This window comes from Mobula hypostoma, chromosome 6, assembly GCF_963921235.1.
Source record: "Mobula hypostoma chromosome 6, sMobHyp1.1, whole genome shotgun sequence".
Lineage (NCBI taxonomy): Eukaryota > Metazoa > Chordata > Chondrichthyes > Myliobatiformes > Myliobatidae > Mobula > Mobula hypostoma.
The window spans coordinates 114,599,890-114,744,068 of NC_086102.1; the positions used below are offsets into that span (position 1 = coordinate 114,599,890).

Consider the following 144,179-nt stretch of genomic DNA (forward strand, 5'->3'; position numbering starts at 1 on the left):
ATACTGCCTAGCCTGCTGAGTTCCTCGAGCATTTTGTGTGTGTCGCTTGGATTTCCAGCATCTGCAGATTTTCTCCAGCCTGTAGCGGTTCTTCCACCAATTTTCTGACAGTTGTTTCGTAGCGCCGACAGGGCTGTGGTATTGCTGTGACTGACAGTAAATTCTGCCTATAATCCCTGTGGTTAACAAACGACCGCGCCTTTTGATAGGCAGCTGGCGGAGACTAAGGGGTGGGTCATTTGTGACTGCCCAGCGGTGGGCGGGACCGTCATGTGATCGACAATCTGGTTGGTTGGCGCTTTGGGCGGTTGGAGCTGGTTGCTGTGGTTACCGAGGCCTAGTGGGTCGTCTGCACTGTGCGAAACCCGAGCTTGATTGGAGTTTAAGGCCCCATCAAACTGATCGAGGGATGGATTCGCGGTTCTTCAAAAACCCCTATTTGGACTATGAGAGCCCAGCATCTACCGAAAGCCTGTTCGACTCCACAGGACATGTGAGTGTGGGAGACAGGGTCCTAGAAGCTGCGGTCAGGGAGATGAGGGTGGGGGGGGGGGGGGTGGTGAGGACGTAGCCCCGGTAATGTGAGGAGGTGTAGTTGGTGTTGGGAGGAATGTGAATTGGATATTCGGTTGAGGATTTTCTGTGCCGTGGTGGGTCCGAGTCTAGGTGTAGGAGGGACAGCTGCAGAGGAATCTCCTCGGGAGAGGAGGGGGCAGAATCGGGGCGGGGGGTGGGGGTAGGGTGAAAGATCTAGGCTCGCCCAGGAAAGAGAGGAACCTGAATAACTACGGGTTGGATCTGGATCTGGGCCTGAGCTAGAACTTGACCCATGGATGCTTGGGTTCCCAGGCCTGCTCAGCTATCTGGAGCAACACACACAAAATGCTGGAGGAATTTAGGAGGTCAGGCAGCATCTGTGGGGGTAAATGAACAGTCAATGTTTCTGGCCGTGATCCTTCACCAAGACCTGTCCTGATTGAAGGGTTTCAACAAGAAATAGTTGCTATCTGACTTGAGTTCCTCTAGCCTTTTCTGTGTGTTGCTTTTTTTTGAGGAGACAATGGTGATGCCTTTCCAGTGCTGCAAGGTGCATCCAAGAAGACTACAAACTTTGAGCTGAGTCTGATCTTTTAATCTTCAAATATCCTTATCCTTATCAACCAAAGTTGGTGCTGCCTCATTTGAAGACAGTGATCAATTTTATCATTGACATTTGCTCATGTTGCATCCACAGCAATATGAGAATTGATAAATGGTTGGTGAAAATGTCAATGAGTGGGGATCCTGTTATTAAAACAAATAAAAATTATGTACTAATGGCGTGTCTCCTTAAAGATGTAATTATAATGAAACCTTGTGAATTGACACCAAAATGTGGATTTTTAGCAAATTCCAAATTGCACAATGTCCAAAACACTAAAAGCCCATGGGAACTAAGGGAAGTTGATGTTGGAGACAAAATTTGTTCATGATCATCAGGAATTTTGGGTAATCAGTTCTGAAGAGCTTTATGCACTATTCTTTAATATCTGTATTTATCTACAAACCTCTACATTTAATATATAATAGTAACTTTATTTATAGACCAATTTTCATACGGATCATCTAGTTTAAAATGTTTTACAATGGGATAAAAGTACAACCATAAAAATTAAGTATAAAAAGACACCTGAAAATAAAAGACAAAAAGATATTAATTAAAAAGAAGGTTGAATAAATAGGTTTTGAGCTGGCATTTAAAAGTGTCAGCTTATTCTGCATCCCTTGTAGCCTTAGGTATAGGTGTCCCCCGCTTTTCGAACATTCGCTTTACGAAACCTCACTGTTACGAAAGAACTACATTAGTACCCTGTTTTCGCTTTGAGAAGGTGTTTTCACTGTTACGAAGAAAGGCAGCGCGTGATAAAAAATTAGCACACGAAAAAATCAGTGCGTGATAAAAGGCAGCGCGCGCCCCGAGCAGCCGCTCCGCCCTGGATTCGGAACGGCATTGCTTAAACACATTGCATTGAGCAGCCGTTAGCAAGATGAGTTCTAAGGTGTCGGAAAAGCCTGAAAGAGTAAGGGTGTTACACTTAGCGTAAAACTAGACATAATTAAGCTTTTCGATCATGGTGAACGAAGCAAGGACAAAGTGAGTTTGGCTTGTGGAAGTTGATGAAGATGATGTTGAAGAGGTTTTGGCATCCCATGACCAAGAACTGATAGATGAAGAGCTGATGCAATTGGAAGAGGAAAGGATAACAATCGAAACCGAATGCAGAAAGTGAAGCAACTGCGTGAGATTTTCGCTGCAATGATAAAGTACGACTTTAATTTTGAAAGGGTACATCGGTTTAGGGGATATTTGCAGGATGGTTTGAGTGCTTACAAACAACTGTATAATAGAAAAATGCGCGAGGCTCAGCAGTCAAGCAAGCCTTCCACATCAGCCACAGCAGACGACGAACCTCGACCTTCGACATTGAGGTGGGCAGTCATAGGAGAAGATGAGCTGCCTGCCCTGATCGACGATCACCACCCCAACACCCGGGCCCTGGACAGATACTGTATCGATTCGCAAAGAACACAGCGATAGCCGGGAGGCACACAGCACATCTTGAAGAAAAAAGCCGAAATAAACATGCTAATTAATTACGTGCCGCCTAGCACGTAATTGTCGGCCCAGATCAGAGGCAATGCAATCGGCAATCGCCTCTGATCTGCACCGACATTTATGTGCCGGGCAGCACCTAATTAATTAGCATGTTTATTTCGACTTTTTTTCTTAACGATGTGCTGTGTGCATCCCGGCTACCCTTGGACCCCTGCGTTCTTCGCGGCAGTGTATCGGGTCAGCAGCCTGGAGGGTGGGGGCCACTGCACCACCCAGCCTGCAACGACTCAGTCTAACACACCATCCATCAGTGTGCTCGGTTCTGTTTTCCCAATTCTGGTAAGTGATACTACACTGTACATACATTATTTCTACTTTATATAGGCTGTGCATTTTTACATGTTATTTGGTAGATTTGGCAACTTCATAGTTTAAAGGTTACTGGAGAGCCCATTTATGCCAACAGCGCTTGCATGAGATTTTTTGCCGAGAGCACTTGCGTGAGATTTTCGCTACAGAGATCTGTGCAGACAATCGTAGAGAAGTATTTCTACTTTATATAGGCTGTGTATTTATCATATCATTCCTGCTTTTGTTATATGTTACTGTTATTTTAGGTTTTATGTGTTATTTGGCATGATTTGGTAGGTTATTTTTGGGTCTGCGAACGCTCACAAAATTTTCCCATATAAATAAATGGTAATTGCTTCTTCGCTTCACAACATTTCGGCTAACAAACCGTTTCATAGGAACGCTCTACCTTCGGATGGCGGGGGAAACCTATATTGAATTTCACAGATTAGGAGTGTAGTTCAAAAATATGATTGACATATGAGAAAACTAGAAGCAACGCCTGCAAATAAAGCGCATGGTGAAACTACAACCCAGGACAACATGTATGCTGAACTGTGAGTGTGACATACAGTAGAATGTGCAGATTATCTGTACAAATTAGGCTCTGTGTCTTGTCACATCCATTTGTGAACAGCAGCATACATTTGGACAGATAACAGGAGTGGAAGGCTCTGAGAACATCAGCATCCTCAACAGTGACAGGACTTAGTATGTGAATGGAAAAAATAACGCTAGATTAAAGAAAGAGACATAAAAATCTTCCGCAAAATACTGATGGTCCGAGGGTCCCATGCAAGGAAGGAAGTAAAAGAAATGAGTAACGTATTGGGGACAAAGGATCTTCATCTTTCAAATGTGAAGTTCAAGGTCCATCCTTCCACATACTATGGTGAATGAAGCTACATTGGATTGGAGTTGCCAGCTGCGCATACTCAAACACAGTTGTCATCTGTGTACCACAGAGTAACTGCTGGAGTTTAGGTAACTGTGGTTCTAAATTGTAGTTGTCATAGGCTGATCAGTTTTCCAAAAATTCAGAAGACTGGGTCCATTCCACTGTTGGATGTGAGGTGCAAAATTGCAACAAGAAAGATTTAAAACTGTAAAAAATGAGGGGTAGCGCTTTGAATCAGTGATAGTGAGTGCTCACAAATATTTGGACTTGAGATTGAACATTTTGTGGCTTCCTTTATCCTTTAAGGTGGTAAATGTTGCAGGTTTCAAAGGTGCAATCACAAGGGTTGCTATGCACCTTGTAGATAATGCCACAGCCATATTGCATTATTGAAGGGAATAAATATTGAAGGTGGGAGATAGAGTGCCCGTCAGCCATATTATTTTCTGCTGAATGATAGAGAGTATTTTAAGTTGGAATGGCACTTACTAAGTCAAGAGTATTTCTGTTTTTCTTTCTGGCACAGATTTAACAAAATGAACCAGTCTTTGCAAAATATTGTGCAATTCTAAACCTACAATCTTCAGAAATATTTTGCCAGAAATAGACTCTGCATGCACTACTGGGTGTGTCCCAGAGGCACTCCTTTGGAGAACTTGAAACAAACTCCCAAAATTAATTTTGATGTTTTTTGGTTGTGATATCATATGTTTTATTTTTGAATTTTCCACAGTGTTGCAATCTAGCAAGGAAATGGTGTATGTATTTTTTTAAAGATTATTTTTGTAATATAAAATCAGTTTACCTGAAGGTGAGTCTTTAATGTGAAATGATTTTTTTTAGGATGAATTAGTGATATCAGACATCGAAACACCAGTGAGTTTTCCAGCTCGCATACTATCCTGACCTACAAAGGCATGCTACTGCTGCTATCTAATGGTCTAAATCCTGGAATTCCACCCAAATAACAGTGGAATATTTTCTAGTTTGTAAAATTTTCAGTGTATGTGTTCCATCCTTAAATGGTTTTAGAAGATGGCGGTAAGAATACCTGCAAGCTGCTGCAGGCCGCCTGCTGAAGATACTTCCATAGTATCTGAAGTGGAATTATTATTCTTTTTACAGATACAGCGCAGAACAGGCCCATCCAGCCTAATGAGCCGTGCCGCCCAACAACACACCTATTTAACCCTAGCCTAATTACAGGGCAATTTACAATGACCAATTAACCTATTAATCTGTGGAACGTGGGAGGAAACTGAATACCCAGAGGAAACCCACATACTTCACGGGAAACAAGAGGAATTCTGCAGATGCTGGAAATTCAAGCAACACACATCAAAGTTGCTGGTGAACGCAGCAGGCCAGGCAGCATCTCTAGGAAGAATTACAGTCAACGTTTCAGGCCGAGATCCTTCGTCAGGACTAACTGAAGGAAGAGTTAGTAAAGAAATCTCTTACTAACTGTTCCTTCAGTTAGTCCTGACGAAGGGTCTCAGCCTGAAACGTCGACTGTACCTCTTCCTAGAGATGCTGCCTGGCTTGCTGCGTTTACCAGCAACTTTGATGTGTGTTACTTCACGGGAAAGACATTCATGCAGATGGTGCTGCAATTGAACTCTAATGCCCTGAACTGTAATAGTCATGCTATGCTAGCGTAGATTTAGGACATTAAGGATGATATTTTTCTAAGTGAGGATGACACGTGGTATTGCTTCATGCCTGCTGCCTTTATCTTCATGGGCCAGGTTTTGGAAGCAGTGTAGGAGTGGCCTAGTGCATTGATGAGTGGAGAGAATGAATAATGAAGTTAAGAGGGTATAGTACGAATTATGCAGGCTGCTTTGTCCCAAATGGTGCTGAACTTCTTCAGTTAAGAATATTTCTGATTTTCTTTCTGGGAGCGGGTATGATCACTTTGATGTGGTTCTATTATAACCCACGTCAACCCCCAACAGTTTGAGGGAATTAGATAGGCAAAACATGTGGAGATTACAGATATCTGTAAGAATAAAAGGGTTGTAATGGAAGGTGATTTTAATGTCGCTCATATTGGTTAGGAATGCCCTTGTGCAAAGAGGCTGGATGGGGTGGAATTTGTTAAATTTATCTGGGAGAGTTTTCTCCAACAATATGTAGATACCCCTACTAGAGAGCGGGAAGCACTGCACCTCCTTTTGGGAATGAAGTAAGATATATGAATAAGTGTAAGTGGGAGAGTAGTTTGGGACCAATAACCATAATTTGATTATTTTTTAAATAGTTATGGAAAAAGATAGGACTAGTTCATGAGTTAAAGTCCTAAACTGGAGCAAGGCAAATTATGAAGACGTTTGACAGGATCATGCAAAAGTTGACTCAGACAGGCTGTTTGCAGGTAAGAAGATGTCTGGCAAGTGGGAGGCTTTTAGCATTGAGACAGGGAGGGTTTAGAGACAGCATGTTTCTGGTGGAATGAATAGAGAGACTGGCAGAATTTGGGAGCACTGGGATTGATATTGAGGCCTTGGCTAGGAAAAACGAGGAGCTGTGTTATGGGTCTAGGCAGCTGTGATCAAGCAAGTCTTATGATGAGTATAAGGAGTACACCTGAAGGGGAAACTAGGAGGACAGAAAGAGGATGTGTGATAGCTCTGGCTTATAAGGTAAAGGAGAATGTGAAGAGATTTTACAATGATATTGAGAGGGTGATTAGGGAGGGAGTAAGTCCCATTCAGGGTCAATATGGCCATCTCTGTGGAGCCAAGTAAGATGAACAAGATAACATTTAAAAGACATTTGGATAGGAAGGTTTTTGATGGATATAGGCTAAATCAGGGCAAATGGGACTGATGTTGGTGAGCACCCTGATCTGAATGGATAATTGGGGCCATATGGTCTATTTCCATTCAATATTACAGCAAGACTCCATTTAAAATAAATATTGCTGATCTTTATCTACCATGGAGAAGGTTATGGAAGCTAAAGACTTAAGAGAAATGAATGGTGATGTCTTGCAACATGTCCACATTACAAAAGAAAAGGTATTGGTTGTTCTTGAAGCATATTAGGGTGGATAAATACCCAAAACCCAATTAGGTGTATCCTTAGATATTATGAGAAGTTGGGGAGAAATTGCATTACCCCTTGCAAAAATTTGCATCATCTTTAGTCATGGGCAAGGTACCAGAAGACTGAAGGATGGTTAATGTTTCACCTTTATTTAAAAAAAAGGGCCATGGAACTAAAGACCAGTGGACTTAACATAAGTGGTGAGAGAGTTGCTGGAGGGGTTTTTGAGGGACGAGTGGACCAGCATTAGGAAGACGAGGGTAGATTAGAGATAGTCAGCATGGTTTTGTGCATGGAAAATCATGTCATATTTGGTGGAAGAGGTGATTTAAAAACGATTGACAAGGGCACAGCAGTGTATATGAATTATGTTGACTTTTGCAAAGCCCTTGATGAGTTCTCATGTAGTAGGATAGCTCGGCAGATTAGAACACATGGATCCAAGTTGGGCTCGCCGATTGGATACAAAATTGGTTTGGTTGAAGTGGACGGTTGATTTTTCAGATTGGAAGCCTGTGAGTAGTGGCGTGCTTGAAGAATTTGTGTTGGGTCCACTGCTGTTTGTCATCTATATTAACAATCTGGATGAGAGTGTAGTTGGCCTTGACTAGTAAGTTTGCAGATGACACCAAATTTGGTGGTATAGGAGACAGTGAAGAGGGTTATCTAAGATTACAAGAGGATCCAGGTCAACTGTGGAAGTGGGCCAAACATAGTAGTTGGAATTTATCTCTGACAAGTGCAAAATGTACTTTGGTAAGTTAAACATGGCAGAGGGTTTGCACAGTAAATTATAGGTCATTGAAAGTGGAGACACAGGTTGACAGGCATTTGACACACTTGTCTTCACAGTCATGGCTTTGAGTACAGAAGTTGAGATGTCATGTTACAGCTACGGAAGTCACAGCTGAGACCACACTTGGGAGTATTGCATTTGGTTCTGGTCATTCACCTATGGAAATGATGCCATTAAGTTGGAAAGGGTGCAGAATAGTTTCAGGAGGATTGTAGGACCTGTATTATGAAGAGAGGCTGGATAGTCTCGGTCTGTTTCCCTAGGGTAAAGGAAGCTGAGGGCTGACCTTAAAGGAGTAGATTAATCGTGAGGGACATAGATAAGATGAATCCTTTCAGTCGTTTTCTCCTCAACCATCAGGCTCCTGAACCAGTGTGGATAACTTCAGTAATCTCAACTCTAAACTGATTCCACAATCTATTGATTCACTTTCAAGGCTCTACAACTTGTGTTCTCAGTATTATTTATTGGTTGGTGCACAAACTCATCTGTAGTTAACAGTCACTGTTCTGTGGCATTTGAACATCTTACAATTAAATGCTAGACAAATTACCTGCTCAGAGAGTTTCCTACTGTCTACATTCCCCCAAGCATGAACACCAAGGACACACTGGTAGAGCTTCACAGCATCGTCAGCTGTCTACAAAACAAGCATCCAGATGCTCTCTTCATAATTGCAGGAGACTTCAGTCATGTTAACCTGCAGGATATTTTCACCCAAATTCTACCAAAACATCACCGTGACCATTAGGGGAACAAACAGACACGATACTTACAAAGTTATTCCATGCCCTCATCTTGACCTCTCTGACCACATCTCCATAATGTTAATCCTAGCATACCAACCACTGCTGAAAATGGATAAACCAGTTAGAGCAACATCACTGTATGGCCTAATGAGGCAATCTCTATGCTTCAGGATTGTTGTGAATGGACTAGCTGGCAGATGTTCAAGGAGGTTCCACCAGAAACAGAGAAGACAAAGATCTTGAAGGATATACCTCATCTGTCACAGGCTGCATTTGTAAGTGTGTAGACGACATTAGTTCGGCAAGTACAGTCATATAATGGCCAACCAGATGCCCTGCTGAATGCTGAGGTGCGCTGGGATAGCGCCTTCAAGTCTGGAGACAGAACAGCCAGGGGAACCCTCAACCTGGGCATCAAGAGGGCAAAGACCACCTATGCACAAAAAATTCTGAAACACCTATCCGATAACAAGCCCCCGTATATGTAACTGGGCATCAAGAGCATTACTGACAACGGAAGAAAAAAACAGCATCGACTGTACCAGTGACACCACCCTCTCCAACACTAAATAACTTATGCATGCTTCGAGACATGCGACACAATACTAGCCACGAAAGCTACCCTCCCTTCTAGGTGAGCAGCCACTTTCTGAAATAGCTGCAGATGTGAGAAGGACTCTGCACAGAGTCAACCCCAATAAGGCTCCCACGCCAGACAGCATCCCTGGCTGAGTACTCAGTGAGTGTGCACACCAACTCATGTCTTCACAGACATATTCAACACTTCACTTATCCAGGCTGCTGACTCCATATGTTTCAAAAGCCACTATAATCTCTGTACCAAGGAACTCTACTACACCTTCAGAACTAAATGACTAGCATCTGATGGCACTGACACCAATCATTATGAAGTGCCTTGAATGGCTGGTGTAGATCCTTCGTTGGTCAGGGTTGATGGTAGACATTGCTCCCCAGCTGACTACATGATATGCAAGCTAGGACAGTGTGATGTGGACAGAAAGCTGTTTTCTATGTAGCAGGCTCCCCCTCTGCACACAGCTGATGGATCTGAAGTAATGGCAGAGACCGATACAATTTGGCTCCAGCAGCGTCACAGGAGTAGCCAGTCAGCATTGAACTTAATGTAGGACTGCCTTAGGGACTCCAGGTCCAGATTTTTCCTTGGTGTTTACTCCCAAAGCCTTTCCCATGAGTGGATATAGCTGCAAGACAGCAGATGTTTGAGACCAGAGTTTTCCTTTTCTTAGATGAGCTGCTATCCATGGCTGATGAGACCAACTGCCTGAAGCGACTGGTTTTAAGGTGCCAGTAACCCATCTTTTCCCTTCTCCTGTCAGTAGAAATGGTTCTGCTGGGCTTAGTAGCTAAGCCACACGTGAAGGCCTGGAGCTGGAGTTGGTCTTCGGAGGCTATTTGTGATGCATGCCATTGGGAACATTTAATATGTAGTAGGAGCTTGTCCCCATTTTCACCCCTGGCTATAACAACCTTATGGAACCAAAGGCTTGTAATGATGCACATAAAAAAAAAACTCCATTCTTGCCAAACTGGACACTTAACAATATGCTTACCAACAGAGCCACTCTGCATATAGCATCTGTCATGCACTTGCCCCTAATACACCTAGAAAACAAGGACACTTGTTTCAACATGTTGTTTCTAGATTTCAATTCAGCATTCAATACAAGTGAACAAAACTCCTCAGCGTAAATATACCATCGTGCAACTGGGTGTTGGACTTCCTGACCAACAGACCTCAGATAGAGAGGGTGCACAACTGTTCCTTCCCTCCCTGTCATCCTCAACACAGGTGATCCCCAGGGTTGTGTGCTGAGCCCATTGCTGTACGCTCTGCTCACACAGGACTACATGGCCAAACACTCAAATAATCATATTGTCAAGTTCGACAATGGCAAGACAGTGGTAGGGCTCATCACCGACTACAATGAGATGGCTACAGAGAGAAGGTCGATGAGCTTGACGCCTAGTGCCGGGCAAATATCTTCTTCCTTAATGTCAACAAGACAAAGGAGATGGTTATCAACTTCAGGAGAACATGCACCACTCACATACCCATTTACAGACGTGGAAACCGCAAGCAGTTTCAAACACTTGGGAGTACACATCTCATATGACCTTTTAAAATCCCAGAACGCAACCTACGCAATCAAGAAGGCTCACCGATGCTTCTACTTTCTGAGGAAGCACACCGATGTTCCAGATCTACAGATGCACAGTAGAGACCATCCTAACGTGCTGCAACACTGCATATCTACAATGGACGACACCTTTGAATATCCAAACTCTTTAGCTGGGATAAAGTCATTCACACAAACGGCCTAAAAGTTCTTGGGGAGCGAAATCCCAGACACCCAAAATTAATGTTGTGAGGGCCAACTCTCAGAGTACACAAATATCTGAAGTATTGATTGATCACCTATACCTGTGACCATGTTTGATGTGCTTAGTGACAACTTCAGTCTGGTCTGCCAGCTTGGATTCAGTTACAACAGTACAAATAACTTAGTCAGAGATGCCCAGTTTGATGCAGTAGGATTAACGTAATTCTACTGTGTTATGTTTGGCTGATGTAGACAGAACATCTCATGGTCACATCACATTGCCAAACATATCTCTTGAGCAGCTGGCCCTGTTCTCTGTAGACAGTGCTGTTTGTTTGCAAAGCTGTCCTTTTAACTTCAGACTAATTATTGCTTGCAATTAACATTAAGAACTGATAGCAGCTTGTGTGAATTAATAAATGCTATATTCACAAAACTTGAGAATTCTACGAGAATACAATGTGCAGAGTAATTGAAGAAGGATAGGCAGTAGATAAGGCATAAATGCAGTCTGTTGGATGGGTTTAACCCGAGAAGCATTAAGAACAACGATGATGAACTTCGTGCATGGATCAGTACATGGAATTATGATGTTGCAGCCATTACCAAGACCTGGCTGATGTGGGAGCAGGATTGGCTGCTTGATATACAGGGGGCTGAGATATCGAGGTAGAAGAAGGGGAAAGTGACATTCATAATCAGGGATAATATCACAACTGCAGAAAGGTTGGATATTGTAGCGTAATTGTCTATTGATTCAGTGTCAGTGGTAGTTAGAAACAGGAAGGGAGCAATCACTCTGTTGGGGGTATTCTATATAACCTCCAAATACAACGGGATACTGAAGAGTAGGTAATAGGCAGATTTTAGAAATGTGCAAAAATAACTGTTATTAGCATGGAAGACTCCAACTTCCTGAATTGACTCCTCTTTAGTGCATTGGGTTTAGTTGCGACAGAATGTGTTAGTTTGTCCAGGCTGACTAGAGGAAAGGCCTTACTGGATCTAGTACTAGATAATGAACCTGATCAGGTGACAGATCTGTTGGTGGGCGAGCACTTTGGAAATAGTGACAACATCTCCCTGGCCTTTAGCATAAACAAAGGCAGGAGCAATAAGTATGAGAAAGTATTTAATTTTAGGAGTATAATTATGGTGATATTAGGCAGGAATTTTGAAGAATATTGGGAACAGATTTCAGGGAAATACACAGTGAAAATATGGAGATTGTTAAGGGAGCACTTGTATGGGGTTCTGGATAGGTTTGTTCCATTGAGACGGAAGGATGCTAGTGTGAAAAAGTCATAGTTGACAGAAGAGATGGAAAATTGGGTCACAAGGAGGAAGGAAGTATACTTAAAATTTGTGAAGTAAAAATCAGATGGGGTTCTTGTAAGTTATAAGGTAGTCAGGAAGGAGCTTAAGAAGTGAGTCAGGAGAGCTAAAAGGGTACGTGAATAGGATTAACGAAACCCCAAGGTGTTCTGTACATATGTGAAGAACAGGAGGATGACTAGAGTAAGGGCTGCTCAAGGATAAAAGGCGAAACATAGGCTTGAAGGCAGACGATGTAGGGGAGGTCCTTAATGAATACTTTGCTTCATTGTTCACCAGGGAGAGGGACCTTGACAGATGTAAGGTCAGTGTAGAACCGACTGATATGCTGGAAGATGTTGAGGATAAGGAATAGAAAGTGTCAGACAGGATATACCTTGGGTTATTACAGGAATCGAAGGAAGAGGTTGCTGAGGCATAGATGATTATCTTTGTGGCCACAGGAGTAGTACCAGAGGATTGGAAGATGGCAAATGTTATTTCCTTGTTCAAGAAAGGGAGTAGGAATAGTCCCGGCAATCATAGACCAGTGAATCTTACATCGGCGATTGCCAACTAATGAAAAGGATTCTTAGGGGCAGGATTTACGACCATGGGGAGAACCAAAGTCTCATTAGGGATAATCAGCATGGCTTTGTGAGTGAAGGTTGTGTCTCAAGATCTGATCGATTTTTTTTCAAGGAAGTGACAAAGCAAAATGTTGAGCAGTGGATGTGGTATAAATGGCTTCATGGAAACTTGGCTGTGTGGATACAGAATTGGTTTGCTTACGGAATACGAAGTGTGATAATAGATGGAATATATTCTGCTTGGAGGTCAGCGACTAGTGGTGTTCCATAGGGATCTGTTGTGGAACCACTGCTCATTGTGATTTCTATAAATGACTTGGACGAGGAAGTAGAGGGTGGGTTAGTCAGTTTGCACATGACACAAATACCGATGGTGTTGATGATAGCATAGAAAGTTGTCATAAGGGGTTCCGGTGACATCATCTTTCAGAATGGCAGCTTAAATCAACAGCTTCTCCGGAAAAACGCATATTTTGCCCCATTAATCCATCAAATATAAGATCTTTTGAAAATATCTGAATTGATAAGGGGGGCAAGAATGGGGAGAAAGAATCGAGATTAAAAAAAAGCACCACTGTGGAGCCTATGGAAGAGAGAGGTACAGCGCACGGCTCTCCTACACGTGCGCGTGGCGGCGAAGCTGACAATGGGCCTCGTACAGGTGAAGTGGCAAATAAGGATTTTGGAAGAGATAAGGGAAGTCATAAAAGATATAAAGCAACAACTCCATGATATAAAGTCAGAGCTCACCAACGTCAATCAGAAAATAGCAGTGGCAGACACTCGAATTGAGAAGGTGGAAGATCGCGTGCAAGACGTGGAACAGATACTAAGTAAGACTATAAAAATATTAAATCAACAGAGAAGTAAATTGCTTGACCAGGAGGGAAGATCGCGATGAAAAAATATCGGGATTTACAATGTTCCCGAAGGAGCGGAGGGATCGTCGATGATGGACTTTGTAGACAAGCTGTTGCGGGAGGCGCTGGAGATTCCTCAGACTATGGAGATTGAAATTGAGAGGGCACATCATTCACTCGTCCAGTGGCCTCCCGGAGACAAAGAAGGTAAATTGCGCTCCATAGTACTTAAATTCCTTCGATTCAAGAGCAAGGTGGAGATTCTACGAAGGGCCTGGAGTAAGAAGAGGGTGTTTTGGAACGGGAAGTTAATATACTTTGATCATGATTACCCCCCAGCGGTCCTACAGAAACGGAAGGAATATTCTGAAGTGAAACGAATATTAAAACAAGAAAAGATTAAATTCCAAACCCCGTACCCTGCTAAACTGAGGGTATTTTACCAAGGAGGGATGCGACTGTACCAGACAATGGAGGAAGCGACTGCAGACATGAACAACAGAGGACGTGGTCAAACCAAGGGAAAGTCTGGCTGAGCAGTTATCCCGATCTGCTTGGGAAATAGTAAGAGAACGTAGAAAGCAGGGGACGGGAACAGGATGAGAGAAGGATATTAGGAAGAGACTGTCAGTTCTCCGAGGGCAGCCCTCACCTCCTCCAGAAGAGTCATAAGGTTTGGCTAACTTTAAAAGTGCTGATAAACTAAACGGAAGCAAAAATAGACGGTGATATACCTATCTCGAAAAAACGTGTTATAATGTGGATTTTATATTACTCAATTTTTGAAAAATTCCTTTATTCATTCCTTTTTCCCCACCTAAATGAGAATATATACATGGAAGGAATACATAGGGAAATCATTTCTGTATAATGGATATAGTTTTTTTTTACTTACTTTTATAGGTACTGCAGCAGGGGCCCTCAACCCACAGGTTGGAGGGGCTATCCCCCATGGCTAGACTTTTCTTCTAGCCCAACCCAGGGTCATCTAAAGACCCCAGCCTTGGAATCACACCTTCGTTACCTTTTTTTATTATCACTTTTCTTGGTTCTTATTTGTTCAGGGAATAGATCGATTAAGTTACATTCTGCAAATTTCAATGCTATACTAATATATTTTAGGTATATACCTCAAGAATGGTTGAAAAGAGATAAATGTAAATATTTAATAAATGTACTGCCGGTGGCTGGTAAAAAGACCCTTACCAGGAAATGGTTATCTCAGGAGAGCCCAACTTTAAATGTATGGATGGAAATTACAATGGACATTTACAAAATGGAGAAGATAACAACATCTGTTAATCATAAGTTGGAACAATTTTATTCATACTGGGAAAAATGGTTTAACTACATAACACCTCATAGGCCTGATTTTATTCTCACAATCAATGAATATGTTGTAAAAAAAAATCACTCCCTACTTTGTACATAGTTTTCTTCTTTTGATTGTTCTTTCTTTCCTCTTCTTTCTATAAGTGTATACTTATAAGTATACACTTCTTTCTATAAGTGTATACCTCAGATAAATATTATGTGGAGATTTGTGACAAGTATGATTATATGATATATGTATAGTATCTGAAATACATCTTATGGAAATGTTTGATGATGAAACTCAATAAAAGATAAATTACAAAAACAAAGAAAGTTGTCATAGGTTACACCAGCACATTGAGGGGATGCAGAGCTGGGCTGAGAAATAACAGATGGAATTCAATCTGGAAAAGTGTGGAGTGATTCGCCTTGGAAGGTTGAACTTAAAGGCAGAGTACAGGGTGGCTACTACTGACAGGATTCTTAGCAATGTGGAGAACCAGAGAGGTCTTGGGGGTCCACATCTATAGACTCCTCAAAGTTGCTGCACAAGTTGTTGATAGGATGTTTAAGAAGGCATATGGTGCGTTGGCCTTAATTACTTATGAGATTGAGTTCAGGGTCTGTTTTGTAATATTGCAGCTCTATGAAACTCTGGTTAGGGCATACTTGGAGTATTGTGTTTAGTTCTGATGTGGAAAGTTTAGAGAGGGTGCAAAGGAGATTTACCAGAATGCTGCCCAGATTAGAGGACATGTCTAATGTGGAAAGCTTGCATGAACTCGGGCTTTTCTCTTTGAAAAGATGAGAAGCGACGATAGAGATGTACAAGACTATAAGAAGCATGGACAGGGCGGACAGCTAGCGACTTTTCTTAGGGTAATAATTGATATCCTTTTAAGCTGCCTGGAGGAAAGTTTAGGGGAGGTGTCATGGGCAGATTTTTATACGCAGAAAATAGTAAGTGCCTGGAATGAACTGTTGAAGTTGGTGGTGGAGGCTGATAGAGTAGGGATATTTAAGAGATTTACATAGGTACATGGATGAAAGAAAAATGGAGGGTCATGGGCTATGTCAGAGGGAGGAGTTAGATTGATCATGGAGTGGATTTATAGAAAGTATTCACCCTCTTTGAAAGCCTTCAAGTTCTTATTGTTTTACAACATTGAATCACAGTGGATTTAATTTGGCTTTTTTGACACTGATCAAAAGAAAAAGACTCTTTCGTGTCAAAGTGAAAACTGATCTCTACAAAGTGATCTAAATTAATTACAAATATAAAACACAAAAATAATTGATTCAACTCCTTCAAATCAATATTTAGTAAATGTACCTTTGGCAGTAATTACAGCCTTAAGCCTTGTGTGGGTAGGTCTCTATCAGCTTTGCACATCTGGATACTGCAACTTTTCCCCATTCTTCTTTACAAAACTGCTCAACTCTGTCAGATTGCATAGGGATCGTGAGTGAAGTCCTTTTCAAGTCTCAGCCACAAGTTCTCAATTGGATTGAGATCTTGACTCTGAATTGGCCATTCCAGGACATTAACTTTGTTGTTTTTAAGTCATTTCTCCATAGCTTTGGCTCTATGCTTGGGGTCATTGTCTTGCTGGAAAAGAAATCTTCTCTCAAATCATAGTTCTCTTGCAGACTGCATCAGGCTTTCCTCCAGGATTTCCCTGTACTTTGCCAGCAGTTGACCTTCCAGAGCTGACTCACCAGCAGTTGGACCTTTCAGAGCAGCTGATAGGAAAGCACTTCAGTGGTCGTCTCTAGCACACAGAAGATCATCAGGACATAGCTCCCAGCCCTGGAGGACACCTGCAGCCCTCGCTGCCTAAGGAAAGCTACAAACATCTGTAAGGACAATACACACCCATGCAATCATCTGTTTTAACTTCTTCCATCTGGCAGACGTTATAAGATTTTCTATGCCCGCACTTCTAGACTGAAAAATAGCTTTTTCCCCAGAGCTATAATTGCTCTGAACCAATCGATCAAACATCATCCATAAATTTGTTATATTGCAACTTTAATGCTGGTTTTACAGCTGTCATGCATCTGAGTTGCGCTTTTGTACTGCTGGACATTGCTTGTACTGGCTGGTTACTTGATTTTATTTATTGTTTATTTGTTTTATAGCATTGAGTATGAGAGTTGCAAACTCATTTTCGCCGTATTGGTGCATGACAAATTGTACTATGCAATGACAATAAAGATATTTCATTTCATTTTACTACAATCCATTGAAACACCTTGGTTGCACCCAAGTCTCCAAAAATAAATCTCCATTTAACTAATTATTTGACATCTAAAACCAATTGGCTGTGCCAGTGATGATTCGGTGTGTCATATTAAGGCGGGGGGGGTGAATACATATGCAATCAATTATTTAGTGTTATAGTCATAGTCATACTTTATTGATCCCGGGGGAGATTGGTTTTCGTTATAGTTGCACCATAAATAATTGAATAGTAATAAAACCATAAATATTTAAATAGTAATATGTAAATTATGCCAGGAAATAAGTCCAGGACCAGCCTATTGGCTCAGGGTGTCTGACCCTCCAAGGGAGGAGTTGCAAAGTTTGATGGCCACAGGCAGGAATGACTTCCTATGATGCTCTGTGCTGCATCTTAGAGGAATGAGTCTCTGGCTGAATGTACTCCTGTGCCCACCCAGTACATTATGTAGTGGATGGGAGACATTGTCCAAGATGGCATGCAACTTGGACAGCATCCTCTTTTCAGACACCACCGTCAGAGAGTCCAGTTCCATCCCCACAACATCACTGGCCTTACAAATGAGTTTGTTGATTCTGTTGGGGTCTGCTGCCCTCAGCCTGCTGCCCCAGCACACAACAGCAAACATGATTGCACTGGCCACCACAGACTCGTAGAACATCCTCTGCATCGTCCGGCAGATGTTAAAGGACCTCAGTCTCCTCAGGAAATAGAGACGGCTCTGACCCTTCTTGTAGACAGCCTCAGTGTTTTTTGACCAGTCCAGTTTATTGCCATTTCGTATCCCCAGGTATTTGTAGTCCTCCACCATGTCCACACTGACCCCCTGGATGGAAACAGGGGTCACCGGTACCTTAGCTCTCCTCAGGTCTACCACCAGTTCCTTAGTCTTTTTCACATTAAGCTGCAAATGATAAGTTTCCTACTGTAACCCTGTACTTAGCCTCATCTCCCCTGCTGATGCATCCAACTATGGCAGAGTCATCAGAAAACTTCTGAAGATGACCAGACTCTGTGCAGTAGTTGAAGTCCGAAGTGTAAATGGTGAAGAGAAAGGGAGACAAGACAGTCCCCTGTGGAGCCCCAATGCTGCTGATCACTCTGTCGGACACACAGTGTTGCAAGCATATGTATTGTGGTCTGCCAGTCAGGTAATCAAGAATCCATGACACCAGGAAAGCATCCACCTGCATCGCGGTCAACTTCTCCCCCAGCAGAGCAGGGCGGATATTGTTGAACGCACTGGAGAAGTCAAAAAATATGACCCTCACAGTGCTCGCTGGCTTGTCCAGGTGGGCGTAGACACGGTTCAGCAGGTAGATGATGGCATCCTCAACTCCTAGTTGGGGCTGGTAGGCAAACTGGAGGGGATCTAAGTGTGGCCTGACCATAGGCCGGAGCAGCTCCAAAACAAATCTCTTCAGGGTCTTCATGATATGGGACGTCAATGCCACCGGTCTGTAGTCATTGAGGTCGCTGGGGCGCAGTGTCTTCGACACAGGGACGAGGCAGGACGTCTTCCACAGCACAGGAACCCTCCGGAGCCTCAGGCTCAGGTTGAAGACATGGCGAAGTACTCCACACAGCTGAGGGGCACAGGCTTTGAGCACCCTGGTACTGACACCATCCAGTCCTGCAGCCTTGCTTGGGTTGAGACGTTTCAGCTGTCTTCTCACCTGTTCAGCTGTGAAGCCTACCGTGGTGGTTTCGTGTGGGGAAGGGGTATAGTCATGAGAGCAGGGTGGGGGACTGTGAGGAGGGGTAGGAAGGGAGAGTGAAATATGTGTTGGTTGGGGGCCGACAACAGATGACTCATGGGGATGGGCAGGGGCCAAAATGTCAAATCTGTTAAAGAACAGGTTAAGTTCGTTGGCCCTGCCCACACTGCCTTCAGCTCCTCTGTTGCTAGTTTGCCGGAACCCAGTGATGGTCCTCATCCCACTCCAGACCTCTCTCATGTTGTTCTGCTGGAGTTTCCACTCAAGCTTCCTCCTGTACCTGTCTTTAGCCTCCCTGATCCTGGCTTTCAGATCCCTCTGTATTGCCCTCAGCTCCTCCCTATTTCCATCTCTGAACGCCCTCTTTTTAGCATTCAGGATGTCCTTAATGTCCTTTGTTACCCATGGCTTGTTATTTGAATAACAAAGGACAGTTCTTGTCGGAACATTGCAGTCCACACAGAAGTTGATGTAATCAGTGATGCACTCTGTGAGCCCATCAATATCCTCGCCATGTGGCTCACAGAGTGCCTGCCAGTCTGTCACCTCAAAACAACCCTGGAGCGCCTCATAAGCTTCCGACCATTTCCTCACTGTCTTCAAGGTTGCAGGTTTACTCTTCAGCAGAGGCACGTAGCAGGGTTTTAGATGCACCAGGTTGTGATCTGACCTTCCCAGTGGGGGGAGGGGAGAGGAGCTGTATGCATCCTTAACGTTAGCGTACATCAAATCCAGAGTCCTCTCCCCTCTGGTTGTACAGCTCACATACTGTGTGAAGTTGGGCAGTGTTCTCTGTTGTCTCAACCCGGTCTTCTTCCCTCGCCTTTTTGATCCCCCTCTGCATCCTCTGTGTGTTTTCCTCCAGATTTCAGCTGGGGTGTCCGCTGCTCTGCTCGCTAAACTGGCCGGCATAAGCGCAATCAGCTGGTCCTTGGAATAAACAATGCGACCATACTGCTGCCCCTCTAATGAGATATGTCCGAATGTAACTATTTCCAGCGCTAAAAAACCAAATAAAACACTCTCTACCAGCATGTTAGAGAGGGTGCAGCTTCAACGTGTTACCGTGAGGAAAAAAATACAACAAATAACCTAAGTTAACTAGTTTAAAAAGTAAGAAAATAGATGGAACAACTGTAACAGGCTGCATGCACGACTGGCGCATATTATATATATATATATGTGTGTGTGTGTGTGTGTGTGTGTGTGTGTGTGTGTGTGTATATATGTGTGTGTGTGTATATATGTGTGTGTGTATATGTGTGTGTGTATATATGTATGTATTTATATGTATATGTATGTGTATATATATTACAAATATTATAGATTTGTAAATATTTTAGATCATTTTGTAGAGATCATTTTTTCTGTTGATCACTGTTTTTAAAAAAAGCCAACTTAAGTCCACTGTGATTCAATGTTGTAAAATAGTAAAACATAAAGATTTCCAAGGGGAGAGAGTGAATACTTTTTATAGGCGCTGTATATGTCAGCACATTATTATTGCAGAAGATCCCGTCCTGTGTTAGACTATTTTATATTCTAAAACTAAAGCTTTCTGCTGCAGTGTCAATATGGCCCTCTCATATTTGCACCCATTACTATGCATGGCAGAACATTCCAGGTACACACAACTCTGTAGTTTTTTAAAAAAAACAGTCTGCATATCTTCTCTGGTAAAGGCTCGTGATGTCTAAAGCTTAGTAATTCTGCCAAAACCCAATTAAGCATATGTGGGTCAGTTATTTTATAAGTAAGTGTTTCTTTTCTTTTTAAATCTTTTTATTGAGTAAGTATACAAAAAAGGTAAGCCATATAAACATTAATACAATGTTAAAGTATAATAAAATTCCAAAAGATAACAATACCAAAAAGAAAATACTACAAACAATGTAATTTAAGCATAAGAAACCAAGATAACATAATAGTATACTAGATTTTATATATATCAATGGAAAAAAAGAAAAAAAAACCCCCAAAAAAAAAACCCACCGTGCAACTAACTAAAAGCAAAACAAAGCAATGGGCTAACTTGAAACCAAACAGAGTTAAACTTAAAATCACGTCCTCAATCCCGACCTCCATTAAAACAGTGAAAAAAAAACAAGAAGGGTAAATATTACATTAAATGAAAATATCGAATAAAAGGTCCCCAAATCTGTTCAAATTTAAATGAAGAATCATAAAGGTTACTTCTAATTTTCTCCAGATTCAAACATAAAATCGTCTGAGAAAACCAAAAAAAGGTAGTTGGAGCATTAAGCTCTTTCCAATGTTGTAAAATACATCTTTTCGCCATTAAAGTAAGAAATGCAATCATTCTACGGGCTGAAGGGGAAAGATTACTAGAAATTTTAGGTAGTCCAAAGATAGCAGTAATAGGGTGAGGAGAGATATCTATATTTAATACCTTAGAAATAATATTGAAAATATCTCTCCAAAAAGTTTCCAAAGTAGGGCAAGACCAAAACATATGAGTTAAAGAGGCTATCTGCCCCGAACATCTATCACAGAAAGGATTAATATGCGAGTAAAAACGCGCTAACTTATCTTTGGACATATGTGCTCTATGCACCACTTTAAATTGAATTAGGGAATGTTTAGCACAAATAGAGGAAGTATTATCTAATTGTAAAATCTGCCCCCAATCATCCACAGAAATGGTAAGCCCCAATTCCTGTTCCCAATCTACCCTAATCTTATCAAATGGAGCTTTCCTGAGTTTCATAATAATATTATAAATCATAGCCGATGCACCTTTCTGACATGGATTAAGGTTAATTATCGAATCTAAAATATATATAGGAGGAAGCATTGGAAAGGAAGGAAGTATAGTACTTAGAAAATTTCTAACTTGTAAATATCTAAAAAAATGTATTCTTGATAGGTTATATTTATTAGATAATTGTTCAAAAGACATAAGGGAACCATCTAAAAATAAATCCAAAAACCGTAAAATACCCTTAGTCTTCCAAGTTTGAAAAGCGCGATCCGTAAAAGAGGGAGGAAAAAATATGTTACCTAAAATAGGAATCGCTAACCCGAATTGATTAAGATCAAAAAATTTTCTGAATTGAAACCAAATACACAAAGCATATTTAACGATCGGGTTAGAGACCTGCTTAAGGCATTTCGAATCAAAAGGAAGAGATGAACCTAAAATAGAACCAAGTGTATAACCCTGAACAGATTGTAATTCCAATGCTACCCATTTAGGAATAGATAGTATATCCCGGTCAAGTAACCAAAATTTCATATGTCGAATATTAATAGCCCAATAATAAAATCTAAAGTTAGGTAATGCTAAACCTCCATCTCTCTTAGCTTTCTGTAAATGTATTTTACCCAGTCTCAGATTCTTATTCTGCCAAATAAATGAAGAAATTTTAGAGTCGACTTTATCAAAAAAAGATTTAGGAACGAAAATTGGTAATGCCTGAAACACATATAAAAATTTTGGCAAAAAAAACATCTTAACTGCATTAATACGACCAATCAAAGTTAAATATAAAGGAAACCATTTAGATGAAAGTTGAGTAATATGGTCTATTAATGGTAGAAAGTTAGTCTTAAATAAATCTTTATGTTTACAAGTAATTTTAATCCCAAGATATGAAAGGTAATTATTAATCAATTTAAATGGAAATTTATAATATAAGGGAAGATGTTTATTAATCGGAAAAAGTTCACTCTTACTAAGATTTAATTTATAACCTGAGAAAAGACCAAATTGTGCTAATAACTCTAAAACAGCAGGAATAGATCTCTCAGGATTAGAAATATATAAAAGTAAATCATCAGCATAGAGTGATAATTTATGGGACTTTAATCCCCGAGTTATCCCAGTAATATTTGAAGATTCTCGAATAGCAATTGCAAGAGGTTCTAATGCAATATCAAATAATAGGGGACTAAGAGGACAGCCTTGTCGAGTACCACGAAAGAGAGGAAAAAAAGGTGAGTTTAAAGAGTTAGTAAGAACCGAGGCTACAGGGGAGTGATATAACAGTTTAATCCAGGATATAAATTTCAGGCTAAAATTAAACATTTCAAGCACCATACTCTATCAAAAGCTTTCTCGGCATCTAAAGAAATAACACACTCAGGAACATTTTGTGAGGGAGTATAAACGATATTTAACAATGTACGAATATTATAAAAAGAGTAACGACCTTTAATAAAACCCGTTTGGTCTTCCGAAATAATAGAAGGAAGTACTTTTTCTAGTCTATTTGCTAATAACTTAGAAAAAACTTTAGAATCAACATTTAATAAAGATATTGGTCTATAAGATGCACATTGAGCAGGGTCTTTATCCTTCTTTAGTATTAAAGAAATTGATGCTCTATTAAAAGATTCCGGAAGTTTACCAAGTTTCAAAGAAGCCTCAAAAACCTTATAGAGCCAAGGAATCAATAAAGAAGCAAAACATTTATAAAATTCAACGGTAAACCCATCAGGGCCAGGAGCTTTCCCCAGATTCATAGAAAAAATAACATTCTTAATCTCATCCATTGTAATGGAAGTATCTAATAAAGAAGACATATCCTGTGAAATCTGAGGAAAGTCTAACTTATCTAAAAAATCATTCATATATTTAGAATCTCGAGGAGACTCTGATATAAAGAAGAATAAAAATCACAAAAGGTTTGATTAATCCCCACATGATCCAATATCAATCGATCATTTTGGTTATAAATCTGATTGATTTGAGATTTAACATAATTAGATTTCAATTGATTAGCCAGCAGCTTGCCAATTTTATCACTGTGAACATAAAAATCACTTCTTGGTTTACAATCGAGGACGAGAGTAGTAAACTGTGTTCCATTTGAAGTTCAGTTCTTTGTTTGTATAGCTCCTCAGAAGGAGCCATAACATATTTCTTATCAATTTCTTTAATCTTGTCCACAATTGCCATCTCCTCCTGCTTCTGTTTCTTCCTCAAAGCAACGGAATACGAAATAATCTGACCCCGAATATAGGCTTTAAAAGTGTCCCAAAGAGTGTTAACCGAAATATCTTCTGTATGGTTAATTATAAAAAAAAGCTCAATCTGTTCATTCATAAAATTAACAAAGTCCGAGTCCTGAAGCAACAGCGAATTAAAACGCCATTGTCTATTGTTTGGTATATTGGCCATAATTTTAATAGAAAGCTTAAGTGGAGCATGATCCGAAATGGTTATAGAATCATAATCACATTTAATCACTGAAGGAATGAGACGAGAATCAATAAAAAAATAATCAATTCTTGAATAGGAATGATGAACATGTGAAAAAAAGGAAAAATCTTTTTCCTGAGGATGCAGAAAACGCCAAATATCCGTCGACCCAGAATCAGAAAGGAAAAAATTAATCAAATTTGCAGATTTATTAGGTAAAGTCCGTAAAGGAGCCGAACGGTCCAAAGCTGGAGATAAACAGGTATTAAGATCTCCGCCCCAAATCAATGAAAACTCGTTCAAATTCGGAAACTGATCAAACAATGATTTATAAAATTCCGGACAATCCATATTAGGAGCATAAACATTAACCAAAACTACTTTTTTATTAAATAGTAAACCACTAACCAATAAAAATCTACCATTCGGATCAGAGATAATATCCTGTTGTATAAAAGTAACTGAGGAATCTATAAAAATAGAGACGCCTCGAATCTTAGCATTGGAGTTCGAATGAAATTGTTGTCCCTTCCAGAATTTGAAAAAACGTAGTCTGTCCCCCCTCCGTACATGGGTCTCTTGTAAAAATAAAATTTGTGCTTTAAGTCTCCGGAACACTTTAAAAACTTTTTTTCTTTTAATAGGATGATTAAGACCATTAGTATTCCAGGAGACAAAATTAATAATAGACTCCATAAATCCTAAAGTCAACCCACGACAAGGAGGATTGACAATAGGCGCGACCCACAAACCCGGAGAGGAAACAGAACATACAAAAGATACCGGGGAAAAGGACGCAACCAGTACTTCAATAATGTATATAGCCCAAAGAAAAACAAACTAAAACGTGAAGCTCCTCCCGCCACCCCCCAGCCCAAGACCCCAAGGCAAAATCTAAAGCAGACCCGCCAGAAAGAAGCAAGCGCTAAAACTACCCCCATGACTTCCGGTATACGCTCCCTAAAAAAAAGGTATAAATATGAAAAGGATCAGCTAATTGTAAAACAGTAAAAAAATAAGTAAAAAAAAGTTAGCTCAATTAGAATACACACAGAACAGAACAAAAGCCGGAAAATATATATTAAAAAAAAACCACAATAAACCTCAAACTCATGAATAGACACAACAACAAAAAAAAATAGGATTATTAACATAAAGTGATTATAAAAAGCAAAACAGAATAAAATTTAAACAAAAACTACAAAATTTAAGGCCGCACAGGAAATACGTAAGATGACAAAAGGGAAGTAACCACCCAGAATCCCCTGGGAAAAGAAAGAAATGACGCAGTTAAAAAGAAAGTTTAGTAGCCATATTAAGAAATCGAAAGTAAACTTTTCTGCCCAAATAGGGCACAGAAAAGTTAAAACCAACCAATTCACAGCCTCCGATCGACGGAGAAAATTAAAAAGAAAGCAATTAAGATGTTGGAGATGAAAGTTGATCCAGATAACTCTGGGCATCCGATGGAGAATCAAAAAAACGAAGGGCTCCATCTGACATGCGAATCCTTAGACGTGCAGGGTACAGCAGCGCTGGTCTTAAATCCATCTTATAGAATTCCGACATCACGGATCTGTAACGGACCCGTTGGTCCCAGATTGGTTTACTGAAATCTTCCACGAATCGGAACTTAAGATCCGAAAAATCAATGAAACCTTTAGATCGAGCAAATCGAAACAGTCTCTCCTTGTCTTGAAAGTAATGAAAACGTAAGATAACATGCCTAGGTCTATCTGACCTAGACGAGTATGATGGGATTCTGTGAACACGATCCAGTAGCGGTGGTTGGTCAGGAAATACAGTAGGGAATGCATCTTTTAAAAGTTGGGAGAAATATTTCATGGGGTTGTTACCTTCAGCGGCTTCCCTCACGCCAATCATTCGTAAATTCTGCCGTCGCATTCTAGATTCCAAGTCAGAGTTTTTAAAAGTCAAAAAGTCAAGTTTCTTCTTCATTACATTAATTGTTTCTTCGATTTTCCCCATCTTAAGCTCACTTTGTTGCGCGAATTTTTGAAGATCAGATATAGCCGACTGATGTTCCGCAATACATGTTTGCATCTTATCAATTAAATCGGCAATTTTCTGGAAATTAGTTGAGATTTCCGTATGAATCAGGTCTTTAACAGGGCCTGCAATTTCCGTACGAATCATCTCCCTAACAGAGGTTGAAATTTCCCTCTGAATTAGCTCCGATATCGCTTTCAAAGTCACCGGTGATTCAGTCGGAGGGAGATCCGTAGCTTTCGGTTTAACCGGAGGTTTACCATCCTTGCCGTCTTTCTCGTTCTTAGACATAGCAGATCTAAGTATCATCCAATTGTCAGAGAATTCAGTTTAATTCAAAGTATTGTAAGAGTTGATGCCTTAATGGTTAATTAAAGTATAGCTGACCATAGAGAAAAAAAACTCAGAGGTAATGGAGCGAGTCAAGAACGCGACTTCACTCCATGAGCGCTACCGGAAGTCTCCATAAGTAAGTGTTTCTTGATTAAATCATAGAGAGCTACAGCACAGAAACAGGCCTAAACTATTATTCTGCCTAGTCCCATCAACCTACATACATAGACCATAGCCCTCCACCCCCTCCCATCTAAGTACTTATTCAAACTTTTCTTAAATGCTACAATTGATTCTGTATCCACCACCTCTGCTGGCAGCTCATTCCACACACTCCCCACTCTCTGAGTGAAGAAGTTCCCCCTCATGTTTCCCTTAAGCATTTCATGTTTCACCCTTAACCCATGACCTTTAATTCTAGTCTCATCCAACCTCAGTAGAAAAAGCCTACTTGCATTTACCCTACCTCTACTCCTCATAATATTGTTGATGACTCATTTAATGATTGAGAGTAGACTGATTCATTTCTTGTGATCAGAGAGTACACTGCAGGAAACCTTTTTCTATATCAGAGATAGATAAAACTAGAAGATATAGATTTTGGGTGAGGGATAAGAGATTTAGAGGGGATCTGAGAGGGAATTTTGTCACCTAGAGAGTGATAGGTACCTGGAGTGCACTGCAGAGGAACTGTGGAAATAGTCACTGACAGCAGTTGAGATGTGTCTAGACAGGCACTGAAATAATCTGGGCATTGAAGGCTTTCCACCAAGTGCTGAAAGATGGTATTAATGTGGATGGGTGCCCACTGTTAGGCATGGATATAGTGGTGCAAATGGGCCATTTCCATGCAGTGTGATACACTGACTCCTTGATTAAGTTTTGTGGATAGAACATGCAGCTCAATTGTGAACAAGACGTATCTTGGCAATTTTTAACATTCTGAGGGAGCTGCCTTTGTTCAGGTTGCACTGAAACAGGTAAGCTGGAGTTGTGGCTGGTTTATACAGTACTATAACCAAGCAAAGTTTAGGAGAGATGTTACTGGCACATTTTTTTATACGGAGAGAGATAAGTGCCTGGAATGAATTATCGGGATTAGTAGTAGAGGGTGTACTAGTAGTAGGCGGGAGGAGAGAAAGCAGCACGTTGTGCGTGCGCAGCCCTCCGGTGAAAAATGATATTGTACCCATTAAATAGGGGCCGTGGACAATTCTGATTTGATGGAGAGGGACGTGAAAGCACAGAGGAACATCTGGAAAGATTTCTGAAACGCTCGTTCGCTGCTGTCGTTACTGCGCGGTCGGGAATCTTTCAGAGGGAAGGCCTCAAATTCCCCGGCTTTGCCTGCTGTTGGCGACCGAGAAGTAGGTCGAATCGTTCGGACAGAGATAGTGCTCAGTACTCGGTGTTGGAGAGCTGACCAGAGCTCGAAGTTTTTGGTTGACTCAGAGTCAGACCGTGGTCGGGCATGGCAGGGAGAGTTTTTCTTCCTTCTCCCATCTGCATGAGATGTAGGACATTTGAGAGACTTTGAACTTTTACTGTGCTCATGGACTTCTTCATCAAGTTATGGTATTGTTGCACTGTTGTAACTATATGTTATAATTATGTGGTTTTGTTAGTTTTTTTCAGTCTTGGTCTGACCTGTGTTTTGTGATATCACACCGGAGGAAATATTGTATCATTTCTTAATGCATGCATTACTAAATGGCAATAAAAGAGGACTGCGTGACTTCATAATCTAAAGTATATATTATAGTACTATAGTTCAACCATCTAGTCGTTGATGTATCCAAGCATTCAGTATTCCTTGATTTTGTCTGTCATGAACTGAATCTTCTGAAGATTGCTTTCTGTAGCGGTGAGAAACTCAGCAGGAATAACAGCAGCAGTTCAGGAAGGCCATCGCCATCCAATGAAAAAATGATTTTATTAATTGTGTACACTACTAATATTAAACTAATTAGGAGACTAAAACTTCGCAAAGGAGCTTTCAGAGAAGTATAAGGTGATGCATTTGGAGAGCACAAACTTTCCACACACAGTAAATGGTAGAATGGTAAGAAGTATAGAGACCACATGAAATAGATTGTCTACAGATCCCTGAAGATGGAAGGATTAATAGATAAGATAAACTGATAAACTGTAAAAGATACTTCTATTGATTGAAGCATAGTCTACTGGATGAGGGATTCTGGTATGGTTGGAGACTTATGAAGCTAGGCTGTTTTCTTTGGAACTTTGTTAAGAGCAGAACAGATGAAGATACCTGAATAAGTTGTATGCATTGTTTTCTGGTGATCTAATCTTTGAAAAAAAATCTCCTTTTATTAACTCTTTACAGTTAACCAGCAGCTTCATTCAACATCTGCAGAGCAAGATCAGTGATTTTCTGCAGTATATGGAAAATGGGCTTTTAAAAGCTGATCAGACTGATTGCAGCACCTACACTGGATGGGCAGGTACTGTGAGTACTGCATATCTGAAAATAATTACATGTGTAAATTATACTGTCCAAAGACAGAGAACACGTAATATTACACATGAGAAGGTGTTAGAGATAGACAACTATGTAATATGAGTAGTTCTGGAATAAGCTGGTTAGTCGGTAGCCACCTGAGTGGGAAGTCCAAGTTGCATTTGAAATTGAGTGTGAGTGGCTGTTCCACAGTGCGTGCTGCATGGTTGACACCTTTCACATGAGATATTCAGCTATTCCTACACAAGCACAATATCTGCAGATGCTGGAAATCCAAAGTAACACGCACACAATGCTGGAGGAACTCAGCAGGTCAGGCAGTATCTTTGGAGAGGAATGGAGACTAAGACCCCTTATCGGGACTTGAAAGGAAGGGCGGGAGGGGAAGAGCACAAGCTGGCAAGTGAGGCCAGGCAAGGGGGAGAAAGTAGGTGGGTGGGGGAGGGAGATGAAGTGAGAATCTGGGAGGTGATAGATGGAAAAGGTAAAGGGCTGAAGAAGAAGGAATAATAGGAAAGGAGAAGGGACCATGGGAGAAAGGGAAGGAGGCGATAGATGTTCATGCGCACTGTTTGGAAAGAGAGATGAGACATCTCTTGTGTTCTGATCACTGATTATGTTATTATTACTATGTTACCACTTAAATCCCAATGAAGGATCTCAACCCAAATTGTCAACTGTCCATTTCCCTCCAAAATCGCTGCCTGACCCACTGAGTTCCTCAAGCATTTTTTTTTTAATTGTTATATTACTGTTGTATGTACTTCCAGCATGTAAATTAGCTGCTGTACCTGCTTTTACAACTATGACCATACTTCAAAAGTACTTCTTTGACTAATGAAACAATTTTAGGCTACCCTAAGATTGTGAAAGCTACTGTTTTAAATACAGCCATAAATCTGTATCAATTTGTATTTAAAACCTAAGCTTTGTATTACCTGATACATATTCTTGTTTGACGGTGTCCTGCATCATAGGATTTGACCCTGATGATAGACCTATCAGCTTCTTTCTTGGTATAAATACTGCATATTCAAGAAGCATCTGGATAGGTTTCTGTCTGAAGACAGACTGAAGTTCAAAGGTTCATTTATACTAAAGCATGTATCCATATACAGGTTTAAAATTTGTATTCTCCAGATAGCCACAAAACAAAGAACATGAAAATTATTCATACTCGCCCCCCCCATAAAAAAGAATGGCATCCCGATCATCAACCCCCTCCCCCACACAAAAAGAAACAGGTACATCAACCCCACCCCAAAACCCCTCCCCCGCACAGAACAAACAGAACATCAACCCCCAAACACCCTCCCCTTGCACAACAAAATGGAAAAGGAAAGAGTGATTTTAAAAAAAACACAGAATATTAAAAACTATAAGTCTGAAAGAAATCCACAGTGCATAAACCCAAAAGTCCAGTCCATAAATGCAGTACCACGATACCATCCTCTGATATCACTGACGTTCATCAAAAGAGAAGGACGCCACATGAGGCAGGGAGGCCTACCTGCCTGCCTGCCATAATGAGCCACACAGCGATAGGTCACTCATAGATTCCTTCTCCAACAACAATCAAAAGGCAGGCAGTCGGCGTTGAAACTCTCGCTTGCCTTCTGCATTCGTCTCAATGTCTCAATCTTCATCGACACTTGAATTGGTGATTAATAGATGCTTTAAACAGCGAAATGGAGTCAAACATTTGATCGCACCCCAATTCGAAGTTTCTTTGCATTGAGACTGTGCAACTACGTGCTCGCTTCCAGGAATCTTCTTGGAGACAGCTAAGTGCTGGATCACTCAGATGATCTCCAAACTGTAAATCACACGCTGTAACAGTCCCAGAAGCACATTTAAGGTGAAAAACAAATGTAAAAGAGTAAAAAAGATATTTTCGTTTGTTATCTGAAAGATGTTGACTAAGGGAGCGTTTTATGCTAGTGCCATCTTGACCGGAAGATAAAGTAAAGAATAATGTGAGATAATTCCAATATAAAGTCAAGATAAGCTAAAAATAAGGATACAGAATAGTAAAAACAGCAATAACATTTGAAAGTTCACTGGTAATGAACATTGTCTCAAACCAAGATCTTCCAGTGGAGTTGTAATACATGTTTGTAAGAGGCTGTGGTGAAGTAAGTATAAGCTGGCTGCTGATTTCTTCATCAGCTTGGCTGCATGAATGTGCATCAGTGGGCTATGGTGTGTGGATTTCTACTGAATATTGAAATTTTCCAGAACTGATTTCCAGGTGTAGTGCATATATTTAGGAACATCACAATTTGTTTGCCCTCGTTGCTATTTGCATCAGTGTTTCTTTGGAGTTGCTGATTTTGAGGTTTTATTGATTGTCTTTGTATGGAAAAATACCAGTAAACATCAATAACCTTGGTGAAGGTAGTAGTGATGACAACACACATTGACTGGGCTTGAGGGGATTTGTTGGAAGTAGTGTAGTTTGATCAAGAGTTGAGAATGTTTTTGTCATTTTTTTTATTTGCTATAGGTTTCAGATACGATCAAAGTTAGTGGCCGAATAGCACGTGACTAGTTCTTATCTATTAATTCTTATAACCTTGGAATTGGTTTGTGAGGACATTAATCAACAGCCATTCACTAAACAATGGTTACACACTAGGCTTATAGTTTTAAAGTATGGAAATTGTTCAAAGATATTAGGACAGCGATTTTCAGTTCTGTAGATCATTAGCTGTTTGCTAATAGTTAAATACTGCATTTGTTTGCACGGCAGAAACACTGAATTAGTTAAATTGTTTTATCTGTTTGTTACTCATATAACATAAAAGCAAACACCATCTATGAAAGCAGATGAAATGCAAAACCTTTCCTCATCTCGAACACATTTTGGTCTTACTGGGGTTCAGTGCTGTATTTTAAGTTTTCACCATGACTCCCAGTTCAAGAGTTCAGAACTGCCAACCACCTTAAGTCTGGTACCATTCCAGTTAATTTCTGCACCTGTTGGTAAATTAATCTATTATTGTTGCATGTACCTACGTTCAGTGAAAAATGTGTCTTGCATTCATTGCCACAGTGCATTGAGGTATACACAGTAAAACACAAGCTGACTACAGAATAATGTGCTGGAGTACAGAGAGAGTACAATGTGGGTAGACAATAAGGATGAAGGTCACAATGAGACAGATTGTGAGTCTATTTTTTTCATACTGGGGAACCATTCAGAAATCTTATACAGATTGAGTACCCGTTATCCGAAATGCTTGGAGCTGGAAGTGTTTTGGATTTTGGAATACATAATGAGATAGCTTGGGATTGCTATCTTTTCAGACTCTGAATTTATACACTACCAGTAAGCAGTCTTTGTTTTACACTTAATTCATCATGTATGTACTTAACAATAAAAATGATTATGTACCATTAGTATAATGTGTGCAGGGTAACAAAAGCAGCTTTCTGGTGCTAGATTTTCATCATCAAAGTTAAAAGTAACTTTGCACCAAGCTGCAGTTCCTCAGAGAGCTTTGGCTTACACGGGAGATTGAGGAAGTAGTCGATAGGAGCTATAGGGAGTTAGACAATCCTAGGTTGCAGGAGGCAGGTGACTGTCAGGAGAAAGAAAAGTAGTGGGTGGCCAGTTCAATGTACTTCTGTGAACATTCCCCTCAGTAATAAGTATACCACTTTGAATACTGTTGATGAGTGACCTACCAGGGGGTGGGGTGGGGGGGAGCTGCAGCGACTGGGTCTCTGGTGCTGAAGAGAACAGAGATGAAGAGGACTGCAGTGGTGATTGGAGATCGATAGTCAGAGCAACAGAGTCAAGATTCTGTGGGCTCGATAGAATCACCTGGATGGTATTTACCTCCGAGGTGCCAAGATCAGGGATGTTTTGGTTTGGGTCCACAGCATTCTAAAGCAGCCAGAAGTCTTGGTACATATTGGCACCAATGACACAGGTAGGAAAAGTGAAGAGGTCCTGAAGAGAGATTTTAGGGAGCTATGTAGAAAGCTGAAATGTAGGACCTCCTGGGTAATAATCTTTGGATTGATTCTCGTACCTCGTACCAGTGAGGGCAAGAATAGGATGATGTGGCAGATGAATGTGTGGTTAGGGAACTGGTGTAGGGGCCAGGGGTTCAGATTTATGGATCATTGGGATCTCTTCTCGGGAAGGTACGACCTGTACAAAGGGATGAGTTACAACTGAACATGAGAGGGACCATTTGGCTGGGGGGTGGGAATAGGAATGATAGTGCTGATGATGGGGTAGTTGGTTACAAACAGGCAGTGTATAGTGGAGACTGCTAGTAAGGAGAGGCTGATGATGGGCAAAATTGCAGTGATCAGGATGAGTTGCAATGTAAAAGGTGGACTACATTGAAAAAGATGAATGCAGGACTGAAGATGTTATTTTTGAATGCAGGCAATATACAGAATAAGGTAGATGAGCTAATAGCACAGTTAATATTGGCATATATGACGTCGGCATCTCTAAATCATGGCTGAAAGAAGATCATAGCTAGGAGCTTAACATCCCAGGAAACTTTGTATCGAAAAGGTAGGCAGAGGGGTTGGTGGGGGGGGGGCTCTGTTGGTTAAAAAAAATAAATCAAATCACCTTAGAAAGGGGTGACAGAGGATTGGAGGTGTAGAATCATTGTCAGTAGAGCTAAGGAACTGCAAGGGTAAAAAAGACCTAAACGGAGTTGTATCCAGATCTCCCAACAGGAGTAAAGATGTGGTCTGGAAGTGACAATGTAAGATAGAAAATGCATGTCAAAAGGGCAATGTTACAATAGTCCTGGGGAATTTCAATATGCAGGTCAATTGAGAAAATCAGGTTGGTGCTAGATTACAAGAGGAAAATTTTGTAGAGTGTCTACTAGATGGGTTTTTAGACAACATTCTGGAGACCCAGTCAGCTTCAGGAGCAGAGCCCTTCAATAAGGTTACTTGTAGGTCGGCAAAGCTTGTATAAAAGGAGAGCTTTGCAGGCATTTGGACATTCCAGGGACCCAATCAGCAGTAGGAGCAAAGTACTTCAAATTAAATAAAAGTACAGAAGGGGCAAGCGAACGGCCATTGTTGGAAGTAGGCCAGCAGTGAGAGTAGGATTGTCAGGCTTTGACTCAAGAGGCTTTGACGAGAAGGAGCTGAGGCCAAAGAAACAGGTTAGGAGATCTGGTCTTGGTTGCCCATTGTACAATGCAGGCAGGATGGCAGATATGGCAGTGGGATGCTCCTCTAGGATCTAGGGAATTCATGGAACCTGATAGTCTCCCTGATAACTACATGTTATCTACATGAAAGTGCAGCCAACTCCAGCTCATGAAGGATAGCATTAAGGAGCTGGAGCTGAAGTTAGATGAACTTAGGATCATCTTGGAGGCAGAGCAATTGATAGATTTGACTCTTGATCAGGTGGTTACACCCAGAGTGCAGAATTCAGGGAGTAGCTGGGTGAAGGGAGAAGGAAGTCAGTGCAGGGTTCCCCTGTGGTCACTGTATACCCCTTTGGATACTTCTGAGGGGGATGACCTATCTGGGAAAAGCAGCAGCCAGACCAATAGCACTGTGGTCAGCTCTGAGCCTCAGAAGAGAAGGGTGAAGTCAGGCAGAGCAATGGTCATGGGGATTCGATAGCTAAGGGGATAGATAGGAGATTCTGCAGCAGCAAAAGAGATGCTAGGATAGTGTGTTGCCTGCTGGGTGCTAGGGTCCAGAATATTCTTGAAGGGGAGGGTGAGTAACCGGAGGATGTGGTACATGTTAGTACCAATGACATAGGCAGGACATGGGTAGAGGTCCTGCGCAGTAAGTTTAGGGAGTTAGGAAGGAAACTGCAGGACCTCCAAGGTGGTAATCTCTGAGTTACTCCAAGTGCCATGAGCTAAGGAAGGTCAGAACAGGAAGATAGTGCAGATGAATGAGTGGCTGAGGAGATGGTTCAGGGGACAGCGTTTCAAGTTCGTGGATCATTGGACCCTTTTCTGAGGAAGGGGTGACCTGTACAAGTGGGACAGGTTACACCTGAACTAGAGGGGAACCAATATCCTGGGAGGGAGGTTTGCTAATCCTGTAAACTAGATATGCTGTGGGGTGGGAACCGAAGTGAAGAGGCAGAGGATGGGGGTTTAGCGCATAAGTAGAGACAGCTTGGAGGGAGTTTGTGAGGAAGGATAAGCAGATGATAGAGCAAAGATGCACTTAGCCAGATGGTTTGAGATGTTTCTATTTTAATGCAAGGAGTATCATAAGCAAGGCGATGAACTTAAGACCATAGGTCAATACGTGGAACCATGATGATGTGACCATTACAGAGATTTGGATGTCTCAGGTAGGAATGACTGCTGAGTGTGCCGGGCTTTAGGTGTTTCAAATAGGATGGGAGGGAGGCAAAAGAGGTGGGGGAGTGGCATTGCTAATCAGGGATAGCATCACAGCTGCAGAAAAGGAGGAAATCATGGAGGGATTATCTACTGAGCCATTGTAGGTGGAAATCAGAAACAGGAAGGGGGCAATAACTCTACTGTTCATTTTTATATAGACCACCCCCCCTCCCCAATAGTAATGGAGACATTGAGGAGTAGATGGGGGCAGATTATGGAATGGTGCAATAATAATAGGGTTGTTGTGATGGGTGATTTTAACTTTCCTAATATTGACTGGCATCTCCTTAGAGCAAGAGGTTTAGATGGGGTGGGGTTTGTTTGATTTGTTCAGGAAGGTTTCCTGACGCAATATGTAGATAAGTCAATGAGAGGAGAGACTGTACTTGATCTGGTATTGGGAAATGAATCTGGTCAGGTGTCAGATCTCTCGATGGGAGAGTATTTTGGTGGTAGTGATCACAACTCTATCTCCTTTACCATAGTACTGGAGAGGGATAGGAGCAGACAATTTAGGAAAACATTTAATTGGGGTGGGGGAAATATGATGCTATTAGGCAGGAACTTTGGAATATAAATTGGGAGCAGATGTTCTCAGGGAAATGCACGGCAGAAATGTGGCAAATGTTCAGGGAACACTTACATGGAGTTCTGCATCGGTATGTTCCATGGAGGCAGGGAAAGGATGGCAGGGTAAAAGAACCATGGTGTACAAAGGATGTAGAAAATCTAGTTATGAAAAGAAAAGCTCACAAAAGGTTCAAGAATCTAGATACTGTTAGAGCTCTAGAAAATGGTAAGGGTGCCAGGAAGGAACTGAGGAATGAAATTAGGAGAGCTAGAAGGGGCCATGAGAAGGCCTTGGCGAGCAAGATTAAGGAAAACCCCAACTCAATCTACAAGTATGTGAAGAGCAAGAGGATGAGCCTTGTGAGAATAGGACCAATCAGGAGTGAGAATGGAAACGTGCATGGAGCCGAAGGAGGTAGTGGAGGTACTTAATGAATACTTTGCTTCAGTATTCACCAGTGAGAAGGACCTTGGCAATTGTGGGGATAACTTACAGCGGACTGAAACGCTTGAGTGTATAGACATTAAGATGTGCTGGAGCTTTTAAAAGGTATTAAGTTAGATAAGTTGCCAGGACCAGACAATATATACCGCAGGTTACTTTAGGAAACGAGGGAGGAGATTGCTGAGCCTCTGGTGATGATCTTCGCATCATCAATAGGGACAGGAGAAGTACCAGAGGATTGGAAGGTTGGAAGCATTGTTCCCTTGTTCAAGAAAGAGAGTAGAGATAACTCAGGAAATTATGGACCAGTGAGTCTTCAGTGGTGGGCAAGTTGTTGGAGAAGATCCTGAGAGGCAGAATTTATGAGCATTTGGAGAGACGTAATCTGATTAGGGATAGTCAGCATGGCTTTATCAAGGGCAGGTCATGCCTTACGAACCTGATTGAATTCTTTGAGGATGTAACAAAACACATTGATAGGTAGAGCTGTGGATGCAGTGTATATGGATTTCATTAAGGCATTTAATAAGGTTCCCCATGCAAGGCTCATTCAGAAAGTAATGAGGCAGGGGGTCCAAGGAGACCTTCCTTTGTGGATCTCAAATTGGCTTGCTCACAGAAGGGAAAGGGTGGTTGTAGATGGTTCATATTCTGCTTGGAGGACGATGACCAGTAGTGTTCCACAGGGATCTGTTCTAGCACACCTCCTCTGTGATTTTTATAAATGACCTGGCTGAGGAAGTGGAAGGATGGGTTAGTAAGTTTGCTGGTGACGCAAAAGTTGGGGTTGTTGTGGATAGTCTAGAGGGTTGTCAGAGGTTACAGCGTGACATCGATAGAATGCAGAACTGGGCTGAGAAGTGGCAGATGGAGTTCAACCCAGATAAGTGTGAAGTGGTTCATTTTGGTAGGTCAAATTTGAAGACAGAATATGATATTAATGGCAGTGTGGAGGATCAGTGAGATCTTGGGGTCTGTGTCCATAGGACGCTCAAAGCTGCTGTGCAGGTTGACAGTGTTGTTAAGAAGGCGTATGGTGTGTTGGCCTTCATCAACCATGGGATTGAATTCAAGAGCCGTGAGGTAATGTTACAGTTATATAAAACCTTAGTTAGACCCCACTTGGAGTACTGTGTTCAGTTCCAGCCACTTCTCTTTGGGAAGGATGTGGATACTGTAGAGAGAGTGCAGAGGAGATTTACAAGGATGTTGCCTGAATTGGAGAACTGGTCTTATGAGAGTAGGTTGAGTGAACTTGGCCTTTTCTCGTTGGAGCGACAGAGGTTGAGAGGTGACTTGATAGAGGTGTATAAGGTGATGAGAGGCATTGATCGTGTGGATAGCCAGAGGCTTTATCCCAGGGCTGAAATGGCTAACACTAGGGGGCAACACACATCAAAGTTGCTGGTGAACGCAGCAGGCCAGGCAGTATCTCTAGGAAGAGGTACAGTGGACGTTTCGGGCTACTGGGGGGCATAGTTTTAAGGTGCTTGGAAGTAGGTACAAGGGGGATGTCAGAGGTAAGTTGTTCACATGGAGAGTGGTGGATGTGTGGAATGCACTGCCAGTGACGGTAGTAGAGGAGGATACAATAGGGTCTTTTAAGAGACTTTTGGATAGGTTCATGAAGTTTAGAAAAATAGAGGGCTATGTGGTAAGGAAATTCTAGGCAGTTTCTAGAGTAGATTACATGGTCAGCGCAACATTGTGGGCTGAAGGGCCTGTAATGTGGTGTCGATTTCTATGTTCTATTTTAACTCATGGTTGAGCCCACTAGGGGATTAGGAATTCTGGATTAGGTATTGTGCAATGAACTGCAATTGATTAGAGAGTTTAAGGTAAAGTAACCGTCATCATAATATGATATAATTCACCCCGCAATTTGAGAAAGAGAAGCTAAAGTCAGATGCTTCACTATTGTAAGGGGGTTTCGACTTTTATGTTACTACGGAAGCTAATTAAAATGGTGTCTTTGTTATGTTAATCTGGGGAATGCGGCTTTGTTGTGTTAAACGCTGAGAAAGTTTGCGCTAGCAGCTTGTTTTGGTTTGGGGGGCTACACTATTATAGTGGAGTAAAGGGAAATATGGAGGCATGAGACATAAGCTGGCCACATTTGATTGGAAGGGAACTGTAGCAGAGATGACAGCACAGCAGCAATGGCTGGAATTTCTGGGAGTAATTTGGAAGGCGTAGGTTATATGCATCCCGAAGAAGTATTCTAAAGGCAGGGTGACACAACCACGGTTGTCCAGAACAATCAAAGTAAACATAAAAGCCAAAGAGAAGGCATACAACAGAGCAAAAATTAGTGAGAAGTTTGAGGACTGGGAAGCTTTTAAAAACCAACAGAAGGGAACTAAAAAAGTTACAGAAGGAAAAGATGGAATACAAAAGTAAGCTAGCCAATAATATTAAAAAGGATACCAAAAGGTTCTTCAGATTTTTTTTTAAACGTCGCATCGGGAGTTTCTCCGGTTAGCGGACGATTTCCCTCCACGCCTCTCTGACGTAGTGGGGAACCGCGTTCGAGCAAGTTACAGCAGTGGTTTGCCATTGCCTTCTGCCGGGTGAGTTTCCAAAGAGATCACCAGCTTGTAACCCAGCGCGGATGGAAAGCACACTGGGAAGCCAGCTGGATTCGAACTCGGGACCTTTCGTCCCGAAGTCCGGCACTGATGCCACTACACCACCCACCGGGTCTTCAGATATATAAAGTGTAAAAGAGAAGCAAGAATAGATATTGGACCACTAGAAAATGTTGCTGGATAAGGAAATGGTGGACGAGCTGAATAAGTATTTTACGTTAGTCTTCACTGTGGATGTTTGAGAGTGTCAGGCATAATGTGTGAAGTGTGCCATTACTAGGGAGAAACTTCTTGGGAAACTGAAAGGTCTGAAGATAGTTAAGTCACCTGGACCAGATGGTATACACCACAGGGTTCTGAAAAAGGTGGCTGAAGAAATTGTGGACGCATTAGTAATGATCTTTCAAGAATCAACAGATTCTGACATGGTTTTGGAGGATTGAAAAATCACAAATGTCACTCCACTCTTCAAGAAGAGGAGGCAGAAGAAATCTTGGCTGAAAAATCTGTTGGAATTTATTGAAGAAACAACAAGCAGGATGGACAAAGGAGAATTGGTGGATGTTATGTACTTGGATTTTCAGAAGGCCTTTGACAAGGTGCCATTAATGAAGCTTCTTAACAAGTTAAGAGTTCATGGTATTACTGAAAATATGCTAGCATGGATAGAGGACTGGCTGATTGGCAGTAGGCAAAGAGTGAGAATAAAGGGAGCCTTTTCTGTTGGCTGCCAATAACTAGTGGTATTTCACAAGGGTCTGTGTTGGGACTGATTCTTTTTGCATTATATGTCAATGATTTGGATAACGGAATTGATGGCTTTGTGGCTAAGTTTGCAGATGACACAAAGATAGGTAGAGGGGTAGGTAGATTTGAAGAAGCAGAGTGGCTACAGAAGGACTTTGATTGGAGAATTGGCAAAGAAGTGGCAGATGGAATTCTGTGTTGGGAAGTGTATGGTCATGAACTTTGAAGAAATCAAAGCGTAGTCTATTTTCTAGATGGTGAGAAAATTCAAAAATCTCGGGTGCAAAGACACTTAGGAGTCTTTGTGCAGAATTCCTTAAAGGTTAATCTGCAGGTTGAATCAGTGTTGAGGAAAGCAAATGCAATGTTGGCATTCATTTCAGGAGGACTGGAATATAAAAGTAAGGATGTAATGTTGAGGCTTTATACAGCACTAGTGAGGCCTCACTTGGAGTATTGTGAGCAGTTTTGGGCCCTTTACCTAAGAAAGGATCTGCTGACATTGGAGAGAATTCAAAGGAGGTTCATGAAAATGATCCCAAAATTGAAAGGCTTGTCAAATGAGGTGCGTTTGATGGCTTTGAGCCTGTACTCAATGGAATTCTGAAGAATGTGTGGTGACCTCATTGAAACTGATCAAATGTTGAAAGACCTTGATAGAGTGGATGTAGAGAGGCTGTTTCCTATAGTGGGGAGACTAATTCAGAGGACACAGCTTCAAAATCGAGGGGTGTCCTTTTAGAACGGTGATGAGGAATTTTTTCAGCCAGAGTGGTGAATCTGTGGAATTCGTTACCGCAGGCAGCTATGAAGGCTGAGTCATTGGGCATATTTGACGCAGAGGTTGATGGGTTCTTAATTAGTCAGGGCCTGAAGAGATACAGGAGGAAGGCAGGACATTGGGACTGAGAGAGAAAATTGATTGACCATGATGAAATGCAGAGCAGACACGATGGGCCAAATGGCCTTATTATTTAAATATATCTTATGGTCATAATTTTTATTATCAAAGTATATATGCTACCATATACAACCCTGAGATTCATTTTCTTGTGGGCATACTCAAATCTATAGAATAGTAGCTGCAACATAATCAATGAAAGATCAGCCAGAGTGCAGAAGACAAACTGTACAACTGCAAATGTAAATAAATAGCAATAAATAACAAGAACATGAGATGAAGAGTCCTTGAAAGTGAGTTCATTGCTTGTGCGAACATTTCAAGGATGGAGCAACTGAAGTTGAGTGTAGTTACCTGCTTTTGTTCAAGAGCCTGATGGTTGAGGGATAGTAATTGTTTTTGGGCCTGGTAGTGGGAGTCCTGAGGCTCTTCTACCTTCTACCTGATGTCAGCATTGAGAGAAGAGCTTATCTTGTGTGGTGGGGATCCCTGATGATGCTTTCCTACAACAGCGTTTCATGTAAATAGGCTCAGTGGTTGGGAGGGCTTTACCCGTAATGTACTATGCCAAATCCACTACGTTTCGTAGGATTTTCTGTTCAAAGGCATTGGTGTTTCCATACCAGACTGTGATGGAGCCAGGCAATATACTCTCTATTACACATCTATAGAAGTTTGTTAAAGTTTTAGACGTGCTGAATCTCAACACACACCTAAGGAATTGGAGGTGCTGCCGTGCTTTCTTTGCAAATGAATTTCATGCTGAGCCCAGGTCCTCTGATATAGTAACACCTACAGATTTGAAGTTGCTAACCCTCTCTGCCTTTGATCCTTCGATGAGGACTGACTAATGGACCTCTTGTTTCCCTCTCTAGAGTCTATAATCAGTTCCTTGGTCTTGCTGACACTGAGTGAGAGGTTGTTGCTGTGTCACCACTTAGCCAGATTTTCAATCTCCCTCCTATATTCTGATTTATCACCATTTTGACTCTGCCCACGATAGTGGTGTCATCAGCAAACTTGATTATGACATTGGAGCTGTGCTTAGCCGCACAGTCATAAGTGTAAAGCGAGTAGAGCAGGGGGCTGAGCACACAGCCTTGTGGTGCTCATGTGCTGATGGAGATCGTGGAGGAGATGTTCCCGATCTGAACTGATTGGGGTCTACAAGTGAGGATATCAAGGATCCAATTGCACAAGAAGGTATTAAGGCCAAGGTCTTGGAGCTTATTGATTTTTTTTAAGGGGATGATGGTATTGAATACTGAGCTGTAATCGATAAAGAGCATCCTGGTGTATGCATCTTTGCTGTCTAGCTGTTCCAGGATCTAGCTCTGTTGCTCTGGTAGGCAAATTGGAGCAGATCCAAGTTGCCTCTAAGGCAGGATCTGATGTGTTTCATTGTCAACCTTTCAAAACACATCATCACTGGATGTAAATGCAGCTGGGCGATGGTCATAGAGGCAGGTCACCATACTCTTCTTGGGCACTGGTATAACTGAAGCCTGCTTGAAGCTAAAGGAGAGATTAAAGATCTCAGTGAACACACCAGCCAGTTGATCAGCACAGGTCTTTAAAACATAGCCAAGTGCTCCATTTGGTCCAGATGTTTTCAGTGGATTCACCCTCCTGAATCCACAGAAAACAACTGGACCAAATGAGGCTTCAGAGCCTGAAATCATGGGATCATCGGGAGTTTGTGGTGGTTCCTCCGTGTTCTGATGGTCAAAGCGAGCATAGAAGGCATTGAGCTCATCTGGAAGCGAATTAATTGTAACTTACTTTTTTAAGGTTTTAAGGAATGCCTGTTTTGTTATCTGTATGATTGCAAATGGAACTTAACATTGTCCAATTATCAGTGAACATCCTTGCCTTTTGCCCTGTATGGTGGTGGGTAAAGATATTACGATACAGCTGAAGATAGCTGGGCCGAGAACATGCTGTGAAGTAATTCGGTGACAAAGCCTTGGGTCTAGCACCACTAGCTTCAACAGACACAACTACCTTCCGAAGTATTATGTAATAGTTTAGTCATGAGAGCATTAGCCTCAGTTTTCCATCTTCAGTCAATTCTGTTCTAATGTTGAAGGCAATCACTTTCACCTCAGCTCCAAAAATTCAGTTATCTGTATGTTTGGAACTAATTTATAATGAGATTTGGAAGTGAGTAATTACAGCAAAACCTGAAATGATTATTGCATATATCTGTTTCAGCTTTCAACCCCCCTCTATATATTGCGAGGCTCAAGAATTTTTGGCTAATCTTGAACAATCAAGATACAATTAATCTGCTCCTCTGTTGAAATCAATAACATTTCATTGACCTGTCTCTCAGCGTCATTTACTCTTTAGTTGTTTGCAGAGTATCTTTGCTAGTTTGTACCCACCCTTCTGCTGAAACTGCTGATTTGTGAGTGTTGTTTCATGGATGTTGGTTACTCATCAGATAGTTCAGCAAGTAGCCACTCCTAATATGATAGTCTAGTGTTAACAGTTGAAGGTAAGTTTACAATTTGATTTTGATTCTGTTCATATGTGTTTCCATTTTATGATCAGCATTAGAAACCAATGTTGATTTATTTTCCCTCCCCAGGCAAATTGATCACTGCCCTAAACCACAGGAAAATAAAAGCCAAGTTATTTTTGTTTTGTAATAGTCAGGAATATAGTGATTATCTTGAACAAAGAAAGATCTTACAAACCAAAGTGAATTCAACAATTGGCTGGTTTATGATGAATGAGAGATGGTTATCAGGAGAATTCCACTTACCCTTTGCACAAATGAAACCTTTTACATTCACACATAAAAGCAGTTTGGTGGTGATGTAAGTTATTGAGTTGATGCACCCAGAGGTCCAGACTAACATTCTAGAAATGCAAGTTCAAGCCCTACCTTGATAGCTCTGGAATTTAAATTTTGTTCACCACTGTCATTTGAGGGAGGAAACGTGCATCCCTTCCCCAGTTTAACCAATGTGTTAACTCCAAAATGAGCAACGTGGACAACTGTTTAACTGCCCATAAAATCCTCATCAAACAATTCCATTGTATTGTAACCACTGCTTTAGAGCAGAATGACCATCCAGCAGCAACCTAACCACTGACTTCAGTCACAGGAAGATTGCTCCCAGCTCAACTCATCTTGCAACTTCCTCCTCACAAACATCTGGACAATTATGATTTAAATGGGTGTGTTGCCCCATGGTTTTGTTAAGTTAACTGTCTGTCCTGATGCTCATGGAATCAGTAAGCCATACTCCTCTATCAGAAATTTACAATCAAAGAACGTACAAGTATATGTCATTATATACTACCCCAAGATTCATCTTCATGCAGGCATTCACAGTAGGACAAAGAAATGCAATAGATTCTTGAAAAACCTACCCACAACGAAGATTGACAAACAACCAATGTGAAAAAGGCAAACAGTGCAAATACAAAAGAAAAAAATTAAATAATAATATTAATAAATAAATAATACTGAGACATGAGTTGTAGAGTCCATGAAAGTGAGTCTGTAGGTTGTCAAATCAGTTGAAGAGTTGAGACAAGTGAAGTTATCTACACTTGCTCAGGAGCCTGGAGGATATAGAGTAATAACTATTCCTGAACCTGGTGGTGTGGAACCTAAGGATCCTGTTCCTCCTACCCAGTGATCATAACTAGAAGAGAGCTTAACCTGGATGATAGAAGCCCTTGATGGTGCATGCTGCTTTCTTGTGGCAGTGCTCCTTGTAGATATGCTCAGTGGTGGGGAGGGATTTTCCTGTGATGTACTGGACTGTATCCAATTGTAGACTGTTCTGTTCCTACATACTGGTGTTTCAATAACAGGCCATGATGTAACCAGTCAGGATATTCTCCACTGTGCATCTGTAGAAGTTTGTCAAAGTTTTAGATGACATGCCAAATCTGTGCAAACTTCTAAGAATGTAGAGATGCTGCCATGTCTTTCTGATGGCATTTGCTTGCTGGTCTTCTGATGTGGTAACGCCAAGGAATTTAAAGTAACTGACCCTCTCCATTTCTGATCCTCTAATGAGGGCTCTGTTTTTTTTGCTTCCTGTATTCAATAATTAGCTCTGTGGTTTTGCTGATGTTGCATAAGAGGTTGTTGTGGCACCATTCAACCAAATTTCCATTCTCCCCTCTGTATGTTGATTCATTACCACCTTTGATTTGGCCAAAAACAGTGGTATCATCAGCCAACAATTATGGCATTGGAGCTGTACTTAGCCTCACAGTCACAGGTATAAAGTTAGTAGAGTAGGGGGCTAAGCACATAGCCTTACTGTGTACTTGTGCTGATGGTTATTTTTGCCAATCCATACTAACTGGAGTCTACAAGTGAGGAAATCGAAAATCTATTTGCACAGAGAGGTGTGGAGGCCTAGGTCTTCCACCCCTTCCCAAAGTAACCTGAAGTGTATCTCAGCTGGCCCGGTGACTTCCCTATCCTAATGCTTCTGAGAAGCTGCAGCACTGTATCTTTCCTAACCTTGACATGTTCTAGTACATTAACCTGTTCTATACTGACCTCATTTTTGTTAGTGGCACCCTCCTTGTGAACACTGAAGCAAAAGAACCTCTCATGTCTTCCATCTCCAGGTACATGTTTCTTTCTTTATCCCTAAAGCAGACTTGCCCTTGTGCTGGTCATCCTCTTGTTCTTCACATGCATGTTGAATGTCTTGCAGTTTTCTTAATCCTACTTGCCAAGGCCTATTCATGTCCCCTTCTAGCTCTCCTAAATCCCTTCTTAATCTTCATCCTGGTGGCTACCTTATAATTTTCAAGAACCATTTGTGATTACTGCTTCCTAAACCTGAAGTATGCTTCCTTCTTCCTCTTAACTAAATGTTCCACCTCTGTTGTCAACCATGGCTCCTTCAGCCTACCATCCTTTCCCTATCTATGTGGGCAAACCTATCCAGAACCCTGTGCAAGTGCTCCCTGAACAACCTCCACATTTCTGTGGTGATTTGTCCTGAGAACATTGGTTCCTAATTTATGCCTCAAGGTTTCTGCCTAATAACATCTTAATTATCTCTTTCCCCCAAGGTCAGGGAGTTGTGGTTGCTATCTCCAAAATGCTTGTCCATGGAGAGGTCTGTCAGCTGGCCAGGTTTGTTACCTAGTAACAGATCCAATATGGCCTCTCCTTTAGTCAGCCTGTGCACTTATTATGTCAGGAACCCTTCCTGGACACACCTAACAAATTCTTAAGCATTTAAACTTTTTTGCACTGAGGCGATACTAATCAATATTACGAAGTTGAAGTCACCCATGACAACAGCTTTGTTATTTTTCCTTCCCAATATCTGCCTACTTATCTGTTCCTCGGTGTTCCAGTGGCTGTTAGGGAACCTATAGGATACTGCCAATAAAGTCATTACTCTATTACGTCTTCCATTTCTGCAGCTGTTTTACCATCCTTGATTAACAAAACTACTCTTTCCCCTCCCCCACTTCTTTTAACTCCCTCCTTGTCCATCAAAACATGAGCAGCCAATACTGCCCTTGCAACAGTAAAGTCTCTGTAATGGTCACAACATCATAACTCCACATGGTGCTCTATGCTCTGAGTCCATCACCCTTATTCTTAACGCTTCTCATGTCAAACACATTTCACCCCATTCAGCTGAGAGAGGCAGAACCATAGGGAAACCCTATCTACTGCCTATCCTTCCTCACAGTCTCTCTGTGAATTGCACCTACTTTTACATCCATTGCTCCGTCATCTGACCTAACACTCTGGTTCCCATACCCCTGCCAACCTAGTTTAATCTCTCCTCAACAACTCCAGCAAACCTGCCAGCAAGGATATTGGTCCTTTTGAATTCAGGTGCAATGCATACCTTGTATACAGGTCATACCTTCCCCAGAAAAGATCCCAATGATTTGTAAATCAGAAACCCTGCCTCCTGCACCAACTCCTCAGCTGTGCATTCATCTACCTATTCTTACCCTCACTGGTGTGTAACACAGGTAGCAATCCAGAGATTACTTTGAGACCCTGCTGAGCTTCCTTCCTCACTCTCCATATTCCCCCTTCAGGGTCTCATCCCTTATCCTATCTATGTTATTGGTTCAAATGTGTACCACGACTTATGGCTGCTTTACCCTCTCCCTTAAGAATGCTGTGGACGTGATTGGAGACATCTGATCTGGCACCTGGGAGGCAACATACCATCCGGGCATCTTATTCGAATCTGCAGATACTTTCTTCTATTCCCCTGACCAATGAATCACCTATCACTACCGCTTTCTTCTCTCCCCTTCCCTTTTGGAGTCACCAAACTAGTTTCAGTGCCAGGGACCTGACTGCCATGGAGCAGTTCTGTACCGCCTAAAACTAACTTGTTTTCTCTCTTCTTCAATAGCAAAGAAGGGTCTTCACCCTGAATCTTTAACTATTTCTCCTTTCACAAATGCTGCCTGATCTGCTAAAATGTTTCAGAATTTTCTGTTTTTCGACTGGGTTACAGGTTGTCATCATTGGAATAAGTCTTAAACCTATTACTAACTGGTTTTGAGAGCTCCCAAGTGAAGCAAGGCACATCTTCAATAGACCCATTCTGACTAAATGAGGCAGTGCTGCCATTAACAAAGTATTGGATGGTGTGAGTGAAACAAGTTAATCTGTCATCTGTCATCCTCTTTTTAATTATTCATTATATTTGCATTAAAAGGCAGAGGGTGGCAGTAGGTGGAACGTAGCTCTGTCCAGGACCCCTGCTCTTTGTGATTTTGATAAATGGCTTGAATGAAGAAGTGGAGAGATAGCTAATAAGTTTGCAGATGACACAAAGTTGAAGGTGTTGTGGATAGTTTAGGTTATTGAGGGTTTACAATGAGATATAGACAGGGGCAGAGTTAGTTGAGTAAGTGGCAAGTGGAATTCAATCCGAAAAAGTGTGAAGTAATGCTCTGGAAAATCTAATTTGAAGTGGAGTACAAGGCAGGATTTGTAGCATTATGGAAGAATGAGGGACCTTGGGGCCAAAGTTCATAGGTCCCTCAAAGTTGCTGTGCAAGTTGATAGGATGGTTAATAAGGCGTATGATGTGCTTGCCTTTGTTGGTTCAGGGTTTGAGTTCATGATCTGTGAAGTAATGTTGCAACTCTATAAAACTCTGGTTAGACCACACTTGGAGCAATGTGTTCAGTTCTGGTCACCTCATTTTTCTTTTAGAAGGATGTGTAAGTTTTAGAGAGAGAGCAGAAGAGATTTATCAGCATGCTGCTTAGATTAAAGACCGTGTCTCATGAGGAAGGTTGAGTGAGGTAGGGCTTTTATCTTTGAGGTGGCAGGATGAGAGGTGACGCTGTTATGGGAGGCATCGATGGACTGGATAGCCGACACATTTTTCCTAGGCAGCAGTGGCCAATGCCAGGAGGCATGCATTCAAAGTGAGTGGAGGAAAGCTTAGTGGAGATGCCAGAGGTAGATTTTTTACACAGCGAGTGGTGGGTGCCTGGAGTACACAGCTGGGGTGGTGGGAGATGCTGGTACTGCAGGAATATTTACAAGACTCCTGGGTAGCCACATGAATTTACGAAGAATGGAGGTTACAAGCTATGTAGGAGGGAAGGGGGTAGACTGATCATGGAGGAGGTTTATATAAGTTGGCTCAGCTTCGTAGGCTGACAGGCCCATGTTGTGTGTACTATTCTGTGTTCTATGTTAGTTAAATAGTATAATTGTATTAACAGCAGTTTGCGAATCTTCAGGAGTACTACCTAGAAATGTCATGGGTAACCTATGCTGTACTTGGAAAGTGTTGATATTGACAATTGGTCATGTTCTTGGTCCAAATGATTGATTATATCTGAGAAAGTACCCCTCTCATGAGAAGGGTTAAGCCATTTTGGCCTTTCTTCATAAACTGATTCCTGACACAATAGTTTATGCCTGATTGTTTGGCAATTCAAATGCTTTATGACTTGTGTATAACAATGTATTTGTATTCCTACAGGGATTGCCTTGCTGTACCTACACTTGCACAATGTGTATGGTGATCAGAATTTTCTGCAAAAAGCTGCTGAGTACGTAAATAAAAGCTTGAAATGCCTTACTAGGCGCGTGGTGACTTTCCTGTGTGGTGATGCAGGACCCCTGGCCATAGCTGCAGTTGTGTGCCATAAGCTGCAGCAAATACAAGAATCGGACAACTATGTCAACCAGTAAGTAACAGTGTCCTTGACAAACAAGACCTTGGGTATTTCTTAAATTTTCTTGTCCAGCACCTTTTTCTGACCTGCATCAGCATTAGCTCCCAATCCTGTGATGACATTAAAAATCTGCCTCTTGGTTAAATTCCCCTTCTGGGTTATGCCTCAATCTATTTCTGCCTCTGACTCTCATAATTGCTGTAAAACTCTTTTCTCCTACTGCATGTAAGTGGGGCTGTGGTGAGGCCATACCTGAAGTATTGTGTTGCAGTGTTAGCAACGGAATGGGAGAATTGACATGTATATTTTATGGTCATGGAGTCACAGAAAATGAAGTGGGATCTTTTGTCCAACCTGACCTTTTTCCCTATTCACATTAATCCCATTTTTCAGTGTCAGGATCATATCCCTTTAAGCATTGCCTATTTGAGTCCCTCTGTTAACTACTTAAACATAGTAGTTGTCATTTATTGCACTGTCTCTAGGTATCAACACCACTTCTTTTTAAAATAAAACCCCTTTGAAAAGTTCTTCCTCTCCCTCCAGACCCGTCTCCTTTTGTATTTATACACTGACCATAGTAAAAAGATTTTGACTGTTTAGCCTTTCTATGCCTCTCATAATTTTATGTCTATATCTCACTATTGGCCTCCTGTGTTCTGTGGAAAATAAGCCAGAACTGTCGAGTTCCATCCATAACTAATGCCTTTCAATCCAGCCGGGACAATCTCCTGTGCTCTTTTTTTCAATGCTCTCTGTAGAGGGGCAACAAATTGCATGCAAGTGCGGCAAAATGTTTTGTAAAGGAGTAGCATAATGTCCCAGCTCTTCAATTTCCAGCCTATGAAGGTAAGCTTGTCATATTTCTTTTACAGCACTCTGTGAACCTGTACTGCCATTTTAAAGGAACTATGGACTTGAACCCCTGAGTGTCTCTCCCACTATTTTTGAAAAAAAGCTTGTTAACGTATGTTCCAAGATATGCTACATTTGCCTGGTCCGAAACAAAATTTGTGAAGAAAACAATGAAGTTTGATGTTAGCTTAAAAACTATAGGAATCACATTGCTAAAAAAGCTGTACTGAAGTGAGATATTATGATTTTAATGATGAAACTTTTACTTTGTTGGAAGTTATGGTGATCAATATAAGGAACATCACTTATGCCATGATAGTATCTATACCTATGTGACTTGAATACAATACCGTTCACTTGCTTAATTATTTTTGATGAATTAAAGGTTAGAATTAAAAAAAAACTGATTTGGTTGATTTAATCTTACAATGTTGACAGTTCAGTGCCACTATTGCGTGGTTGTGTATTCTTTGGTTAATCTTTGAAAGCAGTGGTGTAATGTGAATGGTTCAAAGATTTCTGATTTAACAAAGGGTCAGCTCTGGCTCTAGCTTCTGAGAAACATCAATTGTACAACTTTCTGCCTTTTACGCACTGCCTGCTTGGTCATTGCACTTTGGTCAATTGGAATCTGGACTATTTATTAAAAAGCAGTGCTAAAGGCAAAGGTTACGGATTTCTTTCAGTCTAAGGTGTTACTTCCATTCCCACAACTCAAAATATACTTTATATTATCAGTAAATTAGTAGAGTCTTTCTAGGACTTTTTTCTGCAGCATGGAACTGCTCTGGATTTGTAACACTTCTTGTTTAAGACACAGAGCAGAGCAAATTTGATTATCAGTGTTTGCCGTGAATATTGATTTTCAGCTGAAGTAATAATTAGGGTGCCTCAATTGATTTCAGTGCTCTGAAGGTATTTGGACAGAAATCCCTTCCTTTCTCCCTGTAAACTGGAGAAGAAGGCATTTTATCCTCAAGTTTTCCAATCGTTAATGAAGCAGCCTTCTGTTGTTACTATGGTAATGTATACTGTATTTTTCTACTATATGTACACAGCACAGAAACAGGTCCTTTGCCCCACTAGGTCCAACTCAACAATCAAGTACCCATCTTTACTAATCATATTTATCTTCAATCTTGCATATACAGGATCTGTCAGGGTCCCGTCCCCCCTCCACAAACGCTACTTAACCATTTTCTCCTCACAACTGGAATGTTCCATCCCAGACAACAAATTGGGAAGGCTCCAGTGCAATAATGTCTTTACTATGGTGGAAATTTAAAAAAATGTGCATATGCAGGAAATCTAAAACAAAAGCATAAAATGCTAGAAATCCTCAGGAGATCAGGTCACATCTGTGGGAAGAGAAACAGCGCCAGAAGGACCTAGCTGAAACACTAGTGTTTCTGTTTTTGTTTTACATATCCTTCCTACCTTCTATTCATCAGTACTCCAGCTGTTGTGTAACCTATCCCAGGAAATTCTTTCTCTCTTATAATATATGCCCTGATTAATAAAGACAAGTATCTAAGTAGAACATACAGCTTTCTTCACTGCCTTATCAAACTATTATGCCTCCTTCAGGGATTTTTGGGCTTGTATTCCAAGGTCTGTCTGTTCTCCAGTACACCCACAGGCCTGACCATTCATTCTACTACCAATATTAGTCCTTTCAAAGTATATTGAATGTACAGTGCTATGCAAAAGTCTTAGGCACACATATATAGTTAGGATGCCTAAGACTTTTGCACAGAACTGTGGTAATTTTATGTATTGCACTGTACTACTGCCATTTAAACAAAAATCATGACATGCGTAAGTGATGATAAACCTGATTCTGATGTAGGTCTCTAGTGTGGATGGAGATTAAGAAGGGGTCCAGCAGAGGGGAATCATGGTTGGGAAAAGAGGAAGGGAGGGGAACAAGAAGCACCAGAGAGACATTCTATAATAATCAATTAACCAATGCTGTGGAATCAAATGACCTTTCCTGGTGTCTCAGGGTTGGATGCATCTGTACCCATGCCATCCTCCACCCTAGTACTCCTTTCTGCCACCTCTCTCACACCCCTCCCACAGTGTTCCACCCTCACCATTACCAGCATCCTTTGCTCTGCCAGATTTACAAACTCGCTCTTCACTTCAAAATTATGAAGGGATATTAGTGGGGTCATGTTTAATGAGGAGGTTTTCAAATTATATGTCAGGATGTAGATCAGTTGGAAATTTAGGTGGAGTTACATCTGGAAAAGTGAGATGATGCATTTTAAGAGAATAAATACGAGGACATTTAAGGGCATTAATGTACAGAGAGATCTCCCTTTGCAGGCCCGTCACTCCCTGACAGTGGCAACACAAGTAGAGAGGGTGGCAAAGAAGGCGTACAGTCAGATGCCTTCCTTATCTTCAGCCTGGGCATTGATGATAAAAGTTGGGAATTCATGTTGCAGCTCTACAAGACTTTGCTTATACCCTGTACTTAGAGTATTGTGTGCAGTTCTGGTTGCCAGAATGTCAGAAGGATTTGGAGGCTTTGGAAAAGGTGCGGAAAAAAATGCTCTAGGATCCTGTCTGCTTTGGAGTATATTAATGAGAGAGAAGTTGGACAGACTTGAGTTGTTTTCTCTGAGGCATTAGAGGCTGTAGGGAGACTTACCAAGAATTTGTAAAATTATGTGAAACATTGATAAGGTAGACAGAGTCTTTTCCCAAGTGGAAAACTACTATCTACTAGAGGGTATAGATTTAAAGTGATAGGAGACAAAGTTTAAAGATTTGTGAGGAAAGATTTTTACCTGGAGTGGTAGGTGCCAAGAGTGCATTACCAGGGGAAGTGGTAGAAACAGATATGATAGCAACATTTAAGAGGCAATTAGATAGACACAGCAACAGGCAAGGAATAGATTAAGTGGATCATGCTAAGGCTACTATAAGCCTACTGACTCTCACAGCTATCTGGACTATTCCTCTTCTCACCCTGTCTCTTGCAAAAATGCCATCCCCTTCTCGCAATTCCTCCGTCTCCGCCGCATCTGCTCTCAGGATGAGGCTTTTCATTCTAGGACGAGGGAGATGTCTTCCTTTTTTAAAGAAAGGGGCTTCCCTTCCTCCACTATCAACTCTGCTCTTAAACGCATCTCCCCCATTTCACGTACATCTGCTCTCACTCCATCCTCCCACCACCCCACTAGGAATAGGGTTCCCCTGGTCCTCACCTACCATCCCACCAGCCTCCGGGTCCAACATATTATTCTCCGTAACTTCCGCCACCTCCAACGGGATCCCACCACTAAGCACATCTTTCCCTTCCCCCCCCCCGCATTCCGCAGGGATCGCTCCCTACACAACTCCCTTGTCCATTCGTCCCCCCCATCCCTCCCCACTGATCTCCCTCCTGGCACTTATCCGTGTAAGCGGAACAAGTGCTACACATGCCCTTACACTTCCTCCCTTACCACCATTCAGGGCCCCAAACAGTCCTTCCAGGTGAGGCAACACTTCACCTGTGAGTCGACTGGGGTAATATACTGCGTCTGGTGTTCCCGATGTGGCCTTTCATATATTGGTGAGACCCGACGCAGACTGGGAGACCGCTTTGCTGAACATCTACGCTCTGTCCGCCAGAGAAAGCAGGATCTCCCAGTGGCCACACATTTTAATTCCACATCCCATTCCCATTCTGTCATGTCTATCCACGGCCTCCTCTACTGTAAAGATGAAGCCACACTCAGGTTGGAGGAACAACACCTTATATTCCGTCTGGGTAGCCTCCATCCTGATAGCATGAACATCGACTTCTCTAACTTCTGCTAAGGCCCCACCTCCCCCTCGTACCCCATCTGTTACTCATTTTTATGCACACATTCTTTCTCTCACTCTCCTTTTTCTCCCTCTGTCCCTCTGAATATACCTCTTGCCCATCCTCTGGGTCCCCCCACCCTTGTCTTTCTTCCCGGACCTCCTGTCCCATGATCCTCTCGTATCCCCTTTTGCCTAACAACCTGTCCAGCTCTTGGCTCTATCCCTCCCCCTCCAGTTTTCTCCTATCATTTTGGATCTCCCCCTCCCCCTCCAACTTTCAAATCCCTTATTCACTCTTCCTTCAGTTAGTCCTGACGAAGGGTCTCGGCCTGAAACGTCAACTGCACCTCTTCCTACAGATGCTGCCTGGCCTGCTGCGTTCACCAGCAAATTTGATGTGTGTTGCTTGAATCTCCAGCATCTGCAGAATTCCTGTTGTTCATGCTAAGGCAGATGGAATTAGTTTAGATCGGGTGTTCTCAACCTTTTTATATGCCATGGATTCTTACCATTATCCAAGGACTTGGTTGGGAACCTCTGGTTTAGATTGACATCATGGTTGGTGCAAACATGGTGGTGTGAATGGCCTTTTCCTAAGATGTACTGTTCTATAAATAAGGAATATCACTCTTATTTTCAAATTAAAATTTCTGAGTTTTGCTATATTTTTTTAATGTGTTGTACAGGCTTCTCCATCTACGTCAATCTGCAGTGAAGTCAAGTTCAAAATTACCAAATGAGCTACTGTATGGTCGGATGGGTTATCTGTATGCATTACTATTTGTTAATGAGCAGTTTGGCAGTGAGAGGATCCCTTTGCAGTACATGAAAGAGGTAGGTGTACATTTTTCTAATGGAATGAGTAATTTTATAATAAAGCATTTTATCTTTCCCATTTATCACCTGCCCTCACATGCTTTCTGAAACTAAGAGTCTTTGTAAACATGCTGTGATATGTTATCAGAGCATGCTAGAGTGGATTTTACAGTCAGCAGCAGAGTTTTGTTGTAGCTTAATTCCAAAGTATGGCTCATTTTATTGCATTACTTGACAACATTTAGGTTAAATTTGTTTGCAAGTTTAGTGAGCTGTAGAAATGTGTTCATTAAGTGGAAATCACTTGTTTGATACTAATGAGTTTATTGCCCATGGGTCAGATTTATAAAGATTGACTCTTCTGTTCTGCCAAAAAGATTAATAAGAGGAATAATCCAAATTATTTTTTTGTATTGTACAATGATAGCCCTCCATTGCTTTGGCTTAGAATGTCAACTGATAAACAATAGCCACATGGCTCATGCAAACCAGGTTCAATCCTGATCATTCAACTTCGCTTCCAGTTCCTCATGCCTGTTGATGTGCCATCTTGATGACATGGTCTCCCTCCAATTCAAGTTTGCCATTCATGAGTAGTGAGTGAACACGAAAGCATAAGCTAACCCACTTGACCTTTGTAACTATTGCTGTAACTTTGTAACTATCCCCATTCTCCTTTGCCTCTCCAGTATCCATACGCATAATGCAGATTCAAATGTGTTTCAATCTTCTATTAACTCCCTTTTTGAAATTCTCTCACATTTTTACACAGGTCATCTCTACTCATTTTAAAACTTACATTCGCCTTGCCTTTCATCTCTGCAGCCTTTATCACTAGCTACAATATCCCCTTCCGAGTCCTGATGAAGGGTCTTGGCTCAAAATGTCGACTGTTTATTCCTCTCTGTAGATGCTGCATGACCTGCTGAGTTCATCCAGCGTACTGTGTGTGGTGCTCTGGATTTCCAGCATCTACAGAATCACTTGAGTTTATCCTCTGTTTGTGTTGCCTCTCTGTTTCCTATTAATTTTTTTCCCCTCTCACTTTAAATCTATGCCTTCTAGCTCTTGATTCCCCATCCCTGGATAAAAGACTGTGTACATTTACCCTATGCCCCTTGTGACTTTATACACCCCTATATGATCACCTCTCATCCTCCTACATTCTGAGTAGTCATAACTCTCCATAGCTCATTCTCATAAATCTCCTCTGTACTTTTACCAGTAGTTAATGTAAATCACAGTGCAATTTATCTCTAGTTTTGACCATTGCAATAGGTTGCCTCCAATTTTCCACTCTAGTCTATTGTTATCCGCCACTGTGCTTCCTAACCTATGTTGGATTCCACCAAGCAGAATGAAGATTTAAAAATTCTTGTTGTTGTACTTGTGTCCCTTCATGGCATCACACTTTCAAGTTTCAAGTAAGTTTATTAAAATACAAATATGTTACCAGATGCTACCTTGAGATTCATTTTCTTGTAGGCATTTACAGGCGTGGAAAAAAGTACAACAGAACTTACGAAAAGCTGTACATAAATGAACAAAAACTAAAAACGACCAATGTGCAAAAGAAGATAAACTGCTCAAATAAAAATAACACAGAGAACTTGAGTGTAAAGGGTCCTTGAAAGTGAGTCTGTAGGTCATAGAATCAGTTCAGAATAGTGGTGATTAAAGTTACACACATCAGTTTATAATGCTTGTAAGGTAATAAGTGTTCCTGAACCTGATGGTGTGGTATCAAAGGCTTATTTACCCTCCTGCCTGATGGTAGTAGTGTAAAGGTGACATGGCTTGGATGGCGAGGAGTGGGGGCGGGGTGGTCTTTGATGGATGCTGCTTTCTTGTGGCAGCGCTCCATGTTAACGTACTTTGTTTGTGGGGAGGGTTTTGCCTTTGATGGTCTGGGTGCATCTACCACCCTGCATAGCTTTTTCCGTTCCTAGGCATTGGTGTTTCCATATCAGGCTGTGATGCAACCAGTATTCTATCTCTGTAACCTCTTGCACCCTTCATAACCTTCTTAACATACCATGTTCTTCCAATTCAACCCTTTTAGGTTTGTAATTCGTCCTAAGCCTAACCATGATAGAGAGACGTTTAGCCTTCAAGGTTTTTTTTCCTGATTGCAGTTCTGTGAAGTTGCTTAGGATATTTTACTGCCTTTAAACTTAATAGATAATGAAAGTTCAGTACAATGTGGAACAGTACAGCACAGAATCACGCCCGTCAGCCCACAATGTTTCCAATGATCGTGATGGTGACCTAAACTAATCCCATCTGCCATGTACGTTGTCCATTCACTCCATTCTTGCCCTGTTCCTATAAGGGCATTGTAAACATTGCTGTCATGTCTGCTTCCACCACCTCCCCAGTCAGCATTTTCCATACACTTACCACTTCGTGTAATAAAAAAAACTTGCCCCATAAATCTTTAATCTCCCCCCCCCCCATCATAAACCTGTACCCTCCGATATTTGACATTTCCACCCTGGAGAAAGACTCTGACCATCAACTCTGTCTGTACTTGTCATTCTACACACTTTTATCTGGTCAACCCATGCCTTCACTCTTGGGACAACAAGCACAGTGTATACAGTCTTTTACTATAATAAATATATTCTAATCTAGGCAGTAGGTCAACTGAGGAAGTAGGCCAAAGAATGATAGATGAAATTTAACTCAGGCAAGTGCTGCTTATTGTATTTTGAGAAGTTGAACCAGGACAGGACATGCACAGTTTGTGGCAGGACACTGGGGAGCGTGGTAGAACAGAGACCCCCTGTTCCATGAGAATGATAAAGAGTGGATGGTGAAGAAGGTGTCTGGTACATCAGTCTTCATTAGTCAGGTCATTGAGTGCAAGAGTTGTTAAGTGATGCTACAGCTGTACAAGACATTGGTGGGACCACAATTTGAGTATTGTGTTTAGTTCTGGTCACCTAGCAATAAACTTAAAACTTCAAAGTAAATTTGTTATCAAAGTACATATGTCACTACATACAACCCTGAGATTCATTTCTTGCAGGCATACTCAATGAATCCAATAACCATAATAGAATCGATGAAATACTACACCAACAGAGTGGACAACAGGTGTGCAAAAGACAACAAATGGTGCAAATCAAAAATAAATAAATAATAATAAAATAAGCAATAAATATCGAGAACCTGAGATGAAAAGTCCTTGAAATTAAGTCCATTGGTTGTGGGAACAGTTCAGTCATGGGATGAGTGAAGTTGAATGAAGTTATCCCCTCTAGTTCAAGATCCTGATGGCCGATGAATAATAACTGTTCCTTAACATGTTGGTGTGAGTCTTAAGGCTCCTGTACCTTATCCCTGATAACAGCAATGAGAAGAGAGCAATGGGTGGTGGAGGTCCATGATGATGGATGCTGCTTTCCTGCAACAATACTCTGTATAGATGTGCTCAATAGTGGGGAGGGCTTTATCCATGATGGACTGGGCTGTATCCACTACTTTTTGTAGGATTTTCCATTCAAGGTCTAAGGCCTCCGTTGGTCAGAGTTGACCATGGATACTGCGTTTTAGCTGTCTAGATACGCAAGCCTGGGCAGTACAATATGGAGATCAAGCTGTTGCCCATGAAGCAAGCTCCCCCTCTCCACACATCTGATGAACCCAAAAGAGTGGTAGAGACCGATACAGTTTGGTACCAACAGCATCGCAGGAATTGCCAGTCAACATTGAACTCATTGTAGGACTGCTGAGGGACTTCAGCTCCGGATTTTTCCCTCGGGGTTTACCCCTGAAGCTTTCCTTATGAGTGGGTATAGCTGCAAGACAGCAGAGCTTTGAGATCAGCGTTTTCCTTATCCTAGATGAGCTGCCAACCACGGCTGAAGAGCTCCATCTTCCCAAAGTGACTGATTTTAAGGCGCCAGTAACCAGCCTTTGCCCCTTCTCCTGTCAGTAGAAATGGTTCCGCCGAGCTTAGTAGCTAAGCCACACATGAAGGCCAAGGAGCTGGACTTGGTTGTCAGAGGCTATTTGAGGCACACGCCATTAGGAGCATTTAATAGGTAGTGGGAGTTTGTCCCCATTACCCCCTCCCACCCAGCTATAACAATGTAAAGGAAACATCATTTCAAGGCCGTTGGTGTTTTCATACCAGGCAGTAATGCAGTCCAGTCAATATACTCCCCACCACACATCTATAGAAGTTTGTCAAAGTTTTAGAAGTCATGCCAAATCTTTGCAAACCTCTAAGGAATCTTGAGTAATAAGGAGAGGCTGGATAAGCTGGGCTGTTCTCTTTGGAGTGAAAGAGGCTGAGCGATTACTTTTTTTTAGAGACTTATAAAATCAGGAAGGCCACGGGAGGTTTATGATCTCAGTCTTTTTCCCATGGCAGGGGAATTTAAAACTACAGGGCATGTTTAAGGTAAGGGAGGGGTGGGGGGATTGTTTAAAGACTATGTGAGGGACAACGTTTTTCCTGAAGAGCTGTGAGTATAAAGCAAGTTGCCAGAGGAAGTGGTAAAAGCAGGTACACTGGCAATGTTTATTAGACAGGTACAGTGGACTCTGGTTAATTGGGACACTGCTGACCCAATTAGCTGAAGTTTCATGGAAATGTATTTTAAAAAATACAAACGGAGTAACAGATTGTGTATTTAAATGAAATATGGAACAAATTAGAACACTACCAATGGTACTGCAGTACTATAAAACTGTGTTCCTAAAAGTTCCTAATGGTAATGATGGAGGAATTCATCCAGTACACATATGAGCAAAATCAGTACAGATAATGGATTGCCTTCATACAATGCTATTGACGATTTCATCATCCAAATCTTCATTTTTTCATTGTAACATTCAAGATGATTGTTGATACCTTCAAATTATTTGTAGTTCCTAACTTGTTGAAATGGTGAAATAGGTTCATTTCCACTCTTGGCTGTTTCTGACATCTCCAAGCCGTAATGCTTAAAAACACAGTGAGCGAGACAGTTCTGAATTGTCTTACTGCTTATTTGTCATGAACTACTAGTGACAAAAAATCACTGAATCACTTGAATGCAAACACACGCAACCTATTCTGTTCACTTGAAGCACAGTGTAGCGTCTAACAGCCATGCAAATACGCATGACTGACGCGAGTTAGAACCTGTTCGGCAACAGTCTCCTGCCCCAGTTAAGCGGCATAGTGTCCCACATAAACAAAGGGAATCCGGGCAATTTTCTTGATTAGTTATAGTTCTTTAAGAATTGTCCCAAATAAGTGGCTGTCCCAGTTAACCATTTGACCAATTAACCAGAATCCACTCTGTATGGATTGGTAAGGTCGAATGGGATAAGGGTCAAATGCAGGGAAATGAAACTAGCTCGATTGGCATCTTGTTGGCATGGACAATTTGGGCCAAAGGACCTGTTTCTGAGCAGTATAACTACATAACTCTGGCATTCTCTGCTACTGCCCAGCACAGACACATCCTTACAATACTGTTGTCAATCCGTACTAACTGGGATCTGTCAGTGAGGGCAGGGGCGTATCTACGGAAAATAGCGCCTATGGCAAGCACTGAAATTGTGCCCCTGTCCAAACATCTGACACTCATCTTTTAGATAACTTTACTATAATATCAGCTCAAAAATACAAGTCAGGCTTGTTAATCTTTTAATTAACAAATTATGGCACTACATGAAAATTATAACTGCACCTTCCTTGCTTTCACTGATGCAAATTGGTCTCTGATGTGATCAAAGTCAGTTTTTTTTTCAGTTTCTTCTCTTTCTACACTCAGCAGAGCAAGATCACAGAGTCTGCCTTGACCCATGGAGGCTCTCAAATATGAAAGTATTAGTTTTAACTTGCTGAATGATCTCTCACAGCTGGCGATGGAAACTGCGATAGTTAGCATTATCTGAATAGCAATGTGAAGATTGGGGAAGACGCTCTCATCTCCATACTGAACAATAAATTCAAGAAGCTCTTCAGGTCTTGATATTTTTATGTCGACCAGCCTTGATAGCAACATTCTGCAAACAAAATTTCTTCATACAGCTGCTGTCCAGCAACATCAGAGCTGTACAATTCGCCCAAATTTTTGCACTTTTTTAGGTCATTACTGTCAGCGCCGTAACACAGTCCCTTGACATCGAGAAGGAACCCAAACTTTGTGTCAGTGTCATGCAAATGAGCGAACCTTTCGTCCATTTCTCTGTGAAGACGGTCGAATGTTCCCTTCATGACTCTTTCCATTTCCTCCTTAGCTGTTAACCCAGCATCTGAAGAAAATTCTTTTTTCACTATCCAAAGATGGTTTGTCTGACTTTAATAGAAACTGCTCAGTGGTGCCCAGGGCACGTGCCATACCTGACATACCTTAGAATCGCCACTGAGTGAGGGTATTGAGAATCCAGTTGAACATGGAGGTACCAATGCCCAGGTTTTGGAGCTAAGTCATGGGTTTTGAGAGGATGATGGTGTTGAATGCTGTACTTTAGTCAATGAAGAGGCATTTTCATTATCCACGTCTTCAAGATCTGAGTGAAGAACCAGTGAAATAGTTTTTGCTGTTGACTTGTTGTGATAATAGACAATTTGGAGCAGATCCAGATCACTGCTCAGGCAGGAGTTGATATGTTTCATGGCCAACCTCTCGAAGTACTTCATCACAATAGACACTCAGGCAAGTTACCATGTTCTTACGGAGTATTGGTATGATTGGTACCTGCGTGAAGCAGGTGGGTACTTCAGACTGCCAAAGTAAGAGGTTGAATATGTCAGTTTTAAAAACTGCAGCCATTTGATTAACACAGGTCTTCAGTATTCGACCAGGTACGCCATCTGGGCCAAATGCTTTTCATGGATTCACCCCACCCCCAGAAGGATGCTCTCATGTCAGCTCCAGAGGAGCTCACAGGCTCAGCAGGGCCTGTGGGGGTGTTGTGAAGGTGCTTCCATGTTCTGTCAGTTAAAGTGAGTATAAACGGCATTGAGTCTTCCAGAAGCGAAACCTCATACAGATGCACAGTGAAGAGTATCTTAACTGGTTGGAACATGGCCTGGTATGAAAACACAAGTGCCCAGGAGTGGAAAAGGATATATAAAATGGTGGATACAGCCCAGTCCATCACTGGCAAAGCCTTCCCCACCACTGACTATATTTACATGGAGCATTGCCACTAAAAAGCGGCATCCATCATCAGTGTCCTTCAACATTCAGACCATGCCCTGTTCTTGCTACTACCATCAGGCAGGAGGTACAGGAGTCTTAGGACCGACACCACCAGGTTCAGGAACAGTTACTAGCCTACAACCACCAGGATTCTGAACCGGTGTGGATAATTTCTTTTACTACCGTTCTGAACTAATTCTACAATCTACAGGCTCACTTTCAAGGACTCTTTACAACTCATGTTCTTAGTACTATTTTTTTATTTGCGCAGTTTGTCTTCTATTGTATATTGGTTGTTTGTTAGTCTTTGGCTGTTCATGTATTCTATAGTTTTTGTAAAATTCTATTGTATTCCTTTTTTCCTAATTTTTTTGGTAATTTTGCCAGTCCTGATGGTAAAGTATCTGGCAAGTATGGATTTGGTAGGTCGTCTTCAGGCAAAGTTGTACTTGGTGAATGGAAGAACTTCAAAAATAAAATTTTGAAACATAGAAAACCTACAGCACAATACAGGCCCTTTGGCCCACAAAGTTGTGCTGAACATGTCCCTATCTTAGAAATTACTAGGGTTACCCATAGCCTTCTATTTTTCTAAGCTCCATGTACCTATCCAAAAGTCTCTTAAAAGACCCTATTGTATCCTCCTCCTCCACTATTGCCGGCAGCTCATTCCACGCACTCACCAGTCTCTGAGTAAAACACTTACCCCTGACACCTCCTCTGTACCTACTCCCAAGCACCTTAAACCTGTGCCCTCTTGTGGCAGCCATTTCAGCCCTGGGAAAAAGCCTCTGACTATCCACACTATGTCAATAATGGGTAAGTTATTGGAGGGTATTCTAAGGAACCAAATGTATAAGAATTTGGATTGACAGGGGCTGATTTGGGATAGTCAACATGGCTTTACGTGGTGTATCGTGTCTAACCGATTCTTTGAAGTTTTTGAGGAAGTTACCAGGAAAGTTGATGAAGGCAAGGCAGTGGATATTGTCTATATTGCACTTTAGTAAGGCCTTGGACAAGCTCAGTTGTTTGGCAATAGTGGTAGTAGATGGTTGCCTCTCAGACAGGAGGTGTGTAGCTAGTGGTGTGCCACAGGGATCGGTGCTCCTTTCACTGTTGCTTGTCATCTATATCAAAGATCTGGATGATAATGTGTTAAACTGAATCAGCAGATTTCTGGATAACGTCAAAATGGGGGCATAGTGGACAGCAAGGAAGACTCGCAGCGGGATTTGGACCAGCTGGAAAAATGGCAGATAGAATTTTGATGCAGATAAGTGTGAGGTGCTGCACTTTGGAAGGACAAACCAGAGTAGCACTTGCATGGTCCTGCATAAGTAGCAGTAGGGCACTGAGGAGTGTGGTACAACACAGGGATCTGACAATACAGATCCATAATTCCTTGAAATTGGTGACACAGACAGATAGGGCCATAAAGAAAACTGGCACATTTGCCTTCATAAATGAAAGCATTGAGTACAGGAGTTAGGACATTATGTTGAAGTTGTTGAAGACATCAGTGAGGCCTTATTTGGAGTACTGTGTGCAGCTTTGGTCACCTACTTGGCGGGAAAGATGTCAATAAGATTGAAAGAGTGCAGAGAAAGTTTACAAGAGTGTTGCCAGGGCTTGAAGTCCCAAGTTATAGGGAAAGATTGAATAGGTTAAGATATTCTCTAGAGCATAGTAGAATGAGGGAAGATTTTATAGAGGCACTTTATACAAAATTATGAGGGTATAGATAGGGTAAAGGCAAGCTGGCTTTTTCTATTGAAGTTGGGTGCAACTAGAACTAGAGGTCATGGGTGAAGTGTGAAAGGTGAAATGTTTAAGGTAAAAATGAGGGGGAATTTCTTCACTCAGAATATGGTGAAAGTGTGGAATGATTTGCCAGCAGAAGTGGTAGATGCAGGTTTGATTTCAACATTTAAGAGAAATTTGGATAGTCACGTGGTTGGGAGTGCTATGGTCCAGGTGCAGATCAATGGGCCTCGGCAGATTAATAGACCAACTGGATTAGAAGGGCCTGTTTCTGTGCTGTAGTTTTCTATGACTCTAAATGTCTGGAGGAAAATGAATCTCAACATAGTATATGGTAATAATATGTGTACTTTGATAATAAATTTACTTTGAAATTTTAACACACTGGTGATCAGAATAGCACACAATATACCAAGTGTGATCTAACCAGTGTTTTGTGAAGTTGCAGCATTATGTTCTATCTCTTTTCCCTGACCTATGAAGGCAAGCATGCCATTTGCTTTCTTCACCACCAGATCCACCTGTGCCACCCGTTTCAGAAAACTAGACTTGGATCCAACAGTCTTTATTCATTAACATACCTTCATTCTGTGATTAACAAACACTTGGTTATTTGAGTTACTGTTGTCTTCTTTTCAGTTTGAACCAGACTGGCCATTCTCCTCTGACTGCTCACATTAACAAGGCGCTTACATCCACAGAACTGCCGCTCACTGGATGCATTTTGTTTTTCACACCGTTGTCTATAAACTCTACAGACTTTTGAGCAGCAGCCAATCAGAGATTGGAAACGTGAGAAGAGATTGCTCACTTAGGTTTGCTGATTTGAGTATGTAAAGCATTGACTTGCGGCAGTTTGGTTTTTGAACAGTGGGCAATCAGCAGTTGAGATTAATTGGCAAGAACAAATAAAAATAAGGCAGGGGCAAGCAGAGTGCCCATTGTTGAAGTGGGCAGTGTTGGAGTGGTTAATTGATGTTTTAGCTCTTTGAAGCATGAGTGAGAGAAGGCAAAAAGGCTGTAGGTATTTTTTTTCCCCACAGCTTATGTAGTGTTTCCTCCTTTATATTTGCACAGTTGGAACAGTAGGGATTCCAGGCAAGATAATAGAATGCTCCTCTTGCAGGATGTGGGAAGGCAGGGAGACCTCCCGTGTCCCTGATGACTTCACCTGCAAGAAATGCATCCTGTTGCGGCTTCCAATACTGGAGTTTGAACTGGATGAACTTCAGTTCATTCGGGAGTCTGAGAGGGTGATAGATAAGATATATAGAGAGGGAGTTACACCCAAGGTGCCGGCCACAGGAGATTGGGTGACAATCAGGAAGGAGAACGGGGTTAAGGAGCCAGTGCAGAATACCACTCTGGCCATCCCCCTCAACAACAGGTATACCACTTTGGATACGGTTGGGAGGGATGACCTAGCAGAGGAAAGTCACAGCAATGGGGTCTCTGGCACTGAGTTTGACTGTGACTCAGAAGAGAATGGGGATAGGAGGTAACCTGTGGTGATAGGGGATTCATTACTTGTGGGAACAGAAAGGAGGTTCTGTGGACAAGAACAAGATTCCCAGAAGGTGTGTTGCCTCCTGGGTGCCAGGGTCCGACACATCTCAGATTGAGTCCTTAGGATTCTTAAGTGGGAGGGAGAGCAGCCAGAGGTCGTGGTTTAAAGTAGGGTTACAAGGGAATGGCAACCAGAGTGCCAGAGCAGATAGTGGAGAGGTTGTGGAGTTGTAGAGACACGAATCAAAAGATGGAGCATGGCTCAACTAATGTTCTGAGCTGCCAGTATTTCAGTGCAAGAAGTACCATAGGAATAGCAGAAGAGCTCGGGAATCAACACCTGGAATTATGATATTGTAACCATTAGTGAGTTGGTTGCAGGAGGAGCAGGACTGGCAGCTCAATATTCCGTAATTTCATTGTTTTAGATGTGATAGGACATCTAAACATGTGATAGGATTAAAGGGTGAGAGGTAGCATTACTAATCATGGAAAATGTTAGGACAGGCTGGAGAACTCATCTAGTGGGGAGTTATGGGTGGAAACGAGGAATAAGAAATGTATGACCATGTTAATGGGGCTAAATTATAGACCACTCAACAGTCTATGGGGTTTAGATGAACAAATTTGTAGAGAGATTACAGAAACATAAGGTTGTAATAGTAGGTGATTTTAACTTTCCACATATTGACTGGGACTCCTAAACTAAAAGGGCTGGATGGGGAAAAAATTGTCAAATATATTCAGTAAGTTTCCTTAATCAGTACGTAGAAGTCTCAACTAGAGAGTGCAATACTAGATCTCCTATTAGGGAATGAGACAAGGCAGGTGACAAGTTTGTGTAGGGGAACACTTCGCACCTAGTGATCATAATGTCTTTAGTTTCAAAATAAATGTGGAAAAGGATAGTTCAGATTTGCAAGTTTAAATTCTAAACTGGAGGAAGGTCAGTTGTGATTGTATCAGAAATCATCTGGCATACATGGATTGGGACAGGCTGTTTTCTAACAACGGTTACTTAGTAAGTAGGGGGCCTTCCAAAAGTGACATTTTGAGAGTAAAAAGCTTGTGTGCCTGTCAGAATAAAAAGTAAAGATAACACGCTTAGGGAACCTTGGCCTTCAAGAGATATTGAGGTGTAGGTTAAGAAGAAAAAAGAGGAGATGCACAGCAGGTATAGACAGGTAAGAACAAATGAGGTACTTATGGAGTATAAGAAGTGCAAGAGAACACTTAAAAAAGGAAATCAGGAGAACTAAAGGAAGGAATGAGGTTGTCGTAGCAGACAAAGTAAAGGAGAATCCTAAGGGATTCTATGGATAGATTAAGAGCAAGAGGATTGCAGAGGACAAAATTGTTCCCCTTGAAGATCTGAATGGTAATCTATGCATGGAACCAAAAGAGATGGGGGAGATCTTAAATAGATTTTTAACATCTGCATTTACTCGGGAGATGGGCATAGAATCTACAGAAGTAAGGCAAAGCAGCAGAAAGGTGATTGACCCTATACAGATTACAGAGGAGGAGGTGTTGCTGTCTTCAGGCAAATTAGGATGGATAGATCCCAGGACCTGATCCTGACAAGGTGTTCCCTTGGACCCTGTGGGAGGCAAGTGCAGAAAATGTAGGGAACCTAGCAGAGATATTTAAATCATCCTTAGCAACAGGTGAGGTTCCAGAAGTCTGGAGGATAGCTAATGTTCTGCTGTTTGAAGAAGACTCTAAAAGCAAAACAGGGAATTATAGGCCAGTGAGCCTGCCATCAGTAGTAGCAAAGTTATTGAAAGGTATTGTAAGGGTCAGGATATATAAATATTTGGATAGACAGGGACTGATTAGGGATAGTCAGTGTTTTTGTGCATGATAGGCCCTATGTAACCAGTCTTATAGAGTTGTTCGAGGAAGTTACCAGGAAAGTTGATGAAGGCAAGGTACTGAATGTTGACCAAATGGACTTTAGCAAGGCATTTGACAATGTCCCACACGAGAGGTTGGTCAAGAAGTTTTAGTCATTTGGCATTCAAGTTGAGGTAGTAAATTGGATTTGACATTGGCTTTGTGGGACAAACTAGAGAGTGGTAGTACATAATTGCCCCTCTATTTGAAGGTCTGTGAATAGTGGAGTGCCACTGGGATCAGTGCTGGGTCCATTGTTGTTTGTCATCTATAGCAATGATCTGGATGATAATGTGGTTAATTGGATCAGCAAATTTGCAGATGACATCAAGTTTGGGGGTGTAGTGGACAGTGAGGAAGACTATTAGAATTGCAACGGGATCTGGAGCTGCTGGAGAAATGGGCTGAGAAAAGAACAGATGGAATTTAATGCAGACAAGTGTGAGGTTTTGCTCTTGGATAGGACCAACCAGAGTAGGTCTCACACAGTGAACGGTAGGGTGCTGTGGAGTGCATTAGAACAAAGGGATCTGGGACTACAGGTCCATAATTTATTGAAAGTGGCAGCACAGATAGATAGGTCGTTAAGACAGCTTTTGGTACATTGGTCTTCATAAATCAGAGTAATGAGTTAAGGTGTTGGGATGTTATGTTGAAGTTGTATAAGAAGTTGGTAAGGCCTAATTTCGAGTATTGTGTGCAGCTTTGGTTACCTACCTACAGGAAAGATGTAGATAAACTTGAGTGAGTACAGAGAAAGTTTACAAGGATGCTGGGACTGGAGGATAAATGCAAGCAGGCTCTTTCCACTCATTTTGGGTGGGACTACAAGAGGTCATGGGTTAAGGGTGAAAGATGAAAAGTTTAAGGGGAACATGGGTTTAAGTGAAATGAGCTACCAATGCAAGTGATGCATGCAGTGTTGATTTCAGCTGTTAAGAGAAATTTGAATAGGTCGTTGGGTGGCAGGGGGATGGAGGGCTATGGTCTGGGTGCAGCTTGATGGGATTAGGCAGATTAAATGGTTTGACACACTAGATGGGCCAAAGGGCCTGTTTCTGCACTGTACTTTTCTATGACTGTGACTTCTATGTGAAAATCCTTGGAGATCAGCAGTTTCTGAGATACTCAAACCACCCCACGTGGCACCAACAGTTGTTCCATGGTGGAAGTCATTTTTTAGATCACATTTCTTCACTATTCTGATGTTTGGGGTTTGAACAACAACTGAACCTCTTGACCATGTCTGCATGTTTTTTATGCATTGAATTGCTGCTACATGATTAGATATTTGCATTAGCGATCAGGTACAGCTAATGAAGTGGCCACTGAGTGGTTTTCTGCTGTAGCCTAAGTAAATCTTCCTCACTATCCACAACACCACTAACTTTTGTGTCATCTTGATAATCATACTTCTTACATTCATATCCTTATCATTAATATACGAAAGATCCCAGCAGCAATCCCTGTTCCTTGGTACACTGCAATCAAAAATGTATCATTCCAGTCCTGTCCTCTTGTCTCCTAACAACAAGCTAATCATTTGGCAGTTTGTCAAATATCCATACATACGACATCTACCAGTGTATCTTCATCAATCTCCTTTGTTTCCTCCTCAAGGTACTCATTCAGTGAGACAAGGATTGTCCCTCACAAAGCCATTTTCAGTGCCCACAACAAAAGTAAAGTTATTGAAGGGTCTTGACTGACAACTTGTGTACCACTTCAAAGTTCAAGTTCAAAGTAAATGTATAATGAAAATACATATTGTATATGTCACCCTAGAAACTATAGGACAGTTAGTCTGACCTCAATGGTTGGGAAGATGTTGGAGTCAATTATTAAGGATGAGATCTCGGGTTATGTGGAGGCATGTGATAAAATAGGCCATAGTCAGCATGGTTTCCTCAAGGGAAAATCTTGCCTGCCAAATCTGTTGGAATTCTTTGAAGAAGTAACAAGTAGGATAGACAAAGGAGAATTGGTTGGTGTTGTGTACTTGGATTTTCATAAGGCCTTCAACAAGGTGCCACACATGAGGCTGCTTAACAAGCTACGAGTCCATGGTATTACAAGAAAGATTCTAACATGGATAAAGCAGTGGCTGATTGGCGGGAGACAAAGAGTGGGAATCAAGGGAGCCTTTGCTGACTGACTGCTGGTGACTAGGGGTGTTCCACAGGGGTTTGTGTTGGGTCCGATTCTTTTTATGTTATACATCAATGATTTGGATGACGGAATTGATGGCTTTGTTGTAAAGTTTGCAGACAATATGAAGCTAGGTAGAGGGGCATATAGTTTTGAGAAAGTGGAGAGGCTGCAGAAGGACTTAGACATTAGGAGAATGGGCAAAGAAATGGCAGATTGGAAATGGCAGATACAGTGTTGGGAAATGTATGGTCATGCACTTTGATAGAAGAAATGAAAGGGTTGACTAATTTCTAACTGGAGAGAAAATACAAAGAACTAAGATGCAAAGAGACTCGGGAGTCCTTGTACAGGATTCCCGAAGGGTTAATTTTCAGGTTGACTCTGTGGTTAGGACAGCAAATGCAATGGTAACATTCATTTCATGAGGACTAGAATATAAGAGCAGGGATGCAATGATGAAACTTTATAAAGCACTGGTGAGGCCTCATTTGGAGTATTGTGAGCAGGTTTGGGCCTCTATACCTTAGAAAGGAGGGGCTGAAACTGGAGAAAATCGACAGATGCTGGAAATCCAAGCAACACACACAAAATGCTGGAGGAACTCAGCAGGCTAGGCAGCATCTATGGCAAAGAGTATAGTCAACGTTTCAAGCCGAAATCCTTCATCCGGACTGGAAGAAAAGATGAGGAGTCAGGGTAAGAAAGTGGAGGGAGGGGTGGAAGAACCACAAAGTGATAGGTGAACCTGGGAGGTGGGGAAGGGTGAAGTAAAGAGTTTGGAAGTTGATTGCTGAAAAAGACACAGGGTTGGAGAAGGGGGAATCTGATGGGAGAAGACAGAAGGCCATGGAAGAAAGTAAAGGGAGAGGAACACCAAAGGGATGTGTTGAGTGGGTAAGGAGGTAAGATGAGAAGGAAATGGAGAATGAGGGTGTGGGGGGCATTACTGGAAGTTCAAGAAATCAATGTTCATGCCATCAGGTTGGAGGCTACTCAGATGGAATATAAGGTGTATATATCCTCCAATCTGAGTGTGGCCTTATCACAACAGTAGAGGAGGCCATGTACTGACGTATCGGAAGGGAATGAGAAGTAGAATTAAAATGAGTGGCCACTGGGAGATCCCACTTTTACTGATGCTCGACAAAACGTTCTCCTAGTCCGCGTTGGGTCTCCCCAATCTGATGTCTATTGTAAACGCTGACTCTCACAGCTACCTGGACTATACCTCTTCCTACCCTGTTACTTGTAAAATCAACATCTCCTTCTCTCAATTCCTCTATCTCTGCCGCATCTGCTCTCAGGATGAGGCTTTTCATTCCAGAACTAAGGAAAGAAAGGGGCTTCCCTTCCTCCATCATCAACGCTGCCCTCAATCACATGTCTTCTATTTCGCACACATCTGCTCTCACCCCATCTTCCCATCACCCCACCAGGGTTGGTGTTCCTCTTGTTCTACCACCCACCAGCCTTCGCGTTCAGCACATAATCCTCCGTAACTTCCTCCATGTCCAGTGGGATCCCACAACCAAGCACATCTTTTCCTCCCCTCCTCCCCCAACTTTCTGCTTTCCGCACGGATCGCTTTCTATGCAACACCCTTGTGCAGTCATCCCTCCCCACTGGTATCCCTCCTGGTAGTTATCCTTGCAAGCAGAACAAGTGCTACATCTCCTCCCTCACAACCATTCAGGGCCTCAAACAGTCCTTCCAGATGAAGCAACACTTCACCTGTGAATCAGTAGGGGTCATTTACTGTATCCGGTGCTCCCAGAGTGGCCTCCTATATATAGGTGATACCCGATGCAGATCAGGAGACCATTTCGCCAAGCACCTATGCTCCGACTGCCCAAAAAAGTGGTATCACCTAGTGGCCACTCATTTTAATTCCACTTCCCATTCCCATTCTGACATTTCAGTCCACGACCTCCTCTACTGTTGCAATGAGGCCGCACTCAGGTTGGACAAAAAACCTCTTGTATTCCGTCTGGCTGGACTCCAACCTGATGGCATGAGCATCAATTTCTCGAACTTCTGACCATGCCCTCCTCTTTTCACCCCCCCCACCATTCCCCATTCCGATTTCCCTCTCACTTTATCTCCTTACCAACCTATCACCTCCCTCCCTCTGGGCTGATGCTTCTCCCCCTTTTCTTTCTTACATTGCCTTCTGTCTTCTCCTATCAGATTCTCCCTTCTCTAGCCCTGTATCGCTTTCACCAATCAACTTCCCAGCTTTCTACTTCACCCTTGCCCCCCACTTCCTGGTTTCACCTATCATCTTGTGGTTCTTCCTCCCCTCCCCCCATTTTCTTACTTTGACTCCTCATCTATTTTCCCAGTCCTGATGAAGGGTCTTGGCCCAAAACATCAACACTACTCTTTTCTATAGATGCTGCCTGGCCTGCTGAGTTCCTCCAGTATTTTGTGTGTGTTGTTGAAACTGGAGAGGGTTCAAAGGAGGTTCATGAAAATGATTCCAGGATTGAATGGCTTGTCATATGAAGAGTGTACCTGGGCCTGTATCCACTAGAATTCAGAAGAATGAGGGATGACCTCATTAAAACCTATCAGATGGTGAAAGGCCTTGATAGAGTGGATGTGAAGAGGATGTTTCCTATGGTCGAAGAGTCTAAGACCAGAGGATACAGCCTCAGAATAGAGAGGCATCCTTTTAGGACAGAGGTGAGGAAGAATTGCTTTAGCCAGAGGGTGTTGAATTTGTGGAATTCTTTGCCACAGGCAGCTGTAGAGGCCAAGTCTTTATGTATATTTAAGGCAGATGTTCATAGATTCTTGATTGGTCAGGGCTTGAAGGGATACGGGGAGAAGACAAGAGATTGGAGCTGAAAGGAAAATTGGATCAGCCATGATGAAATGGTGGAGCAGACTCAATGAGCCAAATCTCTTAATTCTGCTCCTGTATCTTATGTCTTGTATAACAACCTTGAGATTCATTTTCTTGCAGGCATTCACAACAGAAACCATGAAAAACTGCACACACTGACTGACAAAGGTAGTACTTAAATGTAAGGTGTAGGCACTCTGTCTAACTTAATTCACCTTCCTTTCCTAGTCACCATCAGAAAATGAGTAATTGCCTCAATCTCTTTCACCTTAAATCTCAGAGCAATATTTTACTTTACTGATTGTATTCTTCTCATTAAATTATCATTCTGTGCTAATATATGATATATACTAAATATATTAAATCAAAAATTATATTGTGAAACTTCTTTGTGTCTTTCAAGATCTGTACTGCTGTTATAACTTCTGGAGAAAAACTAGGCAGCAGAACAAGTTATTCCAAAAGTCCATTGATGTATGAATGGTACCAGGAGCATTATGTTGGAGCAGCTCATGGCTTAGCAGGAATCTATTACTTCCTGATGCAGGTATGTGGTTAAATCCTAATCCTCTGAAGTTTCCCTCAGTAGCAGGTAAAGAAGTGTCAATACAGTGTATTGCATCAATAGTGCAGGTCCCACTCATTACTTAATATTTCTAATTATTTAAATAACAATTTTATGCCGACAATAAGCTATTTGCATTAATTGTCAGAGATGAGGATAAAATTGGTGGGGACAAAGTTTGAAATGTAATACATTCTGAGGTGGATTGCAGTAGTGAATGTCTTCACAGAAAAGTGGTTTGATATGGCCCAATCAAATCTGGTTGTTCATGATGTTTGTTCAGGTCTACTGTATGCCCCTTGAACTTAAAGGAATGGAGATTGGGATTGGTTCCAGGTGAATGGCCTGGCTAGAGTAAGGGATTGTTTTAGTGGGACCCACGTAGGAAAGTTGGAGATGAGCAAATAGCGGTTACAGGAATGCTGAACAGTGGGATGCTGAACAAACATTTGGAAAATTGAACTTAAATTATCTCTGTTCCCTTGATGACACCATCCCCAACTACCAACTACAATTCTCTTCTCTCTCCCCCCTCTTGAATGGCTTCCAGAACCTTGGAGACATGGTTTGGTTACTTATCCTTTCTATAGCCCCCGCTCTTATCTTCAGAGGGAGCAACAGTCTCAGACCTATTGGGCAGGCTGAAGGGCAAAGGCTCCTCCAGCACTAGCTCTTGGATCCCCTACCTGCCTCACTTGCAGTCACACTCTCTTGTCTCTGGCCACATAGTGAATTTGAAGTCAGTAATTCCAGTTACACTGGGACCAATATGTTTTGGCCCAATAAAGCAGCTGTCCTAACTAGCTGAATTTTCATTGAAATAGTTTAAAAAGGTATTTAAAAAAAAGACATAGTAACAAATTATGTATTTAAATAACATATGAAACAAATTAAAATTCTACCAATACTACTGCAGTACTATAAAACTGTGTATTAGTTCCTAATGTTTATTGATGGAGGAATTCTTCTAACTGCAAGTGAACAAAATCAGCACCTACACCTAATGCAGATAATGTACTGACTTCATACAATGCTGTCAACGATTTCCAGGTCTTCTTTCTCATTGTAACATTCAAGATGATTGTTGATACCTTCAAATTCTCTGTAGTTTCTAACTTGTTGAAGTAGTGAAATCAGTTCATTTTCACTCCATTTCTAGCATTTCCAATCATGAATCCTTAAAGCTACAGTAAGCAAAACTGTTCTGAATTGTCTTGCTGCTTATTTATCCCTAACTATAAGTGACAAAAATTGCTGCTTTTTGATGACAAGCGCACACAACAGACTAAAAGCTTTATTCTAAGTGTAGGGTCTTAACTGCCACACAAGTGCACATGTTGACACTAGTTGGAAACTGTTCAACAACTGTCTCCTGTCCCAATTAAGAGGCAATTAAGAGTTTATCTGAAATAAACATAGTGAATTCTGCTATTTTCTTGATTAGATTTTGTTATTCAAGAGTTGTCCAAAGTAAGTGGCTGCTCCAATCAACCAGAATCCACTGTAGTTAACCTAATGGATGCACCTGCCCTCCTGTAACACAATGTCCAAACCACCCCCCCCCCCACCGCCCCCGGCATCACAGTGTTTGAAGGTCAGATTACAGGTTATCAACTTTGAACCTGAGTTCTTCGAGCACCCAACACTTGCTGCTGATGTCACCAGGAATCACAATGGAGTCCACCAGCTCCCTCATCATGCAACCACAGCACATCATTTCATGCATCCTTATTTGTTGTAATTTGGTATTTTTTTAGATATAATCTATATAATATGTTTCTGCCTACTACCTACTACTCACCTATGCCTCCTTTCTGAAGCCTCTTGAGTGAAAACCTCAGATCTTAGACTGCTCCACGAGGCCAGTCACACAAAGGCCTATTCAAAATTGCCTCTACTTCTTCTCATCAAAGCCTATTGACCCACAATTTCAGTTTCTCACTCTAATACTGGCCCGCTCCAACAATGGCTGCTCCCTCAATGCCCACTTCTTTTTATTGGTTCAAGTGAAACTCACTTGCAATGAGACTTGTGTTTTTAATGGCCTCGCCCTCGCACAGATCTTGCAAATGCTATTCCAAAGTGAAATACTTAGTCATAGAGTCATAGAACACTACAGCACAGAAACAGACCTGTTGGTCCATCTATTCTCTGCCAAACCATTAATCTGCCTTGTCCCATGAACTGCACCCAGACCATAGCCCTCCATACCCCCTCATCCATGTACCTATCCAAATTTCTCTTAAATGTTGAAATTGACCATGTATCCACCACTTGTGCTAGAAGCTTGTTCCACACTCTCACCACCCTCTGAGTGAAGAAGCTTCCCCTCATGTTCCCCTTAAATACTTCACCTTTTACTCTTAACCCATAACCTCTAACGGAAAAAGACTGTTACATGTACCCTATCTATACCACTCCTCTCAAACTTCTACGTTATAGGGAATAAACTCCTAACCTTTTCAACCTTTTCCTAAAGGACCTTAGGTCCCGGTAACATCCTTATAAATTTTCTCAATACTCTTTCAATCTTATTTACATCTATCCTACAGGGAGGTGAGCAAAACTGCACAATACTCCAAATTAAGCCTCTCCAACATCTTAATCAATTTTAACATTACATCCCAATTCCTGTACTCAATACTTTGATTTATGAAGGCTATTGTACCAAAAGCTTTCTTTACAACCCTTTCTACTGTATCTACCCTGGTTGGTCCTCCCATAGTTCAACACCTCGCACTTATCTGCGTTAAAATTCCATCTGCCATTTTTTAGCCCAGTTCTACAGCTATTCCAGATCTCACTGCAAACCATGATAGCCTTCCTTCCTGTCTACTACACTCCCAGTCTTAGTGTCACCTGCAAATCTGCTGATCCAGTATCATGCAGATCATTGATATAGATGACAAACAGCAATGGACCCAGCACTGATCACTGAGGCCCTCCACTAGTCATAGCCATCTAGTCAGAGTGGCAGCCATCTACTTCCACTCTGGCTTCTCCCACAAGGCCTATGTCTTTTCCAATTTACTAATTCATCTTGAATGCCAAGTGACTGAACTTTCTTGGCCAACCTCCCATGGGAGAACTTGTCAAATGCCTTACGAAAGTCCATGTAGACAACATCTTCTGCCTTGCTTTCTTCAACTATCCTGGTAACTTCCTCAAAAAACTCTTATAAGATTGGTTAAACACAATTTACCACTCACAAAGCCATGTTGACTTTCCGTAATCCATCCTTGTCTATCTGAATGCTTTTATATCCGGTCCCTTCCAATAATTTCTCCAATACTGATGTCAGCTTCAATGACCAATAATTACCTGGCTTGTTCTTAGAGCCTGTCTTGAGCAACAGAACAACATCAGCTATCCTCCAATCCTCCTGCACCTCAACTGTGGCTAACAATGTTTTAAGTATCTCTGTAAGGACCCCACAGTTTCTGCACTAGCCTCCCACAGGGTCCAGGGGAACACCTTGCAAAGCCCTGGGGATTTATCCACCCTAATTTGCCTCAAGACAGCAAACATCTCCTCCTCTGTAATCTGTGTAGGACTCATGACCTCGCTGCTACATTTCCTCATTGTTTCCCGAGTAAATACAGATGCAAAAAATCCATTTAAGATCTCCCCCATCTCTTTCGGCTCCACGCATAGATTGCCACTCTGATCTTCCAGAGTCCCAATTTTGTCTCTTGCTATCCGTTTGCTCTGCATCTATTTGTAGAAGTCCTTATGATCTTCCTTCACCTTGTCTTCTAGAGCAATCTCATGTCTTCTTTTAGTTCTCCTGATTTTTTTCTTAAGTGTTCTCTTGCATTTCCTATACTCCTCAAGCGCTTCATTTGTTCCTTCCTGCCTATACCTGCTATGCACCTCCTTTTTCTTAACCAGGTTCTTAATAACTCTTGAAAATCAAGATTTCCTAAACCTGTTATCCTTAGCTTTTATTCTGCCAGGAACATACAAACTCTGTACACTCAAAATTTCAGATTGAGTTATAACGGCATTATGATCGCTAGATGCAAAGTGTTCTCTTACACAGACTTCTGTCTCCTGCTCGGTCTCATTCCCTAATCGGATTTCTAGTATTGCGCTCTCTAGTAGAGACTTCTATGTACTGATTAAAGAAACTTTACTGAACATATTTGATAAATTCTTTCCCAACCAGCCCTTTTACAGTATGGGAGTTCCAGTCAATATGTGGAAAGTTAAAATCACCTACTAACACAACCTTATGTTTTTGCAACTATCTGATCTCTCTACAAATTTTCTTCTCTAAGTTCTTTAAACTGTTGCATGGTCTATAATATAATCCCATAAATGTGGTCATACCTTTCTTATTCTTCAATTGTACCCATAAAGCCTAAGTAGACAAGCTCTCCAGTCTGCCCTATCTGAGCACTGCTGTGATTTTTTTTCCCCCTCTCTAGTAATGCCACCCTTCCCCCCGCTTAATCTCTCCCACTCTATCTCATCTAGTACAACAGAAACCTGGAACATTGAGCTGCCAGTCCTGCCCCTCCTGCAACCAATCTCACAAATGGCTACAATCCATCTTTTACTGTTTACATTGAAATATATGCAGCTCAGAACATTAATCCCACATTGCTCAACCTTCTGATTCCTGACTTTGTATGCAAGTTTAACAACATTTTTTTCCACAACCACTCCACTATCTGTTCTGGCATTCTTCCTATCCACCCCGCCCCCCCCCCCCCCGACAACTCTATCTTACACACCCCTGTGTAGCACTAATAAATCTTCCTGCTAGGATATTAGTCCCCTTCCAGTTCAGGTGCAAACTGTCCCTTCTGTAGAGATCCCACCTTTCCTGGAAGAGAACCCAGTGATCCAAAAATATGAAGCCCTCCGTCCTGCACCAACTCCTTAGCCTGCATGTTAAACTGTATGATTTTCCTACTTCTGTCCTCACTAGCACATGACACATGTAGCAAACCTGAAGTCATAACCTTAGAGCAGGGGTCCCCAACCCTTTTTTGCACTGCGGATCGGCCGACCGGGGGTGGGGGGTGGGGGTAAGGTTGCCAACGAACAAGAGTAGCAGAGTAGCAGTCAAATGCGTTGTTTACCCAAAAGACGACAATGACCATGAAGCCTTGCGCGGGCACCAATGCGCGTCATGACCTGCCGATTCCTCCCCTCCCCGAGCAAATCCTTTTTGGCGATTCTGTTCATAGGGGTGGGTGTTAATCACTACCGGAATATAGGTGATAAGTGGGTAATACACTCAATTTTGTTTCTAAAAAGGTTTATCTAACGAATTTAATATTAAACACAGAGCGCATATTTTCCTCGCATGGATATAATGATAAGTCAATTATCAGGGGAGCTTGAAGTGTTGAACGAACTTCCAGTAGAAGTGGCAGAAGCAGGTTCGATACGATCATTTACAGAAAAATTGGATAGGTATATGGACAAGAAAGGAATGGAGGGTTATGGGCTGAGTGCAGGTCGGTGGGACTAGGTGAGAGTAGCGTTCGGCACGGACTAGAAGGGGAGAGATGGCCTGTTTCCGTACTGTAATTGTTATATGGTTATATAGGTCACTTATAAGTCAATAACATCATAACATTTTAAGTAATATTTGGATATTAAACGCACAGCAAATATTTTCCCCGTATGAATATATAAAATCATTGCAACACACCAATATCGCTGAATCAGTGGGAGCCCTGGGCTTGTTTCCCTGCAACAACACCGTCTATCGAGGGCTGATGGGAGACATCGATACTCGAACGGGGTTCCTGATGTCCAGTCTATTCCACAGTTTTGTTTTCGTTGCATTCATTGCAGAAAACTCCGTTTCGCAGAAAAATGTTGGAAATGGAAGCAACGTTTTCAGTGCTTTCGTGGCTATCTCAGGATATTTAGCCTTGACTTTGATCCAAAATGCCGACAGAGATGTTATGTCATACATACTTTTCAGCCCGTCGTCATTTGCAAGCTCGAGGAGTTGATCACCTTCCCGCCCTGACACGAATGACGCGCGGGTCATGACCTCGCATGCATGATGGCTGATCAGTGGCCGTGACAGGGAATGAGGAAAGGTGCAGCTGACCAAATTATATCGCTTCCTCGCGGGCCCGGTAGTGCATGCTCCGCGGCCCGGTGGTTGGGAACCACTGCCTTAGAGGTCCTGTCCTTTAACTGTGTACCTAATTCCCTGGATTCACTTTACAAGACCTCATCAGCCATCCTACCCAACATGGACCACAACCTCTGGCTGCTCACCCTTCCATTTAACAATGCTGTGGTCTCAATCCGAGATGTCCCTGACCCTGGCATCCAGGAATCTTGCTCTCTCATCTACAGAATTTCTTTTCTGTTCCTCTAACCAACAAATCCCTTATCACTACAGTTCGCCCCTTGTCCCCTCTTCCCTTCTGACCCACAATTCTAGACTCGGTGTTAGAGACCTACTTGCTGTGGCTACTCCCTGGGAGGTCATCCCTGCCCCCGCCCCCAAAAGTATCCAAAACAGTATACTTATTATTGAGAGGAATGGCTACAGGGGAACTCTGCACTAGCTGCCTATTCCCTTTCCCTCTCCTGACAGTCACCCAGGTACCTTCCTCCTGCAACTTGGGGTTGACTGCCTCCTTGTAGCTCCTATCTGTCACCTCCTCATTTTCCCATATGAGCAAAGGTCATTGAGTTACAGCTCCAGTTCCTTAACATTTTTCTCTAAGGAGCTGCAACTCTGTGCACTTCGTGCAGATGTAGGTGTCAGGGAGACTGGAGATCTCCTGAAGTTCCCACGTTTCACACAAGGAACATACCACTGACCCTGAACTCATTCTCAGCATACTAGCTATGTACTAACAGGAAAAAAAGACCTACTGAAAATGTACTTCCCAATGAGACTTGCAGTTTTCAAATGTCTCCCACCCTACAAGATGTTGCTCTCTCACTCACTACTTCAAAACAGAGAGAGGATTCTTAGAGATAGGATTTGAGAATAATTTGAAGTATAGCCCGGTTAGGGATGATCAGCGTTGCTTTTGTAAGGGGCAGGTCTTACCTCACAAGCCTGATTGAATTCTTTGAGGATGTGACAAAGCACTTTGATGAAGGTAGAGCACCGGATGACGTGTATATGGATTTTAGTAAGGCGTTTAATAAGTTTCTCTATGGTAGGCAGGAAGTATGGGATCTAGGGAAACTTGGCTGTGTGGATTAGGAATTGGCTTGCCCTTAGAAGGCAGAGGGTGGTAGTAGATAAAGCATTTTCTACATGGAAGTTGATGATCTGTGATGTTCTGCAGGGATTTGTACTAAAACCCCTGCGCTTTGTGATTTTAATAAATGACTTGAATGAGGAAGTGAAAGAATGGGTTAGTAAGTTTGCAGGTAACATGAAGGTTAATGGTGTTGTAGATAGTGTGGAAGGTTGTTGTAAGTTACAAAGAGATATTGACAGGATGCATAATGATCTGAGGAGTATCCAATGGAGTTCAACCCAGAAAAGTGTGAAGTGATTGATTTTGGAAAGCCACATTTGGGAAAGAATTCAGAGATAATGGAAGGATTCACAGCAGTGTGATGGAACAGAGGGATCTTGGGTCCATGTCTATAGATCCCTCAAAGTTGCAGCACAAGTTGACAGGGTTGTCAAGAAGGTATATAGTATGTTGGCCTTCATTAGTTGGGGACTAGGTACGAAGAGCTGCGAAGTAATGTCGTAACCCTGGTTAGACCACACTTGGAATATTTTGTTCAATTACAGTTGCCTCATGTAGGAAGAATGAGGAAGCTTTAGAGTGTAGAGGAGATTTTCCAGAATACTGCCTGGATTAGTGAGCATGTTCAATGAAAATACATTGAGTGAGCTAGGGCTTTTGTCTCTGGCGTGAAGGAGGATGAAAGGTGACTTGATAGAGGTGTACAAAATGATGAGAGGCATCAATTGAGTGAACGGCTGGAGAGTTTTTCCCAAGTATACAGGGAATATTCACAAGTAACTTTTTTTACACCAAGTGGTGGATACATCGAATGCCCCGCCAGGAGTTGTAATAGAAACACGGTAGCTTAATGGTTGCCACAAATGCATTGTAGTACCAGTGACCCAGGTTCGATTTCCCCCATTGCCTGTTCAGAGTTTGTTCGTTCTCCCTGTGACCTCGTAGGTTTCCTCCGGGTGCTCCAGCTTCCCTCACGGTCCAAAGATATACCAGTTGGTAGGCTAATTGGTCATTGTAAATTGCTCCATGATTAGAGCAGGATTAAATTGGGGGATTACCAGCCAGCTGAGCTCTGATGGGCCGGAAGGGCCTATTCCACACTGTATGTCAATAAATTTTTTTAATGTATTGGGGGCATTTAAAACTTCATAAATAAACACATGGATGATAGAAAAATGGAGGGCTATGTAGAAGGGCAGCATTAGATTGATCTTAGATTTGGTTAAAAGGCTGGCACAACATCATGGGCCAAAGGGCCCATACTCCGCTGTAATGTAAGTGACGGGTGTTTTCCAGAGCATATGCTAGCAAAATTAATATAGCAAAGGGAACATAACATAGGAAGAGAGGGATAGCAGAAAGGGAAGTATTGCCTCATTCTAAAAATGTCAACGTTTGTCTCTTTCTGATTTTTTTTGCTCTTAATGATATGATATGCAAAGAGCATTTAGAACAAACCCAGGAATTGGTGAAGTACTTAACAAGTCAAGCTGTATCTGTATGATAAAAGTAATAGAGTCATTGTTTCAGCTCAGAGATGCTTCATCAGAATCGAAAAGGAGACAAAAGAAGCTTGTTTAGCTGCAGCAAAGGTGGGGGCAGGGTTGTCTGATAGGGTAAAACCAGAGTAACCTTGGAATAAGCAATAAACAAGGCTATTTAGTCAATGAGTGAATGGGAGAAACCGAGAGAAAAGAATGTAGGAGTTACGAAATACAGAACAGCAGGACAAACTCAGAATCTCAGGCCAGGCATATCCTCTACTCCCTAAACTTGCAATATTGAGTCCAGGAGGCAATGTGCCCAGATGGAAAATTCCTTCCCCTTACTACCAAATGGGTCTGGGAATAATCCAGAAATTACAAACCTTGATGTCCTACTTTTTAACCTGTTGCCTAACTCCCTGTATTCAGTCTTCAGGACCTCACCCCCTTTTCTACCTCTGTCATTGATGCCAATGTGTACAACATATTTTCTGGAAGAATCTGTAAGCATTGATGTACAGAGAGAACCTGGAGTGCAACTCCATAGCTCCCAGTCAATAGCGACACAAATGAATAGGCGGTAAAGAAGTGTTTTGACAGTAAATGAGCCACGCACACTGACTTGAGTTAGATATGCGAAGGGTCTTTATTCAGCAGGACAAGAAGGTCTTCTGTAGAATATATTTGTTTCTCTTTATCTCTGTGGTAATGTAAAAATTTATACTTTATGAACAGAAAGATAATTATAGGTTATTGATGACAGTTTCAATCATTTATTTAGAGATACAACACAGTAACAGACTCTTCCAGTCCAACGAGCCCACGCCACCCAGTTACAGCCATGTGATCTTTGCGATGTGGGCGGGAACCCAGTGGCCATGAGGAGACTATGCAAACTCCTTACAGACAGCAGCAGGAATCATTATTATTACCTATGTTAACATTTTGGGTGTAGACAAGTAAATTTGAAGAATTAGGTATTTATAGTATGAGCACATACTATAACCAGTTTTAAAGTGCTTGGAAGTAGGTACAAGGGGGATATCAGAGGTAAGTTTTTCCACACAGTAAGTGGTGGGTGCATGGAGTGCACTGCCAGCGTCAGTGGTAGAGGTGGATACAATTGGGTCTTTTAAGAGATTCTTAGAAAGGTACATGGAGCTTCGAAAAATAGAGGGCTACGCAGTAGGGGATTTCTAGGCAGTTTCTAGAGTAGGTTATATGGTTGGCACAACATTGTGGGCGGAAGTGCCTGTAATGTGCTGTAGATTTCTATGTCCTATATTCACATCTGCAAGACATCTTTAACTATTCATATACTGCTGAATAGCCTGAAGAACTCTGAGCACAAAACCCCAGACATGCAGAATATAGTTCTTTTATAAGTGTTGGGGAGGGTGCTGCCCCTTGGATATACAAACATCCAGAATATTAATTGACAAAACGAGTATGTCTTGAATGTATTAAGTGGCAGGGATATGTCTTTAACTATGTATATAAGAGATGGCTACTTCATACCTTCCATGATCTTATCTGGGAGTATTAATGAGGGACGATTAACATAAATTGATAAACAACAGGAATTCTGCAGATGCTGGAAATTCAAGCAACACACATCAAAGTTGCTGGTGAACGCAGCAGGCCAGGCAGCATCTCTAGGAAGAGGTACAGTCGACGTTTCAGGCTGAGACCCTTCGTCCCCATTGTCTTCCTTTGCATATTATGATGGGGCAAAATCAGACTATCCCACATCCATTGGCATGTTTTAGTGTTTTTAAAGATTTTTTCTTTTTGAAGACTGGTTCCTGTTTATATTAACTGTCTGCAAGCACTATCCCATAACTCCTGAAAGATTTTCCATGCCCAACAATCCCTTTTCTATATTCAATGTTCTGGAACAACAATCTTTTTATTCTATATCCTGGCCATCTTCCTTCTACACACTCAGTCCTGGTGCAGGGTCTTGACCCAAAATATTGATCATTCCTCTGCCGCCGTAGATGCTGAATGACCTGCTAAGTATCCCAGCAGTTTACCTTTTACTCCAGGTTCCAGTCTCGTGTCTTCTTTCTTACAATTCTTTAGCTACCTTCCTTATTTTTTGCTTAACAAAATCTGTCCGTTTCATATTTAGAGTTAACAATTGTATCATTTGCTATAGAAGGAGATGTTTTGTGAGCATAAGTATTCTTTAACTTCACTTCTGAAGGGCCTGGGTTGTCTGTCAACTTTTTGTAAATTAATCAAAATATTATTCTGGTAAGTAAGCCCTGCTCTCCATCCAAAAGTGTGTGTTCTGAGTGTTCTTGCTTTGCCCATGATTGTGTACATGAAGCCACATGTTTCATGGAAGTGTACTTTTTGTTGAATAACAGCTCCATTGCAGTTAATTATCAGTCGTGGAATAGGCTGCCACCTAGTGTATCAAATGCCAGTTGAACAAGCAGTTAAAAGGCAATTAAAGTGAAAATGTAAAGAAAACTAACAAGATAGAGAAAGCTGACTGATTTCACTTGTCACGCTGTCATAGAACCTTTGAGATATAAGCCCGGAAACAGTCACCTTAGTCCACTGAATCCACACCAATCATTAAATGCCCATTTATACTAATCCTACAATCATTTCATTTTATTCTTCTCATATTAACATAGAATGTTACAGCATAGTAAGGGCCCGTTGGTCCACTATGTTGTGCCGACATTTTAACCTACTGTAAGATTAATCTAACATTGCCTTCACCTTCGCCATTTGCATGATTTACCTGCTCATTGGTGGAATTTATAATGGCCAATTTACCTGCCAACTGGACTGATGGCTTAGCACATAATGCTCTTAATGTTTAACTTGTCATATGAATTTTAAAATTTTCATTGAAGGAAGTTATGTATAAATGTTGGTGTTACGTTTTAACTGCTGAAAGACAGAGCATCATCCCACCAAATTAATAATTGGATCCATATAAACCTAAGCAGACTATGTGGCAGTGAAAGGAATTAATGCTGCCACTTCATACCTCTCGTGATCTGGGTTTGATTCTGGGCCCTGATGCCATTTGACAAGAGTGGTTAAGAAGTTCCCACAGATTGGAAAGTAGAGAATGTGATAGCACTATTAAAGAAATAAGGTTGATAAGGTTCCCCATGTGAGGCTTATTCAGAAAGTAATGAGACATGGGATCCAAGAAGACCTTGCTTTGTGGATCCAGAATTGGCTTGACTACAGAAGGCAGAGAGTGGTTGTGGATAGTTCGTATTCTGCATGGAGGTCAGTGACTGGTGGTGTTCTGCAGGGATCTGTTCTGGGACCCCTCCTCTTTGTAATTTTTATAAATGACCTGGATGGGGAAGTAGAAGGGTGGGTTAGTAAGTTTGCTGATGGTACAAAAGATGGGGGTGTTGTGGATAGTCTGGAGGGTTGTCAGCACGACATCGATAGGATACAGAACTGGACTGAGAAGTAGTAGATGGAGTTCAACCCAGATAAGTCTGAAGTGGTTCATTTCAGTAGACCAAATTTGAAGATAGAATATAATATTAATGGTAAGACTCTTGGCAGAGTGGAGGATCAGCGAGATCTTGGGGTCCATGTCAGTAGGATACTCAAAGCTGTTGCACAGGTTGACAGTGTTGTTAAGAAGACTTATGGTGTGTTGGCCTTCATCAACTGTGGGATTGAGTTCAAAAGCAGTGAGTTAATGTTATAGCTATATAAGACCTTAGTTAGACCCGCACTTGGAGTACTGTGTTCAGTTCTGGTCACCTCATTACAGGAAGGATGTGGATGTTATAGAGAGAGTGCAGAGGAGATTTACTAGGATATTGCCTGGATTGGACAGCATGCCTTATGAGAATACGTTGACTGAACTTGGCCTTTTTTCCTTGAAGCGACAGAGGATGAGAGGCGACCTGATAGAGGTGTATAAGATCACAAACAACAGGAATTCTGCAGATGCTGGAAATTCAAGCAACACACATCAAAGTTGCTGGTGAACGCAGCAGGCCAGGCAGCATCTCTAGGAAGAGGTGCAGTCGACGTTTCAGGCCGAGACCCTTCGTCAGGACTAACTGAAGGAAGAGTTAGTAAGAGATCTCTTCCTAGAGATGCTGCCTGGCCTGCTGCGTTCACCAGCAACTTTGATGTGTATTGCTTGAGGTGTATAAGATGATGAGAGGAATTGATCATGTGGGTAGCCAAAGGCTTTTTCCCAGGGCTGAAGTGGCTAACATGAGGGGGCATTGTTCTAATGTGCTTGGAAGTCAGAGGTAATTTTTACTCACAGAGAGTGGTGGGTGCGTTGAAGGCACTGCCAGCGAAGGTGGTAGAGGCAGATTCAATAGGGTATTTTAAGAAACCTCTTAGATAGGTACATGGAGCTTAGAGGAATAGAAGACTCGGCAGTTTCTAGAGTAGGTTACTTGGTTGGCACAACATTGTGGGCCGAAGGGCTTGTAATGTGCTGTGGATTTTCTATGTCTATGTTTCTAAAATACAGACAGACATTGTGGGTCTGCCCCTGTGCTGTTCTAAACTCTAATTATTCACGTGCACATAAGTTCATACCGGTTATATTAATTTTCATTAGCTAATGTTCTGTTTTATAATCTACTTTTCTAAATCCCTTTTCAAGATTCTACATTGCCTCCTCACAACTAATTTTTATTTACAAATTTGACTGCCTCTCAATGATTGTATTAATGTAAATGAAAGAAAGCAGTGTCTGTTGCTGATGTGTCCTCCCGTAAGTAGTTACTAAATTGCAGTTGCATTCCTCCTGCTTATCACATCTTCCCATTCTGAATCTGAGCTGTGAACTGTTCACTTATCTGACAGATAATGATGTAGCAATTTATCCAAAATTATGCATACTGTCTCAAAAGTAAAGAATGACTATTTCAAACCCTGATTGCTACTTTAAGAGGAAAACTCTTATTCCTATTGTTCTCTTTTTTTTCTTCTCTTTAGCCAGAGTTGGGGGTCGAACAAGATATACTCCTAAATCTGGTGAAGCCCAGTGTGGATTATGTATGTCAACTGAAATTTTCATCTGGAAATTATCCTCCATGTATTGGTGAATCCAGAGATAATCTAGTTCATTGGTGCCATGGGTCACCCGGAGTCATTTATATGCTCATACAAGCCTATAAGGTATTCTGTGGCTACAAGTATGAATAAAATCTGCATTGTTGATTATATTTAACGTTCTTTGCAGAATAGGTAAAAGTATTTGTCCTTAACTACAACATTGACAATAATGTTCTGTTTTAAAATCTAAAATAATCTTTTGTGATTAAGATCATTCTATGTTTGGACTACAAAGGTGAAGGCAAATGGGGATAGTACAGAAATTATGACTTGAAGGTAAGCCATAATCGTACAGTAAAATAGATTCGAGGGGCCATCCAGCTTATTCTTTGTACTCTTTTGAAAACAATCTAATTGGAAATACAAACAATTTTAAATCGTGACTTTTGTTATTTATATTTTTTATCATTTTAGCAGGATTATTTCAAGAGTTAAAGAAAATGTTTATGTTTATATTAATTTGTTGGTTACATTTGAGGTAAATATAACTTTAAGTAAACTTGTGTTTGTAGCAAAAATTTGGATTCTACCCATTGATTGCTTTGTCAACTATAGTTTTAACTAAATTAGATTGTAACATAATCATCAGGAATTCTTAAAAATATACTGATTGGAGCTTGGATTGGGGAAAAGCCATATTAAACATCATTATTGTATAACCTCATAACTACAAGCATCAAATACTAAAGCTCAACAGAAATGATCTGCCATTCATTTTGATTTGCTAAATTTTCCTTTTAAATTTATTTTTCAGTTAGAATCTCATTATTTTTGCTTTGTTTTATGATAAATGACAACCTTTTTTAATGAGCTACATTGTGACAGCCAAGGTGAAAGGATCCCTTTCTTCCGAGAGGATCTCAGGTTTCCAGTAAATAAGATGTGTTCCCATTAGCAAGCATAGCTTTAAGAGAAGCTAAGTAATTACATGAAGAATAAAGGAATTAAAATTATGCAGAGTTGGATATAATGAGAACAGTCTCATGTGCTGTAGAAATAAATATCATATGTCCATTTCATCACTGTAAATGTTATGTGCTCTATAAGCCTGTTGTTTTGTATACAGATTTATGGAGTTGAAGTTTTTTCACCATATTACAGTTAATGTCACTCAGATCAGTGAGCTATAGATTCATAGCTAGCGTGAGTTGCTGAATTGCTGGTGTTGTTGTGGATGTGGATAGAATGGAAATATAGCACTTTCCCACAAAGAAGGAAGGAAAATGAATGAACAGTGTTTCTCTGCACTGTTTTTATTTCTGCCTCGCAAGCCTTTAGTGTGGCCTAATCAGAGCCATGGATTTGTGTCAGTTAATTAACTTCTTGGTTGGAGCTGCAAGCTGCACCAAAGGAAGAGTGAAGAGTAAAAAAATTTCAAACATTGCCTTATCCTCAGTATAAACCATCAGTTATCATCTCCTTAAAAACTGTAATGGGAGCAAGACAGGAGAGAATAACGTGCTACTAACTATCCATCTGTCCAGTGCTACCCAACCAGCTCAACTTATTCATGAAAATACGGCATCCAGCTAGCAGGAGGCAGTGTAGTCCAATAACTTAAATAAACTGTTTTTAACACTGAGTGTCTTGCTCCTGGATATTAGCAACTTTAGTGAGATATTGTACCATTTCCTGTTTGGAGCCTCCAAAGTAAAACAGGGAGTGTAAAGATTGTTTACAAAAAACTCTGCAGTTGTGTGAGTCAGGCTGGATGGGCCAATTAGTTTTTTCTAGTCCATAATTGCTGTACATTTGGTAACACATTAGGAAATTTTAAATGGACAAGTGAAAGTGACAGAAGTGCTCAAGCTTCTTGAGGCCAGTGACTGCAATGTGAGGCTGACAGAAAGATCAGTAAACAAGGAAGGATGGAATGTGAGCAAGGCCTTTAAGAAATAAACAGGAAAATGCCACCTTTGCCAAGGAAAGTGGCATACTTATCAAATCACTATTTTGCGGGTATATTGAGCAGGTGGATGTCTTTTGATGATGAGCTGGGTAACGGGATAAGTGCTTTTAAAATATAAGAATGAGTTGTATCAAATAATCACATTCAGAGAGGTTAAAATCATTGGTTGCCGTAAAGAACTCTCAGAACAAGATAGCAGAGATGAGTTACAGTTGATAGGGTGGTAAAGAAGGCATACGACATACTCGCCTTTATTAGTTGAGGCATTACGTTCAAGAGTTGGAAGGATATGTTGCAGCTTCACGTTATTCTGATTAAGCTGCATCCGCCATACTCCATTCAATTCTGGTACCCTATTATAGGAAAGATGTGGTGGCTTTTAAAGGTGCGGAAGAGTTGTACCAGGAAGTTGATTAGATTAGAGGGCTTATGCCATGAGATATTAGACCAACTTGCATTGTTTTTTCTGAAGTTGGAGAGGCTGAGAGGAGACCTTATCTTATAAACTTCCATAAGATTATGAGGAGCCTTTATAGAGTTGCTAACTGGTATATTTTTCCCAGGGCTGGAATGCATAGGGCATGTACTTAAGGTCAGAGGGAGTAAATTAAAAGAAAGTGCGCAGAACAAGTTTTTTTTAAACAGCCTGCCTGGAATACATTGCCAGGGATGGTGTGGAAACAAATATGATAGAAGCAGTTAAAATCAAAATCAGAATCAGGTTTATTATCACCAGTATGTGATGTGAAATTTGTTAACTTAGCAGCAGCAGTTCAATGTAATACATAATCTAGCAGAGAAAAAATAAATGAATAAAATAAGTAATAATAAATAAACAATTAAATCAATTACGTATATTGAATAGATTTTAAAAAGTGCAAAAACCAAAATACTTATATTTCGAAAAAAATGTGAGGTAGTGTCCAAAGATTCAATGTCCATTTAGGAATCGGATGGCAGAGGGGAAGAAACTGTTCCTGAATCGCTGAGTGTGTGCCTTCAGGCTTCTGTACCTCCTGCCTGATGGTAACAGTGAGAAAAGGGCATGCCCTGGGTGCTGGAGATCCTTAATAATGGACACTGCCTTTCTGAGATGCTGCTCCCTATAGATGTCCCGGGTACTTTGTAGGCTAGTACCCAAGATGGAGCTGACTAGATTTACAACCTTCTGTAGCTTCTTTCGGTCCTGTGCAGTAGCCCCTCCATACCAGACAGTGAAGCAGCCTGTCAGAATGCTCTCCATGGTACAACTATAGAAGTTTTTGAGTGTATTTGTTGACATGCCAAATCTCTTCAAACTCCTAGTAAAGTATAGCTCCTTAGATAGGCACATGAATGTGCAGAGAATGGAGAGATTAGCATATTGTGTGGGCAGAAGGGATTAGTTTAGTTAGGCATTTAATGACTAGTTTAATTAATTTTTCACAATGTCATTGATCGAAGGGCCTGTTCCTGTGCTGTACTGTACTATTCTATGTTCTTTATTGCAGAACCTTTCATTAGAAAAAGGTGTAAGTAACTCAGAAGGACTGATGAGAAGTGGATAGACTAACTGGTGAAAGATTTTGACAGAATGGGTATGGGAATGCTTCCACCTCAGAGGAGAACAGAATTGGAGGCTGTCAGTTAGAAATGGTCACTTAGAAATCCTATGGTGATTTCAGAGAAAACCTCTTTCGATGATGAATGGATAAATGGTTGAAGTGAATAGTAGGTAGAGGCACAGAGCAATGTAGCAGAGCTACAGGCCCTTTGGCCCATTGGATCCATGCCAACCACTGTACCCTCTCTGCTAGTTCCAAATTCCTGCAGTTTGCCCATATCCCTCTATGCTCTGCCCCTTCATGTACCTATCAAAGTACTTTCTTAAATGATACTATTGTACCTGCCTCAACCACTTCCTTTTTCAGCTTGTTCTAAATATTCATCAGAATCAGGTTTATTATCGCTGACATATGTGAAGTGCGTTATGTGGCAATGGTACAGTGCAAGACATAAAATATACTGTAAATTCCAACAAATAAATAGTGCAAAAGAGGAATGGTGGGGCAGTGTGCATGGACCATTTAGAAATCTGATGGCAGCAGGGGAGAATCTATTCCTAAAACAGAGTGTTGGTCCTCAGGTCCTGTACCGCCTCCCTGATGGTAGTAATGAAGAGAGGACACATCGAAGATGGTGAGGGTTTATAATGATGAATGCTGCTTTCTTGACGCATCACCAGGATGTTCTCGATTGCATAGAGAGTTGTGCCTGTGTTTGAGCTGACCGTGTCCACAATTCTCTGCAGCTTCTTTCGACCGTGCACATTGGAGCCTCCATACTAGGCAGTGATGCAACCGGTCAGAATGCTCTCACTATACGTCCATAGATATTTGCCAGAGTCTTTGATGACATACCAAATCTCTTCAAATTCCTGATAAAGTATAGCTGCTAATGTGTCTTCTTCATGATTGCATGAATATGTGCCGAGGATAGATCCTCAGAGATGTGGACTTGAAACTGCTCACCCTTCTCACTGCTGACCCCTCAGTGAGGACTGGTGTGTGTTCTCCCAACTACCCCTTCCTGAAATCCACAATCAGTTCCTTGGTCTTACTGATGTTGAGCACAAGGCTGCGGTTGTGAGAGGACTTAACCGGCCAAACTATCTCTCCTGTGCACCACGTTGTTGCCATTTGAGATTCTGCCAACAACAATGGTGTCATCGACGAATTTGTAGATGTTGTTTGATCTGAGCCCAGCCACACCTTCATGAGTGTAGCAAGAATAGAGTAGTGGGTTAAGTACATATCCTTGATAAACAGGAAGGAAAAGTTGTTACCTTCTGCCTGAAAAACTTGCCCCTCAAGTCCCTTTTAAATCTTTCCCCTTTCTCCCTAAATCTATGCCCCCCTAGTTTTGAACTCCCCTACCTTAGGGTAAAGACTGTTAACATGCACCTTATCTCTGCCCCTTCAGCCTTCATTCTAAGGAGTAAAGGCCCAGCCTGGCTGACTTCTCCCTACAGTTCAATCCTCAAGTCCTGGCTATAACCTCACATCTTTTCTGCACTCATTCCAGTTTAACCATATCTTTAAATATGTATTTTAAAAAAATGTTGGCCAGTTAAGGGAGAAGGGAATTGTGGAAGGACGAAACATTTCTTGAATATTATTGCTCCTTCAAAAGGGCAGCAATCATACTGCTGCCCAAGAAGAGCAGGATGAGCTACCTAAAGGATTGCCTGCCGATAGCTCTCACGTATACTGTAATGGGTTACTTTGAAAGATTTGCTTCTGGCTAGTATTATCTTGTGCCTGAGGGAGGATCTGGACCCGCTACTATTTGCCTACTGCTGCAACAGGCCTGCAACGGATGCAATCTCCATAGCTCTCCACTCTCCTTGGAGTGCCTAGACAACAACAAAACATACATCAAGCTACTGTTAATATTGATTACAGCTCGCCATTCAATGCCATCATCCCCTAGTAGCTATCAATCGAGCAGCCATATTTCAGATCCAGCAATGACACGTTCATTCCTAACAATCAAAGATGCGTGCTTAGCCCACTCCTCTATGCTGTCTGCACTCATGACTGTGTCGGTAAGCAGAGCTCAAATGCTATCTATTAATTCCCAGATGACATTCCATTTGTTGGCAAAATCTCAGATGGTGACAAGGAGGTGTACAGGAGTGAGATAGATCGGCTGGTTGAGGTGTTGTAAAAACAACCTTGCACTCAACATCAACATGTCCAAGGAATTGATTGTGGACCAGGGGAAGTCAGGAGAACATGCACACTCATCTATGGGTCTGCAGTGGAAAGAGTGAGTAGCTTCAAGGTCCTGGGCATCAGCATCTTGGAGAATCTATCCTAGGCCCAATACATTGATGTAGTCACAGAGAAGGCAGACTGGCAGCTCTACTTCATTATGAGTTTGAGGAGATTTGCTATGTCACCAAAGACTTGCAAATTACTAGAGCCATATAGTTGAGTGCATTCTAAATAGTTGCATCACACACTAGGATGAAACCTCCTAGGCACAGGATCATGAGAGAGTGCAAAGGATGGTAGACTCAGCCAGTTCCATCGCAGACTCAATCCTCCCGCCATCGAGGACATCTTCAAGAGGTGATGTCTCAAGAAGATGGCTTCTATCATTAAGGACCCTCACCAGCTCTTTGCATTACTGCCATCGGGGAAGAGATAGAGAAGCAATTAATCTTTTTGCAACCTTTATTTATTTTTGTAACTTCTAGTATTTTCTGTCTTTATACTATACTGCTGCTGTAAAATTACAATTTCACACCACATAAGTTGATAATAAACCAGATTTTGATTCTGAACATTGTCAGTTATGAATTGAATTAAATAACCAAATTTCATGGCATACTTTTGTAATGTGTCCAGGTTTTCTGTGACTTTGCTTTTATTTAATCTGTTCTTTAATTTGGCAATAGACGTTCAAGGATGAAAAATACCTGAAAGACGCTTTTGATTGCACTGAAGTAATTTGGCAGAGAGGACTGTTAAAGAAAGGATATGGACTATGCCACGGGCCTGCAGGGAATGCTTATGGATTTCTAGCCATGTTCAATCTTACTCAAGATAAGAAGTATTTGTACAGAGCCTGCAAGGTATGTAGTAGTGTCTATTTGTGGGGAGGCATTACCAACACGTTATTGTGGCAGCATGGTAGCATAGTGATTAGTGCATTGCTTTACAGCACCAGCAGCTTGGGTTCAATTCTCACTGCTATCTGTAAGGAACACTGTTCACTGCTGTCTTAGAGTTCTTCCTGTGACTGCGTAGGTTTCCTCTGGGTGCTCCAGTTTCCTCCCACATTCCAAAGGTTAATTAGCCACATGGGTGTAATTCGGCGGCACAGATTTGTTGGGCTGGAAGGGCCTGTTACTGTGCTGATCGCTAAGTAAGTAAAAGTAAACCATTTATCAAAGAAAATGCTTAAATATAAATACGTCAACTTGTTACTCACTTGGCACTTTAACATATTTATGGTTGGCACTGTTACGTACCCTGTAACTGGGTTACCAAACCAGCAGAAATGGATCACTCAGTTGGAGTCTGGATTACTAGAACTAAGAAAGTTTTATTAAAGAAACAAGCAACACAGTAATCGGAAGGATAATAAATGCAACAGTTCAGCAATGATAAACACACATGTGCACAGAATTAAGATAACAGCATCAATTAAGCTCTATCATTGTCTAGGGATAAATGACCAATTTCAAAGTGACACAAAGTTCAGTCCAATTTAGTTCAGTTCGCAGTAATCGTTGCCATGGCGATGGACAATGTGGGGGGGGGAGAGAGAGAGAGAGAACGGGAACGACTGATCATTCAGACACGGCTTCACTCAGACCGGCGATATGGCTGACAAAGCAGCTTTTGGGCAGGTCCTTGGTGATGTCACCTGAGGTCACCGACTGTGACCCCTCCTCCAGATGCGGTCGATCCTCTGCAGTGAACCCTGCACCCAAGCAAGGGTGGACACACACCGGGTTCCCGCTGATCGTACCTTTCCACCCTGTGCGTTGTCCGGTACTTCCCACCGACTCGTGAGAGGCGCACCGCTTCCAGGGTCTCGTTACCTCGGGTGTCGTGTGTGTCCTGCTTTAGCGAACCTGTCCCTTTTTATCCCCCTGCTGGGGTATCGCCTGTCCATCACTTCAAACAGTTCAGGGTTCAAAGGGGGAGCCGTTCCAGACAGCTCTCTCTCCCCCGTCCCTTCATTACACATCTCCAGACGCTGCTCCATTGTTCCTTATCTCTCCTTCCCCTGAGGACAGGTGGCAGACCACTTGCTGATGTCACTGATGCTAACCCAGGCCAGCAAACATCTTAATTTTATGTGTATTCTCGTCACACTTCCCCCCTTTAAGGCTTTTTACCGGGAGGTAAAAATTACAAACATGAATACATTATTTGATACACACATAAATATACATCTTTATCAGCTATTTGGCTAACACAGCGAGTTTGAAGCTGTCAACACCTTGACAGACAGTCATCACATTTTCTGTTCCTTTTATATGTGTTATTAATAATCCCTTAGACCAGGCTCCAACTCAGCAAACTTCATAGTGGCCAAAAACACTGATGAATTTCGATCAATGTAACCTCTCATTTGGTTTTGTCCCGGACCACAATAGCAAGGGTCGTCCCATTCCGACTCAGTTTTCTCTCGCAAGGGCTTAGTAGGAGGGGGAGGGGTATTGACCGCAGAGTTATTGCAAAACTTCCTGCAGTACCCCACCATCTCCAAGAGCCTTCTGAGGGCCCTCTTGTCTGTCGGGGTTGGGAGGTCAGCGATAGCCTGCACTGTAGCTTGCATCGCTGCCAGCTGCCCCTGTGTCACCACAATTCCCAGGTAAGTGACCCTTGTGTGGCCGAATTCATTTTTTTCAAGGTTCACTATCAAGCTGGCTTCAGACAGCCGTATTAAATTGCCAATACACACCTCTGTGTTCATCAGCCCTTTAGTCACTGAATTACTCATTATATATGAATGTTGTTTGCTAGGCTCACCTATTGTAACAGACATCACCCAACGTCCCAGTTCTTTGCATTGCCTCGGGACAATCAAACACACGGGTGCGAGTCGTTTAATTACTTCTTCTAAAGATTCGCTTTGTTCGGGGATTAAAGGAGAGACCTTATCAGTAGACCTGGCCAAAACAATAGCCTTCTCCCATCTGATCGATCCCATACTAATCTTTTCAAAATGGTTTTTTCCTCTTATCAGGGGGCCCCTAGCTTCCTTGATTTCCACGCTAACACCGACTAGGTTTGTTAGCATATCAAAAGCCGGTGACCGTCTCAGTTCGCGTCGGTCATGATCAATAACATTCTTCCCCCTGGGCAGCCGGTAAATCTCTTTCATGATTCCACCAACTGTTTCGTCCAGCACCGCAAACTGTCCACCGGGGGGTACCTCGTGGGCCATGTTAAAAACCTCATCCCCATAACTCTTTTGCACCACCCCCCACTCCTCATCTGCGGGTACTGTACTTGATTTCCCTTTTTTCCTTAGCACTTCCTCCTCCACACAATAGCCTACTAGTTCCCTTGTTAAAGCTGTGTCAGAGAGAGCTGTCTCTGCCAAAACCATCAGCCCCTCGTCTCGCTCCTGCGTCTGCACAAATTCTTTCCTGGCTACTGCTACGTCCGTCCCAGCTCCCTCACTACCTCTTGTCTCACTACACCCCGTCTCATACAAGGTTGGCAGAAACGTTTCAGCTAAATTCACTATCGCGGTCCCGTGATGAACCTGTGAGTCCATGGGCGGGGCCTCAATGCTGGCAGGCTGACCTGTCAATCTCACGACTGGGAACACGATTCCTCCGGCGATGTCATTACCGGGCAAGACTTCCACGCCTTTCATCGGTAATTCGGACCTCACCCCGATCGTGACTAGTCCAGAGACCAGGTTGCTTTGTAAGTATATCTGGTGCAAAGGGACTGACTCTGTCCCTTCCCCAACACCTTTGACCTCTACCTCCCCAGTCTGGGTCTCTGAGCTAAACTCTAATACACTCTTCAGTATCAGTGACTGACATGCTCCCGTGTCTCTCCAGATCCGCACTGGAACTGGTTTTAACCCTCCTTCACTGACACCAATTCGGCCGAGATAAACCTCTTGCGCCCTTCCTGGACTTTTTCAGACCTGTCCTTCCCTAGCGGTTCGCTTAACAGCTCGATACAGCCATTCAAAATCGCTGTTTTTCCTTTTCCCATCTCCTTCTTTGGGGCAAAGCACCTGGACGCAAAGTGTTCGGCTTTCCCACAATTATAACAGACAACCCCAGGAGACTTCCTACCAGACTGCTGCCGGTCTACGTTATCCTTTTCACTAGTCCCCGGCTTACTTTCTGACTTTTCCGGCGGACTCTCCCCGCCGTCCTGACTACCCTTCTGGTAGCCTTTACTCGGGGCAAACTTCATTTTATGCGTCAACGCATACTCATCCGCTAACTTAGCAGTTGCGGCTAACGTGGCTGCCTCTTTCTCATCGAGGTAGGGTCTCATACCCTCAGGGACACAACCTTTAAACTGCTCAATCAGGATCAGCTGCAGCAGTCTGTCATAATCCCCCTCTACCCCCTTCGAGGCGCACCAACGCTCACAATATGTCTGCATCTCACGGGCAAACTCCAAATACGTGCGGTCCCACTGCTTCCTCGCATTCCGGAACCTCTGCCGGTATGCCTCCGGGACCAACTCATAAATCCTGAGGATGGCCTCTTTCATCACCTCATACCTCTGGGCATCTTCCGCGGACAAAGCGGAGTAAGCTTCTTGGGCTTTCCCTTTCAGTACACTCTGAAGTAACACAGCCAACTTATCCCTTGGCCATTCCTGACTTATAGCCACTTTTTCGAAGTGGAGAAAGTACCGATCCACGTCGGTATCGTCAAATGGGGGAACCAGCCTAACCTCCTGGGTCGCCCGGAACCCTCCACCTTGGTTCGGCACGAGCCCCTGCTCGGCCCTTATCTTTAACTTCTCCAGCTCAAATTCCCTTTCCCTCTGTTTCCCTCTCTCTTCTCGCTCCCATTGCCTCTCTTTCTCCTCTCTCTCCAACTGTCTTTCTCTCTCTTGCCTTTCTACCTGCTTCTCTTTGTGTTCTAACTGTCGTACCCGGAACTCGTGCTCGAGTCTCAGTTTTTCAAGCTGTACCTGTACCGCGTCTCCAGCAGGTTTTTCAATAGACACCACCCCCAGCTCACCTTGGGGAAACACACCTTTAGATACATAGTGCTCTACAATAGCTCTGTGTATCTCCTCTCTCCTCATTGTCGACTTCACCTTAGCAAGATTCAACCGTTTGGCCACAGCTATCAATTCCGATTTCCTGGCATCCTCTAATGCCTCCAAGGTCGGCGCCTTTATAAATTCCTCAGCCTCCATTTCTGCTGTTTGTCTTTTCTTTCTTTCGGGAATTTTAACCCAATCAATTTACTCCGTCCCAAATTTAGCGTTCAAAATCGCGGACGAGAACCCCACTTATGTTACGTACCCCGTAACTGGGTTGCCAAACCAGCAGAAATGGATCACTCAGTTGGAGTCTGGAGTACTAGAACTAAGAAAGTTTTATTAAAGAAACAAGCAACACAGTAATCGAAAGGATAATAAATGCAACAGTTCAGCAATGATAAACACACATGTGCACAGAATTAAGATAACAGCATCAATCAAGCTCTATCGTTGTCTAGGGATAAATGACCAATTTCAAAGTGACACAAAGTTCAGTCCAATTTAGTTCAGTTCGCAGTAATCGTTGCCATGGCAATGGACAACGTGGGGGGGAGAGAGAGAGAGAGAGAACGGGAACGACTGATCATTCAGACACGGCTTCACTCACAGACCGGCGATATGGCTCACAAGCAGCTTTTGGGCAGGTCCTTGGTGATGTCACCTGAGGTCACCGACTGTGACCCCTCCTCCAGATGCGGTCGATCCTCTGCAGTGAACCCGGCACCCAAGCAAGGGCGGACACACACCGGGTTCCCGCTGATCGTACCTTTCCACCCTGTGCGTTGTCCGGTACTTCCCACCGACTCGTGAGAGGCGCACCGCTTCCAGGGTCTCGTTACCTCGGGTGTCGTGTGTGTCCTGCCTTAGCGAACCTGTCCCTTTTTATCCCCCTGCTGGGGTATCGCCTGTCCATCAATTCAAACAGTTCAGGGTTCAAAGGGGGGAGCCGTTCCAGACAGCTCTCTCTCCCCCGTCCCTTCATTACACATCTCCAGACGCTGCTCCATTGTTCCTTATCTCTCCTTCCCCTGAGGGCAGGTGGCAGACCAACCGCTGATGTCACTGATGCTAACCCAGGCCAGCAAACATCTTAATTTTATGTGTATTCTCGTCATAGCACACTTTGGTCTGCTTTATGTTAGCTGGAAGCTGTGAGAATTGATCTGTTGGGAATGGAGGAAAAAGAACAGGAAAGCAAAATATTTTACTATTTTGTTAGCTTCCTGGTGGCAGTGCTGGGGATCAGTCACATGTTGTTCTGGCACTGAGCACTGTTTGTTGTGAGGAAATGTAAATTGGGAAGATAATTTGCCTGTGATATTCTGGGATTGCAGTTAACAAATGGAAGCTTGTTCTGCTTTTCATTGAGCATAGAAAGTTATTTTATATCTGCACACCTTTACTAAAGTACTTCATCACCTATGAGATGTGAGTAACGTTGGTGAAAGTGATTTGATGCAGCATACTGCTGCACACCTGCACACCTGCACAATGTGCAAATTGCCACTGTATTCCCGTCTTTGCTCAGAGGGGACTAGGCAAAGTGATCACCAGCATTATAGGACGTTAACAGAAAATTTAATACAAAAACATAGAAAAACCTACAGCACCATACAGGCCCTTCGGCCCACAAAGCTGTGCCGAACAAGTCCTTACCTTAGAAATTACCTAGGGTTACCCACAGTCTTCTATTTTTCTGAGCTCCATATACATTTCCAGGAGTCTCTTAGAAGACCCTATCATATCCACCTCCACCACTGTTGCTGGCAGCCCATTCCACACACTCACCACTCTCTGCATATAAAAAAAAATCTCTGTACCTCCTTCCAAGCACCTTAAAACGGTGCCTTCTCATGCTAGCCATTTCAGCCCCGGGAAAAAGCCTTTGGCTATCCACACAATCATTGCCCCTCATCATCTTATACACCTCTATCAGGTCACATCTCATCCTCCGTCGCTCCAAGGAGAAAAGGCCGAGTTCACTCAACCTATTCTCATAAGGCACGCTCCCCAATCCAGTCAACATCCTCGTAAATCTCCTCGGCACCCTTTCTATGGTTTCCACATCCTTCCTGTAGTGAGGCGACCAGAACTAAGCTCAATACTCCAAATGGAGTCTGATCAGGGTCCTATATAGCTGCAACATTACCTCTCGGCTCCTAAACTCAATCCTATGACTGATGAAGGCCAATACACCATATGCCTTCTTAATCACAGAGTCAACCTACACAGCAGCTTTGAGTGTCCTATGGACTCAGACCCCAAGATCCCTCTGATCCTCCACACTGCCAAGAGTCTTACCATTAATACCATATTCTGCCATTATATTTGATCTATCAAAATGAACCACTTCACACTTCTCTGGGTTGTACTCCATCTGCCACTTTTCAGCCCATTCTGTCGATGTCCCACTGTAACCTCTGACAGCCCTGTACACTATCCACAACATCCTCAACCTTTGTGTCATCAGCAAATTTACTAACCCATCCCTCCACTTCCTCATCCAGGTCATTTATAAAAATCATGAAGAGTAGGGGTCCAGAACAGATCCCTGAGGCACACCACTGGTCACCGACCTCCATGCAGAATATGACCTGGCTCCAACCACTCTTTGCCTTCTGTAGGCAAGCCAGTCCTGGATCCACAAAGCAATGTCTCCTTGGATCCCATGCCTCCTTACTTTCTCAATAAGCCTTGCATGGGGTACCTTATCAAATGCCTTGCTGAAATCCATATACACTACATCTACTGCTCTACCTTCCTCAATGTGTTTAGTCACATCCTCAAAAAATTCGATCAGGCTTGTAAGGCACGACCTGCCTTTGACAAAGCCATGCTGACTATTTCTAATCATATTATGCCTCTCCAAATGTTCATAAATCCTGCCTCTCAGTATCTTCTCCATCAACTTACCAACCACTGAAGTAAGACTCACTGGTCTATAATTTCCTGGGCTATCTCTACTCCCTTTCTTGAATAAGGGAACAACATCCACAACCCTCCAGTCCTTCAGAACCTCTCCCATCTCCATTGATGATGCCAAGATCATCGCCAGAGGCTCAGCAATCTCCTCCCTCGCCTCCACAGTAGCCTGGGGTACATCTTGTCCGGTCACAGAGACTTATCCAACTTGATGCTTTCCAAAAGCTCCAGCACATCCTTTTCCTTAATATCTACATGGTCAAGCTTTTCAGTGCACTGCAAGTCATCTCTACAGTCGCCAAGATCCTTTTCTGTAGTGAATACTGAAGCAAAGTATTCATTAAGTACATCTGCTTTCTCCTCCGGTTCCATACACACTTTTCCACTGTCACATTATTATGTATCTTTGTTTCATGTTTAACAGATTTCCTCTAACTGAAGATATTTGGTTTTAAGTTTGCAGAATGGTGCCTTGATTATGGGAAACATGGCTGTCGGACACCGGACTCTCCTTTCTCCCTGTTTGAAGGTAACAAGGGATTAGAATCTCTTTCTATCTAGAATTTGCTTTTCCTGTTTTGTTCAGCCCTTTCTCCATCATCTTATAATTTTTCTTCATAACTGCAAGTAATAAATTCAGATTCCAGTATGGAAGTTTTTCCTTGGGTCAGAGTTTCACTCGGAGCAGAACCCTGTTATTTTGTATGTGTCTATGAGATCACTCCTTACTCTTCCTTTTTGTTTCCTTAGAGAAGTTACACACAGCTTGTGGTAATCTGCCCTTAGACCTGTCAGTTCCTTATCTCAGGAACCATTCTCTTAAATTTGTTTGGACCCTCTGTAATGTCCTTCCAATAATGCAGAGAACTGAATTGTACACTGTTCTAGTTTAAGGTTCCATATAACTTCCTTGTTTGAAGAAGCTCAAGGAAAAGAGGTAAACATTCAGCTTCTGACCTTTTAGAGGAAACAGTAGGGATCATTATGCCCAAATTGCCATGTCACCTTGATTGATTTGTGAATGCATACCGACAATCTCACTGCTTTTGCAATCTGTCTGGAAACAATAGCTAAGTGCGACAGGCATTGCAAGGTAGATAGCAAAGGCAGTGAGGAGTTCACATGCAGATAGCATTTTGCTTATGATTAACTGACTGATGATATGGAACGGCATGACATCTAAAACTTTGACAAACCTCACAGTGGAGAGCGTCAGGTTACATCATGGCCTGGTATGGAAACATCAATGTCCAAGAACAGAAAATCTACAAAAAGTGCTGGACACAGCCCAATCCATCACAGGCAAAACTTTCCCCACCACTGAGAATATCTAGAAAGAGCACTGCCACAAGAAAGCAGCATCCATCAACAAGGACCCCCATCATCCAGGCTATGCTCTCTTCTCACTAGTACTATTGGACAGGAAGTACAGGAGCCTTGGGTCCCACACCACTAGGTTCAGCAACAGTTATTACCCTTCAAACATCAGGCTCTTGAACCAGTGTGAATAAGATGTTGACCATTCATCAATAGAATTAGGTTAGGAAACTAATGATGCAACTCATAATTAATCAAAGCTCAGACTTTATTGTCTCTGCACAAACAACAACAATGTTGACCCAGGGCTGACAACTTAAAACATGAATTTTGCTATTGCTCTACCAATACTCACTCAGTCCACTATCCCAATTTTCCACACCAAAATAAGGGATCTCCGATGGCCAGACGATTGACCCCGTCTTCTCCCAGCCCCTGGCATAGGGGTTCTTCCTCGCAATGGTGATTCTCTAGGAAAAGTTATCACTGATTTTTGCTTTTATATTGTACTTGCTTTTATATTCATTCCTTATCAATACAAACATTGCCTTTCAGTGTCATTAGCTGTATGTCACTTGATTGACCTTTAATAGCTGTGTATTGGATCTGATCCAGAAATGGCAACTGGTCATTCATGGCTCTTTGTTCTCTTCAGTAACCAGTTTGAATCACCCCAGGCAGGCACAGACCCCAATATTCACAAACCTGCATGTTATATTGTATCAAAGAACACCTCACAAATAACTTCTTATTTGGAAATTACCTTTAGTCTAGCAGATTACCCAAAGCAACATTGTGTATACTTTAAAACACTAAAAGCCAGGCAACTTTATCTCACAAAATGGAGGATGTAAAATAGTTCCACAAAATGGCCACCTCCATCTCTAAGCACATGGCAGGAACAAAGACAATTGATTTGTCTGCTTCCACTGTCCTTGACTATATTCGAGTTCGACATTTTCTTCCATATTTTAAATCTGCTGTGGTCAGTACTTCATTCACCACAACCTATGGATTCACTTTTAAGGACCCTACAACTCATGTTCTTAGAATTTTTTATTTACTAATTTTTTTATTTGCACAGTGGCTGTTTGCCTCTCTTCCCTTTGTGTGTTGTTTTTCATTGCATTTCCCTTTTCTACTGTGAGTGCCTGCAAGAAAATGAATTTCATGGTAGTATGCTGTACCTTGACATGTATGTACTTTGATAGTAGATTACTTTGAGCTTGAATCATATCTCTGATATGAAATTAAAGTAATTATCTGAAGCAAATTCATTGATGTTCAGATGAACAAAAGTTACTGTAATTGTGCTTTATTTGGGAGTGAATGGATCAAGGGATGGTTACATTTGGAGGGATGGACTGGCTGCTGAGCGCTGCCTCTGATGATGCCAGTGCTTGGCAACTCATTAGAAGCTATCGTGCAGGTCTACTCACTACTTCTATCAGAATTGTTCCACTTTTCAAAATCTAAATTCTATGGCACTGTTATTCTACATTCTGTTATTGTTTTCCCTTGTACAATCTCAATGCAGTATTGTAATTAAATAATCTGTATGGATGATATGCAACACAATTTTTCACATTACATGGGGCAATAATAAACCAAGTTATCACTACCATATCAGTGAAACGGTAGATCAGTGGCAATTTTTTTACAATGAAGATTAAGTAAGATAGTTCTCACATGGCAAGAAGAACAGGAATGTATGGTTTACCTTCATCCACTCAAGGTAACATAGACACTGTGCCAGCTTTCTGGTGCCAACATATAATGATTACTTTGTACCATTCACTAACTATGTGCAATTAATGAGAACCTGTGCTAAAGCAGTGGCAATAGCGGTGATTTTCGAAATGTGATCTTGGCCTGCTTCTTTTCCTTACAAAGGAAAAGATAATATCTCTTGCAACACACATAAAAGTTGCTGGTGAATGCAGCAGGCCAGGCAGCATCTTTTGGAAGAGGTACAGTTGGTGTTTCGGGCCGAGACCCTTCGTCAGGACTAGCTGAAAGAAGAGATAGTAAGAGATTTGAAAGTGGGAGGGGGAGATCCGAAATGATAGGGGAAGACAGGAGAGGGAGGGATAGAGCCAAGAGCTGGACAGGTGATAGGCAAAAGGGATATGAGAGGATCATGGGACAGGAGGCCCAGGGAGAAAGAAAAAGTGGAGGGGGGGAGCCCAGAGGATGGGCAAGGGATATAGTGAGAGGGACAGAGGGAGAAAAAGGAGAGAGAGAAAGAGAATGTGTGTATATAAATAAATAAATAACGGATGGGGGAGGTGGGGCATTAGCGGAAGTTTGAGAAGAATGCAGATTTAGGATGTTTAATCTGCAGTCACCTCACCCAACCCAGGAATTAAGCTGATGAAATCTTCACTGTATCCTTTTATCACAAGTATAGCTTTCCTTGGGTAGCCTGACCAGACCTGTACAGCTGTATTCCAGGAGCACACTCACCAGGACTGTATGTAATTGGAGTGAGACAGGTCTGCTTTTGTTCTCAGATCTTCTTGTAGTACAGCACAGGAACAGGCCCTTCAGCCCACAGTGCTAAGTGGAACTGATTAAACTAGTAATTAAAGGCTTAACTAAACTAATTCCTTCTGCCTTCTAGAAGTCAACATACATTTGCCTTTCTGTTAGTTTGCCCTATCTTTATGTTCTGTTTAGTGTCAAGGTTAAGAGAAAGCATGGAGTTAAATGGCAGCAATGCATTTTAAAAGGAATTGAGAAATTAATGTCTTTTACAAGTAATTTTGATATATCCATGTCTTGGGTGTAACAAAAACGATGCAGTTTATTTTTCTGATTATCAATTGCTAAACAGAACTAATCATTTTGTTAATTTAATTTAAGGAATAGCAGGAACTATTTACTTCCTTGCTGACATGCTGCAGCCCACAAAGGCGAAGTTCCCTGCATTTGAAGTATAAATCAGACATGGTATGAATATAAGCTACTGGATGTGATACAATCTTCCCTTTTGCATGTTGCATATTTCTGTTTTGGATGTGGAACATACTGCCAATGGAGAGATTCACTTAACCCATTAGTAGTGCTCCTCTGCTAACTCTAATGTCTTAAGAGGAATGTAGCGAAATATTTCTCTTTCTGTACTGCGGTGTCTGCTAGCCACAGATGCCATGAGTTCTCAAAGCTTTGAGTGACTTTGAGTAGCCATATTATAACAGTTCTGACAATGCTGCACATTAAATCAGTTTAAAACCTTTGTTTGGTGTGTTTATCCGAAACATAATGACAAATTAGAACAGCGGTGTGTACAATTTTGTTTCGTATATTTAAGTATTTTTGCCATCATTTATTATAGCTTTATAATCTTTGAAGATCAGTTCCTCAATAAGGCAAGTGATTGTATGAAGTATGACAGTTGTTGATTGTTGAAAACCAAGACACATGAACGTACATTTCAAAAATGATACCTATACAAGATGTGGAAAATGTAATAAAAAAAAACACGTCACTCAATTACCAACATAAAATACATTATTTTGTGATTGTAGCAATCTTAAAACTGGTATTGAGAACTGGCCAGTGAGGAAAAACTATTGTTAACATGTGCTATTTTTGTATTGATTGCTCTGGTTTAGTCTGTTGTTTGCATAATAAGTATATTGCATTCTATAAATATATTGTTTAACTTTGATTCAACATTGCTGATGTTAAGTTTTAAATCTCTGGCATGATGTGGGAAGTATATAGTACCATATTTACTGAAAACTGAGTAACTGCAGGATATGGATATCCTTTCTACTCTACATTATGTGCTAAGTTGATTTTATCTCAAAATGTATGACTTAATTGAGGGAAAGCAACTTGCCAATAGAAGCAAATTAAAATTTCTTCAAATACATTGGTTGTATATTCTGCTTCCTTTTACTATCTTACAGGCCTGAACCATTCTAGGGACCAGTGTTAAGTCTTCAGTGATAGTGGGGAGAAGTCTTATCTCCAACTCTTCTAGAAGTCAGCTATCCAAGCTGTCGGAATTTTGACATGTTTTTAAATTATTTTACCATTCAGAAGTATTTAAAGCTATTATAAATAAACAATTGATATTTAATATCAAGCAAAAACTTACAAATAATTAGAAACATTAAGTTTTTATTTGTGATCTCTTTATCTTGGATTCAGATTCAAGGTTGTTTAATGTCACTTTCAGTAACACAAGTGTAAAGGAGAATGAAATAATTGTTAGTACGGATCTAGTGCAGCACAAAAAAAACACAATTAAGATAACACAATAAAAATGCAATAAATATAAGCTAGCTTAGATATCTTATATGCATGCTGTATATTGACTATCCATAAAGTGACAGTAAGTATAGGGGGGTACATAAGGTGACTGACAAGAAATAACAAAGTACTGATGGTGGGGTGCGTGGTGAAGTGGATTAGTGGTGGAAGTGTTGATCAGCCATACTGCTTGGGGAAAGTAACTGTGTCCAGTGGTCCTGGCACAGATGCTACATGGCGCCTGTCTGATGGGATTGGAACAAATAGTCCATGAGCGACAGGGGTGGGATCCTTCATGATATTGCTGGCCTTTCTCCACCTCTATGTGGTACCAGCAGCCCCACCCCCTGCAATAGGGTCAGAGGTCTTTATTCAATTGCACCTTCCCAACCCTGTGGAAGAGTACTGTTGCCCACAGTACCTTGTTGAATGAGACTCTTCCAATTTAAATAGGAAATTGACTTCTGTGAGATATTGTTATAGGACAATTATTTTTTTTCGTAATTCCCTCAGCCAGGCACTTCCTGGGCTCTCTTCTCATCTACAGATGGACTGATAGATGTCTCAGAACAATCTTCCCTATGGCTACAGTATGTCCAAGATGTTCCTAATAATGCAGAAAAAGTGGTGTCCCATTCACATGCCCATAATTTTTCAAGGCCAATATTGGCAACTCCTACAATAGCATCACTAATACCTTTACCTTCTCATCTCATCACCTCCTGCCTCCCTCTACTTAGGATGGATCCTCTGCTGAAGTTCTCATTCACCCTACGAGGTGGTGATACAGAGTTACATAGCAGTGGTTTAATCATGCAGGCTGTACTGAACTGTGTTCAGTTTTTAAAGTGTTGTTGCACTGGTACCTATCCACCTGGCCAATTATTAATCCTTGCAGATATTTTAGGGATCAAGATATGAAATGGTGGTGTAGATTGTCCAAATTTTGCCCTCCTCCTGCAACCACAGTGATGATACACAGTGGCATGCAAAAGTTTGGGCACCCAGGTCAAAATTTCTGTTACTGTGAATAGCTAAGTGAGTAAAAGATTACTTGATTTCCAAAAGGCATAAAGTTAAAGATGACACATTTCTTTAATATTTTAAGCAAGATTACTTTTTTATTTCCTTCTTTTACAGTTTCAAAATAACAAAAAAGGAAAAGGGCCCAAAGCAAAAGTTTGGGTACCCTGCATGGTCAGTACTTAGTAACACCCCCTTTGGCAAGTATCACAGCTTGTAAGCGCTTTCTGTAGCCAGCTAAGAGTCTTTCAATTCTTGTTTGGGGGATTTTCGCCCGTTCTTCCTTGCAAAAGGCTTCTAGTTCTGTGCGATTCTTGGGCCGTCTTGCATGCTCTGCTCTTTTGAGGTCTATCCACAGATTTTCGATGATGTTTAGTTCGGGGGACTGTGAGGGCCATGGCAAAACCTTCAGCTTGCACCTCTTGAGGTAGTCCATTGTGGATTTTGAGGTGTGTTTAGGATCATTATCCTGAGTAGAAGCCATCCTCTTTTCATCTTCAGCTTTTTTTACAGACTGTGTTATGTTTGCTTCCAGAATTTGCTGGTATTTAATTGAATTCATTCTTCCCTCTACCAGTGAAATGTTCCCCGTGCCACTGACCGAAGCATGATCGATCCACCCCCGTGCTTAACAGTTGGAGAGGTGTTCTTTTCATGAAATTCTGCACCCTTTTTTCTCCAAAACATACCTTTGCTCATTGCGGCCAAAAAGTTCTATTTTAACTTCATCAGTCCACAGGACTTGTTTCCAAAATGCATCAGGCTTGTTTAGATGTTCCTTTGCAAACTTTTGATGCTGAATTTTGTGGTGAGGACGCAGGAAAGGTTTTCTTCTGATGACTCTTCCATGAAGGTCATATTTGTGCAGGTATTGCTGCACAGTAGAACAGTGCACCACCACTCCACAATCTGCTAAATCTTCCTGAAGGTCTTTTGCAGTCAAACGGGGGTTTTGATTTGCCTTTCTAGCAATCCTACGAGCAGTTCTCTCGGAAAGTTTTCTTGGTCTTCCAGACCTCAACTTGACCCTCACCGTTCCTGTTAACTGCCATTTCTTAATTACATTACGAACTGAGGAAACGGTTACCTGAAAACGCTTTGCTATCTTCTCATTAGCCTTCTCCTGCTTTATGGGCATCATTTATTTTAATTTTTGGAGTGCTAGGCAGCTGCTTAGAGGAGCTCATGGCTGCTGATTGTTGGGATAAGGTTTGAGGAGTCAGGGTATTTATAAAGCTTTGAAATTTGCATCACCTGGCCTTTCCTAACGATAATTGTGAACAAGCCATAGCCCTAACAAGCTAATTAAGGTCTGAGACCTTGGAAAAAGTTATCTGAGAGCTCAAATCTCTTGGGATGCCCAAACTTTTGCATGGTGCTCTTTTCCTTTTTTTCCACTTTAAAATTGTACAAGACAAAAATAATACACTAATCTTGCTTAAAATGTTGAAAAGAATATTTCATCTTTAACTTTATGACTTTTGGAAATCAGTTAATCTTCTACTCACTTAACTATTCACGGTAACAGAAATTTTGACCGGGGTGCCCAAACTTTTGCATGCCACTGTAGCTACTTGATTCAACTTTTAATGTAGCCAGGATGGGGAGGGCTCAGAGTCTTCTCATTTCCTTGAGAGGTAGGAGGAGGCTTTTCACCTGTTAAGTTTCTGGCAGTTATGCTAATTTACTCAAGATGGTATTACTGCATTTGAATGCTGCCTGTCACCTACCAACTAAAGTGATCACACATGCTATTTCTTTATCAAATTGATCATCAGTAAAACTGAACAAATCATCCCAGCTATTGTATAAGGAAAAAATCATTGATAAATCAGCTGAATGTACACTAAAGACATCAAGGACATTCTTCAATGAAATCCTGGACATCATTTGTCTCTTTCTCTTTGCAGCCTGGTCCTTCTCTACCCCTCCACTGAAGAAACCATGTAATGGAGGATTTCATTTTCATTATAGTGTAAAGCCCTGTTGCAGCTGTGCAAAACTGCTGAGGCCATATTAGTAATTAGTTTATTATTGTCACATGTAATATGATACAGTGGAAAAACTTTGCATGCCATTTGGACAGATCATTCCATCCATTAGTACATCGAGGTAGTGCAAGAGGATAAATAATGGAATGCAGAATGTAATTTTTGCAGTTACATAGAAAGTGCAGTGCAGGTAAACAAATAAAGTGCATGACATGATAGATTGAGAGATCAAGTGTTCATTTTTATTGTACAACAGGCCACTTCAACAGTGTAAAAGCTGTCATATGGTTCTCGGGCTTTTGTATCTTCTGCCTGATAGAAGGACAAAGGAAAATAATCTGGGTGGAAGGTTATGTTCTCCCAAAGCAGGGGAAAGTGTAGACAAAGTCATTAGAAGGAAACTGGTTTCAAGGATAGACTGGGCTGTGTTCACAATGTCTTGAGGTCTTGAGTAGAGCAGCTGCCATACAAAACCATGATGCATCCAGATGGAGCACTTTATGTACTGCATCTGTAAACAAATATAGTCCTGTTTGTGGGGACATTCCTTCTGATCAAATGTATTTGGAGTACTGTGTCCAGTTCCGGATGCTGCATTACAGAAAGGGTGTGGAGGTTTTGACGAGGGTGTAGAAGAGGTTCACCAGGATGTTTCCAGGACTGAAGAAGTTAAGGCAAATTTGGACACGAGGTTGATTTCTCTGGAGTATCAGAGGCTGAGGGGTGACCTAATGGAAGTTAATAAAATGAGAGGCATAGTTAAGGTAAATAGATATTTTTGCCTGGGTAGAAATATCATATACTAGGGGGCATAGCTTTCAGGGGAGAGGGGGAAGTGTTCTTTTTTTTAATACAGAAAATGGTAAGTGCCTAAAACACACTGCTGTGGAAGTGGTAAAGGCAGGTATGACAGTAATTTTCAAGAGGCATTTAGACACGCAAATAGGCAAGGAATGGAAGGGTATGGATCATGTGCAGACAAATTGGGGCACAGTAGTGTAGTGGTCGGTGTAACGCTATTATAGCACCAGCGATCACCGATCAGGGTTCAATTCCCACTGCTGTCTGTAAGGATTTGGTATGTTCTGCCTGTGACCGTGTGGGTTTTCGTCAGGTGCTCTGGTTTCCTCCCACATTCCAAAGACATACAGGCCAGGATTCTTGCATGCAGACCAGCACATCCTCACTAATCTGATTTGATGCAAATAATGGATTTCACTGTATATTTTGATGTGACCAAATTAAGCATGTTTTTAAAATCTTTATAATGATACTAGTTTAATTTGATATTCTGTTTGGCACAGACATAATATAAGATATAGGAGCAGAATTCGGCCATTTGGCCCTTTAAGTCTGCTCCCCCATTTCATCATGGTTGATCCATTTCCCTCTCAACTCCAGTCTCCCGCCTTCTCCCATATCCCGTCATGCCCTGACTAATGAACAATATATCAACCTCTGCTTTAAATATACCCAGTGACTTAGCCTCCACAGCCGCCTGTGGCATTGAATTCCACAGACTCATTACTCTCTGGCTAAAGAAATTTCTCCTCATCTTTGTTCTAAATGGACATTCCTCTATTCTGAGACTGTGTCATTTTGTCTTAGACTCCAACACCATAGGAAACATCCTCTCTACATCTGCTCTGTCAAGGCCTTTCAACATTCAATAGGTTTCAGTGAGACCTCCAACACTCATTCTTCTGTATTCTAGTGAGTACAGGTTTAGAGCCATCGAACACTCCTCATATGATAAGTCTTTCAATCCTGGAATCATTTTTGTGAACATCCTTTGAACCCTCTCTAAGGTCAGCACACACTTTCTTAAATCAATACTCCAAGTGAAGCCTCATCAGTGCCTTATAAGGCCTCAACATTACATCTTTGCTTTTATATTGTAGTCTTCAAATGATTGCTAATATTGCATTTGCCTTCCTCACCACCCTCTTAACCTGCAAATTAATCTTTAGGGAATCCTGCATGAGGACTCCCAAGTCCCTTTACATGTTGATTTTTTAAAAATTTTCTCTCCATTTAGAAAATAATCTACACTTTTTTTCTTCTACCAAAGTGCATGATCATACACTTCCTGGCACTGTATTCCATCTGCCACTTCTTTCCCCATTCAGCTTATCCATCTTAAGCCCTTCTGTAGCCTTTCTGCTTTCTCTACACTACCTGCCCCTCCACCTATCTTTGTATCATCTGCAAACTTTGCCACATACTGCTGGTGTCTTTCACAGTGAAGACTGATGTAAAATATTTATTCAGTTTGTCCACCATCTCCTTGTCCCCCAATGCTATCTCTCCAGCATCATTTTCCAGCAGTCCAGTATCTACTCTCACCTCTCACTTATACTTCATATCTGAAGGAACGTTGATATCCTCCTTAATATTACCTTCATAGTTTATCCTTTCCTTCTTTAGGACTTTTTTAATTACCTTGATTGTTAAAAACTTCCCAATCCTCTGTTGTTGTGTGCCATTGAGTCATCATCGACTCATGGCCACCCATGGATAATTGCCTTAAATGAGTTTGATCACGTGCCCAAAGTACAATAGGTTGAGTCTTGTCATTTGAGCCTCCAGAGAGAGACTTGGTTTGATCTCATTAAGGACAATTAGTTTGTTCTGTAAGAGGTCCACAAGATTCATAGTATTTTTCTTCAGCACCACAGTTCAAAGGTGTTGGTATGCTTCCTATCTTCCTTCTTTACTATTCAACTTTTGCATCCATATGACATCATTGAGAACATCATCGCCTGCACAAGTTGAATCTTTGTATATAGAAATAGGTTCCTGTTCCCAAGGATCTTCTTTAAGTCCTACATGGCTGCTTTGCCAAGGGCAATGCTTCGTTAGATCTCTTGACTGCTTACCACTTTGGTGTTAATCAATTATCCAAGTAAACTGAAACTGTAAACCACTTCAATTTCCTTTCCATCAAGTTTAAAATTGGTAGTGGTGCCAGTAGTTATAATCTTAGACGAGAAAATCTGCAGATGCTAGATATCCAAGCAACACACACAAAATGCTGGAGGAACTCAGCAGGCCAGGCAGCATCATTTGAAAAGAGTACAGTCGACATTTCGGGCTGAGACACTCCATCAAGGCTGGAGAAAAAAAAAGATGAGAAGTCAGAGTAAGAAGGTGGGGGAGGGATGGAAGAAGAAACACAAGGTGTTTCACCTTCTGTTTCTTCCTCCCTGCAGTCATAATCTTAGTCTTCTTCAGGTTAAGGTGCAGACCCATCTTGAGCCTATGGTCCTTCATGTTGATTAGCAGTAGCTTCAGGTCTTCTTCACTTTCAGCCAGTTTTGTGTCATCAGCATAACAAAGGTTCTGATTATGCTACCACCAATTCTCACCCCTCGATTCTCCCCGTATGCTCCCGCTTCTCTGAAGATTTCAAGCTCACAGGAAGGCATCTGTAACTCAAATAACCAGAGTTACAACAGTGCTGTGCAGAAGACTATATGGCATTCCTCTCCTGTACCTCATTAAAAGTGGCCACTCAGTGTATATTAATTAAAGCTTAAAACAATGTACCTCAGCAAAGCAGTATGAAATCTGATGCCCAAACGATTTGGAACTTGCTGCTTTGCTCCTGCCTTAGCACACCTTACACAAGTGCAACTCCAACAGCACAGCTTAGTTGACACCTGAGCTGGAATGAATCCAATATGCTTGCTCGGAGGTTCTAAACTAAAAAGAGAATGGTAAAAAGTAAATGCACAGAAGGGGAGAAGATATTCAGTAAAATATAGAAGAAAATCTAGGCCAGTCCAATTTACAGAGATTTTTTAAGAGTACCAGGCCCTTCTGGCGCAACGAGACCATACCACCCAATTGCAGCCATGTGATTAACCTCTGAGTTGATGTCTCCTTTTGAAGAGAGAATGCTACCAGGAAGGAGAAATGGTTTACCTTTTCAAGGGTGATATATTCAACCTTTATGGAGGAGCTGAATAAATGGCTGGGTGTGTGGTTCCTGATATAGGACATGTCTTTTTTATTCTCTTTTCAAGATATATTTGAGGTCTTCTTCAAAGAGTGCTGTAATAGTGTTGTCATCCACCTACTGAAGCTCCATGATAGTGGTAGTACTGACCTTGTGTTAGCTTTGAACCAGCGGAGGTTGAAAAGTCTGCTGTCCATTCTATACATAATTAGGATCTCCTGTGGCAGGTTTTGGCCAATGAGATGAAGGATGTCAACAAAAAAGATGGCAAATAGGGTTGTGGTTAGTCAGATCAGTCAGGGTTTTATCAAATGGCAGAGCAAACTGGAACCCTACCCCAGCTCCAGGTTTGTTCTCAGATTCTGCATTTCCAGCATTTGCTGTTTCTATTTCAGATACTGTATATCCCTTTTAATAGCGTTGCAACATGTGGTTACTTATAGTTAAATTATTAATCGGTCTAATGATTTTTTTTCGTTTATTTAAACTTGATTCAGATGAGACTGGTGCATACCGCTAGACGAAATAATTGGTGTGTAACAGTTTAAATGTCGATAGGGATCTGTGCACAGCTGGTGAATTTGGAAGGAGCCGACTGCCCCACACCTTTGCGGAGTCTCCCGTCTGCTCCTTCATTGTGCACTTTCAGTAAGTCTTAGTGCCCACCCGAAATGCTTCTGCTTGTACTGTAATTCACAGCAACCCCTGTTCCTCATCACTCAAGATTCATTCTTCAGTACACATGTGTAAAGGAGAATGAAATGATTGTTACTCTGAATCCAGTGCAGCATAAAAAAAGCACAATAAACAAAAAAAAATACACAACAAATATAAATATGAAAGCAATCCTATAAAATGCAATGTACAAGTGACTGTTACATACAAATACTTTATACATGTGCATAAAATGACGCAAAGCGAGGTTGTGTATTGGTGGTGAGGGATGGTGGGGGTGGGACGAATGGGTGGAGGTCTCGATCAGCCTGATGCCTTGGAGGAGGTAACTGTTTCTGAACCCAGTGGATCTGTCATGGTTGCTGCGTAGCCTCTTCCCTGATGGGAGTGATAAAGAGTCCATAAGCAGGGTGGGTGGGGATTCTTCATGACATTACTGGCCTTTTTCTGGCACCTTTCTGTATATATGTCCTTGGTGGCAGATAGGCCGTTGTTGATGGTGCGTTAGGCAGTTTTAACTACCCGTTGTAGAGCCCTCCTGTCTGCCTCCTGTGCTCTCCATTCCATTTGGTTTCTTAGTCTCCCATCACCACAGTCTTACAGTTCCTCTTTTCAAGCCTGCTTCTCTTGAATTCCCTCCGAACAACTTCACCGCCACCCTCCCCCCTCACAGTGCTCACGATGTTGACACTCCACCAGCTGTGGCTGCTTGCCAATCTCTGACTGAACTCACCCTGCTCTTGGCAGCTGTGCCTTCAGCTGTTCAGGCTGTGAGCTGTGGAATTCGTTCCCTGACAATATCTGCCTCCCACTGCTCCTTAAAACATAACACTTTGCCTCAGGTGCTGGTTACCCGTCCTAATATCTGTGATTGGGTCAAAATTTGCTCGATAATACCCTTGTGAAGCTCTTTGTAGTTTTTTAGTATACTAAAAATACTTTTTTAAATACAGGTGGATGCCCCAAGATTACACATTAATAGCTATAACCTTGTGCCAGATTGGATTTCAGGTTTTTTAATCAATTCAGATTGATATCTGCTTCTCTTGTGTCTGTTTGTTTCAAAACTCATTTACATGTTTCTTTTGTAGAGAGGGCAACTAAAGAGATACTCTGAAATTCAATTTTTGAGTTAATCCCTGAATCAAGGCTAGATTATAAGGGTCTCAAAGGTTAACGGGAGAAGGTAGGAGAATGGGGTTGAGAGGATAGTAAATCAACCATGATGGAATGGAGGAGCAGACTCGATGGGCTGAATGACCTAATTTTGTTTGTATGTCTTATGGTCTAAATGAGGCTTCGAGCAAAATGTTTCTGGGAGAATAAGTAGTGAGTATTAGTGATTATGTTATTAGTGAGGAACTGATGTTTGTTGGCACTGGTGATGATTCTGTCATTTTACAGATAAATGGGTGTGCAAGAAGAGGCAACTGGAAAGCTAGTTGTTTACACATAGGTTGTATGGTTAAGAAACATCATGGTAATTTTTTCATGTTGCTGGTTGTATGGTTGTTTGGCTAAGAGAGTCACAGAGTTACCTACAAACAGAGCAGGGTATAGAAAGGTCTAAGTCCTGACTCCACTCTCCAAAACCATCCACAAAGCAACTCAAAGCAAACTCATCTCCACTGGTCAAACTGGAAGAGAGGCCCAAGTAGGAAAGAAACCCAGGTTATGTTTCTGTGTCCTCCAGATAATAAAGAAATCCCAAAGTAAGTTGGTGAATTATTTCACAAGTTATACAGTAAGTTTCAACTAGGATTTTTTTAAAAAACACTTACACCACTATTATATCTTTATCCACTTAGTGTCATCGATTTATACAGCATGGAAACAGGCCCTTTGGCCCATCTCATTTGTGCTGTAGACTTCAGTTAGTCCCATCTACCCACTTTGGTCCAAATACTCGTTTCGCTTCTAGGTATCTGTCTTAAGTGTCTTTTAAATGTTGTAATTGTTCGCTGTGTTTTTTAATATTGTGAATTTATATCTGGCTCCTTGCTGTGCAAAGGGAAGCTATGCTCTTCAAAGACCTTTCTTCCCTTGGCTGTCTGCAATTGATCATTGCCCGGACATTATGTTAACCCCTGCCTTGCCTCAACTTCCACAAGTGCAACTCCAATGGCATGGGTTAGCTGGGACCTGAACTGGAATGAATCCAATATCCTTGTTGGGAGGTTCACTTCTTTTGTTAGGAAGGTTCTCATCTAAACTAATATGGCAAGGGGATGGAAAAAAAGAATAAATGGGCAAAGGGGTGTGGGGGGGGTAAGTATTCAGTAAAATATAGAAGAAAATCTAGGTCAGTCCAATAGATAGAGCAGGTTATTATATTTTTTTCTATTTAGAGATACGGCACAGTATAGACCATTTTGCCCAACTAACCAACGAAGCCATACAGTTTGGAATGTGGGAGGAAACCAGGGCATCTGGAGGAAACCCATGTGGTCACAGGGAGAATGTATCAACTCCTAGCGGTGGGAAATGAACCTGTGCTGTTGGCGCTGTAACAGCATTATGCTGACTGCTGTTCTACTGTGCTGCAGTTAAGTGTACGTAGAACAGGAACAGGCCCTTTGGCCCACAATGGTTGTGCCAAACCAGCTAAAAATGTAAAATCAAAAAACCTTGAAAAACTAATCCCTGCTACCTACTCAATGTTCATATCCCTCCAACATCCTCATATTCATGTGCCTATCTAAATGTCTCTTAAAAGCCTCTACCACCATACCAGGCAACATATTCCAGGCATCTACAACTCCCTGAGTAAAAACCTTACCACTTATATCCCCTTTGAACCTACCCCCTTTTCACCTTCAATGCATGCCCTCTGGTATTAGACATTCTTGCCCTGAGAAAAAGACACTCCATGTCTACCCTATCTGTGCTTCTCATAATCCTGTAAACGTCTATCAGATCTTCCCTCAGCCTCCGCCACTCCATAGAAAGCACCCCATTTTTGTCCAGCCTCTCATGCCCTCTAAACCAGGCAGTATCCTGGTAAACCTCTTCTGCATCCTCTCCAAAGCCTCAACATCCTTCCTACAGTGGAGCAAACAGCATGTAAAACTCCAGATGTGGCCTAACCAGAGTTCCTTATAGTTGCAAAATAACCCCTTGACTTTTGAACTCAGTGTCTTGACCAATAAAAACATACATTCCATAAGCCTTTCAGCCACTCTATCAACCTGTGTAGCCATGTTAAGGAGCTATCAACTTGGACCCCAAGATTTCTCAGCTCAGCAACACTGTTAACAGTCTTGGACTTAACAGCGTACTGTCTCCTTGCATTTGCCCTAAAAGATGCAACACCTCACATTTATCTGGGTTGAATTCCATCTGACATTTCTCTGCCCTTATCTGCAATTGATCTATATTGTGTTGTGTTCTTTGCCAGTCTTAACCACTACCCACACTAGTTGTTTACACATAGGTTGTATGGTTAAGAAACATGTTTTGTTGTTTTACAACATTGAATCACAGTGGATTTAATTTTTTTTTTGACACTAATCAACAGAAAAAGACTCTTTCATGTCAAAGTGAAAACAGATCTCTACAAAGTGATCTAAACAATTGCAAATATAAAACACAAAATGATTGCATATGTATTCACCCCGCCCCCTTTAAAATGACACACCAAATCATCACTGGTGCAGCCAGGTGGTTTTAGAAGTCACATAATTAGTTAAATTGAGATCTTTTTTGGAGAATTATGTGCTGTCAATGTGTTTCAATTGAGTGTAATAAAAATACACCTGTATCTGGAATGTCCAACTGCTGGTGAGTCAGAATCCTCGCAAAAACGACACCATGAAGACAAAAGAACGCTCCAAGCAACTCCACAAAAAGGTTTTAGAAAAAACAGTCAAGAGATGGGTACAAGAAAATTTCCAAGTCACTGAATATCCTTTGGAGTACAGCTAGGTCAGTCATCAAGAAATGGAAAGAATATGGCACAGCTGTAAATCTACCTAGAGCAGGCCGTCCTCAATAAATGAGTGACTCTGAAAGAAGGGAACTAGTGAGGGAGGCCACCAAAAGACGTATGACAGCTCTGGAGCAATTACAATCTTCAGTGGCTGAGATGGGAGGGACTGTGCATACAACAACTGTTGCCTGGGTGCTTCACCAGTCACAGCTTTATGGGAGAGTGACAAAGAGAGTGCCACTGTTGAAAAAAAGCTCACATGAATCTTGGCTAGAGTTTGCCAGAAGGCATGTAGGAGACTCCAAAGTCAGCTGGAAGAAGGTCCTATGGAATAATGAAACCAAAATTGAGCTTTTTGGCTATCAGATTACTATGTTTGGCATAAGCCAAACACTGCACATCATCAAAAAAAAACAGCATCCTACCATGAAGCATGGTGGTGGCTGCATCATTCTGTGAGGATGCTTCACTGCAGCAGGCCCTGGAAGGTTTGTAAAGGTAGAGGGTAAAATGAACACAGCAAAATACAGGGTACAGGGAAATCCTGGAGGAAACCCTGATGCAGTCTGCAAGAGAACTGCGTCTTGGAAGAAGACTTCTTTTCCAGCAAGACAATGACCCCAAGCATAAAGCCAAAGCTACAGAGAAATGGCTTAAAGACAACAAAGTTAATGTCCTGGAGTGGTTATGTCAGAGTCCAGACCTCAATCCAATTGAGAATTTGTGGTTAGACTTGAAAAGGGCTGTTCATTCTCGATCCCCATGCAATCTGACAGAGCTTGAGCAGTTTTGTAAAGAAGTCAGTGTCGAAAAAGCCAGATTAAATCTACTGTGATTCAATGTTGCAAACCAAAACATGAAAAATTCTAAGGGAGTTGAAAACTTTTTATAGGCTGATAGTTTTGTTAGGATTATACAATGGGCCTTGTATTGACAAAACTAATCCAAAATGAAAACAAAACAATTGCCACTTGCCTGCGACGGTATGCACTGTTATACTTGCGTAATACGCACACAGCCCCAGTGATTGCTCCAGAAGTCAAACCCTTTATTCAATTTTTTAATCAGCAATTAGCAAACATACAATTGAGCATTTTTGAGCCTTATCTCAGCGGTCAGCAGAAGATACAATCTCCACCAGTCCCGAGCTACAAAATGCCACAAAATAAACAAGAATAATAACTTATTCCCTTCGCTTTTACCATGCCCCCCACTAATTTGACCAGTTACCATAATAAACATAGTAAACGTGTAATGCCCCAGTAAAGACTTCTACTGTTATGCTGTAGATATTTCTTTTTGCAGTGCTTATTTAATTTATAGATATATAATGCATGTGTTATGAACAAAGGAAAAATGGCTGGATTCGCTTAGCACTTTAGAGCAAGGATATTTATCAGGTGTGTCAAAAATCAAACTTATAAAGATTAACAAAAATAGTGAAAAGTAAACTGTCAATATTGACAAAAATATATGTACCATAAATCACAATAACAGCTTCGTACTTTGTCCGGAGTGAACTCCTGGTAGCCCTAATCTCCCTCTCCTACTGAGAGCTAAAAGCCCCATTTATTAGGCACCAGGACATATCAACTTTAATTACCCACAAAGTTAACTTAAGACGACACATGAATTAGAAAATGATGCATCACACAATGTGTTACAAAACAAAGTATCTATCTTAAATACAGTGTGCAAACAACATTTACACATTTACATATCCCCATTACTAAAAAAATGGAGAATTCCACCATATGTGATGGGAAAGGCACCGGAGTGCATCAGCCTGGTCAGGACCCACTATGAGCACACAGTGGGGAAGGCATTGAATTGAATACACTCAGCACAACAACAGCAAAGCGACAAGGCAACATGTGTGTGTAAGCAGTGCCCTCTGTCACATTACGATCCTTCTCTCCTGCGCCGACAACACTCAGCAGTAAAGACAGGTAGTCTGCAGAAACATTTCCCTTCCCTGCTTTACGGTGGACACAGAATTTGAAGGGTTTGAGCTCCAGGTACCACTGTGCCACTCTGGCATTACGGTCTTTCATTGTCTGAATCCATGTCAACACTCTGTAGTCTGTGTAAAGGTCAAACTCCCTGACAAGGAGGTAGTACTGGAGGATGTCAAGGGCCCACTTAATGTCCAAACACTCCTTTTCAATGGTGGTATACCTGGTTTCCCTTGGGAGGAGTTTTGGTTCAGGTAAAGTCTCAGTTGTCCTTCTCCAGGTTCTCCTTGGGCCAGCACTGCTCCAACGCCTACCCCTGAGACATCCATCTGGACAAGGAACCATTTGTTAAAGTCTGAGCTCTGGAGGAGCTGAAGAACATATCTGAGCTTTAAGGGTTCGTAAAGTGTTCTCACACTCATTTGGCCAGGCCACTGGATTGCTAACAAGCTTCCCAGTAAGATTAGTCAGAGGTGTGGCCAGAGTAGCACAGTGGGGAATGAACTTGTGACACCACCCTACCAGACCCAGGTAGGACTTGACTTCCCTCTTAGTGTGAGATTGAGGACTGTTGTGGATCACTTCTACATTGTCCACCTGTGCGTGAACCTCTCCACATTCCAGCTGATAGCCAAGGTATCTGGTTTCCCTTTTCGCCCACTCACATTTTTGTAGATTGAGGGTGAGACCGGTAGCATGAATATTTCCCAAAGCCCAAAGCAGATGTCCAGGTTCTCTGACCACATCAGGCTGTAGACAACCACATCATCTAGATAAGCCACACTGGAGCCCTCAAGGCCTTGGAGGAACCAATCCATCAGCCACTGGAAGACTTCTGGTTCACCATGAGGACCAAAGGTCTTCGCAGTGAATTGAAACAGACACAGGGCTGTGGAGAGGGCAGTGAGGGGTTTGGGCTGGTCGTCCAACGGAACCTCCCATTAGTCTTTACAAAGGTCCAGTGAGGTGACGTAGTTTGTCCATCCAATCTTTTCTAGCTGGTCATCAGTGCAGGGCACAGGATAAGCATCAAAAGAAGAAATGGCGTTCAACTTCCAGAAATCAGTGCATATCCACAGGGTGCCAGTACGTACCCACAGGGTGCCATTCTTCTTGAGGACGATAATGATGGGACTGCTCCACCAACGATTTGAAGGCTCAATGGCTCCTAGCTCCAGAATAGCCTGAATCTCATCCTTCAGAGCCCCCACACTTCACTCTGATACTCTGTAGCAGTGTGGGGGTACTGAACCTTGGTCAGGTCTGATCCTAATGGAATGTTCTAGGACCTTTGTCAGCCCTGTTCTCTGCTGGAGCAACTGTGGAAAGTCAAAACATTGATTGGCGGCCATCAGGATGGGAGATGTCAACCTTTCCAGGACTCCGCAACCCCTTCCGAGTCATCTCCAATAGGTTAATCTGTGCAAATGTCAACAGAGGCAGGAGAACCAGCATATTTCTCATGGTGCTGTTGCTGTCATGACTTCCTGGCCCTTTTAGTTTCTCCCTCACACAGACTAGCATTAAAAGCAGACAGAGATTGTAACCGGCCATTGCTTTGGTTGTAGCACGAGTCACGACAAAATAAGAAAGAGCACTATTTACTCCTGGAGTGACAGATGGATGTGATCAGCTATTTCCCTTCCTCAGTAACTCATGTGACGTGGGCAAATCTCTTTCCAGCACACCCAGTTTCATTAAGTACTTGTGGTCATCCAGCTCAATACTGAGTTCTCCTGGTGGCTGAAACTTCCAGTCACCATAGACACCTTGGACAGGTGTTTGATGACTGTACCTTGGTGACACCACTGGAAGAGGCATGACTTTTCTTAATAAATGACAGTGAGCTACCAGAATCTAAAAGAGCTTCAGCAGGTTTTCCATTAACTTTGACTATTATAAACATGGGCTCCTTTTACTCATACTCTGCTTGTTTTCCATTTCCATGCTCACAATCAATACAGTGGTTATCGTCGTCATCACATCCTCTCTCTCGGTACATAGCACATCTCTGACAATTTGGGCTTCTTGACATGACAAGCAGAGGAATTATGACACGGCTGCTGACAATGGTAGCAAATAGAAGTCTTGGAAGAAACTACTAAAGGTTCTTTGCCCTCGTTTCTCCCACTCCCCAGTTCCACAGAGTTACCCTGAGTGTCCGTTGGAAGGTTATAGTCCCTGTTGCTGCTGAGTGAGGGCGCTCCCTTGTGGGCATTGAGGTACTGCAGGGTAAGTCGAGCTGTCATGGGTCCATCTGCTTACTCATGCTCTTGGACCCATGCTCTGGTGTCTGGAAGAAGAACCTGTAGCAGCTTCTCCAGAAAAGTGATCTCACCAATCTCCTCCTGCTCTAGTCGAATCCATTGCCAGTAGAGACCCCCTCAGGCAATGGTTTCTCAGTGGGTGGTAGAATACTGGAACAGAAGTGCTAGCCATAGGTTTCTGCTGAGATATCAGATTTAGCCAGCAACACTTCTTTCGGGTCAGGGTAGTTGTTGGACCTCTCTTCATCCATTGCAGCACAGGCTTTGAGAGCTTTACCCATCAGTAGTGCGCTGGCTGGCACGTCCATGCCTCCTCTGTCCATTGCCATATCTGGCCCATCCCCTCGAACCTGAAGAGATAGTTCCTAATATTGTCACCTTGTTGATAAGAAGGCACTTTGGAGCCCTTCCCCAGGCTTTGGAGTATACAACTCTGAAATTCTTCTCCGGGTAGCCATGAAACCAAGAAAGAAAAGAAAGGCAGCACAATCATCAACTCCCACATCCCCCCCTCCCCACACAAAATAAAGAACAGAAACAGAACAGGCTCATCAACCCCCAAATCCCTCCTCCTACACAAAATATCAAACAAAATGGAATAGGCACATCAACCCCCCCCCCCCATAGCATTTCCCACACACAAAAAAAAGAAAAAGATCAAGCAAGAAATACAGAATATAAAAAGCTATAAGACAGGGTGGGGGGGGGGAGTCCATAGTGCAAGTCCACATCCAAAACGCAGAAAACCTGGTCAACACTCTCCAGGCAGGCTCTTCCCTGTCCGTAGCAGAGCGATCAAGGGGCCGACAGCTGGCACTCACTCTCTGCACTCGCCTGGATACATCAATCTCCCTCGTCGCCTTAATTGTTGCACATTGGAAGCTTTAATCGGTGAAATGGAGTCAAACATCAGCTTGCGCCCCATCCCACAGCCTGCCCACCATGAGTTTCACGCATGCTGCCTCTGCCTACTGGAACCCTTTCAGAGACTGCAGAGTGCTGGAACACCCAAACAATCTCCAAACAGCAATCACAGGCCCTTACGGTTCCATAATCACATTCAAGATGAAATACAAACGTAAAAGACATAAAAGAAGTAAAATATATGGTTTCAAGCAGCACAAATACAAAACGCTGGAGGAACTCAGCAGGCCAGGCAGCATCTATGGAAAAAAGAACAGTCAACATTTCAGGCCGAGACCCTTTGGCAGGACTCTTAGCCCAAAACGTTGACCGTACTCTTTTCCATAGATGTTGCCTGACCTGCTGAATTCCTCCAGCATTTTGTGTGTGTTGCTTGTGTAATGCGCTGTAATGTTTCACTGCTAATGTAATGGTTTCTCTGTAGCAGCACTGTTTGGGTTATAACTAGAGATAGCAGGGGCTTTGGAATGTGTGCTATCCAATGAGAGGCATGTTGTTCTTTCTTGTGGATCTGACAGAAGGGACTTGGCGGTCTTTTGTCGGGGAGAGATGAAGAGAGAAGACAAGAATGAAGAGAGTTTGTAGACCACCGGATGGAGTGGACTTGGAGCGCGAGTCGGACGAGGTCGACGGGGAATGAATGGACGGAACCGTGAGCTCAAACATTGTGCGTGAGACTGTTTCATGATAATGGGCCCTTATCCTTTTTTTATTTCTTTACTAACCTTATAGCCAAATTAAGAATTATAAAGCTAGATCGTTTAATTGCATATTGTGTACAGTTTGTTATTTCGTGGTACTGCTTTGTAACAGGGGAACGCATCATGCAGCACCCAACCAAACAAGATTTCTTAAGTTTGGCCGGGCCACGGGAGGGGCGTTGTCTTCCCCTAGATTAAGCTGCTAGCTGAACCTAGGGTTACACTTGGAATGCTAGCATCCGCAGATTTTCTTTGGTTCATTATCTTTTCAGAAGATGTCGACTGAAGGAGTATTGTATGCAGATGCCATATTAACCGGATGACAAAGTTTCCTAAAAGCAGCATCCCTCTGCCGGGCAGGCGAAAAGTCTCTGAACAGATTTCCCAGGGAGGGTTTGGAGGTGATACCACTTGAAGGCTCTTCTGCTTCTGGCCTGAGTTTGTCCCTGGGCTGAAGTTCTTCCTGTGCTGAGGTCTCTGCTAATTCCTAGGCATCTGCTTCATTATTAGCCCCAGGGGGTTTCCTGACTTGGGACCCCAATCCCACTTTTCGCCAAGTTGAACTCACCCTTTTGCAACTGGCCATCCCACAGCTAGCCCCATGAATTAAATACGTGGGTTATGACCAAAGGAGAAATAGCTGGAGTCCCTTAGCACTTTAGTGCAAGGGTGCTTAATAGGTGCATCAAAATCAAATTTACAAAAAATATTGAAAAGAAAACTACCAATATTGACAAAAAGAATTCTACCAGAAAACATAACAGCCCGGTACCATGATGCACCCCACAATGCAGTTACAATTATATTACAAAATAAACAGAAGTTTTTACCTTAAATGCAGTATACAAACAACATATACACATCTACTACATGTCCCCATTACTAAATATTGTGCGGTGTGCAGTGGGAAAGCCACCCGAGCGCGTCAGCTTGATCTGGACCCAGCAGGAGAATACAGCAGGCAAAACACTGAAGAGAATGCACTCAGCATAAGGACAGCAGAACGGTAAGGCAATGTTTGTGTGTTTACCCAGTGCTCTCCATTATATTGTCATTATTGTAACTCATCGTTTTTATTATTAGATATTGCACTGTACTGCTGCGGCAAAGCAACAAATTCACTAAATATGCCTGTGATATTGAACCTGATTCTGATTCTGATTGTAGGTGATCGAGACATGGAGGGTTATGTAGGAGGGAAAGGTTAGATGAATCTTAGAGAAGACTAAGTGGTGGGTACAACATTGTGGGGCCAAGGGCCTGTACGGTGCTGTAGTGTTTCCATGTTCTGATCCGAATGAGTTGAAGCGTTTTGGCGAATGTTAGATTTCTTCGGAGTATTAAGGGACAGAGGAACCATGGTCTACAAATCCACAGATCCCTGAAGCTGACAGTACAGGTAGATTGAGTGGCTCACAAAGCAGACGAGTTACTTGCCTTGATTAGCCTGGATATAGAATACGAGAGCAGGGAGGCGATGGGGCAACTTCATACTGGAACATTGGATAGCTGGAGCATTGTGGGCACTTGCAGTTGACACACTGTAGGAAGGACATGTCTGCTGTGGAGAGGGTGCAGAGGGGATTCACCAGGATGTTGACTGGGATGGAGCATTTTGGTTATGAGGAGAGAATAGAGAGACTGAGTTTGTTTTCCCTACAGCCATAACATATAGGAGCAGAATTATACCATTTGGCCCATTGAATCTGCTCTGCCATTTCGTCTTGGCTGATTTTTTTTTTGGCGTGTGCCTGCACGCGTGCAAGTCTGTGCGTGTGAGTCTGCATGTGTGTGCGTGCGCGTCTGTGCGTGTGCGTGCGTGCGTCCGTGATGATGGATTTTTCATGGCTTTCTTACAAGGCGCGGAGCGAGAGAGAGAGAGAGACTGTGTGGCGTGCACACAGTTCCCTTTGTTTTACAAGGTCGAGTTGCGATCTCGACACTCAACCCGGCACGGATGGAAAGCGTACTCGGGGCCGGACCCGACTGGTTTCGAACCCGGGAAACTCCGCTCCCCGGTCCAGCACCGATGTTGCGCCACCAGCCGGTCCCTTGGCTGATTTATTATCCCTCTGAGTCCCATTCTCCTGCCTTCTCCCTGTAACCTTTGACACCCTTGCTAATCAAGAACCTATCAACCTCCACTTTAAATATACCCAATAGCTTGTCTATAGAAATTAATTCTACAGATTCACTACCCTCTGGCTAAAGAACTTCCCCTCACCTCTGTCCTAAAGGGACGCCATCTATTCTGAGACAGTGTCCTTTGGTCCTGGACTCACCCACTACAGGAAACATTCTCTTCACGTTCACTCTGTCGAGGCCTTTCCATATTCAATAGGTTTCAGTGAGATCTCTGGGAGCAAGGAGGGTCCTGACAGCAGTATACAGAATTATGACAGCATAGGTAAGGTGGATGGTGGCTGTGGCAATAAGGCTTCTTTCCCAAATGAGTTCAATGCTTTTTATGCTTGCTTAGAGTCAAAATCCCATAACCACCGACAACACTGTGATTTCAGTCTCTGAGGGCAACATGAGCGTATCCTTCAAGAGGGTGAACTCACAGAAAGCATCCAGCCCAGACGGGGTATCTAACTGAGTACTAAATATCTGTGCTGATCAACTGGCTCGACTGCTCACTGATGTCTTTAACCTTTCACTTCAGCAGAATGAGATACCCACCCGCTTCAAGCAAGCTTCAATTAAACTGGTGCTAAAGAAGAGCTTAGTAATCTTCTTCAATGGCTATCGTCCAGTAACACTCATATGCCCTATGATAAAGTGCTTTGAGAGGTTGGTGACGAAACGTATCAACTCCTGCTTGAGAAGTGACATGGATCCACTCCAATTTGCCTACCGGTCAACAGCAGATGCTATTTCACTCAGTTCTCAAACATCTGGACAATGAAGATGCATACATCAGGATGCTCTTCATTTACTACAGCTTGGCATCCAATACGATCATCCCCTCAAAACTGATCCGTAAGCTTTAAGACCTAGGCTTCAATATCTCCTTGTGCATCTGAATCCTCAATTTCCTCACTTGCAGACACAAGTTTCAATTGGCAACAATATCTGCCCCACCATCTCCATCAGCACATGTGCACCATAAGGCTATGTGCTTAACTTCCTGTTCTACTCGCTTCATACTTTTTATTGGGAGGCTAAGCACAGCTCCAATGCCATATTTAAACTTGCTGACAACACCACTGTCTTTGGCCAAGTCAAAGGTAGTGACGAATCAGCATATTGGAGGGAGATTGCAAATCTGGCTGAGAGGTGCCACAACGACCTCTGACTCAACATCTCCAGAACCAAGGAGCTGAGTGTTGACTTCAGGAGGAGGAAACCAGAGGTCCATGAGCCAGTCCTCATCAGGGAATCAGAGGTGGAGAGGGTCAGCATCTTTAAATTCTTTAGTGTTAACATTTCAGAAGAGCTATCACATAAATGCTATTACGACGAAAGCACCTCTAGTTTCTTAGACGTTTGCAAAGATTTGGCATGTCATCTAAAACTCTGACAAACTTCTATAGACATGTGGTGGAGAGTATATTGACAAGCTGCATCATGGCCAGGTATGGAATCGTCAATACTCTTGAATGGAAAAGCCTGTATAAAGTAGTGGATATGCCCCAGTCCATCACTAGTAAAGCCCTCCCCATCACTGAGAACATCTACACGAAACGGTGTCACTGGAAAGTAGCATCCAACATCAAGGATCCTCAACATCCAATCCATGCTCTCTTCTCACTGCTGTCTCCAGGAAGGAGGTACAGGAGCCTCAGGACCCACAGTAACAGGTTCAGGAACAGTTATTCTACCTCAACCATCAGGCTCTGGAACCAGAGGGGATAACTTCACTCACCCCATCACTGAACTGTTCCCACAAGCTGTAGATTTACTTTCAAGACTTTTCATCTCATGTTCTCAATATTTATTGCTTATTTATTATTATTACTATTATTATTATTATTTCTACCTTTTTGTACTTGCATAGTTTGCTGTCTTTTGCAGATTGGTTGTTTGTCCATTCTGTTGGCTATAGTCTTTCATCGATTCTATTGTGTTTCTTGTATTTACTATGAATGTCCGCAAGAAAATGAATCTCAGGTTTGTATATAGTGACATATATGTATTTTGATAATAAATTTACTTTGAATTTTGACCTAAAACTATACGGCGTAGGTATGAGAATAAGAGGATTAGAATGGTTCTGAGGAAAAAGCTTCAACAAGAGGGTAGATGAAGTCTTGAACACATCACTTGAGAAGGTGGTGTAGTGTTGAATCAGGTTTGTGAGTCCAGCAAGTGAGACAGGAAATGCGCTAATTTCAAGTAGATATATTAATCAATTACTTACAAACAGTAAAAATTTGCCCAAACATTCACATTCCCCAAGTTACAGACGCTACAAAGCTGAATATTCAACAAACATGCTTAGTTAAAAGTGTGTGCAGAGCATACCTGCCCAGTGATCATGTGCATCCTTGCCTTAAACAAAGCAGGAAGAGAGAAAGCCCCTCCCATGTGCTATTTTATATACCCAGGATATTTGAAACTGGCCACCAGGCAGTTATCCAATGGGAAAAGCAGATGCAGCTTCTAAGCTAACCAATCACAATGGGAGTGACTTTCGACCATCAGAATAAAGCAGCTCCCATAGGACAAGTGATGGAGACAACACTTAACACTTGCAACAACCAAGCAACCTCTGTTCTGCCACTTGAAGCTGATCTTTATGGAAAGGTGGAGGGGGGTGCGCCAGACTGACATTCCTCTTTACACAGTGCAGTGCTTCCTGTGTAACCCAATGTCTGCACTGTAATACTAAGGTGATGTCCCACCTGGTGATGTCAGTGCTTCCTGTGTACCACTATGACTTGCTGATGAGGACTTGAATCACTAAGGTAGAGTAGGCTACAGACCAGTAGCTGGTAAATGAGATTAGAGTGGGTGGGTGTTTGAGGGCTGGCAGGGAGATACTGGGACAAAGAACCCATTCTGTGCTGTTAGGCTCACCATGACTGTGGCAGATAATAGGTTGTGGTGTCGTGCAGTTCTTCTGATAACCGGCATCCCTGCAGTTTGTGACTGCTGCGAACAATTAAGCCTGTTTTGCCGTTCTGTTCAGCGGTCCCCAACCACCGGGCCGCGGACCGGTCCGGGTCACAAAGCATGTGCTGCCGGGCCGCGAGGAAACGATATGAGTCAGCTGCACCTTTCCTCGTTCCCTGTCACGCACTGTTGAACTTGAACATAGGGTTGCCAACCGTCCCGTATTAGCCGGGACATCCCGTATATTGGGCTAAATTGGTTTGTCCCATAAGGGACTGCCCTTGTCCTGCATTCCCCCGCTAAGGTAGAGCGTTCCTATGAAACCATTCATAAGCCGTAATGTCCTAAAGCAAAGAAGCAATTGCCATTAATTTATATGGGAAAAATTTTTGAGCATTCCCAGACCCAAAAAATAACCTACCAAATCATACCGAATAACACATAAAACCTAAAATAACACTAACATATAGTAAAAGCAGGAATGATATGATAAATACACAGCCTATATAAAGTAGAAATAATGTATGTACAGTGTAGTCGGGAAGAGTAAGCCAAACGAGCTTCCAGCAGAAGTGGTTGAGGCAGGTTCGATGTTGCTGTTTAAAGTTAAATTGGATAGATATATGGACAGGAAAGGATTGGAGGGTTATGGGCTGAGTGCAGGTTGGTGGGACTAGGTGAGAGTAAGAGTTCGGCACGGGCTAGAAGGGCTGAGATGGCCTGTTTCTGTGCTGTAATTGTATTATGGTTATATGGTTAAAACTGGGTTGTGGAAAAAAAATCAGCACATATGCGCATGTCACACATGCGCACGCAGGTGCCCGCGCGAGGCTTCATGGTCATGGTAGTCTTTCCTTGGTTAAAGTGTCCCGGGATTTGACTGCTACTTTTGGCCCTTATTTGGGAGTGAGAAAGTTGGCAACCCTAACTGTAAAAGACATGTTGAGGTGAGTTTAACCCTACTTGAACACCTCCCGCCTCTGATTGGCCGGTCCGCAGTGCAAAAAAGGTTGGGGACCCCTGTGTTATATCACATATAATGTGAAATCCCACCTCCCTCCTTTGCTTTGATGTCATATACCTTAAGGCTCTTGGCTTACAACATCCCAGCAGTCTCCGTTCTGGCACTTGCAGCTGATCCTTATGGGATAGGGGCCACCAGACTGACATTCCTCTTTACACAGTGCAGTGCTTCCTGTGTAACCCAATGTCTGCACTGTAATACTAAGGTGATGTCCCACCTGGTGATGTCAGTGCTTCCTGTGTAACATTATGACTTGCTTCAATTTTTTAATTATCTCAATATGCAAAGGAACAGCAGTCGCTAGGCGCAGTCTTTGTGTCGGTATTGTTATATCATAGTGATAGAATAATGCATCTTGTGATGCACTCAGACACATCATCAGTGATGTAAACCAGGGTCACAGATACCCTCACCCAGCTGACCCAGCTGGGGTTGATCAGGCCGTGACCTGTGTCTGAGCAGCATTCTGTCACAGATCACTCCCCCGATCCACAGCCACCTTGAGGCTCGCTCTGGTGCCACAATCATGTTCCTGGCGTCTTTCCTCTTCTGGGCTCCTGAGATGCCCATCCGGCCGAGGGATCAGCAGAGGAGTTGACCAGCAGCACTCTGCGGTCCGCCTCTATGGGCATAGCGTGTGGCCGCCACCCCTTGCTGCAGCACTCCTTCACCAAGTCCTGGTACTTTCATAGGCCTCGTCCGTCCAGCCCCAGCATGACCGCCTGCCCAGATGATTCTGACAGCAGCATTGTATTTGGGCCTAAGCATGGTCTGCCATGGTCCAGTCCATGAAGTCTGCATTCCGGTTCACGGTCCGGTCCGTTGATCCGTATTCCAGGTTTTCTGGTTTTCCATTGTTCTGTTGGGTGCTCCAATTAAGGCACATGGTTCTCGTTTGGGGAGATGCATAAATACCTCCGGAGACCCAGGGCTTGGCTGCTGGATTGTTCCTGTTCAAACCCCCTTTCTGAATCCCTTCTCTGCCCCTTCCTCTTTAAGCCTTGCTCTGCAACCAGTGTCTGAAGCCTTGCCTGTGTCTTTGCCTGTATCCTTATCAAGTTCAACTGCCACAGCAAGACTGGAGCCTTGCTGTGTCTAGATAAGGAACTATCTTTTTTTGTTTGGAACTGTCTGTGTGTGTCCATGCCTTTGCTAGGTAGGTCTGGCTGTTTGCCACTACCTTGAGTAGGGAACTGTCTTGTCGTGTTCAGCATTCTGTGTATGAGTCCCGGCCCTATGTCCTGTTCCCAAGGAGGGGTCCCAGCTCTGTGTTCTGTGTTCCTGTTCTCCCTTGACCAAGGCTCTGCGTTCCTGTCCTCCCTCGACCAAGGCAAGGTTTCATGTTCTCGTCCTGTCCAAGTGCCTCGCCCAGCCCAGGAGTACCTCACCCAGCCCGGTGCTGGAGTTCCCTCGTCCTGTCCAGGAGTCTCTCGTCTTGTCCAAGCCATGTCCAAGAACCTCGTCCTGTCCAAGTCAAGGCTTTGTGTTCTCATCCTGTCCATGTGCCTTGTCCTGTGCAGGAGTTCCACGTCCTGTTCTGTAGCCACGTCCTGTCCTTGCCTGGATCTGGGATCCGAGCCTGAGTCAAGAACCAGGTTGCGGGTCCCTGTCCAGTCTCTGGCTTGGAGTCCTTGTCCAGGTTCCAAGTTTCTAGTGCCTTGTCCAGGTTCTGTGTTTCTTGTCCATGTCCTAGCCCAGGCCCTGCATCCTAGTCTTGTCCAGGGCTTGTGTCAATGTCCAGCGTCCTTTCTTCCCCACTTCCCTTGCTTAACTCTAGTCCTGGGTCCTGTTCCTAGTACGTCAGCGTCCGTGTCTTGCACTTGGGTCCGCTCCCAACGCACCCCTTATGACGTGGTCGAGGAGATGTGCTCAGGGAGTCTGTGCTGTTTCCCTAGGTCGACTCTCTTACCAGCCCTGCGCTGTCCCTAGGATGCCAGCATGCTCCTTGGATTGGGTTTGAGCCTTCTCCTCTGCCTTGATAAAAGCAATTGCTTGCTCTGCTGGGCGATGGCTGTGCACAAGGTGTCAGCCACTGTCTCCAGCACCTGGTCACTGGGCCAACGATAACACCTCTCGCCCAGGGCATCGGGCAGCAGCTGAGGATGTGCTCTAGTGTCCCCGTCCCTGGGCCAGTGTTTCGGCCTTGCCCCAGCAGTAGAGGCTCGCTGGGCTTGGCAAGGTGTCATACACTGACTGGATCAGGAACTTGACTTGGTGGGGCTCAGCTCGCCAAATGTCCTCCCACGAGATGCTCCGTTACCTGGTCCCTTCTTGTCCAAGCGCCTTGTTGCCGCTGGCACGTAGCTCCTCCACGGCAGCTCGCACCTCCTGCTGGACCAACCGGTGTTTCGCTCTTCCTTGCACCTGATCGTAGCAGACTGTTGGGAAGCAACCCAAGCCCGCCCGTCCCAGAGCCCCTGCGCCCACCAGCGCCCCATGGCACAGCCGTGCTTTGGCTTGTTCAGCTGCATCCTGCACCCTCCCCCTCCTACCTGTCCTCACCTCAGTGCCAACATGTGAGACCTTCGGGTCGCTGGACTCTCCGTATTGCAGCACTTCTCTCGCACGGGTGACCATGAACTCCTCAGGGCACTGGGAAGGGTAGACAGTGGCTGTGGTGAGGAGATCGGTTCGTGCGATGGACTGGGCTGCGTTCACAACTCTGCAATTCTTGCTGCCTCAGGCAGAGGAGGTACCATACCAAGCAGTGGTGCATCTGATTCAATGCTTCCTGTAACAATTAGTGAGGCTCATCAGAGGCATGTGAAATTTCCTGAGCCTTTTGGCCCTGGTACCACACATTCATTTTTTTTTCAGATATTTTTTGGATTTTCATATTAATGACTCCTATTGCTACATTCCCTGAGTCACCATATCAGTGACCACAGTGAGTTACTTGTTACAAACCAGCGCTGGCTATTTGATCACTATCTATGTGTCCAAGATTAAGTCACCATTTTTCATATCTAAAGGCAGATTTTAGATCTCATGACCTTCTGAGAGCAGAAATTCCTGTTCATCACCATCTGACGTCGGTGACCTCTTAGGCTGCAGTTATACTGGTATTCCTTGATTTTCGTTGAGATACAGCACGGTAACAGGCCCTATGGGCCCAGCGAGCCCACAGTGCACAATCACACTCACGTGACCAATTACCCTGCTAATTCATATGTCTTGGAATGTGGGAGGAAACCGAAGCGGCTGGAAGAAACCCACATGGTCACGGGAAGAATATGCAAACTTATTCTCTGCGGCAGATTTAAACTCTGATCGTTGGTGCTGTGCTAACCTCTACTCTACCGTACTGCCCTGCGATGCCTTCACCAGAGAAAACACACTCTCAGCATCAGCCCGTTAACTCCCTCGGAGTTTTGTGTGTCTCTTCATTCTCAATCTCAACCCTAATGAGTTTAGGCACAATCTGTCCTCATATGTCAAATCATTCACTTAGGACTCAAGCCAATGTACCTTTTCTGACTTTCCTCTCTGCTGATTTATCCCTCCTTAAGCAAAAGGGAGAGCTGTACTGTAATGCTCTGGGGCCCTAGAGATTGCAAACCTTGAGATGTATTATTTTCATTGACCATTTTTTGAAATCCTCACTTGTAGACCCCAATCAGTTTGGAATGGCAACAACATTTCCTCCACAGTCACCATCAGCACAGGACTGTGTGCTCAGCCCCCTGTTCTACTCACTTTAAACATATGGCTGTGAGGCTAAGTGTGGCTCCAAAGCCATACTTAACTTTGCTGATGACACTGCTGTTGCAAGCCCTACCAAAGGCAGTGACGAATCAGCAGAAAGCAGAGAGATTGAGAACATGGCTGACTGGAGTCACAACAACCACCTCTCACTCAAACTCGACAAAACCAAAGAGCTGATTATTGACTGCAGGAGGAGGAAACCAGAGATCCAAGAGCCAGACCTCAGTAAGGGATCAAACGTGGAGAGAGTCAGCAACTTTAAATTTCTGGACATTATCATTTCAGAGGATCTCCCCTGAGTGCAGCATGTAGTGCCCTTACAAAGGCACGGCAGTGCCTCTACTTTCTTAGAAGCTTGTACAGACTTGACATGTCATCTAAAACTTTGACAAGCTTCTATAGATGCATGGTGGAGAGTACACTGACTTGTTGCATCACGGCCTGATATGGAAACACCAACACCCTTGAACAGGAAAAACTACAAAAAGTAGTGGGTACTGCCTAGTCCATCACAGGTAAAGCCCTCTGCATGATTGAGCACATCTACATGGAGCACCATTGCAAGAAAGCAGCATCCATCATCAAGGACCCCCACTATTCAGGACATGCTTTTTTTGCTGCTGCTATCAAGAAGAGGGTTCAGGAGCCTCAGGCCCCACACCACCAGGCTCAGGAGCCTCAGGACCCACACCACCAGGTTCAGGAGCCTCAGGACCCACACCACCAGGTTCAGGAGCCTCAGGACCCACGCCACCGGGTTCAGGAGCCTCAGGACCCACACCACCGGGTTCAGGAGCCTCAGGACCCACACCACCAGGTTCAGGAGCCTCAGGACCCACGCCACCGGGTTCAGGAGCCTCAGGACCCACACCACCGGGTTCAGGAGCCTCAGGACCCACGCCACCAGGTTCAGGAGAAGTCACTACCCCTCAGCCATTCAGCTGTTGAACCAACGGGGCTAACTTTAATCACCCCAACACTGAACTGATTACACAACCTATTGACTCGCTTTGTACAACTCTACAGCTCGTGTTCTCAATATTTATTGCTTATATTTTTTTTTTCTTTTCACTTTGTGTTTGCACAATTTGTTGTCTTTTGCACGTGGTGATATGACATGTAGGAATGTGATTGGAGAGAGTTCTGAGCATGCACAGAGATGATAAAAATATTGAGAAACATGGTATTGTAAAAACATTGTGGTTGTTGTTAAATAAAAGTTCTATTTGAGACAGAAAAATTGGTTCTTTATTAGTAACCCACGGTACATATGAATATAAAGAATACAACATGGTGTCAGAAGTTGGTCTGGAAGAATAATACATTTCTTAACACAGGAGAATCGAAGATAATTTCCTGAAAAAAGAGTTTGAACTGTTTTGGTGTTGTTAACAGTTTTATAAATGGAAGGTTTGCAGCCTCCACTGATACTTCAATTGTCTGGGAATATAGCTGAGGACTGAAGAAAATTTAAGCAACGTTTTGAATTGTATTTATTGGTGATCGAAGCAAATCAAAAACCGGAAAAAACGAAAGCTGCGCTTCTACTCCACGTAATAGGTGACGAGGCAATTGAGGTATATAATCATTTTATTTTTGAAAATGAAGGTAATTTAAAGTTAAAATTGATAATGGACAAATTTGAAGCATTTTGTATACCGAAGCGTAATGTGACATACGAGAGGCATAGATTTTTTTACTTGTACGCAGAGAGCTGGTGAAACTATTGATCAATATGTTACCGAGTTGAGACACCGGAGTAAAACATGTGAGTTTGGAGGACTGATAGACTCTCTCATTAAAGACAGAATTGTTTGTGGCATTCTGGATAATGGTCTGAGAAAAAGACTGTTAAGAGAACAAGACTTAGACTTGGAAAAAGCTTTGATGCTCTGCAAAGCTTCGGAAACCATGATGTCACAGGCTAAAGAACTTTTCATTGAGAGCTGCAACATAGACACTATGAAGAAGCATGAACATATTAGAAAAAATAATAAAACAACAACAAAACTGACAGAGAGCAAGTTGTCATCTGAGAGAAAAAAGCTACATGATCGCTGTGGGCAGCAGCATCGGCCAAAACAGTGTCCAGCGTATGGGAAAACGTTCAATGACTGCAGTAAGAGTAATCATTTTTCATGCTGTTGGAGAAGTAGAAAGAAAATAAAACAAGTAAATGCAGTGCTTGAAAATGAACTTGAGGAGTTTTATATAGATGTGCTTTGTGAAAACAAACAAAGTAAGAATGACTGGACAATTCCATTGCAAGTGAACCAAGACAATATTCTGTTTAAACTTAATACTGGAGCACAAGTAAATGTTCTTGCAGAATCTGAGTTTAATGCAATACAGCCAAGACCAAAGTTACTTAAGACAAATATAAAAGTGACTGGGTATTCAGGTGCAAACATTCCAGTTAAAGGTACATGTGTGGCAAAAGTATCACACAAAAATATCGTGCACACGCTTTCATTTGTGGTGGTGCCAAAAGGTGGACAGTCAATACTGGGTTTGTCTGCCTGTGACAGACTGAATTTGGTGAAAAGAGTATTAGTCCTGGATGGTGACCCTGAATCAGAATACAGTGACTTAATGAAAGAGTATGAGGACTTGTTCAAAGGGCTTGGTTGTCTTCCAGGAGAGCACACAATTAAAATTGACATCACAGTGCCACCTGTAGTACATCCATGTAGAAAAGTGCCTTTTGCATTATGTCATCAACTGAAAACAGAGCTTGACAGAATGGAACGGCTTGGAGTCATAAAAAAATTGATGAACGACCTGAATGGGTCAATTCGCTTGTCATTGTTGATAAGAAAAATGGAGAACTGAGGATTTGCTTAGATCCAAGAGACTTGAATTGAGCCATTAAAAGAGAACATTTCAAATTGCCTACTCGTGAAGAAATTGTGTCACAATTTGCTAATGCAAAGTACTTTAGTAAATTAGATGCATCCTCTGGATCCTGGCAACTTAAACTCGATGAACCGGGTTCAAAGTTATGTACCTTTAACACTCCTTTTGCCAGATACTGTTTTCTTTGGCTTCTGTCTGGAATTGCATCAGCTCCTGAAGTGTAGAATAAAACCATTCACATGTTACATTGAGGGCGTAGATACTTCCATAGACGATATTACTGTTTGGGGATCATCTAAACAACAGCATGACGCTGGACTCAGACAAGTCTTTGAGGCAACACACAAGGCAAACCTGAAGTTGAATAAAGACAAATGTCAGCTAGGAGTGACTGAACTTACCTTTGTGGGTGATATCATCAGGGTGTGCGTCCTGATCCATTGAAGGCTTCTGCTATTGAGAACGTGCCAAGACTGCAATGTAAAAAGGATGTTCAAAGGTTCATGGGATTGGTCAACTACATGGGAAAGTTCATACCCAATCTTTCGGAACAGCTTGCCTCCATTCAGACAGTTAACAGAAAAGAAAAACGAATGGAGCTGGATTCATGAACAGGTGAAGGCATGGCAAAATCTCAAGAAAGTGCTCACCAAAGAACCTGTGTTGAAGTTCTATGGTGCTGAGAGACCTATCAAGATCTCATGTGATGCATCTCAAGCAGGCTTAGGGGCAGTATTACTCCAGAAACATGATCAGGAATGGCTACCAGTGGCTTAAGCATCTCGTTCATTATCTGATCCAGAAACAAGGTATGCCCAAATTGAAAAAGAATTGCTCAGTATTATGTTTGCTTGCGAGAGATTTCATCAGTTTGTGTCAGGGCAATCTATTGATGTTGAAACCGATCATAAGCCTCTGATTGCATTGTTTCACAAACCTTTAAGTGACTGCCCTTGGTGAATTCAGCGAATGATGATCAAATTGCAAAGATATATATTGAATTATCATACACACCTGGAAAATTCATGTACACGGCTGACACACTTTCCAGGGTTGTGGATCCAACAACAAAAGACAGTCACAGGGACGCTGTTGATGTTCAGGTATTTATTGATCTGATCATAGAGACTGTACCTGTTGCTCACGAAAAGTTGGAACTGCTGCATCTTGAGACAGAGAAGGACAAAATTCTCAGTCAGGTGATACTTTATACTTTATTGTCACCAAACAATTGATACTAGAGCTTACAACCATCACAGCGATATTTGATTCTGCTCTTTGTGCTCCCTGGAGTGTAAATCGATAGTTAATATTAAAAATTTAAATGATAAATCAGAAATAGAAAATAAAAAAGGGAAAATAAGGTAGTGCAAAAAAACCGAGAGGCAGGTTCGGCTATTTGGAGGGTATGGCCCAGATCCGGGTCAGGATCCGTTCAGCAGTCTTATCACAGTTGGAAAGAAGCTGTTCCCAAATCTGGCCGTACGAGTCTTCAAGCTCCTGAGCCTTCTCCCGGAGGGAAGAGGGACGAAAAGTGTGTTGGCTGGGTGGGTCGTGTCCTTGATTATCCTGGCAATCCTTTTGATAATGCAAGTGGCAATGGATGGATGGTCAGATAATAAGCATGACTGTACCTTAGAAGTACAAGAATATTGGAACCACAGATCAGAACTTTCTTTTGTGGATGGGATATTGTACAAAGGCAGCAGAATTGTGATTCCTAAAAGCCTCCGAAAAGAAATGCTTGGGAAAATTCATGACGGCCACCTAGGTATTGAAAAATGTAAGAGAAAGGTGCGGGAAGTGATGTTTTGGCTCAGGATCAATCAAGAAATTGCAGAATTGGTGTCTTATTGTCAGATATGCCTTAAATACCAAGCTAGCAACCCTAAGGAGCCACTGCATCCACATCCTAGTCCTCAGAGACCTTATCAGAAGGTAGGCGTTGATCTTTTTGTAACTGACAACAAAGATTATCTATTAATAACAAATTACTACTCATTGTATCTTGAAGTGTGTGGTCTGAGCAGAACAACAGCAGAGAATGTAATTACATGCATGAAATCAGTTTTTTCAGACATGGTGTACCTGAGCAACACACATACAAAGTTGCTGGTGAGCACAGCAGGCCAGGCAGCATCTCTAGGAAGAGGTACAGTCGACGTTTCAGGTCTCGGCCTGCTGCGTTCACCAGCAACTTTGATGTGTGTTGCTTGAATTTCCAGCATCTGCAGAATTCCTCATGATGGTGTACCTGATGAAGTTTTCACAGACAATGGTCCACAATTCAATGGTGAATGCATGAGACATTTTGCTCATGAACAGGGCTTTGTTTATACAACATCTAGTCCATTTTTCCCTCAGTCCAGTGGATTAGTTGAGAAGTCAGTAGGAATTATCTACAAACTGATGCACAAAGCAAAAGATAGTGGAGGTGATTTTTATAAAGCTTTGTTAGCCTGTTGCAGTAGTCCACTTGAATGTGGATTGTCACCTGCTCAGCTCTTGATGGGACGCCGTTTGAGATCCAATCTGCCGATAGATGAGAGCCTTCTGAGAACAGAGGGAGGTGAACAAGTGAAAAGATGGAAAGATGAACACAAAGCAAAGCAGAAAATATACTTTGACTGATGTTCTCGTCCATTGCCTGAACTGCACCAAGGAGATGAAGTAAGGATACAAGACAAAATGAGCACATAGACACAGAAAGCTACAGTACTTGAAGAAGTCCAACCCAGATCATACATGGTCCAAACAGAAGAAGGAGCAGTGTTAAGAAATCGCAAAGACCTCAAGAAAGAGCCAACTTCAGAGTTTCAGTTAACAGATGCAGACCAGACGAAACATGGAAATAACAACAAAACGCAAGAGCTGTGTGAACCACTTAGAAGGTCTACTCATGTTCATTACCCCCAGAGAGACTGAGAGAGACATGTTAAATCATGCATTTGCTCTGGTCAATGTTGCTAATTGTTCTTCTTTTTAAGGAAAGGAAGATGTGGTGATATGACGTGTAAGAATGTGATTGGAGAGAGTTCTGAGCATACGCAGGGATGATAGAAAGATCGAGAAACATGGTATTGTAAAAACATTGTGGTTGTTGTTAAGTAAAAGTTCTATTTGAGACAGAGAAGATGGTTCTTTATTAGTAACCCACGGTACATATGAATATAAAGAGCACAACATTGCACACTGGCTGTTTGTCCGTCTCTGTCTTCTGCTGTTTCTCATTGATTCTATTGTTTATTTCTATTTACTCTGAATTCCTGCAAGGAAATGAATCTCAGGGTTACATAAGTGTACTTTGGTATTAAATTTACTTTGAATTTTGAGCTTTGAACTTTGAACTTTAGTTTTATTCCTTGATTTACTTTTGCCTTTCCTCATATTGTAATGTATTGATCTGTTCTAAACATGAAAACTAATGCATATAAACATAAGGAACCCTCCCCCTCTCCTCCCCCCCCCCGCGGCACCTGCTCCACTATTTACCGAGACCCGAGAGACTCTTACTTGTCCTGTCTCCGTTACATTTGATTTTTATAATATACAAGGTGGCTGCACAAGTTGATAGGAGGGTAAAGAAGGCATATCACCTGCTTGCTTCCATTAGTCAAGGGATTAAGCTCAAGAGTCAGGAAGTTATTCATAACTTTCCATATCTGGAGCATTCCATACATTTCAGGTCACCCCATTATAGGAAGAATGTAGAGGCTTTGGAGAGTGTTCAGAAGACATTCACCAGGATGCTGCCTGGATTAGAAAGCATGTGCTATAAGGAAAGGCTGAACAAACTTGAGGTTACATAGAAACATAGAAAATCTACAGCACAATACAGGCCCTTCGGCCCACAAACTTGAGCCAAACATGTCTCTACCTTAGAAATTACCAGGGTTACACATAGCCCTCTATTTCTCTAAGCTCCATGTACCTATCCAAAAGTCTCTTAAAAGACCCTATCGTTTCCGCCTCCACCACCATTGCCGGCAGCCCATTCCATGCACTCACCAGTCTCTGAGTAAAAAAACTTACCTCTGACATCTCCTCTGTACCTACTCCCCAGCACCTTAAACCTGTGTCCTCTTGTGGCAACCATTTCAGCCCTGGGAAAAAGCCTCTGACTATCCACACGATCAATGCCTCTCATCATCTTATACACCTCCATCAGGTCACCGCTCATCCTCCGTCGCTCCAAGGAGAAAAGGCCGAGTTCACTCAACCTATTCTCATAAGGCATGCTCCCCAATCCAGGCAACATCCTTGTAAATCTCCTCTGCACCCTTTCTATGGTTTCCACATCCTTCCTGTAGTGAGGCGACCAGAACTGAGCACAGTACTCCAAGTGGGGTCTGACCAGGGTCCTATATAGCTGCAACATTACCTCTCGGCTCCTAAATTCAATTCCACGATTGATGAAGTCCAATACACCATACACCTTCTTAACCACAGAGTCAACCTGCACAGCTGCTTTGAGTGTCCTCTGGACTCGGACCCCAAGATCCCTCTGATCCTCCACACTGCCAAGAGTTTCACCATTAATACTATATTCTGCCATCATATTTCACCTACCAAAATGAACCACCTCACACTTATCTGGGTTGAACTCCATCTGCCACCTCTCAGCTCAGTTTTGCATTCTATCAATGTCCCACTGTAACCTCTGACAGCCCTCCACACTATCCACAACACCCCCAACATTTGTGTCATCAGCAAACTTACTATCCCATCCCTCCACTTCTCTAGAGCAATAGAGGCTGAGAGGAGACCTGATAGAGGTTTATAAGGTTATGAGGGACGTGGATTGACTGCCTGTATCTCTTTCCTCAGGTCGAAATATCTAATAGTGGAGGCCATGCATTTAAAGTGAAGGGGAAAGTTCAGAGGCGGTGAACTGGGGTAAGTTTTTTTTTTACACAGTGAGTAGTGAGTGCCTGTTTGCTCTGGCTGGAGTGGGGTGGAGGCAAATATTATTAGAGGCATTTAAGAGGCACTTAAATGTGCAGAGAATGGAGGGACGTGGACATGGTGTAATAATTTGCTTAGTTTAATGAGGCATTTTAATTAGTTGTCACAACATTATGGGATAAGGGGCCCATTCCTGCGCTGTACTGCTCCATGTTCTGAATATTCTCAGTGCCTGAGCCTCCACAGCCTATTTGGGAAAAGAGTTCCAAATTCCTGATTTATCTGACTTTGTTTAAAGATTTAAATAGAAACGTGATCATCCGTGGCAAATTGTCATTTGCTTGGCTCATGTTTATGAAAGGCTGCAGTGTCTATGTACCGGCAATCTTTGTTCTCCAGCTGCACGAGCCATTCTGCGCACAACGATCTTACTTCATAAACTCCAACTATCCGGGTTGGTGCAACTTGCTAAAATGAAGGAATTCTTAAGTGTTATAAGAAAATTCCATGCTGGAAGGTATTAGTAAACATATCGCATTTCCAATTCCCAGTAAATCATTTAACCCAGAAACTGTAACCCTAGTGTCCGAGGATAACCGATGTTGCCAGTTGGCCTGGTCATGGACTAACAGCAGCTGAGATATTCAATCACACTATCTGCAGGTCCAGGTTGCACCGATTTCAGCGTCTCCACATGATGGCAGTGGTGCAAAGCAACTTGCTCACTCAGCAGGGCAGCCAAGAAACTTGCAGGCCCTTGGTATTGATATTGGTTTTTTCTGTAACATATACCAGGATACAATGAAAATCTTGACCTGTGTGCTGTTCATACAAATCAGATCGTTACACAGAGTGTTGACGTAGAATGAGATAAAAATAATAGCAATGCAAAATAAAGTGTAAAAGCTGCAAGGAAAGTGCAGTAATAAGGTACAAGATCATAAGCATAAGACTATAAGACATAGGAGCAGAATTAGGCTATTTGGCCCTTTGAGTCTGCTCTGCCATTCAATCATGACTGATTTTCTTTTCCCCTCCTCAGCCCCACTCCCCGGCCTTCTCCCCATTACCTTTGATGCTGTGTCCAATCAAACACCTATTAAACTCTGACTTAAATACACCCAACAACCTGGCCTCCACAGCTGCATGTGGTAATAAATTCCACAAATTCACCACCCTCTGGATGAAAAAATGTCTCCGCATCTCTGATTTAAATGGACGCTGCTCTATCCTGAGGCTGTGCCCTCTTGCCCTGGACTCCCACACCATGGGAAACATCCTTTCCGCATCTAGGCCTTTCAACATTCGAAAGGTTTCAGTGAGATTCCCCCTCATCCTTTTGAAATTCAGCGAGTACAGACTCAGAGCCACCAAACGTACCTCGTATGATAACCCTTTCATTCCCAGAATCATCCTTGTGAACCTCCTCTGGACACTTTCCAATGCCAGCACATCTTTTCTTAGATGAGGAGCCCAGAACTGTTCACAATACTCAAGGTGAGGCCTCACCAGTGCCTTACAAAGCCTCAGCATCACATCCCTCCTCTTGTATTCTAGACCCCTTGAAATGAATGCTAACATTGCACTTGCCTTCCTCACCACCGACTCAACCTGCAAATTAACCTTTAGAGTGTTCTGCACAAGGACTCCTAAGTCCCTTTGCATCTCACATTTTTGGATTTTCTCCCTTTTTACAAAAGAGTCTGCACATTCACCCTTCTGCAGCCTACCTGTTTCCTCAACATTACCTGCCTCTCCACCAATCTTCGTATCATCTGTAATTTTGGCAACTAAGCCATCTATTCTACCTTCTAAATCATTGATATACAGCATAAAAAGAAGCAGTCCCAATGCCAACCCTGTAGAACACCACTGGTCACTGGCAGCCAACCTGAAAAGGATCCTTTTATTCCCACTCGTGGCCTCCTACCAATCAGCCAATGCTCTAACCATGCCAGTAACTTTCCTGTAATACCATGGGCTCTTAATTTGGTAAGCAGCCTCATGTGTGGCACCTTGTCAAAGGCCTTCTGGAAGTCCAAATATACAAAATCCACAGCATCCCCTTTATCTGGCCTACATGTAATCTCCTCAAAGAATTCCAACAGGTTCATCAGGCAAGATTTTCCCTTAAGGAAACCATGCTAACTTTGTCCTATCTTGTCCTGTGTCACCAAGTACTCCATAACCTCATCCTTAACAATTGACTCTAACATCTTCCCAACAACTGAGGTCAAGTCAGGTCTATAATTTCCTTTCTGCTGTCTTCTTCCTTAAAGAGTAGAGTGACATTTGTGATTTTCCAGTCCTCTGACACCATGCCAGAGTCCAATGATTTTTGAAAGATCATTACTACTGTCTCCACAATCTCTACTGCTACATTTTTCAGAACCCTAAAGGCAAGCTCATCTGGTCCAGGTGACTTATGTACCCTTAGATGTTCCAGCTTTTTGAGCACCTTCTCCCTTGTGATAGTAACTGCACTCACTTCTCTTCCCTCTCACCCTTCAACATCTGGCATACTGCTAATGTCTTCCACAGTGAAGACTGATACAAAATACTCATTTAGTTCATCTGCTATCTCCTTGTCCCTCGTTATTACTTCTCCAGCCTCATTTTCTAGCTGTCCTATATCCACTGTCATCTCTGTTATTTTTTACATACTTTTAATATCCACTTTGATATTGTTTGCTAGCTTGCTTTCATATTCCACCGAGATGCAACACAAAGCGTCATAGGAAGTCATTCCTGCCTGTGGCCATCAAACTTTACAACGCCTCCCTTGGAGGGTCAGACACCCTGAGCCAATAGGCTGATCCTGGTCTTATTTCATAATTTACTGGCATAATTTACATATTACCATTTAACTATTTATGGTTCTATTACTATTTATTATTAATGGTGCAACTGTAACAAAAACCAATTTCCCCCGGGATCAATAAAGTATGAGTATGACTATGACTATTTTATCCTTTCCCTTCCAATGATTCTTTTACTTGCTTTCCATATGTTTTTAAAAGCTTCCCAATCCTCTGTCTTACCGCTAATTTCTGCTTTGTTGTATGCCTTCTCTTTTGCTTTTACATCAGCCTTAACTTCCCTTTCAGCCACAGTTGTACTATTTTGCCATTTGAGTATTTCTTTGTTTTTGGAATCCATCTATCCCACACCTTCCTTATTTTTCCCAGAGACTCACACCATTGCTGTTCTGCTGTCATCCCTGCCAGTACCACTGTAATTTCCTTTATTCCACTGAAATACTGCTATGTCTGACCTTATATATTGAGATCAGTGCCTCTTAAGGGTTCTTTTACCTTAAGCTCCCTAATCACCTCTGGTTCATAACACCCAATCCAGTACGGCTGATCCCCTAGTAGGTTCAACGACAAACTGCTCTAAAAAGCCATCTCATAGGCATTCAACAAACTCACACTCTTGAGATCCATTACCAACCTGATTTTCCCAATCGACCTGTAAGTTGAAATCTCCCGTGACTATCATAACATTGCTCTTCAGACACGCCTTTTCTTTTTCCTGTTGTAATCTGCGGTCCACATCCCAGATACTGTTGGAGGCCTGTATGTAACTGCCTTCAGGGTCCTTTTACCCTTGTAGCTTCTGAACTCAACCCACAAGGATTCAACATCTTCTGATCCTATGTCACATTTTCTACTGATTTGATGCCATTCTTTACCAGCAGAGCCACACCATCGCCTCTGCCTACCTTCCTACCCCTCTGATACAATATGTAACCTTGGACATTCAGCTCTCAATTACAACCATCCTTCAGCTACGATTCAGTGATGGTCACCGTTATACCTGACCATCTGTAATAGTGTAACAAGACCATCCACCTTACTTCTTATACTCCAAACATTGAGATATAACACCTTGAGTACCGTATTTGCTACCCTTTTAGATTCTGCATCTCTAATGCACAAATACTCACCTTGCTGGCTGCAATTATGTCCTATCACCTGCCTGTCCTTCCTGACAGTCTAACTGCACACTATCTTTGCTTTTTTACCATCCGTCCTATCCTGAGTCCTTTCACTCCGATTCCCACTCCCCTGCCAAATTAGTTTAAGCCCTCCCCAACAGCTCTAAAAACCTGCCTGCGAGAATATTGGTTCCCCTTGGGTTCAGGTGGGCACTGGCCAAGTGGTTAAGGCATTCAACTAACGATCTGAAGGTCGTGAGTTCGAGCCCCAGCCGAGGTAGCATGTTGTGTCTTTCAGCAAGGCACTTAATCACACATTGCTCTGCGACGACATTGGTGC

The 144,179-nt window shown here is 42.3% G+C and overlaps 1 protein-coding gene across 1 annotated transcript; it reads left to right on the forward strand.

The window, feature by feature from the left end:
* Window positions 1–294: 294 nt before the first annotated feature.
* On the forward strand, window positions 295–104,551 carry lancl1 (LanC antibiotic synthetase component C-like 1 (bacterial)). Its single transcript, XM_063051501.1, has 9 exons — window positions 295–493; window positions 28,698–28,815; window positions 48,434–48,641; window positions 53,975–54,122; window positions 71,824–71,967; window positions 85,634–85,816; window positions 92,107–92,283; window positions 99,803–99,875; window positions 103,529–104,551. Exons 1-9 carry the CDS (start codon window positions 410–412, stop codon window positions 103,603–103,605), a joined length of 1,212 nt encoding a protein of 403 aa, XP_062907571.1. The 5' UTR covers window positions 295–409; the 3' UTR covers window positions 103,606–104,551.
* Window positions 104,552–144,179: the final 39,628 nt, after the last annotated feature.

Coding starts and splice junctions, on each gene's coding strand:
- lancl1 (XM_063051501.1), top strand. CDS start 410: ATGGATTCGCGGTTCTTCAAAAACCCCTATTTGGACTATGAGAGCCCA. Junction 28,816..48,433: donor CACCTACACTGGATGGGCAG/GTACTGTGAGTA, acceptor GTATTCCTACAG/GGATTGCCTTGCTGTACCTA. Junction 85,817..92,106: donor TGCTCATACAAGCCTATAAG/GTATTCTGTGGC, acceptor ATTTGGCAATAG/ACGTTCAAGGATGAAAAATA.